Here is a 138747-nt window from a genome sequence, read left to right on the forward strand (position 1 = left end):
CTCCCAGCCTCTGGGCCGGGAGTCCCCATCCTCGGCATCTGCCTCTGGTCCTGGGGCCTCTGTCCACTGCCCAGGCCCCTGGTTCCCCCGCCCTCACTGTGTACAAGGTGCCGTCAAAGCACATCTGCAGCTGAGAAGGAAATGACCGCTTTTCTTTCCCTCCTGCTTCTCTTGGGTCTGGACTACTCGTGTCTTTAAAGCCAGAGAGAGGCTCTGCTTCTTTCCCTCTACTGAGAGAGGAAAGCCCACCCTTCCCAGCCTGGCCTGCATGGCTGGTTTACGGAACCATCTCTGAAGACAGAGGTCGGCCCTGGGCCATCCCTGCAGACAGTCCCCACCCCAACTCCAGGGTCTTCTCCAGAGGCAGACCTGCGGCTGGGGTCTGAGTTCCAGCCCTCGAAGCTCAGGCGTGGTCGCCGGGCAGGGCGGGGGCCGGAGCCTGTTGCTGGGGAGGACTTTGGCCTGGTGGCCTGGCGTCATGACCTCTGTGTCAGCGCGCACCCTGTGCATTAGCGGGGAATCTCGGTGCTTCTTCTCTTTGGGACTTGAAACCAGGTGAATGATAACGCTGTCCCACCACGGCCACCGCCTTCGGCCGTGCGCTGGTCTGGAGAAAGCAAAGCCTGACGCGCCTCCCGGGTGTCTATTTCAGGAACACCCTCCCCTCGGCCCCTCGCCCTGCCAGGAGCTGCAGAGCCAGTTGGTTCCCTTAGAACCAAAGCGGACCACTGAGCACGAGTTAACCAGCTCACCTGTCCTCTGAGCAAGGCGCCCCCGCTGAGGGCCCTGCGTCCAGCCCCACAGCCACGTGGCTCACTCCCTGGAGAGAGGGGCCCCCACTCTGCTCAGGCCTCTCCTCAAACTTGCGATTTTTAAAGTTTTTCCCCATCTGTTAAAAAGACATGTGTTTATTGTAAAGGAATAAAAAGTCCAGAACTGAAACAAAAGTCTCCCCCCAACTCCACAATAGGAGTAATTTCTGCTAACAATTTATTATGGGTCTTTCCATAATTTGGAAATTTTCTCCACGCAAATGCAGATAAAATTATTTCTGCACAAGTGGGATGGATCATGACAAAAATACGCTATGAGACCGGCTGCATTTTTCACTCAACGAGGCATCCTGGACATTCTTCCTCAAGAGTCAGCCCAGATCCTGACGGTTTAGGAGCTGGGGGGTAGGGGGTGGGGGTCCTACCCTGCGGGGGTCCTGGTGCTGGTTCCCACCGGGGCCACCTGTTAGAGGTAGGGATGCGGCGAGGACATGCGGACGTGCACACACACTTGTGCACACACACACTTGTGCACACCCCCCAGTGTGTCTGTGGGAGCGCCCAAGAGCAGGCCCCTGCTTCTCCCTGGAGTGCTGGGCTTGACGAGGCCATCGTGTTCCAGTCCCAGTGTCCCCCTCGGACAAGGTGGCCTGCTGGGAGGAGGGGTCATAGAGCCCCAAGGCCCCCTCCTTCTCCATCACGTCGAGTCTGGTGCCCACCCTGGACTCGATGCCTCATCACCAGTATCAACTGAACGCCCCCGGGCTCGGCACTCACTGTCACTGGCATTAACTGTCGTCAGGGGCCAGCGCCGGGCAGAGGGTGTGGGTTTCTGAGGGGTGGACAGAGCACTGGGCCGCTCCTGGTTCCTCCCAGGTGGCCATGAAAGAGGGGCTAAGATGACCTCTCGGTGCCCAAAGATGAATGTGACGCCTGGAGCCGGACTCCGCCAGGCTCCTTCCAAGCGTCCCCATTAGGACGGCCACTGTGACCCTGGGGCAGGCCCACCAGGTCTGAGGGGCCGGCCCTGACCACCCAGGGGGTCAGGAGGCCCCTCAGTGGGACCCACGTGGCTGTGCCCCGGGAACTCCTCCGAGGGCCCGAGGGCCCCAGGGCTCGGCCATCGAGAGGCAGGTGGCCTGACAGTCACGGAGCTGGGTAGTGTGCCCCTGCCGGGATCACTCTGCTCCCTGTCACGCGCAGGGAGGAGGGACGCTTCCCCCGGCCTCCTCGTCCCCATGGTCATCCTCCTCTGCTTTCTGCCTCTTTCAGGGAATTCTTCTGGGCGGTGCTTGCTGAATAGTTCCCAGAAACCAGCCTCCAGGCGGTGAGAGCCAGAGCAAGGTTTTCCCTGGAGCCCCGGGGAGCGAGACTGCAAAGAAAGTCTGAGGGGCTCCCAGTGAGGCCCACCTCCACCCGAGAAGGTCCTGCTTTCTCCAGGAGGACTGAACACAGGATGCAGCACCTCGGCCAAGGGTGTCCAGCGGGAGACTGAGGACCTTAGCGAGCAGAAGGCAGCACAAGGGACCCGCCCCTCCCCGCTGACCTCAGGGCCAGGCCAGAAAAGACCAGCCTTTCCCTGGATGCACAAGAGCCATGGGCCTTCGCCACCCCTCCAGCCCTGGCTCCCTGGTGTGGGGGGAAGGAGACACGTGAGGAAGCCACACCTCTTGAGAGCCCCGCTTCGTCACCCCAAACAGGGAAACCGGCACAGTGGGACGGAACACACCCTTGCGGCCCCTGAGAGGACACTTCAGGTCCAGGGACCATCAGCTGTGGTTTCCTCATGCTGCCCACCCCCTTATGAAGGCTGATGTCCACTTGAAAACCGCTCAGGACAGCTCCCTGCCCCGACCAGAATCAGCCTGGTAAGTCCAGGTTTCTCCTACGGAATCACATGGGGACTCCTCCTCTAGGCTGGATTTGAAATATCCTCAGTGTCTCCCCTAGACCCCCACCTCTGGCATTTAAACTACTTGATTTATAACATTTCTATGACCACGTGCCATGGACTGGGTGCCGTGTCCCCCCAGTTCATATACTGACCACGTGCCGTGGACTGGGTGCGGTGTCCCCCAGATCATATACTGACCACGTGCCATGGACTGGGCACTGTGGCCCCCCAGTTCATATACTGACCACGTGCCGTGGACTGGGTGCGGTGTCCCCCCAGATCATATACTGACCACGTGCCATGGACTGGGTGCCGTGTCCCCCCAGTTCATATACTGACCACGTGCCGTGGACTGGGTGCCATGTTCCCCCAGATCATATACTGACCACATGCCATGGACTGGGCACTGTGGCCCCCCAGATCATATACTGACCACGTGCCATGGACTGGGCACTGTGGCCCCCCAGTTCATATACTGACCACGTGCCGTGGACTGGGTGCGGTGTCCCCCCAGATCATATACTGACCACGTGCCATGGACTGGGTGCCGTGTCCCCCCAGTTCGTATACTGACCACGTGCCGTGGACTGGTTGCCATGTCCCCCCAGTTCGTATACTGACCACGTGCCGTGGACTGGTTGCCATGTTCCCCCAGATCATATACTGACCACGTGCCGTGGACTGGGTGTCGTGTCCCCCCAGATCATATACTGACCACGTACCGTGGACTGGGCACTGTGTCCCCCCAGTTCATATACTGACCACATGCCGTGGATTGCGTGCTGTGTTCCCTGCCGGGTTCATTCAGTCACTCGTCCACCCATCCAGCAAGTGATTTCTGAGAACCTGTCCTGTCCGGGCTGAAGTCCAGACACCCACCAGGCTCCATGGAACTTAGAGTGGCCAGAGTGAGTGGTCAGGCAGCAAAGAAACATGCAGGGATGAGGGGCTTCCCGGGACCAGGGATGCACCCCCTGAGGGGAAGAAGCAAGAGAGGCCGTGGAGGTGTGTGCAAGGAGCTTCCAGGTGCAGGACAGCTGTGCAAAGGCCCCGAGGCAGGACCGTGCTCGCACACATCAGCCAGCAATGCAGCTGGTGTTGCTGGAGTGGAGGGGCCAAGGACGCAGCACAGGAGGGCCTGGGGGTGGGGGTTCTGGGACAGTGGAGGTGCTGGGGGGGCGGGGCTGCCAGCTGGACACTGGGGGGCTCTGGAGGGGACGGGGCTGCCAGCTGGGCACTGGGGGCCTTGCGGGAGGATGGGGCTGCCAGCCAGGCACTGGGGGGCCCTTGGGGGGGCGGGGCTGCCAGCCGGGTGCTGGGGGGCCTTGAGGGGGACAGGGCTGCCAGCCGGGCACTGGGGGGTCCTGGGAGGGGGGACAGGGCTGCCAGCCGGGCACTGGGGCTCCCCGGCCCTACACTCCCATGGATACACCCCGCTGGTGTGAGGGAGACACTCTGGGCCCCGCCTCCCCCACAGCGAGGGGTCCTGCCTGCTGACGGCTGCCCCCTCATCCTCACGCCCGTCTTTGGCTGGAGGAGCCATGGCGATACCTGTCCCTGGGTGACAAGGTCTGCCCAGTGTCCAGGGCCACGGGGAGCCCCGATCCAGGACATCCCTCCACACGCTTGGCCATGCACACCCTGGCACCCTGGGGCCGTGAGAAACACAGTGTGCGGCCCAGCTCTCTGACCCACTGACTCTGAGTCCTGGGACTCTGGGGGCTCCCCTCCCCCTGGGGGACCCAGACACGGCGGCCTCGGGAGGGGGTCCCAGCAGCACAAGGGAGCCCCCACCTGGTGCCACCCTGGGGCAGCCTGCCCTTAACTCCACGCGTCTGTGAGCCGTCCAGGCCGACGCTCCGGAAGGCTGGAGACCCGGAGCACGCTGCAGCAGGCTGACCGGCCTCAGGACCCTGTGCTCCAGACCACAGCGCGAGGGGGCTTCGCCCTGTGCAGCTCATGCCCAGGACCCGCCCTGTCCCGCAGGGCTTGCTCCCCACGGCCGTCCACCCCCACCCCACCTCCCCGGGACCCTCTGCTGCAGAGGCTTCCCACCTCCTCTGGGCCCTGGGTGCTCTCTGAGTTCCCAGGGCAGCCTCAGTGTCCACTCAGCCAGCTTGCCCCCCTTCTGCAGAGGCAGGGGAGGTGGGACAGAGAAGGCTCCCGGCTGCAGCTCTTGCAGCATCAGCCCTCTAATCATAAGCGGAAAGCCACTCTCACCCATCCTGCACCCCTTCAGGGGCCGCCCCCACCCCAGGCTGTACCCCCAGACTTCCGGCTGCCTCCAGCCCGGGCCTGTCCCGCTGTTCCCGCCATGCTGGCCTGAGTGGCCCCCGCTCCATCTCCAGCCCTGCTCTGGCCTCGCACCTGAGACGAGCACCCACTCCTGAGAGTAGGGGACCCACAGGAGGGGCTTGGCCCGGGGCTGACCCGCAGGTCAGGGGTGGGCCCAGCTGCTCCCCGGCTCCCTGGGAGGTTTACGGCGGGCTGAGGGGACGGTGGTCTGAAGCATGTCTTCCACCTTCCTGCCCCCAGCCGCTCTCAGCGGTGAGTGGGGCCATCAGTCAGCACCCCATTTCCTGGGCCTGATGGGCAGGGAGGGCGGTACCTGGCCCCAGTCAGGCTGCAGCGGGTAAGGGCTGAAACCCCCTTCCTGGGGGCGCAGAGGGAGAAGCCCTCCCACCCCGGGGGTCCTCGTGCGGAGCCCTCGACAGAGGTCCCGTCAGCAAGACCAGGGGGGCACAACACCGACAGCTTGGGCTGGCCAGGACCTTGGAAGCCCAGGAGAGGCCAGGTCAGCCACCAGGCCCCTGCTCTTGCCCTGAGTAACACCAGGCCCCACCCTCGGGGGTGACAGTCACCAGGTGCCGGCGGGGGAGCCCACAGGGGGCTGAGTGGCACCCCTGCCCAGGTCCCCGCCGCCCCCAGCCACCATCACCTCCCCTGTCACATGCCACGTGTCCCGTGGACTCCAGGACTGGTGGCTGAGGACACTGCCCCCGGCCCTGCGACAGACTCCTGGGTCTGGGGTCAAGGTCCGTGCTGCATCCATGGAGGAACAGATTCTGGAGGCCCAGCCTGGCTGAACAGCTGTTACCAGCTGGCCAAGCACAGGGCCGCCTCCATGCCCGAGTCCAGGCCGTTCTGGCAGGAAATCACTGGAATAGCACTGGGGAGACAGGAGGAGGTCAGAGTTCACCACCGCCCTCCCCCAGAGGCAGGGGGTGGGGGGGCAGAATCTGTGGTTATTTCCTAACGACGTTGCGCAAGCGAAAAGCAACTGGACCGAGGTGCTGACAGCTTCAAACCTGCTTCGGTTTCTCAGTCGATTCCGCGTTTCAGAGCCCCGTGGGCATGTCAGCAAGCCCGTGGGCCCCGCGGGCAGGCGGCTGAGGATCCCGCCGTGGACTCGAGACCGAGGTTGCAGAGCCCTGAACAAGCGAGGGCCAGGGCACGGGGGAACGTGCAGAGGGCAGGGGACCCTGGGAACGCCAGGGTGCCTGCTCCCACTTGTGTGCACGAGTGTGTTTGTGAGCCCAGCTGGCAGTCCCGTCCCCCCAAGGCCCCCAGATGTACAAGCATGTGTACAGGCATGTGAACGCGTGTGTGCTTGTTCGGGTGTGAGCACACGTGTGTGCGTGTGAGCGTCTTGAGGGGGTGGAAGGAGGAGGTCCTCCTCCAGCCCCGTTCTGCTCCTGGACCTTGAAGAGGACATGGTGAGGCCACCATGTGGCCCCCCCCGGCAGTCACCCGAGAGAAGGCGATGTGGGCCGCTGTGAGGCTCACTGAGGTCGTACAGGCACTGCCGAGGTTGGGGGGGACACCAGGGAACCTCTGGGCGTCACGTGAGCAGGTGGCGTCCTGACCAGCTGGCCACGAAAAGGCCCCAGAGCAGACACTTGAGAGGTGCATGCGGCTCTCTCGGCTGGGCAGTGGGCCTGGTCCTGTCCAGAGGGCCTGAGCCCAGGCCGCCTACCTCCTGCCAGAGGCTCCAAAGGCATGGGCTGACCGGACCTCCTCCCTGGAGCCAGGAAGGACGACTCGGACCAGTAGGGCTGTGACCACTCCCCACGGCCCTGGGGGAGGGAGCACGGGTCCCCACCCGTCACCCAGCCCTGGGAGCTTCTCCCCTGGAGTCGGAGAGCTGGGCCCCCGGCAGCACAGGAGCTGGGGGAGGCTTCTAAGGGCGTCCGGCGTCCAGGTGGGTGGCCGGGTCTCCTTCCTTCAGGGAAACGGTGGCTGGGCTGGTTCTGCGGATGGGAGGGGGTCCGTGCCAGGCAGCTCAGGGAAGACCCCCACTTCCCCGTCTCCTCTGATGGGGGCTTTGTAGGAGCTGGGGTCTGGGGGCTCCACTCACAGGGGTCTCCCTCCAGCTGGACATCCTGAGCCCCGGCCGTGGGTCCACTCTGAGCCAGCTCTGCCTCTGGGACCTCAGGAGACGCCCTCGGGACTCCTGCTGGCCGAGGCTGGGCAAGCACGTGCAGGACGATGGGAGACCCCTCAACCAGGCGCTCCGCCCCAGGGACACGCTCCAGCCAGGCCCCTGGCGCTCCCGGCCAGATTCGAGCAGCAGGTGGTCACCCTCACCCATCCTGCCAAGGTTGCCAGTCCAGGGGAGCGGAGGACCCGAGCGCCTGCTCAGTACTGCCGGACCTCCGGCCGCTCCAGGCATGGACGGGGGCTTGGGGATCCGGGCAGCTGCCGTCCACAGCAGACTAAAGCAGCTGCTCCAATGCGCTAAGACTCACCAAGGATAAACACATCCAATCACAGAAGAAGAGAAGGTGCAGGGATTTTTTTTCCTACATAGAAATATTAACCTTCCGTAAATCAGAAACAGAAAGCAAGTCTGAGAGCAGACTGGGTGAGTGTTCGCAGCAGAAGACGGGCAGACAGGCCCTTCACGTGCAAGGAGCTCCCGTTGTTTAGGGCAGATAGGTCCTTCACACGCAGAGAGCTCCTGTTGTCTAGTTGCTAAATTACGTTCGATTCTTTGCGACCCATGGACTGTAGCCCGCCAGGCTCCTCTGTCCTTGGTTTTTCCCAGCAAGAATAGTGCAGTGGGTTTCCATTTCCTTCTCCAGAGGATCTTCCTGACCCAGGATCAAACCCGCCTGCACTGTCTCCCCCACTGACAGGCAGATTCTTCACCCCTGAGCCACCAGGGAAGCCCAGCAAAAGCCCTCACCCACGAATAAAAATTATGCTGTAGTAACTATAGAAATGTAATTAACGTAAGCATTAATACAGAAGCCAATCTTGATCATAGCCAAAGAAATAAATACTAAACAAAATAAAAACTAAACAAAAATGAGACTTTTTCAGTTTCTCATTGGTTTTGGAATGCCAGGGGCTTGCCTGTAGGCTGCTGCTGCTGCTGCTGCTAAGTCGCTTCAGTCGTGTCCGACTCTGTGCGACCCCATAGACAGCAGCTCACCAGGCTCCCCCGTCCCTGGGATTCTTCAGGCAAGAACACTGGAGTAGGCTGCCATTTCCTTCTCCAATGCATGAAAGTGAAATCACTCAGTCATATCCGACCCTCAGCGACCCCATGGACTGCAGCCCACCAGGCTCCTCCATCCAAGGGATTTTCCAGGCAAGAGTACTGGAGTGGGTCGCCAGTGCTAAGGGAAGTGTGAACTGGCGAGGGCGTTCTGAAAAGCAGTGTAGCTCGGGACATCACCAGTGTGAGAGCGATTCCACACCTCTGCCGGGCAGCTCAGGGGACAGTTGGAACAGGGTCAGTGATTTGTGACAAAGACAGGCGTGACTCAGCACCTTCAATCATAGAGCGGGAACGCTGTGACCGAGGCAGGTGGGAACCAGTGCCCATCCTGTGCCGAGCAGCTGCAGGCAGGAACGTAGATCTTGCTTTTAAGGAACCTTTGGTTGTGCAGAGAGTGACCATGAAAAGTTTTCAGTAAAACGAGCAGACACAAAACTCTGGCTAATGAAGTGGTTATCTTGGGGAGGCGGCACTGGGGAAATTTTCATTTCCTTCTTCTTATTTAATTTCTACATTTTCTAAATTTTCCGTAGTGGTCAGAACTTTTATAACGAGAAAAGGTAATGAACTTCTCTTTTGACCAAAATACAACCTGGAAAAATAATTCTGATGAACGTGTACGATGTGTGTTGTGAGTATTAAGAAGCTTTCTGATCCATATGGGCAGATCTCAAACACCCAGGCGTTGCTGCCAACGCACTGGCCCTGGGGCACGGCTTGGGCCCTGGGTGGCTCTGGGTCCGCTGCCCTCGCCTGGCCCCCGGTGACCAGGGCAGGAGGTGGGAACACACCTGGGTGGGGGCACTGCTGGCTGTTCTGTGCTGGAAAAACATATACCCTCCACTCCTCGCCATCCGGCTTGAGTGGAAACACCCAGCTCCGCTCAGCTCTGCTGATTGCAACGCACTCGGCACCTGCTGTGGGAATCCCGCCTCCAGATCCCTGGTCCTCTCCCGTGTCATCCTTTCTGGACAAAAACATCCATGAGGCTGCGTTTACGATAACTTGAGTCAGCTCTGTGGTGCTGACCACAGAGAGGGTGGGGCGCTAGCCCCATGCAGAGGCGACCACAGAGAAGGTGGGGGCCAGCCCATGCAGAGGCGACCATAGAGAAAGAGGGAGCCAGCCCACGCAGAGGTGACCACAGAAAGGATAGGTGGGGCAGCCCCACACGGAGGTGACCACAGAGAGGATTGGGGGGGCAGCCCCATGCGGAGGTGACCACAGAGAAGGAGGGGGCCAGCCCCACGCAGTGGTGACCACAGAGAAGGTGGGGGTTAGCCCCACGCGGAGGTGACTACAGAGAAGGGGGGCCAGCTCCACACGGAGGCAACCACAGAGAAGGTGGGGGGCCTGAGGGTCAGAGACTGAGAACTGCAGCCCCCTCCATGCCCTGCCCCCTGTTCTCAAGGACACTGGCCTCTGCTCTGCCTGGAGGCACTGGCTTCTGCTCCAACCTCCGCTCTGACCTCAACTCTGACCTTTGTGCTGACCTCTGTACTGACCTCCATTCTGGCCTCTATACTGGCCTCCATGCTGACCTCCGCTCTGACCTCTATACTGACCTCGGCTCTGACCTCCACGCTGACCTCTGTGCTGACCTCCGCTCTGACCTCCGTGCTGATCTCTGTGATGACCTCTGCTCTGACCTCTATACTGACCTCCATGCTGACCTCGGCTCTGACCTCCGCTCTGACCTCTGTGCTGACCTCCGCCCTGACCTCCGTGCTGACCTCCACTCTGACCTCAGTTCTGACCTCCATGCTGACCTCTGCTCTGACCTCTATACTGACCTCCATGCTGACCTCCGCTCTGACCTCGGCTCTGACCTCTGTGCTGACTGCTGTGCTGACCTCTGCTCTGACCTCTATACTGACCTCAGCTCTGACCTCCGTGCTGACCTCCATGCTGACCTCTATGCTGACCTCCGTGCTGACCTCCGCTCTGACCTCCGTTCTGACCGCTGTGCTGACTTCTGCTCTGACCTCTATACTGACCTCAGCTCTGACCTCTGTGCTGACCTTGGCTCTGACCTCTATACTGACCTTGGCTCTGACCTCTATACTGACCTCCATGCTGACCTCCGCTCTGACCTCCGTGCTGACCTCTGCTCTGACCTCCGCTCTGACCTCGGCTCTGACCTCCGTGCTGACCGCTGTGCTGACCTCTGCTCTGACCTCGGCTCTGACCTCCATGCTGACCTCCGCTCTGACCTCGGCTCTGGCGGAAGGCTCTTTCAGGGCCCAGGAGGTGACCATGCTTCTTGGCAGAGGAACCTACTGATTCCAGTCCGGCCTCGTGGGCATCTGGAAACCGCACAGGAGGAGAAGGAGGAGGGGAAAGAGGCGGCTCCCGGCCGTGTTCTGGGAAGGTCCAGGTGGCTTCCCAGGCCGCTGCCCGACCAAGCGCTTAGTCTGGGACACCACCCCTCCACGCTGTGGTGTGGACCCCTGTCCTCGGGTGCGGGTCCTGCAGGGTGTCAGCAGGGGATCCCGGGGCGCACCCGCACCCACCCCATCGCCAGACCCCACGGCAGCCGCGGGCAGGCAGCCTGGGAATGCCACCCGTCCACGGGGCTGTGACCATTTCTGAGAGCAGGAGCGCCCTGCCCTGGAAGGGTCCAGTCTGGCCTCCTCCACGCTTCCCACAGGACACTTTCCCAGTTAGCCAGCTGTCCACAGACCTGCTGGGTGGGAGGCGGTGGGGAGGACGGGACAGGGCCCGAGCGTCCCCCCTCGGGCTCAGCCCCACTGCAGACGCGTCTCCTCGCCTTGAAGACGAGCCTGGGACCTGATGCGATCTCAGGAAGCACTTTCAGAGGCTGCAGGGTGGCAGACTAATCACGGAGGACGCCGCTAAGCCCAGCCTTGCTCTTTGAAAGCTCTGAGAACTGATTTTATCAACAGAGCAACTGTCCCGCAGGCTCCAGGGCCTGGAAGGGAAGACACGGGCTGGGGCAAGGACCCCACCCACCCGCCTCCTCCCACATGGCCATCCTGGAGACCAGATGGGCAGGGCGGTCAGTGGCCCCGCGCCAGGCTTAGGCCTCTGAGTGAGCCTGAGCTGGTCTCAGCTGCCAGGTGGCCCCACACTCTCCTCCTGCAGAAGACAAACAGGACACAGCAAGTGGCCCCACCTGACCCACCTCCCTGGGGGCTGGGACACACAGGGAGACTGAGTCCAGCCGCGGAAGGCCCGCAGCAGGAGCGGGGAGCCCAGGGCAGAGTGTGCACCCCAGGCAGGAGGCTAACAGGGTCCCACAGGCAGGCCGTGGTGAGGACATGCCCGTCGGGGCCACAGGAAGGGCCCTGGGCAAACAGCCCTGGGCTGACCTCGTGGGAAGGGCTGACGGCAGCCTGGCAGGGGTCATAGCGTAGCAGCAGCACCATCACGGGCACACATCACGCCCACCGAAAGGTGGACGACAAGGGGGGGCCCCAGGGAACGTCCCCCGGGGATGGTGACTGACAGCCCCATCGCCAGACGGGGAGGAGGCCACACCGAGGACATCATGGCAGACGTCACAGTGCAGGAATGGTGGCCAACACGGCCCCACTGAGGGGTGGGGGCGGCCACGCTGCCGGCATCACAGCTGGCACCACAGCGGCTCCAGCCCGAGTGTCAGGGAGATGGAAGCACTGGCTTGGCGGGCACCAAGGGCTGGCGACATGTCCTTGGGGGTCCGTGCCAGGCCCAGGGGCTGGGGCTGCTGCGTCCCAGGGTCCCCTCTGACCTGGGATCGCTGCCGGGGGTGGGGGTGGGGGTCCTCCAGGACCAGGGTGGGTTGGGGTGTGGGCAGAGGTCTGGATTTAGCCCAGGGTGCCCCCCATCCAGGGGATCCGGCCCCTCTCTCCGGGTCAGCACTTGGTCCCTTGCCCACCATCACGGCTTCTCATCTACACCCCTCCTAGCCAGCGAGGGCCTCACTGGGCGGCAGTGCCTGTGGGTGGCAAGCACTTAGTTGACCGGCCAGACCCCTGGCATTGCAGCCTGGCCTGCTGCCATCCATGGGGTTGCAAGCTGTGGCTTCAGCCTGAGACAAGTGCCTCATGACGCTCCGCCTGCAGGTTCTTAACTCAAGGTGTCTCCTGAAACCACACCAGCACTGCTCAGCTGGGCAGGGCATGACTTGCTTACCCCGCCTCGTGCCCCCCGGTGCAGGCAGGCGGCCTCTCCCAGGAGCCCAGGCTTGGCTGGGGGCCCACTCCCCGCCCCCACGGCAGCCAGCAGAACTGGGAGCCTGGCGGGGTATGGCCCCAGGCGGGGTCTTCTGCCTGCAGCCCAAAGACGGGGGGACCCAGCCTGAACCAGCTTCCCCAGAAAGGCCCAGCAGCTGGAGTCCAAACGGGGGGCGCAGCCTCACCCCCCCGGGCTGGGCAGGCTTGGTCAGCGAGCGGCCGAGACAGCCCCTTTGGGGGCTGAGGCTGCAGAAGCCGGGACAGAGGAGCCTGGTGGGCTGCCGTCCGCGGGGTTGCAAGGAGCTGGACTGAAGCGACTGAGCACACCTGTGCTGAGGGGGCAGCTGCCGCAGGGCCCGGCCAGCACGGAGAGAAGGCGGTTCCAGTGCTTCCTCCGGAGGAAAAGGCCTGCGGAGGCCAGACTGCCTTCTGGCTGGTGAGCCCAAGCGCCAGGCGGATGTCCCTGTTTCCTGAGCCGGCCTTCCAGCCCCTCCTGGCTGGGCTCCAGTGGCGAGGACACCCTGAAATCCGGGAGCGGGTCTCTACTCACCTCCCAGCCTCCTCGGGCCTGTTGCTGAAGCCCCTCGGGCTCGCTGGACCCTCGGTACACCCTCGACCCTGTGGGGACAAAGAGGGACGCACAGCGGCTCCACAGGGACTGTGTGTCACAGGGACCTGACTGCCCCAGGCGGGGGGTTGCCAGCGGTGCGGACAGCCAGGCCCGGAGGCTGAGCTGAGCAGGACGGGGTCCCTCTGGCTCCTTGAGGTGCCCTGAGCTGGAAGCCAGGCAGACGGGTGGGCGTCCCTGCTGGGGCTGGCAGATGGCGCTGTGGGCTGCAGGGTCCCGGGCAGCATGGCCTTTGGGCACCTCTGAGGTCACACACCCTGAGCGAGGGAGTCTGTGCTCGTCCCACTCCAGACACAGGAGGGGCCTCATGGGGCCGGCAGAGCAGCCGTCACTGGGGTAACAGGAGCCCCGGGGGCCTTTCCGAGGAGGAGGCGGGCGTCCCCCAGCTGAGCTGACGAAGGCAGCAGACGGCGGCCAGGAGGCAGGAGCAGTGAACAAAGGGCAGCCCAAGTCAGGGCCGGCCCATCTGAGCTGCCGCCCGATGCCCTGGGACCCGGGCCTCAGGGAAAGGGGCCCCAGTCTGCCGCCCCGTCTCCTGTCAGCCGTCTCTCCGGCTGAGGGCAGCCAGGTAGCCAGGCAGGCAGTGGCCACTCTCTGGAGACTTCACTTCAGTTCAGTTCAGCCACTCAGTCATGTCCGACTCTTTGCGACCCCATGGACTGCAGCACGCCAGGCCTCCCTGTCTATCACCAACTCCCAGGGCTTACTCAAACTCACTTCCATCGAGTCGGTGATGCCATCCAGCCATCTCATTCTCTGTCGTCCCCTTCTCCTCCCGCCCCCAATCCCTCCCAGCATCAGAGTCTTTTCCAATGAGTCAACTCTTCGCATCAGGTGGCCAAAGTATTGGAGTTTCAGCTTCAGCATCAGTCCTTCCAATGAACACCCAGGACTGATTTCCTTTAGGATGGACTGGTTGGATCTCCTTGCAGTCCAAGGGACTCTCAAGAGTCTTCTCCAACACCACAGTTCAAAGGCATCAATTCTTCTGCACTCAGCTTTCTTTACAGTCCAACTCTCACATCCATACATGACCACAGGAAAAACCATAGCCTTGACTAGATGGACCTTTGTTGGCAAAGTAATGCCTCTGCTTTTCAATACGCTGTCTAGGTTGGTCACAGCTTTTCTTCCAAGGAGGAAACTTCAACATACGCCCTGTTTCTGCACCCACTGTGGGTCACCTGGAGGCCTTGCTCGGTGAGGCTGGGGAACGATGGCCACTGTCCACCCAGAACAGGGCCAAGTGGAGGACGCAGGACACAGCAAAAAGAAGGCCCTTCCACTGGCCGACGCAGAGAGGGTGTGGGGATGCGGTCTGTCGTCCTGGGCCCGGGAGGCGGGTGGGGCGGGGCCTCAGTCCTGGTGGGGTCCTCCCTTGACAGGACCCTGTGAGGTGACGGCCATTGTCCACATCAGCCCCACCCTCTCCTGCCATCACACCTGCCCCGAGCACGGGGGTGCAGGTGGAGCAGGCCGCGGTCACTGCACAGGCTCTTCCTCGGGACCCTGGCAGCCAGAGCGGGTGGGACGTCCTGGCTTCCTCCCGTTTCCAGGTGTGGGTGTGGGTGCTAACGCTGCCCCGGCCGGGTCCACGCCCACTGAGGAAGCCCGAGTGTCCTGGTGGGTGAGCCCCCCTCGAGTCGCCCCAGGGAAGCCCCACCTCCGCTCACCTGTGTCTCTGCCATGTGACCCTCCTAGGGTTCATCGAATCCGAGTCAAGAGTTCCCAGCACCAGTGACCTCGAGGGGCTTTCAGGATATCTGGCTGTGCCCCACGGACACGTGGGCAAAGGATCAAACAGACAAACCAGAAGAATGCAGAGGCATGCCACCAAACCACGAGCAACAAAAAATGAATCAGACAAATTGGAAATATCAAAATTAAAAGAACACCATGAAAACAGGGAAAAGACAGCCCACAAGGTGCGAAAAAGATATTTGCAAATCATATATCTGATAAAAAACTTTAATCCATAATATATAAAGAACATTCACAACTCAATGGTTAGAAGGACAAAGATTTAACAGACAGCTCTCCAAGGAAGATACGCAAACAGACAAGCACAGACAACGATGCTGGACGTCGGCACACACTGGGGAAACGCAAACCAAAACCAGAGAGACACCGCGTCACCTGCTGCGTGAACCACATGCACGGGGACAGGATCCGCGAGGGCGTGGAGCCGCCCCACGGCCGGCCGGTCGGGAGCGTGGAGAACGCTGGGCCTCAGCGCGCTCGCGTCCCACAACGCGAAACAGAGGTCCCTAGGGACCCTGAGAGCCCACGCCAGGTGCCATCCACAGGCTTATGCGTGAGCGTCCGGAGCCCCCTGAAAGTGGAGCGACCCAGGCGTACACGGTTCAACAGAACAGGGCCCACCCGCAGCACAGCACGCCACTCAGGCACCGAGAGGCACAGAGCCCTGACATGTTACAGACGAAGCCTGGATGCACTACGCCACGTGGAGGAAGCCGGACTCACAGGGCACACGCCACAGGACGCCCTTCACGTGAAATGTCCCGAATAGGGTGATCCACGGAGGGTGGGCACGCCCCTGGCAGCTGGGCGTAGGAAGATGGGCGTGCCAGGGTTTCTCTCTGAGGCGCAAAGATGTGCTGAAACCGTCAGGGATGGTTGTGCACATCCATGAAAACACGGATGTCGTGGGCCGTACAGAGCTCGCGGGCACCCTGAGGCGTGTGCACTGAGCTCGAGGAAGCCAAAGAATGAGCGCAGAGGATAACGTTTAAAGTTGCCAGTGAGTCCAGCTCCACGTGGACAGGGTGAGGCTTCTGCTTGACGGTCCCACTGCCCAGCGCTCTGTGATAAGGTGCCCGTGAGGCCAATGCCAGGCAGCCCCGGAAGGTCAGCTCACTCCCACCCTCCCAGGACTAGATGACCCCACGCGTGACAAAGACCAGAGCCTCTGCCGGAAAGGACAAGGCTCGCCGGTCTCTGCCAGCACACCTGGCGGGCATCCTCGCCAACACCCTCACACTGCAGGGTGGGGAGCCAGAGGGCACACCAGGGCCCCTCCAGGGGTGGGTCCACACACAGGGTCACAGCCGACCCCCGAGCCGCTGCCCGGTGTGGATGTAAACACGGTGCATTCGGAAGGGCTGCCGTCCCCACGCCGACTGTCTGCGTGCACACAATAGTGTTATTATCGTCACAAAGACACTGACAGGGCCCGTGAAACCAGAAGATGACGAACGCCGCACCCTCTCCTCTCTCTCTAGTCGCTCAGTCGTGTCTAGCTCTTGTGACCCCATGGACTGTATCCAGCCAGGTTCCTCCGTCCATGGGATTCTCCAGGCAAGAACACTGGAGTGGGTTGCCATTTCCTTCTCAAGCTGCACTCTCAGCTGGGGGTTAAAGGCCATAGTGGAGTCAGAGGACAGCGGGGAGAGCCAGGGAGCATTGCTGGGAGAGAGAGGCCTGGGCCCCCATCTGCAGCTGGGAGCCACATGGAAGGCGGCCACCACTGGGTCAGGGCAGGGCCACCTGCAGGGCCCCGGAGACCCTGCCTCCAGGGCCAGGGTGGGAGGCAGGTCCTGCTTGAAGGGTGGGCCCCTCTGGGGCTGGCCTCCAGCTGGGGTCTTGCAGAAGAGATAGTGGGAAAGGCTCATGGGCCAGGCTGCCAGCGGCACCGTTCATGACACACGCTCACACCTCCACCGGCAGCGTGCTTCCCGGCTGACAGTCGGCCTGGGTCAGGAAAGGGCTCCGGGTCAGCCTCCCATCCGGTTTTGGACTAGCTGTGCGGCCAAGGGAACCATGGGGCACCTGTGGTGGGAAGCTGTCCGTCACTCAGTCACGTCCAAATCTTTGGGACCGCCAGGCTCCTCTGTCCATGGGGTTCTCCAGGCAAGAACACTGGAGTGGGTAACGGTTCCCTCCTCCAGGGGATCTTCCCCACCCAGGGACTGAACCCAGGTCTCCTGCATTGGTGGTTCAGCTGGTAAAGAACCCACCTGCAAGGCAGGAGACCTGAGATTGATCCCTGCGTCGGGAAGATCCCCTGGAGGAGGGCATGGCAACCCACCCAGCATTCTGGTCTGGAGAATCCCAAGGGCTGTACAGTCCATGCGGCCGCAGAGTCGGACACCACTGAGCGGCCTTCACTTTCACTGTCTTTACCGTCTGAGTCCCCAGGGAAGCCCTGGGGCACCTGGACCCTCTAAAACGAGGCAACAGCAGCACCCACAACTGGACAGCCCGGAGCCTGGAGCACAGAGTACGCGTGGAGTGTCGCTGCGCTCGGCTGGGCGGGGGCTGGTCAAGGCCTGTTGCCCCAGCAGTGAGAGGTGTGGGGCGGCCTGGTGGGTGTGGGGGCTGCGCTGGGGAGGCCCAGCTCTTTGAGGGGGTGGGCCAGGCCCGGGCAGGGGAGGGACCTCACCCATGTCCAGGGCACCAGCTGGCCTTGGGCCATGTGGGTCACCCACGGAGATGTGGCCGTGACTCGGGATGACAGGCACCTGCTGGGTTGCAGCTGCTGCAGGAGACGTAGGCGACTGGCCAGTGAGGGGGCTCAGCCGAATCGAGAGAAGCTGAGTGGCAGTGGCAAGCCGGGGTTCAAGGAGGTGAGAAGGGGCGGTTTCTGGGAAGGCAGACTGAGAAGCCTTCCCGTAGGGTAGGCGGCGGTGGGATGGGGCAGGGCTGCAGGCGAAGAGCTGGAAGGGAGCTGGTGGTGGGGCTGGGGAGGGGTGGGCGCGCTGGGTGCCAGAGACCCCAGGTCGCCGACACCCCTCACTGCCCAGGAGTCTATCCCTCCGCCCCCCGGGTCCTTGCCTGTCCTTGAATACCACGAGGTAGAAAGAGTCCGGCGGGTCCCCAGCAGTTGGGCAGGGACTGCAGTTGGCTTTTCCCAGAGCCCCGGTCCCCACCTCCTGTCCTTCCAAAGGACCCTCCCCACAGGCCTCTTGCCCTCTCCGGCCCCCAACCTCTCCCCGAGACCAGCTCCACCAGCAGCCAGGCGCGTCCCCTCTAAGGTCCCCTTCAGAAAGGGGCAAGGGCGCTGGGGTGCCTCTCGAATTGGGGGTGCCAGGACACGCCGTGAGAGGGTGAGGCTGGGAGCTGTCCCCACAGCGTCCACCGCAGCCCCCGACTGCCTTGTAGACGTCCTGTCGGGGGTCCTGTCGCGGGCGGTGCCACCCCCGCGCCCAGGGCTTGGCTCGCGCCCCCGCAGGAGGCGGGCAGGAGGCCGGGCCCGTGCGCTGCGGGCGGCGGCCGCGGGGGGCGCTGCGGGGGCCGCGGTTAAAGCCGGGGCGCGGGCGCGCGCGCTCAGAGGGAGCCGGGCCGCCGCCGCCGCGCCGCGCCCCCGCCCGCCCGCCCGCCCGACCCCGCGCGCCGGGTCTCCGCGGCCCCCTGGACCCGCAGCGGATCCCGGCCCAGCGCGGGCGGGCGGGTGGGAGGCGACATGGGGAAAATCCAGTCCAAGCACGGTGAGGCGCGGGCCGGCGGGCTGGCGGGCGGGGGCGGACGGGCGCCGGCCACTCACTGTCCCTTCCCTCTCCCCGCGCCCTCCGGCCGCGCCGCAGCCGCTTCAGCCTTCAAGCGAAGAGAGAGCCCGGAAGGTGAGCGCGCGGGGCAGCGGCCGGGGCGCGGGGGACCGAGCCCGGAGCGCGGCGCGCGTGCTGCCCCCGAGGCCTGGGGTGGCGGCAGGGGCCTCGGCGCGGCGCCCCCGACCCCGATCCCAGCCCCGGGCCTGAGCCCCGTGCCCCAGGCCTCGCGGAGAGGGGCGGACGCGCAGGGCGGCGGGCATCGCCAGGCGCAGCGCCCGCGGGCTCACGGGCGTCTCCTTCTCTCCTCGGTGCCGCGTCCGCCCGCGGCCCCGCAGGGGACAGTATCGTGGTGTCTGCGTACATGGGCGGCCGCAGAGGCGCAGAGGAGGCAGAGCGGCGGGGCTGCGCGGAGCACGGCGCCAGGGACAAGCAGGTAGGCGTGGTGGGCCCGGCTGGCTCCTTGGGCCGCGAGCACCGAAGCTGAGCCCCTGACCGGGACCCGGGGTCCGGGGACAAAGAAGGCGGCGGCGCAGATGGCCGGCAGACGGACTGCGGCGGGGCCTAGGGAGCCCCTCCCGCTCCCGGACGGGGGCCTGTGGCCGCAAGGCCTGCGTATCCCAGGCGGGAGCTGGGCGCGGGGCTGGGGCTTGACTTTCTTTAGGATCCATGCGCTGCACAGCCGTGGTGGCGAGTTAAAAGCCACCACGCTGCCCATCTGCTGTGTCGGGGGCTGCTGGGCTCAAGGGAAAGCCAGGCTTCAGGGGCATGGCTGGCCCCCCCAGACTGAAGTTGCTGTCAGCATCAAGGCCCCCATTCCGTACACAGCGCCCCTGTGAGTGGGCGTGGAGGGTGTCCATCCAGGCCTGGGGCGCCAGAGGGGCCTTGGGTGAACCAGACCCCACCCGTCTGCCAGGGTGGGTGGCTCCAGGCACCAGTGTGGAGTGGGTTCGGGTAGATGGCCAGGCCAGACAGCTGAGACCCCTCCTCGCCCACTGCTCGCTCCCCAGTGGCCCCAGGAGTCCACTGCAGACAGAGCGCACCCACTCAGAGGCACGGCAGCTCCCTTTTTGGAAGGACACTCTCTGGCCAGCTGGTAAATGAAACGCTCGGAAGGTGTTTGTAAATGCTCGTGAGGGGCAAGACATGCCCTAAGATCAGGCCCACTTGAGTCGGAACTCCTCCTTTCTGGGAGTCAGGTTTGAATCCCACACCTGTAAAGGCAGGAACCCCGTTAGAGGATTTGCTGGGCACGTCACAGTGCGGCTGGAGGCTGTGTGCTCCTCTGGGCCAGGGGGCCAGGGTAGGGCCGCCCCTCCTCTGGGCCGATCATGTCTGTCTGGGGAGGTGAGTGTTGGTAACGGGGTGCTGTCTCCTGCCTGCTTGGTCCTCCTGCGCGTGAGGAGTCAGAGATGCCGGCAGGTGACGCAGAGCGGTCCCGGGCTTACGCCTCCTCTTCCTGGTGGCCGTCCACCTGGGGGCTTTTTCCCAGGCATGGGCACCTCAGGCCTTGAAACAGGTGGACGAGCCTCCGTCAGCTCGGGATGTGGACCACACAGCAGGTCCCAACACGTTGCCCGTGCATGTTATTTATGGAGATCGAAAATGACGCTCCCGCTGCATGGCCGTGAGGTGGTGGAGGCCGCCGTGCCGGCCTCTGAGGCCCAGGGACCCCACGCTGCTGGGACGCGTTTGAAGGAGCGGTGTGGCGTGTGGCTCGGGTAGTTCCCTTGTTTTGTTCTCTGCTGTGGTCTGAGTGTTGGCGTCACCCCGAAATTCAGCCTCGCCTCCCTCCACGTGATACCTTGAGGAGGCGGTTAGGGCCCGGGGCCTGAGCCCTCACTGTGGATCAGCGCCTGTGTGAGCCCCAGAGCGCTCGGTGTCCCGTCTACCACGTGGGGTGACAGGCAGCGGGCACGGTCTACGCACCAGGAAGGGGCCCTCACCAGATGCCAAAGTGGCTGGGGCCTCGGTCTGCGACATCCAGGTGCCTCGATCTCAGATGTCCAGCCTCCTCGGTCTCGGACGCCCGGCCTCCTCGGTCTCGGAGTCCAGGCGCCTCGGTCTCGGACATCCGGCCTCCAGGACTGTGTCATGAGTCCTCTTGTTCATTAGTCACCGGCCTGGGTGTGTTGTGGCAGCCGCACGGGCTGAGTCTGCTTTCTAACCCTGAGGGGCAGGCAGAGCGGAGCCTCAGAATAACGGATGGCCCTTTGTGTTTAGCACAGGTCATTGTTCCCTGTCTCCTTCCGTCCTTTCCTTGTTTGGCCGTGGGCTGAGAGCCCCCGACCTGGAGCATGGACCCCTGGCCCGGGAGCTCAGGCGTCTTGCTGCCACGCTGCTGTCCCCTCCCCGAGCACCCCACCTTGGCTCTCCCCGGAGCGTGTCGGTCGGGGGACACTGGGGCCGGCTCTCCCTCTGTCTCGTCTCCAGCCCCAGCTTTGTCTCTGCCTCCCGGGGGAGGCTCCGAGGATGCCCTGCCTGACTGTGCTGTGCCCCCAGGACCTCCAGCTGGGGCCGGCGCGGGGACACGTCCCTCTTCTCTCAAGGCCACCGTGTGCTTCCTTGCGGGTCGCCATGTGGCCACAAGAACGGTGGCCAGTGACCTTGTGCAAATTAAGTGCACATCCCCCCACCTAACCCACCCGCTCCCACGACACACACACGATAAAGGGAACGCGACTGGCTTTGCCCACAAGTCAGGGAGCCCGGGTGGCTCCCAGTGCTCCCCTTGTGCACGTCCAGAATGTCTGGTAAACGTTAGTTTCCCGGCAGGTGGATAGCTGCCTCACGAGCTAGAAGGGTCCTCCTTGTGAATCCGAGAAACGCTCTGTGTTGCTTCAAGGCCACGTGTCCCAGAGGGTGGGGGCGGCTGTGGGGCATTGGCGGGGATGGCACCAAGGGTCCCGGGAGGGGCGGCCGAATCTGCAGGTACTTCACGGAGTCACGGTGCACCATTTGGTGATGCTGTTACCACAGGTGGGGCGGTGGGGGCTGAGGTCACGGGGGAAGGCGGGGTCGGGGAGGCTCTGGGGAACCTTGCTGCCCCTCCAGCACATGCATGACCTGTGGGGTCCTGGCAGGCATGTGTGGGCGTCTGGGCACCACGCCAGCCCCAGCAGACATGTTTGGTTTCCTCTCGGGCCCCCTGGGCACCCAGGGCCTGGTGTCTGCTTCCAGACGTGGCCTGGCCACGTGCAAGGCCAGCACAGGTGTGCACGCAGCCCTGGGGGCTCCTCAGGGTTTGAAAGCACCAATCCTAGCCCTGGGGGCCCAGACCCTGCAGATCAGGGAATCGGGAACCCCCTCGAGGTCGGGCAGCGTCCATGTCCCTCTCCCTACCTAGGCTTCCAGAGTTGCAGATGTCCCCCTGGGACCCCACTCAACCTAAGGATGAGCTGGGTGGTCCCAACTAACCCTCACCTGATGAGCCACCCCTCTGGGGACCTCGGAACCATGAGGCCGCTTTGTCAGAAATGCCTGGAGGGGCTGGGGGCAGGGAGGGGGCCTGAGGACCCTGGGAGGGGGCTGCTTGCGGGTGGGCGTGTCCAGGGTGAGTGGCTAGAGTTTGCCTGTTTCTCACCTAGAAACCGGGGAGGGGCTGCCTGCAGGTGCGTGTCCTGGCGACATGCTCACCGGGATCCCCTTGGGACCGGAGGGGCGGTGCAGGGCTGGGGGTCACCTACGGGCCTGCGGCCAATGGTGCTGGATACCCGGGAGGGCCTGAGGGCACCGGGAAGGGCCAGACCCCATGCATGCAGTACCCACTCCACCCAGGCTTCCATGGACAGCACCAGGGCAGCGTGTGTGCCCGTCTCCCTCGTGCTGAGCCACCCTCCCGTGGTGCGGCCAGGACTCTGGGGCGTGGACACAGCCAGGCCGTAGCTGGTGCCCCCGCCTTGGCCGCAGTGCCGCTCCAGGGGACCATATCGGCCGTGGTGTGGCCAGAGGCTGGCGGAGCCCTCCCGAGGGCAGGGCAGGAGGGGCAGTGCCCCCAGGATGGGTGGGAGACATGGACTCACTGCCTGCCCCATGGACACATGGCCTCAACCTCCCCACCTCCATGCCTGCTCTGGGGGGCAGCCCCAGTGAAGCCCCACGTGCAGACCAGGGCCGGTGCTCGGACGGAGGGTGGGGAAGTGCCGGGAGCACCCTGCTGGGGACACTGCTGTGAGAGGAGGGGCCCGCAGGGCGGGGGCGGCTCGGGGAGGCCCGTGCACTGCTGAGGCGTCAGAAACACCAGCTTCCAGAAGTAAGAGAAGCCACGGCGCTGCCCGCTCACCTCGGGACGCGTCCAGGCAGCAGGTGTCCTCACCCGCCTCCCCACCCCTCGTGCAGAAGGAGCTCGAGTGACGTAGGGGGCTTCTGCTGCAGGGCTTGCTCTTTACCTGGTAAGCTGGTCGTGGTCTGCATCCACGCTGCCCACGCTGGTCACTGCTAGCTGGGCTGGAGCCTGAACTGTGACGGCTGACGGGACCCGGACGTCTAACGTGGCTTCGTTCATAAATTTAAGTGGCCACATGGGCGGCCCAACTCTGCACGCTCTGTGTGACACCTCACGGGCCCAAGCCCGCCCCCAGCCAGCTCGGCGGGTCTCACGTGTTTTGCGGAACTGTCCAGAAGTGGTGTGGAGGGTCCCGGAACCGTCCATGAAGCGGTGCAGAGGGTCCCGCAGTCCCCGCTCGCTTTTGAACACGCTGGAGGTTTTGGTCTTGAAATTGGCCGGGGTCCTTCCGGATGTCAGGAAGCAAGGCAGACCCTTGGCACCAGGGTTCAGAGTGTTGGCTTGGTCAGCGCGTGATGTGTCAGGCATCCGTCTCAGACCACAGACGGGCTCGGTGGGGCCGGGGCAGAGGGCCCTGGTCCGGAACCCCTGCTGGAGCTGCCGAAGGAGCTGCGGGAAGGGATGTCCTGCCGCCCATCTGCCCGGTCACGGCTCTCCCTGTGGCCTTGTGAGAACGCACGCCTGACTGTAGGGAGCCGGAGTCTGGTGAGGAGGAAGGGTGGTGAAAGGGTATCTTGCAGGAGAAGATCTGGGGCCCAGCCTCCACTGGCATTGGCGTCTGCGGCTGCCTGGGCTTGGGACTGTGGGCTCAGGGCTCCTCCAGGGACGGTGCCTCCTGCCTCCCAGTAGGCGTCTGTGTGGTTTATCTGAGTCACACTAGGCCCAGGCTCTGCACACGAGCGAGGCAGGGCCCTGCAGGTCCGACCCAGAGCCCAGGTGCCCATGAAGAGCACGCAGGTGGGGTGTCATGGGGCAGCAGGCGTCACGGGGTGGTGGGCTGTCACAGGGCAGGTGGGTGTCACGGGGCGGTGGGTGTCACAGGGGGAGACAGCTCCGCAGGGGGACCGCAGTGCACGGGGCTGAGGCCTCCCAGCATGTGTCTTCCTAGCTTTGGAGGACGGGGCTGGGGCCCTTCTTCTCCTTCCCTTGGTTTGTCTGAAGTGATTAACGCTGTTTTAAAACCGAGCCTGGCACCCACGGGTGTCCTCTGGCATGTTCCCCAGCCCGAGGCGTAGTTCCGGTTCTTTTGGGAGCTTGGTGGATGGTTGCGGCCTTGAATTGGTGGCTTCCGGAACCCTGTGGCCCCTGACCCCATGGCCCCTGACCCCGCGGCCCCCTCGCTCCCAGGGTGGGCAGGTCAGGTGCCCTCAGCCGCAGGCCCAGTGCTGCCCAGAGGGAGGCCCTGGCTCGGACCCGGTGCAGGGCCTTCAGTCAGCTCCGCCCTCCCGCCAGGTGTCCTCCCCTAGGAGGGCACTGAGGTGCCTCTGCCCTCCTGGCTGCCGTGAGGGGCGCCCAGGCCCTTCCTGCGGCTTGTCCTGGGGAAGAACCGTGGGCGTTGTCTGGGTGCTGGGACGGAGGGACCCCCGGAGCTGCGCTGAGGTTCCAAGGGGAAACCTGGAGAAGGGTGGGAGGCGAGAGCAGGCCTCCTGCTCTGGGGGCTCGTCTGCTGCTCCCAGACCACGCGGCTGCCCCGGGCCAGGGCCGCTTCTGAGATGAGGTCATTACGTAACAGATGTTTTCCGAAGAGTAAATGCAAGAGGCCAGCAGGTCCGTGAAAAGGCGCTGGACGTCCTAGTCACCAGGACTGCAGCGAGGCGTCACCTCCCCTCGGGGCTGCTGCCGCCAGAACAGCACAGATAACAAACACTGGGGAAGGTGTGGAGGGAAGGGAGCCCCCTCCGCTGTTGGTGGGGACGAAAACGGTGCGGCCGCTATGCAGAACACTGTGGAGACGCCTCAGAAATGACAAACAGAAGTGCCAGGCAACCCCGCAGGCTCCCTCCTGGGTACAGATCCAGAGAAAGCAGAACTAACTCCAGGAGGCGGTGTGCAGCCCACGTTCCCCGCAGCGTTGTTCACAGTGGCCTCGACAAGGCTGAGGCTGAAGCTCCAGGACTTTGGCCACCCGACGCAAAGAGCTGACTGCTTGGGAAAGACCCTGATGCTGGGAAAGATTGAGGGCAGGAGGAGAAGGGGACGACAGAGGATGAGATGGTTGGATGGCATCACTGACTCAGTGGACATGAGTTTGAGCAAACTCCAGGAGATAGTGAAGGACAGGGAAGCCTGCTGTGCTGCAGTCCGTGGGGTTGCAAAGAGTTAGACACGACTTAATAACTGAGCAACAGGACACAGAAGCAACTTAAGTGTCCTTTGATGGTGGATGAATGGATAAAGAAGATGCGGTGTGTATATGCAGTGGAATATTTCTCAGCATAAAGAAAAAAAATCTTGCCCCAAACATGGATGGACCTTGAGGTCATGGTGCTACGTGAAGTAAGTCAGGCAGAGAAGAACAAATACTGTGTGATCTCTCACCTACGAAGACTAGAAATATGTAAACACGTTTATAAAACAAGCTCCCCGTTGCAGAGAATGAATTGGTTGTGGGAGGTGGGGGTGAGGGTGGGAGGAACGGGTAAAGGCGGCTGGAAGGTTTCAGCGAGGCAAGTGCAGGTCTGCTCAGGACTCTCTCTATCTTTCACGGGTGGCATCGCAAATGAATTGTTCTTGAGTCAGTTTTGGTTCCTGTTTGTGAAACCAGGGAAGGGGCGCCGGTCTCCGCTCCGGCCCCAGGGGTCTGGATGCAGCCACAGAGCCGGGTGTGGGTGTCGCCTCCCTGCAGGCGTTTCCACCTGAGGTTGTGGGTGCTTCCAGAGGTAGGGAAGCCCACATGCTTCTCAGAGCAGCTCAGCCCTTGGGGTCCTGGGCTGCAATCAAGTGTAAGCCTTCTGCGTCTCCAGCACGCTTGCCTCTGCTGGGGACACTGGCGTCACGTGTGAACATGTGGGGCCTTCTCAGCTAAAAACACAAAGCTGAAAACGCGTAGGGTTCTTCTCTACTTTGGAACTGATCTTTTGAAATGGGAAACACGAGGCTTTAGTACGGGTGGAAGGGAATGAAAGTCCAGTGGTTTTTCCAGAGGAAGAGCTCAGGTAGAGGAAGATGAACCTGAGTCTGCATTTCAGACCCGGCGGCAGGAAACCTCCTCTGCCCAAGTGCGCTGGCAGGCTCGATGGCTCCCGCACAGGGGCACGGGTGTCTTGTCAACACTCTGTGTGCGCCGTGACCTCGGCGGCTGGGGGCTCAGAGGGGAGGGAAGGGGCGGGCACCAGGAGGTGGATCCCGGGGATCTTCCTTTCTCTGCGAAGCTCCTCTTTGTTGGCTCTGAAGACTGAGCCGGTAGTGGGCACGACTGGGAGAAAATGAAGTCTGCAGATTTGTTGCAGAATGATTTTGTGTTAAATGAAAAGCCAAGTTCCAGGATGCTGAGAATTGAAATCACTGAAGTTTTTTAGTATATGTTATGGACACGTCTCGATTCTCTGTGGTAGAGATTGTGTGTGCATCCATGTATATGTGGGTGTGCATGCACCATATACGTGTGTGTACACGCATATATGTGTGTACGTGTACATGTGTTTATTGTGTTCATGCATATACGTATGTGTGCTCACACATGTATGTGTGTGCGTGTGTACATGTGTGTGCATGTGTAAATATGTGTGCTTCTGTCTGTTGTGCTCATGCATATATGTATGTGTTCTCGCACACATATATGTGTGTATATATGCATTTGTACATGCGTGTATGTGAGTGTACATGAATGTGTATGTGTGCACATCATTGTTCAGTTGCTCAGTCGCGTCTGGCTCTTTGTGACCCCGTAGACTGTATCATGCCAGGCTCCCCTGTCCTTCACTGTCTCCTGGAGTTTGCTCAAACTCATGTTCATATGTGCACATGCGTATGTGTATAGGTTCATGCATATGTATGTCATCTGTGCACACATGTGCGTGCATATGTTGTGTTTGTGAGTATATTGTGTGTTCACACACATGTATATACCTGTGTGTATTCATGTGTACACGTGTGTCTGTACATACATGCGTGAACATGCATGTGTGTATGTGTGTGCGCACATGTCTGTGTGTGTGTGCTTGTATATAGGGCATATAGGGTTTCCCTAGTAGCTCAGACGGTAAAGAATCCACCTGAATGCAGGAGACCTGAGTTTGATACCTGGGTCGGGAAGATCCCCTGGAGGAGGGCATGGCAACCCGCTCCAGTATTCTTGCCTGGAGAATCCCATGAACTGAGGAGCCTGGCGGGCTGCAGTCCATGGGGTTGCAGTGAGTTGAACATGACTGAGCAGCTGGCACTTCTTTTCACGCTGTGCAGCTTCTCACTGGCTCTGCATTTATTACGTTTTCCCTGCACACACCTTAAAGGTGCAGCGAAGTCGCTCAGTCGTGTCCGACTCTTTGCGACCCCGTGGACTGCAGCCTATCAGGCTCCTCCGTCCATGAGATTCTCCAGGCAGGAATCCTGGAGTGGGTTGCCATGTCCTCTTCCAGGGGATCTTCCTGACTCAGGGATCAAATTCACATCTCTTACGTTTCCTGCATTGGCAGGCAGGTTCTTTACTACTAACGCCAGATACATTCTGTATTTTTTTGACCAAAATGAGTGAAGTCGTGAGCAGCTGTGGTGGGTAAGACGTCCTCACCCAGGACCTCAGTTACGGAGCAGGCTGGCCCATTAGGTCTGTAGGTGTTTACTTTAGGAGACCCTTTGATCCCCAGAGAACTGAGTTTCTAGGCCTAAATTCCAAATCTGGTTGTTAGGAAGTCTGGTTGAACGGCGCTCACCCAGGAGCCCTGCTGCACAAAGTCTCAGAATGCCCTCGGGTCCTGGAGCTTTGTGGGGACCCTGAAGGCCCCTTCCCCGACACTGTGTCTGCCTTAACTTGCACTTTAACGTCAGGAGTTGACAGTCACGGCCACGCCAGCCCCTCTGATGGAGCCCCTCCGTAGGCCTCACTGCGCATGTGCTAGAATTATTAAGCCTCAAACCTGCATTGTCCCCTCTAAGGCTATTCAGCCGCTGAAGCCGCGACCCCAGCTGTTAAGCCGCCAGGCCTTTCCTGCAGCCTGTGGAGCAGCCTCCATCTCCCTGACAGTGTGTCTGTGATGTGTCCCCACCAGGCCTTCCGTCAGGGGTGCGGGTAGGTCTGCCTCTACCCTCGATCTCTCCCACCGAGGCCACTGCCTCTCCTGGGCCCTGCGCCTTCATCCCCAGCCATCTGCCCTCCCCTCTGCTGCCCCCCTGCCCTCCCACTCTCCCCCCAGTGCCCCGTCCTTGCCTTCTCCTGCAGGACCCAGTTCTTTCCAGAGCCTGGGGAGCCCAGCCGCCCCCGCCCCAACTCATCCCATACCAGTCCTGCCCCGTCCAGCGTCCTGACAGCCTGAGCAGGAGCCCAGGGGCTCCCCTGGACCCTCACTTGGCCCAGGTCACCCTTGCATGACACATCACCCCCTTGTCCAGCCCCAGGCACTGCCTGGAAGTGACCTTGGTACCTGGTAGCACGAGCCTGGTGGGCACTGCCCGGGGTCCTGGCCTCTGCCCACTCTGCCTGTCCAGGGTGTTGCCTGCCAGGGTGGGAGGTGAGGCCAGGCTCTGTCTCTGATCAGCAGGCCCCCATGGCCAACCACTCAGGAGGCAGGGCTGGTGTGAGCAGGCCAGGGTGGAGGGCCCGCAGGGCAGCAAGGGGCGCAGCCAGAGAGGGGCGCTGCGAGCCTGGGAGACAGTGGCTGGGGGTGGAACCAGCAGGAGGGAACACGTGGGGCCACTCAGTGAACACACCTTCAGGACAGCATCTGTGACCCGGGGTGTGGGCTCTGCAGCCCGAGCGTCCCCGTAACCTGAGAGTCCACCACGCCCCGAGCGTCCACCCAGCACTGGGGCCACCCTCTTCTGAGGGACTTGGGACAAGAGGCTGTTCCACCGGGAGCCGCTCGGCCTGGAGGACACCCTCACCCCCTGCTCCGTCCTCGCCCTGCGCGCGCCCCTCCTGTCCCCCAGCCTCCCCCCACCCCCGTCTTCCCTCTCTCCCCTCTGCCTGGACTGCCATCCACACTGGGCCTCTCCTGCTCCCCTGCAGACAGCTCACCTCAGGACTCAGGAATCCGCCCCACACAGGCCCTGGAAGCACCGTTGACCTTAGGTTCCTCGGCGCCAGTGTTTCCAGGACCCAGAGCTCCCAAGCCATAAGGGGGCTGCAGACACTGAGTGGACCACCTGTATTTGTAACGGAACGGGGCCAGTCTGAAGGCAGCGGAGGGGCTGGGGCAGTTCCTGGGGGTTGCGGGCAGCCGGGCTCTCCGCTGGGGACCCTCTGGGTTCTGGTCACGGCTGCCAGTCCTCAGATCCGTCACAGGAAGCTGAGCCTGTCCTCTGGGGCCCCCGAGTCTGGAAGGCGTGCCCTGGGAGCAGGAGGCCTGTCCTTGGGCCACGCCATGACCTGCACTGTGACCCGCGCTGCAGTCTCTCCCCACTCAGGCCAGAGGAGGGGCCTGGCTTCCGCTGGGTTTCTGGCTGATGTACTTCCTGTCTGTCCCCATTTGAGGGGGACGGGGCCCCGTGAGCGTGTGCATGGGCGGTCCCTGCACCCCGTCCTCCGGGGTTCACCGCACCCCGTCTTCTTGGGGAGTCACCGCACCCCATCCTCCTGGGGGGTCACCGCACCCCATCCTCCTGGGGGGTCACTGCACCCCATCCTCCTGGGGGGTCACCGCACCCCATCCTCCTGGGGGGTCATCGCACCCCATCCTCCTGGGGAGTCACCATACCCCGTCCGCGTGCTGTTGGAAAGAGGTGGAGGCGGTGGTCAGTGGCCAGTCCAGACTCTCGGCTGGCTGGCGGCTCCCGGACTTCGGGGCTGCTCCCTGTCCCAGAGCCCGCGACTGTGACCTTAGTGGAAAGGGGTCTCTGCAGATGCGACTGAGTGAAGGGTCTCGAGATGAGAGGTGGTCCTGGGGCCCTGACTGTCGCCTCCTGTCTTTGTAAAGGGGCGGGCGCGGGTCCGACCTCGGACAGAAGACGCACGCCCAGAGGCTGAGCGGCCACAGAGCGGAGGCTGGGGGTGCAGACATGAGCCCAGGGTCCCCAGAGCCAGAGAGGCAGGAAGGGTCCCTGCCCCCGGAGCCTAGGGGGCTCCCCTCCACGCCACGAGTCCTGACTCTGGCCTCAGGTGTGAGCTGCCTGGCTGGGGACCACTTGTTATGGCCCCGGGACACAGACGCACTGTCCCTCGGGCCCTGGGGTCCTGGGGGGGCTCCTCTCTTGAAGCCCAAATCCCCAGATCCGCGCGCTGAGCCCCCAGGGACAGAGCGGGAACCAGCCTGTCTGTGAACAGGGTCTGTGAACAGCGTCGGAAGGGACTTTGAGTCCTGGCAGCATTGGGAGGGGGGGTGGTCGGAATATGAGGGCTCCCCCCAGGCTTGCCGCAGATGCGCTGCACACAGGGGCCCTGGGCGTTTTTTCTGGGCAGGCTCTTTATCCGGGTGACGGTGAAGCGGGTTTGTAAAAGCCATCTTCCCACGTGCTCCGCCACCACACAGATGCACTGTCTCCCTCGGGGATCTTTCAGGGACTCTAGAGCCGGAGGGCCTCTACCCGAACAATAGTGGGGCTTCCTAGGGACCTGGCCGCCCTCGAAGCCTGGGAGTGTTTCCTGAGATCGCAGAGGCACTGAATCTTGAAGGAACGTGTGAATCTGGACGCTGGAAAAGTAGACGAGTTCAGGGGGTGGTCGGCAGCACCACCGGAGCGTCCTCCTTCCTACCCAGCCGACCACCCCGCAGCCCGTGGCCTCCGATGGGCATGTGTGTCCTGCCCCTCGACCAGGCTGTGTGTCCCCCGCCCCGGCCCACCTGCAGGGTGGACCGCCCAGCGTCCCCGGCTCCAGTGGGCGGAAGGGGACCCTGGCAGAGGAAAAGTGTGGCTGGGCCTCCTGGCTTCTCAGGGGAGGCGGGGGTCCGAGCCTTTCCATGAACTCCCCCGACACCTCCGTGCCTATCGCCCCCACCTGGGCAGGTGGGCCGCCTCCGGCGTTGCAGCGGGACCTGGCCGGGCCGCAGTCACTTGCTGGGAGGGACCGAGAGTTCAGGGCTGCGCCATGCCTCGTGGGGTGGATGTGCTCTAGTATCTGGGGTTCAGGGCAGTCATGCCCGGGGAGGCGATGGTGGGCTCCCTGAGACCCCCTCAGCCTAAGGGGCCGGGACGGGGCAGCAGGAGCCTGCAGCAAAGGCAGAGGCTGCCTGACGGTGATGGAGAGGGACGACCTGGAGGGGAAAGTGTCCGGTGTGAGGGCCTCGGCCCGTCCCTGGCAGCCAGAGCACCAGGCTGAAGGAGGGCCCCTCGGACGCTGGAGGATGGGGCACGATCTTCCCCTGCTGGGGGCCCCCGGGGTCGGCAGGAGGCCAGGCCTGGGTCTGAGCAGGCTGGGTGGTGGGCTGGGCCACCCGCAGGCCCCTGCTGGCAGGTAGAGGAGCCCCAGGTGCCTTGGGGACAGAGCCATGTCCCTCAGCAGAGTCGGAGGCGGTTGGTGCCAAGGACTGTCCAAGCGGGGCCGGGATGGGGGGTGGGAAGGTGGGGCTGGAGGGTTTGTAGGTGGAGGCTGGGGCTCCCTTGAGGAGAGGGGGAGGGCACGAGATGGGAGTTTGCTGCTGGGGAGCGTCTGCAGCTGGGGGCTCTGCCTGGGGACAGAGGCCAGCACAGGTGGCCTCCCAGGAGGGGTGGGGCCCGGGCAGAGCCTGTGCGTGTGTGGGGAGGTCATCTGTTCACCCCCAGTCTTGCTGGAAGGCCTGGGTTTTCCAGCCACGTAGGAGGTCGCCAGCGGGGTGGCTGCACGTCTGGCCAGCAGCCCTGAGCTGCGTGTCCTACATCCTAAGTTCTTGGCCCTTCTGTTGAGCTGCAGCAGCGCAGGTGAGAGGGCATCTGTGTGTAACCAGGATGGATGGGACGCAAGTCACCAGTCACGGGGCCGAGCGTGGCTGCGCTTCCCGCAAGTCTCCTCGCCCCCTTGTCTGATAGCTCCACGTCTCAGAGACTGCTGGTGACCTGCCGGATCTCACACCGGCCTGTCCTCCCGTCAGGGTGTGTGGAGGAACGGGTGTGTGGAGGAACGTTCCGAGTGTCCTGAACCCCCAGCCCCGTTAGGGAATGCAGGCACCGTCTGGGGAGGTGGGCACGTCCGTTGCTGATCAGGGACTGCTTGGTTTTGCCCTTGGTGTGTTTGTGATCGTAGCGTTGGGAGCATCTCGGTCCCACCAAGGCTCACACAGACCCTGTCCTGACCCCTCCCCAGCCCAAAGCACGTATTAACATCTCATCTGTAACCGGCGCCGCCTACCCAAAGTAAGCGCTCAGGTTATTTTAAAACAAAAAGATGGAAGGAATTATTGAACTTCCGACTCTCTTAAGCTCACATGTAGAGGCCACGGGTGGGTTTTGCTCTTCCTTTGCACACTCGGCCGAGCCCGGCGAGCAGTGAGGAGATTCTCGGGTCCCCCACCCCATGGCCCGGGGGCCGAGTGCTCAGGGCCAGCCTCCCCGCCAGCCCTGGGGCTCCGGCGGGTCCCCAGGGGCGGGTTTGGATGCTTCCCCACTGAGACTGGCTCTTTTAAAGAAAGGCTGTGCCCAGTCTGGTCTCAGATCCTTAGATTCCGGGGAGGTGCTTCCTGCCGCTTTTCTCGCCTCTGTGATTTAAGGAGGTGAATACAGGGGCCTCTACTCCAGGTGGGGTCGTCAGGAGCCACGCAGGATCTGAGCCTCCAACCACCAGCCCAACGGGGAGGCTGGCCAGGCCCCTGGAGGGGAACGTGGTGAGAGCGGGCCATCCGAGCTGGGGGGCGGAGTCCTCAAAGGCACTTCCTGCCAGTGCCTGAGCCCCTGGGTCCACCCGTCTGTGTTCTGGCCCCGCAGCACGTGGCAAGGACCGCAGGGCCCACAGCCCCCCTGGATGTCGGCTGGCCCCGGCTTCCCCCTGTGATGCAGTCCCTGGGGCCGCCTGACCTGCCTCTGGCCAGGCACTGCGCCTGCTCCCCGCAGACACCCGGAACCTCCGCTTCACAGCTCACTTTGATGTTATGGAAAAAGTTCAACTTAAAGCCAGGGTCTTATGATTGGAATTTATCTTGGTGTCCGCGGGGCAGAGCGCTCAGGCTGGAGTCCGTTTGGCTGGAGGGCCCTTGTGTTGGTATGCGGGGCGACCTCAGGGCCCTCCGAGCTGGGCCAGCGGGTGCGTCCCATGGCGGCGGGCTGCGTGGCGGAGGCAGCGGCGTTTCCGTAACCCGGTGTTTGGTTTCCTACTAAAGCGAGCTCGGGCACACCGCCCGCCTGGCCTCTCGAGGAAACTGAAAGTCACCTGCTTCTAAGCGGCGTGACCGGGGGGTGCGGCGGTTAGGGTCAGGGCCTCCGAGAGGAGGATGCTGGGGGGCGCCTGGGAGCCCAGGAGACAGACGGGCAGGGCCCCCTCCGCCCTGGGTCCAGCCCTGCTCGCCCAGCGTCTGTTCTGACCCTGGGGTTGGCTCTGCCAGCTCCGGGGACTCAGTTCTGTGGTTTCCCAGCTTGGCTGGAAGGTTGGTCCTGTAACTGGCCTCAGGATCGGCCGTGGGGGGTGGGGGCGGGGGGCGTCTTCTGTCTGCGTCCTTGGCCCAGCCCCGCGAAGGAGGCGCCCCCTGCAGCCCTGGCCACCCGGTTCCTGGGCCTTGCTGGGGCGCTCCCTGGCTCTTGTCCAGCTGGGGCGGGAGGTGCCATGTGCCGGCCAGTGAGCTCGCCCGTTCACGGCCCGGCTTCTGGTCTGTGCCCGCGTCGCTCAGCAGAAGCTGGGCAGAGAGACTTGTTCTTGCTGCCCCGTGCCCTCCGGTGAAGGCCATGTACTTGGGGGTGATGCAAGCTGCACTGAGAAGCACTGGCCCGTCCTGGGCCCTGCGTCTCGTCCGGGGCCCTGTGTCTCGTCCTGGAGGCGGTTCTGACGGAGCCAGCCACGCCCAGGGATGGGCGTGTGTCACGTTCAGAGCCCGAGGCTGAGTGAGCGTGGAGAGGCTGGTGCTCCTGCAGCCGGAGCGTGATGCCCAGGAGGCAGGTCCGGTGCCCGCCCCCGAGCTCGGGTGGGCGTTCATGGTCTGTGCCGTCCCTTCTCCCTGCAGGAGCTGCTGGGCGGGGACCTCAGGGAAGGGCCTTTCCGCGACAACCAGTGTCCCCTCGAGGGTGAGTCCCACTCCCCAGCCCTCACTAATGCCCCCTGCCCCGGACACCCTGAACCACCCTCACCGTGCACCCCTCCACTTAGCCCCCAGACCCCGGCCAGCCCGGGTTTGAAGCTGCCACAGCCAGGCGGACAGGGCAGGGGTGCGCCCCGGGCTGGGGTCACCCTGAGGGCCGCTCTGGCCTCCCTCCCAGGCCACCTGATGCCCTGTGCCCAGAATCTCAGCTCAGACCCTTCTGGGGGGTCCCACCCACCCCCCTGCGCCTGGGGACACCGGGCCCACCCCCACCACCTGCCCCTGGGGACGCTAGGCCTGCCCAGCCCTCCCCCTGGGCCGGGACGACAGGCCCACCCCCCAACCCCGCAGTGATGCTGCCTCCTGAGAAGGCCGAGGCCTGCGAGGGGCCAGGACAGCTCTTCTGCGTGGACGATGGAGAGAGAGCGGCGAGCCGCGAGGGCGCCCGAGGGCTGGGCAAGCGGCGCCTGAATGTGGACGTAGGTCTTTGTCCCACTCCCCCTCCCGTGGGTGCCCGGGGTGGTAGGCTCTGCTGGGCGGAGGGGTCCCCATGCGCCTGGCCAGAGCTAGCCGCTGTGGCCCCACGTAACCCGCGGGACTTTCCCAGGCTTCAGTGCCAGAGCCATGGGAATGACCCAGAAGCCGGGTCATGCACGGACCGTCACGTCTCCCTGCCCGGCCAGGAGGGGCAGGGACTGGTCCCCGGAGGACGGGGCAGGGTTGGGGGCCCGGCGAGTGGGTGAAGATGACCCTCCGCCCACCCCGTGCCCCCCAGGCGGTCCAGTGCGACGTCTCGGTGGAGGAAGACGATCACCAGGAGTGGACGTTCACGCTCTACGGCTTCGACAACAGCGGCAAGGCCACCAGAGAGGTGATGGTCTGGCGCTGGCGGCAGACAGATGAGGAGGCCCGGGTCCCACGGTGGGGACACGGCTGGGCCCTCCAGGCGGGAGGAGAGGCAGGAAGCTTTCCCGGGTCAGGCTGCGGGGAGGGAGCCACTGCAGGGCAGGACCCAGGTCACCAGCAGGGCCGGCTGGAGCCTCGTCTGTCCCCCCTGTGACCAGCCGCTGTCTGTGCCGTTCCTGGTGGAGCCCGACACGCCTGTCTCTGCCCTGGCCAGCAGCCCCTCAGCAGGGCCGTGAGGGTCCCAGGGGTGCCCCCGGCACGCCGCTCTGCTGCCTTCTGTGACCAGGAGGGCAAAGGGCCCCTCAGAAGGAAGCAGACACGGAGGATGACTGAGACAGCGTGTCTGAGTTAAAAGCAGCTCTGATCGTTTGCTTGCTAAGCCCTTTGAACTCAGACCCAGTTTGAACTTGAAAAGCTCAGAGAGACGTGGTGGTTCCAGCAGGGCTGCCGGCTCAGGCCTCTCGGTGCCTCCGCGGCGCAGAGGAGTGGGAGGCAGGCAGCGGGCAGCGGGCAGCGGGCGGCCTGGGCTGGCCCCCCAGTCCTCCTGTGCCCCGACGTCTGCCCGCCACCCCCGCCCAGGACATGTCCAGCCTGATGCACACCATCTACGAAGTCGTCGACGCCTCGGTGCACCGCTGCTCGGGCAGCAGCAAGACCCTCCGTGTGAAGCTGACCGTCAGCCCCGAGCCCTCCAGCAAGAGGAAGGACGGGCCCCCTGCCGCCCAGGGTGAGGGCCCAGGCTCCTGGTCCCTGCCTCCCCGCCCCACGCTGCCGCTCCCCCGAGGGCCCACTCACCGTGCAGGATCGGGGGGTGTTAACTATGACCTCCGCTCAACGTCCACCTCATGGCAGAGGGCTCCGTGGCATCCTGAACACAGAGAGCGAGGCGCGGGCTGGGGACAGTTCCGTGAAGGACTGGGTGTGCAGGAGCGAGTGAGGAGAGAATGAGTGCGTGCAAGACTGAAGGTGCACGAGTGAGTGAGGAGTGACCGGCGTGAGTGGGGAGTGACGAATGAATAAGGGACTGACTGAACGTGCGGATGAATGCGTGAGTGACGAATGAACAACTGGACCGATGCACGAGTGAGTGAAGGTGTGAATGAGCGCGTGAACGCGCGGGGGCTGGTGAGCACGCGGGCAGAGGAAGTGGGTGAGTGGAGGCTGCCCGCCACGTCCCCCGCTTTCAGACCGCGAAGCCAGTCGCTGCAGGGCGGAGGCGGAGCTCAGTGAGGACCCCAGGGTGGCCGACAGGAGGCTGTCCGCACACGTCCGGTGAGGGCCTGAGCCCCGGCTCTGCTCCCCTTGGACGGGAGCACCCTGGCCACACCCCTGCTTCCTGCAGGCCTCAAGGGCTGTCCCCTTGGGGTGGCCCCAGGCGCTCCCTGCCATGGGGTGGGTGGCCGGCCCCTGGGTGGGAGCTGGACAGGCCCAGTGTCGTCTGAGAGGCCGCGGGGCTTCACGGGCATCGGGGGGGTGTTCTCCGGACCCTCAGCCCGCTCGGTCCCGGGCCCCGTGGTTCCACCCCCAACAGCAGCGGTCATGGAGCCCTCACCAGCTCCCGGGCGACGACGGTGGCGGAGGCCACAGGGTGGCACCAGAGTCCTGGGGCCCAGTGGGCCCTGCTTGTCCTCGACCTCGCAGGTCAGAGCTGCGGAGATCAGAGCTATAACCCCTCCGCTCCTCTCAGGAGGCCGAACGCCGACCCCCACCCCTGCTCGGAGCGGGGGCCCTACTGCGTGGATGAAAACACGGAGCGGAGGAACCACTACTTGGACCTGGCCGGAATCGAGAACTATGCATCCAAGTTCGGACCAGGTGAGTCCCGGGGGCCCGGCCCCCGGGCACCAGGCCTGCAGGTCACGGGTCCTGGCAGCAGCGGGTCCAGCGGGACAGACCCGGCCCCGTGGAGGCCCTCACGGCTGCTGTGTCTGCAGGGTCCCCCCCGACGCAGGCCCGGCCGGAGCCCCCCGCCAGGGCCTCGCACCCGCAGGGCCGGTCCCGCTCGCAGGAGTCAGACGTGCACGCCGCCCACCATCGCCGCTGCCCGGGGCTGGCCGAGTTCGCCCTGCCGGCCGCTGAGCCGCTGCCCCGGGCCCTGGACCTGCCGCCCCGGCCGAAGGGCCCCGAGCGGCCGTTCCTGAGGTCCCCCCAGGGCTCGGGCCGGCCCCCCGGCGCGCCCAGCGGGCTCAGGCCCGGGCGGTCCTTCAGCTTCCACCCGCCCGCCCCGCTGCCGCAGGCACCCCTGGAGGCCCACCCCCTCCCGCAGCCGCCGCCCCCGCCCTACGGCCACCGGCGGTGCCGGCAGAGGGCGCGGGAGGGCCACTCGCCGCTGAAGGCCGCGCCGGGCCCGCCCGCGGCGCTGGAGCAGGAGCTGCCGCCTGTGCTGCTGGGCGAGGCCTTCGCGGGGCCGGCCGTCCAGCGGCACGAACACCACCACCACCACGAACACCACCACCACCACCACCACCACCACCACGCGGCCTAGGGCCCCCGCCCGGCCCCCGCTCGGCCAGCGGCCCGCGGCCCTGGGTGTCCCCACCACCATGTGGCCTAGGGCCCCCGCCCGGCCCCCCCTCGGCCAGCAGCCCGCGGCCCTGGGTGTCCCCCCAACCAAGCTTTCCGTGTCGTCCCTAAACACGCGTTCGCTTTCAGATGCCTGCGCCTGCTTCTGTCGTGATTCCAGTGTGAGGCCCAAGGGCAGGCGGGAACTGCTGGCTGCTCCTGGCCTGTTTTTTTTCCCCGGAGAGCAAGCGCTGGGGAGGCTTCGCTTGGGGCGGGGGGCGGGCAGGGGTGCCAGCCTCGTGGTCACCCGGGACTGGGTGGACGGGGCCCTTGCAGCTCCTACAGCTCATCCTCATGAAGCTGGGAGGACGGTCAGGGAGCCGCTGCTGCCCGAAGCCGGGGGGTGTGTGTGGCCTGCAGACAGGGGAGGCAACTCCCCATCAGTCGTCCGGGAGCCAAGAGGAAGCAGGCTGTGGGGGTGCCCCCAGCACCCTGAGAGGACGCAGAGGCCGCGGCGGGGTTGGGGAGGTGTGGGCGCCCCTGATGATGCACGTGGACGGCTGGGCGGAGGTGGCCTCCTGTCCTCCGTGGGCTCGAACGTACCCCATGGAGCGCTGCACACAGCTTCAGCTTTGGGAAAGCGCCCTTCCCACTGGGAGGCCGGGAGAGAGCTACCAGGAGAGAGCTGCAGGGAACAGTGCGCCCAGCGTCCTGGAACCTCGGCCTGTGGATCCCCCTGAGGCCCGATGTGGCCGCCGCTTAGCCCAGGACAGGCCACTTGTGAATTTGTGCTGCTGGTTTTGTATTTCCTCCTTGGCACTGTTTTTACGGATAAAGCAACTTGGTGGTCAACCTGTGATTGCGTTTCCTCAGTCATAATAAAAATACGTGCATTTGGCAACATGTCACACCTCGTCTTCAAGTGAGTTTTCAGTAGAGCTGATAGATCCACCTCCGCCAGCGCGTCTGGCCCCAAGTGCAGACAGCTGGCCGCTCGGCCGGGACAGGCGTGCTCCTGGGGGAGACGGTGTGTCCGTGTCCATGACCTGCAGGGAGGCCACAGCTCCGTGTGTACGGCTCACTCTTGCCCCCCGTCACTGCTCCCAAAACGAAAAAGAGAAAAGCCTGAGCCCGAAGTTGGCTTCACGTCACGCGAATGCGTTTGCTCTGCTGCTTCAATCGTGTCTGACTCTGTGCAGCTCTGTGGACTGTGGCCATTTGCTCCTCCAGGGGATCCCCCTGATCAAACCTTCATCTCGAGAAGACCCCCTAAGCCTGAAATTGCGTTCATGCTGTGGGGCCTTTTCAGCTACTGTCTGGGGGGCTGTGTGGACTGAGGTTAGGCGGCGGCGCTGGCTCTCTGCAGATAGAATGTCTGGAGAAGGCGGCGCCCTACGCCTCCGGGCCTCCCCCTCCAGACCCCGTGTTCACGGCTGCTTGAAAGACCCCTTGGGGTTTCCCAGGAGCTGTGGCCCGCACACTCAAGGAGGAGCTGGGGTTTCATTTCAGGCTCTCAGGAGGAGCGGGCCGGGCCGCGTTGGCCCGGAGGCCCACGGCTGGGCGGGCGGGGTGTGGCCTCCTCGTGACCGCGTCCCGTGCGGTCATCGTGAGCCCCGCTCTGCGCTCCCTCCGCCTCCCCAGCCCCGGCCTTCCTCCATGCGCAGACCCGGCCAGTCCTGCCGCTGCCTGCGCCGCCCTCGGGCACAAGCTTGCCGACCCGCCAGCAGCATGGGGAGGCCTGCACTTGAGCCGGAGCCCAGAGCCTGGCTTTAATGACGAAACGTAAGTGAGAGGCCACTCTCAGACGGAGCCAAAGCAGAGCGTGTCTGCGGCTTGTGGCTCCCCGAGGATGGACGCCCACCGCCACCCCCCGACCCCAGCACGGGTCCAGGGTGGCAGAAGGGACAGAAGCCGCGGGATAGCCACCACACACGGGGTCCTGTGTCACATGGACGCGGTGACCAATGTCCACATGTGGACAACGGCTGTCTCCCGGGTGCGGTGGCTTGCCTTTGGGCTAGGGGCTGGGCCCTGGGACCACCTGGGTCAGAGGAAGTGGACGCCCTCCTGGAAGAGGCTGTGATGGCCGGAGACAGAGGTGGGGAGTCGGGGAGCCGTGTGCGGCCTGCTTCAGAGGCAGCCCCTGCCCGCTGACCGGAGGCCCCGGTGCCAAGTCCACCCTCTTTCTGGGCACCAGGAAGGCCTCATGGTGACCAGTCAAGGGAGGACAGATCCCTTTTGTAACAGAAATAAACAAAACAACTAACTTATTTGTTTAGACTTGGCTACTGGGTGACCTCAGAGCCGGACCAACCTGTCTCATGTTCTCGAAGCTCCTCTGGAGGGCGGCTGCCAGATGAACCTAGAGCTGAGTGGGCAAAGGTCTCCGAGACTGCAGTGTGGCCTCTGTGCCGCCCAACCCCCGGGCTGGCAGTCGGCTTGGCCGCCAAGCCCTGGTCCCGGCCAAGGAGCTCTGGTGCCCCCGTCCCCTCGGATCTCCCGCCGCCTCCTTTCTGGACGGCGAGGCTCGGGCGCGGTCTGAGGGTCCACTGCCGCTCCGTCAGCGGCTCTGGGCGGGCCTGCCAGGCCAGCGCCACCCACCTGGACCCCGCGGCCTGAGCTCGGGCCGTGCTTCTGTCTGCCCGGCTGGAAGGCAAAGCCAGAGCGCGGCCTGCTTCCCTGGTGCGGCCGTGCAGACCAGGGCCCGGCCGGCGCCCAGCCCCGGGTCTCCCGCCTCCGCTCCCTCTGAGCACAGACGAGACGAATCCTTCACAGCCGCACCCGTGGCCCCTGGTGCGGCCGGAAGACGGGCCTACCCAGGGCCCCCCAAGCCAGGACCCCACACAACCCCGGCCCACCCCACCCCAGGCCCCACACGACCCCACACGACCCCCAGACCCCACACAATCCCAGCCCACCCCACCCAGGCCCCACAGGACCCCCAGACCCCACACAACCCCGGCCCACCCCACCCCAAGCCCCACACAACCCCCAGACCCCACACGACCCTGGCCCACCCCACCCCAGGCCCTACACAACCCCGAGACCCCAAATGACCCCACATGACCCCCAGACCCAACACAACCCTGGCCCACCCCACCCCAGGCCCCACACGACCCCCAGACCCCACATGACCCCACACGACCCCCAGACCCCACACGACCCTGGCCCACCCCACCCCAGGCCCCACACGACCCCCAGACCCCACACGACCCCCAGACCCGACACGACCCTGGCCCACCCCACCCCAGGCCCTACACGACCCCGAGACCCCACATGACCCCACACGACCCCCAGACCCCACACGATCCCACACGACCCCCAGACCCCACACGACCCTGGCCCACTCCACCCCAGGCCCCACATGACCCCCAGACCCCACACAATCCCACACGACCCCCAGACCCCACATGACCCCACACGACCCCCAGACCCCACACGACCCTGGCCCACCCCACCCCAGGCCCCACACGACCCCCAGACCCCACACGACCCCCAGACCCCACACGACCCTGGCCCACCCCACCCCAGGCCCCACACGACCCCCAGACCCCACACGACCCCCAGACCCGACACGACCCTGGCCCACCCCACCCCAGGCCCTACACGACCCCGAGACCCCACATGACCCCACACGACTCCCAGACCCCACACGATCCCACACGACCCCCAGACCCCACACGACCCTGGCCCACTCCACCCCAGGCCCCACATGACCCCCAGACCCCACACAATCCCACACGACCCCCAGACCCCACATGACCCTGGCCCACCCCACCCCAGGCCCCACACGACCCCGAGACCCCACATGACCCACACGATCCCCAGATCCCACACAACCCCGGCCCACCCCACCCCAGGCCCCACACGACCCCCAGACCCCACACAACCCCACACGACCCCTAGGCCCCACACGACCCCAGCCCACCCCACCCCAGGCCCCACATGACCCCCAGACCCCACACGATCCCACACGACCCCCAGACCCCACACGACCCTGGCCCACCCCATCCCAAGCCCCACATGACCCCGAGACCCCACACGACCCCACATGACCCCCAGACCCCGCACGATCCTGGCCCACCCAACCCCAGGCCCTACACGACCCCCAGACCCCACACGACCCCGGCCCACCTCACCCCAGGCCCCACATGACCCCCAGAACCCACATAACCCCCAGACCTCACAGCCCCACAGGACCCCCACACAACGCCCACATGATCCCCAGAACCAACACAGCCCCACATGACCCTCAGACCCCACACGATCCCCAGATGACCCCCACCCCAGGCGCCACACGACCCCAACACGACCCCTACCCCAGGCTCCACACGACCCTGTCTCATCCCACCCCAGGCCCCACATGACCCCAGCCCACCCCACCCCAGGCCCCACATGGCCCCACACGACCCCAACACGACCCCTATCCCAGGCCCCACACGACCCCATACAACCCCACATAACCCTGTCCTACCCCACCCCAGACCCTGCATGACCCCCACATGACCCCACATGACCCCGGCCCACCCCATCCTGACTCCCTCACCACCCTCACCCCCCAGGCCTCTGCACCTGAGATGACCCCGAGCCGCAGCCCACGTGCCCCCACTCCGTGCCAGCCTTGCCTGCTGCCTGGCCCCCAGCTTGTCCTGGACCAGGCCCCTCACTAGAGCCAGTGTGGGGAGCGAGCGGGCGAGCCTGTGGAGAGCAGAGGACACGGCCCCCCGCAGCCTCCACACCCAGACAGTCGCCTGGTCTGGGCCTGAAGGGCGGGAAGGGCGGCCCCACCGCCGGCATCAGCCAAGCCCTCCCTCCGGCTCCAGAGTTTCCGCTCCCACCCAACACCCCCGGCACCTCGGGTAGGGTTGGTGGTGGGGCTGGGGGGTCAGTGCCCTGGGAGGAGCAAACACAGACAGACCGGGGCCCCAGCTGCCTCTCCGCCCCTGAAAAGCCTGATGCCGCACAGGTGGGCCACGTCCCCCACGGGACAGGCGACGGGAGGACCGTGGGAACACACACACCACGGGAGGGGGTGGGAACACGGCGCCTCCCCAGAGACTCAGAAAACAGCCGGGCAGGGACACGGAGGGGATGGACGGGCTGCGAGGTTACAGGCAGTGCTGCATCCCTGGGGGTGAGGGTGGGGGGCTGTACCGACGAGAGCCTGAGAGCCCGGGGGGCGGGGACGAGAGGGGGTCTGGGGCAGTGTACTGATGAGAGCGTGAGAGCCTGGGGGGATGCAAGGGGGTTTGGGGGGGAGTGTACTGATGGGAGTGTGAGAGCCTGGGGAGGGGGGACGAGAGGGGGTCTGGGGAGGAGTGTACAGTCTGGCAGGGATGAGAGGGTCTGGCACGTGGGAGTCAGACATTGCTGGGGAAACCAGGGAGGCACAGACACCAGTGCAGAGGTGGGGAACTGGCCTGGAGGCCAAGGGGCCACGTCCTACTCGGAGCATTTTTTGTGACCTGAACAGACTGCGTGCCTGCCCGGCCTCTCGCTCCATTACCCCATGTCTGCCTGTCGCCCATGCCTGTCTCTGGCTTCCCCAGCTCTGTGGCCCGAGGGGCAGCTGACCATGGCGCCCACGTCTCTCGCCGTGGGATGCTCTGGGCTCCCCGCAGGCAGCTTAGCCCTGCGCCATCTCAGGACTGACCAGCGCCATTGAGAACATGTGCGTCCTGCCTGCCCGTGCTCCCACGTGGGGATGGCTCAGTGAGGAGGGACACGCTCGGCCACGCCTTTGTGGAGTCCGTGTCCACCAGCTATCGTGTCCACCAGCAGAACGGCCGGGTCACCCGGCTTAACCCCGAGAAGCGGCAACAGCGGCCCCAGCGGTCTCTGCGTTTGGGCAGCACCTTCTGGTCTCCCTCCCTTGGGTCCCTGTCTTGGGTGGGAGGGCTGTTGCAGCCCCAGCCCACATGTCCGAACAGAGGGCCCCTCGTCACGGTTCTCTCCTGATTCTGCTGTGGGGGGATTACAGGTGGAGTCACCCCAGCACACAGCAGGACCTCATGGCCGGGCTGCCCACCCGGGTCTGGGACAGCTCAGCCCCCGTACCCGCTGTGGTCGCTCTGGTCTCTGTCTTTACTTCAGCCAGTTCACGCAGTCGCTCTTCCAGCACCTGGGTGTGCCCTGCTGATCAGACCTGAGGTCAACTCCAAGAGAAGCAGCAGGCAGCTGAGTGTTTCACTTCTCGGCTGAAAGAGTCACACGACATCCTTCAACACATTCGGGTTCTATACAACTTTATTCTGCTAACAAAATGATACAAAGAACCTCAAAAAGGGAAACAAGAAATCAACTCTAAATGGCTTGCGGTTCCACAGTTGACAGTGGAAAGGCCGCTGGTGAAGACACAGACAGGCCCACGCCGGCCGGGGCCACAGGACTCAGGAGCGGGACCCGCGGGCCCTCCCCAGATGTGGGAGGTGGCCGGAAGCCACTGGGCTGGGTTTCACTGCCCAACTTAGCCCTGAACCAGACCCCCGCCCACCCGCGGCATTTGGCACCAGCTGTGGCCGCTGCACGCTGCCCAACAACCCCTTGGGCATGTCCGGAAGCTTAGCCCCCGCCTGACCTGATGTCCGCGGACCAGGCCGATTCCTTGGGAGCCCACAGAAGCCAGTGACAGCAAGGCTGGGCCATTTCGGGCCCCTTCCATTGAAGCGATCTCTGTACGGACAGCTTTTACCAGTGAACCCCCCGCCCCTCAGTGTTTAAATAAATAAATAAGCCGTAAGGAAAAGTGAGGCACACAAGGTACTCCAACAACACACAGTGGGTGTGACGGCGTGTGCAAAGTGCAGACACAGGCCAGCCATCGGAGGGCGTCGCGCACGCGGCCCGGGGCCACCTGTCAGTGCTCCAAGTGCGGCTGGGTGCCTTGGCCGCGGCCCGACCCCCTCCAGCATGAGCAGTGGGAACCGGGGTCGCCGGAGCAAGCGTGCGTCAGACGCTCGCGTGTGCGGGGCTCCAGATCCCGAAGGCGTCCCCGCCGTCGCCTGCCGTTTCCTGGAGCCTAAACCCAGGCAGGGCTGCAGCTGGGGAGACCCCGCGCCCAGGGCCACCCAGGGTCTGTGCGGCTCCTCGTGGGCACCTGGGGCCAGGGCTCAGAGTAACCCTAAGTGCACATCAGCCCAAAGGCCCAGCTGGGGAGTCAGCTCTGAGTCTGTCCGGGGGCTTCCTGCCTCGGGGCGTCAGTTGTGAGAGTCCGTTTGGGGGCTTCCCACCTCGGGGAGTCAGTTCTGAGTGTCCGTCCGGGGGCTTCCCACCTCGTTGGGCCACACGAGGTGGCCGCTGCGTTCAGTCTCTGCCAGCCTCCTGGGGGGAGGAGCCCGGGGGGTGGACACAAGCAAAGCTTGAGTGCATGCCGGCGCTCGGCCTGGACAGGCGCGCCTGGGGGCATTCTAGCGACTTCCATGGGATGTCAGCGCCGGTCAGGGCTCTCTGCGGCTCCATCGGCGCACCTGCCCGGCCGGCCCGCGGGGTCAGGGCACTAGGAATAGATGGTGACCACCTCCCGGCCGCTGCCCCTGACCAGCAGCACCCTGTTCAGCCCCTCGGTCAGGACCTCGAGGAACTCCATATCTGCAGTGGGGCCGAGTTAAGGACGCAGCCGGCCCCACACAAACGCGAAGGGCGCCCCCGACTCCCCGCGAGCTGCATCGTCGGGACTTGGCCGGAGGTGGAGAAAGCTGGGACCCAGGTACTTCGGGGTGGGAGACTGGGGGAGGGGAAGGGGCCCTGTCTGTCCACCAGGACCCCACATCCTGGGCTGCCCAGGCCACCCCTCAGCCCACAGCAAGGGCTCCTCCGCTGAGCAGGGGGCAGCGCAGCGTGACCCACCCCACGGGGACAGTGCCAGCGAAGGATACAGTTCTCGTCCCCCTGCCGGTTCTTGGGGGGCCCCGGCATGTTCAGGAGGACCAGCTGGGCATCCTGTGACTTGTCGAGGACGACGCCGTTGAGCCTCACAGCCGTGTGCATCCTCCTCACGTTGGACTGGTTCCTGGGGAGGAAGACACTCACTCGGCACCTCCAGCCGCATCCCGGGCCCCGGGCTCAGGCCTGCTTGGCTCCCATCAGAAAGGGCGGGTGGGCACAGGTCTGACCCGCCGCACAGAGCACCCCAGGGGAATTGAGTCCACGGGGGGCTGTGACGAAGCCCGGGGGGAGCTGGATTCTGTGCTCCGAGCACAGCTGCGGGATGGTATGGGGCAGCCCGCCAGCTCGCGGGGCGTCTCCCATGGAGACCCCTGCCCGGGGCTGGGTCAGCCTTAAAGGCTGCCCCTCGCTCTTTCTGACATGGGCTGGGGTCCAGAGGGCCAGGCAGAGGGCGAGTAAGGGGGGGCCTGGCCCTCCACCTGCTCCCGAGGCCGGAGGTCTTGGAACAGGGCCCCCCGCCCGCGGAGACCGGACCCTGTGCCCATGTCCTCCTGGCCCGCCCCGTCTCCATTCCTCAGGAGCGGATGGAGCAGCCACGGGGGACCTGAGGGAGGGTCCCCAGGGGAGTGGGCCTGGGGATGCCCCCCGCCCTCCTGGGCACCCCCCAGCAAGCCGCCTTCCAGGATGCATGGGAGCGCACCCCAGCTGCCTCATGGCGCCAGCAGCTCCGTGTGCTGGGCGCTCGGGCACCTCTGCCAACTCCGGGGCCACGCATGGGAGACACAGCATGAAGGTCACCCACGGCCCGAACTGAGAGAAGTGGGCAGACAGAGGCCGCCCCACGAGGGGTCAGGGAAAGGCCCACGGAGGAATCGTGGACCACAGCCTTTGATCAACACAGCCCTTCGGCCAAATGAAGCCAATTACAGCCGCCAATTACCAGGAGGGAAGCAGGGAAATGGAGCTCTTGGCTTCCTCTCTCCAATTTTGTCTGATAAAATTACAGGCTGGGCCTGTCCACGGCAGTCGGGGGTCTTTTGTTACAAGAACCATGAATTAGTTGCCAGGATGGACCACAATTACTAGTGTGTTTGGGGGCAATGACTCCAGGAATGTGCACGTGATATCAAAGGGTCTCTCTGGGTTAAGGGTCTGAAAACATATAATCTAAAACTCAGGAGTCTGGGGCCAGACAGGCCCACGCCTCCCAGATGACAGGCCCCGTGGAGAGTGGAGTACAGGCAGCCCTTGAGTGTCCAGGACGCGAACAGAGACCAGCTGTGAGGCCACAGACGGGGATGGACAGCCGGGAGCTGAGCCTGGCAGGGAGGGCACTCAGGCCAGTGCTGTGGCTCAGGTGGGGGGCGGGCAGCTGGATGCACGGTGGAGGACTCATGGCCAGCCTGGGCACAGAGCTGGAGACCAGATCCTCGCTCCGGATGGTGGCCCGGAGGACACCGGTGACCACACACCCAGTTCACGGGGCCCAGGGAGCCCCCCTTGGGGCAGGCACGTGTCATCAACAGGCTTACCGCCCACCTTCCGGGAGTCCCTCCAGCCGACTCCAAGGAGGCGCCCGGGGGGAGGCCCTGTCCCTGAGCCCGCCTCCCAGGCATCCTGCTCACCCACCGGGCACACACAGGGTGTGGGCCCAGGGCTCACAGCGCCTTTTGCGGGGACGCCCGCCTCTGTGTCCGCAGACTTGTTTTTGTTTTTCAGTCAGGAGGCTTTGCATGGAGGGCACTTTAAATTCACAAGAGAACAGCAGGCAAGTGTTCGGCCCTGTGCTCCCAGCTCGTCTGTGGGTCCTGTCCCCTCTGTGCAGTCCACTCGGATTTAGGGGCTGGAAGTGCAGCCCCGAAATCCATGGCTCTGCAGGGCAAGTGGCCAGGGCTCCCGAGGGAGGGAAGACAGCCCGGAAGTCACAGGGGGCCAGGGCAGACAGAGGCAGAGACAGCACCCCCAGCCTGGAGCCCCAGCTCCAGAGGTTCACCCACACCCCTGCCCCTGAGACTGAAGGTGCCGCTTCCTGGGGGCAAGGTGTGCCCGGCGCCAGGCAGACGGGAGGACATGCTATCCAGCTGAGCCGGAACGCAGAGCCCGAACCCCTGGCCCCGAGGGACATGGGTAAACAATCACTGCAGCTTCGGGCACAGCCAGCCTCCGCTCCTCCGCAGAGCCTCTCAGGCCACCCTGGCCCGGTGCTCACGTGCTACCCGGAGAAGAAATTTTGGGTATGCGCCCCGAGCGGCTCTGGCCAGAGGGAGCAAACTAAACAGGAAATTACGGAAAGCCAGGGTGGGGGAGCGCCACATGTACACGGACACGCACACACAGATCAGGTGCGTGCACACAGACACACAGATATACACAGACATGCACACAGGCCAGGCACATGTACACGGACATACACACACACACACACACAAGCATGCACACAAGCCAGGCACAAGTACATAATGGACACATACGTGCACACACACAGGCCAGGCACAAGTACATAATGGACACGCACACACACAGGCCAGGCACAAGTACACGGGGACACACACACAGATCAGGCGCATGTACACGGACACGCAGATATACACAGATATGCACACAGGCCAGGCACACGTACACAGACATACACACACACACACACACATGAGCACGCACACAGGCCAGGCACAAGTACATAATGGACACGCACACACACAGGCCAGGCACATGTACACGGACACGCACACACAGATCAGGCGCGTGTACACGGACACGCAGATATACACAGATATGTACACAGGCCAGGCACATGTACAAGGACATGCACACACACACACACACACAAGCACGCACACAGGCCAGGTACAAGTACACGGACACGCAGATATACACAGGTATGTACACAGGCCAGGCACACGTACACGGACATGCATACACACACACAAGCACGCACACAGGCCAGGCACAAGTACATAATGGACACATACACGCACACACACAGGCCAGGCACATGTACACGGACACGCACACACAGATCAGGAGCATGTACATGGACACGCAAATATACACAGATATGCACACAGGCCAGGCACAAGTACATAATGGACATGCACACACACAGGCCAGGCACAAGTACACGGACACGCACACACAGATCAGGAGCATGTACACGGACACACAGATATACACAGATACGTACACAGGCCAGGCACACGTACATGGACATACACACACACACATGAGCACGCACACAGGCCAGGCACAAGTACACAGACACGCACACACAGATCAGGAGCATGTACACGGACACGCAGATATACACAGATATGCACACAGGCCAGGCACACGTACACGGACATACACACACACACGAGCACGCACACAGGCCAGGCACAAGTACACGGACACGCACACACAGATTAGGCGCATGTACACAGACACGTAGATATACACAGATATGTACACAGGCCAGGCACACGTACACAGACATGCACACACACACACACACACACACGAGCACGCACACAGGCCAGGCACAAGTACATAATGGACACGCACACACAGAGGCCAGGCACATGTACACGGACACGCAGGCACACATGGACATGCACGCACACAGACCAGATGTATATATACATCATGGACATACAAGTACACACACACACAGACATACACACGGGCCAGGCACATAGCCACAGACACATGTATGCACACACAGACACGCATACACACAGACACACACACAGGCCAGGCACATGTACACAGACATGCACACACACAGGACCGAGCATACCCACACATGGGGCTGCACATGTGCACACTGACCCACACGTGGGGCCAAGTAAATATACAGGGACACACGCATGCACAAGGCCAGGCACACACACATACTCACGGAAGCACCCACACACTGGGCCCTGCACACACACGGGGCTGTGTACACACTCGGACATGCACACGCGGTTCACGGGGGTTGTGCGTGCAGCGCATGCCAGGCAACCACGTCTACGAGGTCCGGGGTAAGGGGGCGACTTACAGGTTTCCCCATTCACTACACGGGAGAGAAAACAGAGAGTGTGTTACTTCAGGAGAACACACAGCACGTGTCGCACAGCTACTAGCTCCGCCAGGCCACCCTTCTCAGCTGACAGGGTCCTTCTCGAAGGGACGGGCCCCTCGGACCCCCGGATCCTGTGACCAGTAGGGCTCCGTGGCTCAGCTCCATCGCCCAAGACTCTGCAGACGCTGTCCTGGCCTCCCACCCAGGACCCCCCCGTCTCCCAGGTCCAGCCACACCGCGCACTGTGATGGGGCCAGCCCCAGGGCTCTCAGCTCAACGCCGCAGCCGTGAGCCACACAGGGCGTGGGCCCCAGGCGGAAGGGCAGCTCGAAGGGTCCCCACTGGGGCTTGGCCCTGACCTCTGGATGCTGGGACCCCCACCAGGAACATCAACGGCAGCCTCACCGGCCTTCTCCCCAGCATCCCCGCTAACTGCGCCCTAGGCTGGCCCAGCCCCCTCCCACTCACGGGCTGTGTGGGCTGCGGCTCCTAACAGACAGCGGGGGGCCCCTCAGCTGCGGTCGGGGCAGCGTGACACTCACGGCTTCAGGTTGAAGAGGTCCTTGATCCCGGACACGGTGGCGTCCTTGTTCCGATGCTTCTCAGCAACCAGCTTCTCCTTCGTCCAGGTCATCTGCACCCTGTCGGGTGTGGATGGGGCTTGGGCCCTGGCGGCCATGGCTGAGTGCGAGGCCGTGTTCCTGTCATGGATCAGCTGAGCCTAGCGGGGGCAGGGAAGCACAGCCTCACTCACCAGCCCGCACAATCGCGGGCACACGCAGCTCCCGAGAGCGCGGTGCTGGCCCGGGGCTGCGACGCCCTCCAGGACGGGAGCCAACCCCTGTGGAGAGAGAAGCCAGCCGGCCCCAAGGACCCAAGACGGACACAGCGACATGGCCCCTGAGCCCAGGCCCATGAGGGCACGACCTTGACCACGGCAGAGGCGGGAGGGGGATGGGAAGGGGAAGGGCCAGGCGTGGAGGCGAAACGCACCAGAGACCTCAGAGCCCACTCACCTCCCGCTCCCGCTCCGTCTTGGACAGCTGCATCTGCTTCAGCATCTGCGACCGCTGCTCCATCATCAGTGTCCGCTCGTAAGTGAAGGCCGAGATGTCGCTCTCCACCTGTGGGCCCGGAGCATGAGGCTGACCCCCGCCCCCGACCACAGGCCGTGGCCCCTGTGGGCGCAGAGCCTGGCTCCGGCGGGCCCACCCCGAGACGTCACGACTGAACACCTCGCCCTTCCCGGAGCCACGGTCTCGGACACGTGAGAGGCCCTCGAGGAGTGAGGACCACCCGGCTCTGGACACAGGCCACCCGCCCGCACAGGACCGACGGGAGCCTCTCGCTGGCCACGGCGCTCGGATCCCGACTAGCGGCCGGTCCCACGGTCACGTTCAGTGCAGCTGAGTCTTCCCACGGCGAACTCACAGCCCAGCCACCCACAGGGAAGGCTTCAGCCAAAGCTACACTGAGGGCCTCGCTGCAAGCCACCCAGCCCTCCTTGAAGCCAAGCCCACAGGGACAGAGAGAGCCTGAGACGCAGCCGTCCGGGAGCTCAGGATGGATGCCGGGGACGACTCGACAGGGGCTGTGGGGATCGGAGGCCCTGCCCAGCGCCCACCGGCCCTCACCATCTCCACCACCTCCACCTCGGCGCTGATCCGCAGGTGGTACAGGAAGGTCTGCAGGTCCTTCTTCATCTGGATGCTGTTGTCGTCCACCTGGGCCACCGTGAAGATGCGCATCTGACACCTCCTCCACACCTGGGGGGCGGGGCCGTCACTCCTGCGTGCTGCCACCCGGATCCCAGCCTGGGCGACCCCACCCCCCAGTGACCCCACCCCCATGACGCCACCCTCGGGCAACCCCACCCCCACAAGCCCAGCCTCCGGTGACCCCACCCTCCATGAGCCCTGCCCCCATGTAAACCCTGCTCCTCCCGACCCTGCGGGCCTCCCTGTGTGGCCTCCCCCTGCGCCCCTCCGCCCGCATGCCACCCCCTGCCCCCCACCTTGTGCTGCCGCAGCAGGAAAGGCAGCAGCATGAGCAGGCCCCCGTCGTGGACGATCCACCAGACGTCGATGTGCCCACTGCTTAAGCGCTGCTGGTTGTGAGGGAACAGGTCCACGTTCTTGGCCACCAGCAGGGCCTGCTGTGCGGCCGTGGTGTCACGCACGGTGTCTGCAGGGAGGGGCGGTCATGGGTCACGGGGCCACAGGACCCAGCCGCCTGGGGCCGCTGGGAGCAGCCGGGTGGGGGTGGGCTGGGGTCCAAGTGCAGCCCCTGGGGGGCAGGGCCCTCAAGCTCACCACCCTGCAGCTGGGGCGGCCGGCCTGGAACCGCCCCCGGCCCCCCACTCCCCGGGAACCATGAGCCCCTCTCCGAGCGGGGCGGGGGCCGCGAACCCACCAACGAAGTTCCTCCAGGAGCAGGGGTTGTCCTCCCGCTTCCAGGCCCCAGGCCAGCCCACCAGCACCGTGTTGTGCTTCATGGCCCCCAGGCCGGCCGACTGGATGAGGTGCGACGTGCCATCCCGCAGGCTGGACGACACCACCAGCTGGCAGAAGCCCTTGGTCTTCTCGGCACTCATCAGGGCCCGGATATTCTGCGACACGGGCAGGCGAGCGGCGGTCAGCGGGGGGCTGGAGGCACCCCGTCACCCCCAGCCCGGGCGCCGGGCAGCTTCCACACAGACGTCACAGCCTCACACACAGAGGCTGGAGGCTGAGCGGATGGAGCCCAGGCCAGGGCTCGGTGTGCTCGGCGCTGCCTGTGTGCCGTGAGCACATGTGCGTGCACGCGCCCACGGGAGCGCGGGGGCAAAGGTCATCACTGGGACCGTGCGGTCACGGCCCACCCACCCCCGCGCGCGGACACCCTGCCCCCGCTCCTGCTTCCTGGGGGCCAGGCCAGGACGCGTGGGGCCCAATGGCTCCTCCTGGAAGCCTGCGAAGCCGGCGGTTCAGGAGGGACAGGCCGGCCTCCTGGACCGCACGCCAGCCCCCGACGGCAGCTCGATGCCCAAGGAGGCCATACACTCACGGACCACGGGAGGCCTTCTGTCCAAACTCAGGGGCCTGGCGTGGGCCCCGCCCGAGTAGGAGCACAGCCCCGCGAAGAAGGCCTGGACGCTGGGCCTCTGGCCTCAGAACCGAGACAGCCAACCTCACTTATCCTGAGCCCCTGCTGTGGGCACCTGTGACGGACACCCAGGGAACTCTCACCAACACGTCTCCCCTCGGCAGCACGGCCCCCTCGACAGCCCAGACGTAAGCGACCACCTGCAAGGGTCCCAGCAGCTGGGACGTGGCCCAGGGCCGCCTCAGTGCAGCTGCACCGCCGCTCAGAACCCCTGGACATACGCTCCCGGAGACCAGTCTGGGGGCTTGGCCTCCCTGCTCGAGGGGCTCAAAGGCCACACATTCCAGCTCTGAGACCAATGGCTTTCCCGATCACGGGCAGGAATGCGGACCTGTGCTGGGGCTTCGAGGAGCCCCCGTGGGGTTCCGAGCAGCAGCGCTCCAGGGCTTCAGACAGCAGCCCCACGCTGAGCCTGAGGGTCCACGGTGAGCTCTTCTGCCCCAGGAGACCAGCCTCACCCATGCTCCCCCACACCCGGACGGCCCTCCACTCACTGGATCATCTGATGTAGGTCGCTCCATCTCCCCAGAACCAGCAGGGCCCCCCACCCAGCAAGGCCGCCGCTTCCACGAACGGGCTGACACGTAACGTGTCCAGGCAGGCCCATGAGCACTGCCCAGGCTTCTGCCTGCAAAGCCGCGTGGGCGCATCCAGCAGGCGCGTCCAGCACAGCAAACCTGGAGCACTCGACCATGGCCTGCCCGCGGTCCTCACGCTCTGAGCCCCCGTGAGCGCTTCCACCAGCCCCTCCCCTGGGGAATCCACACGGGGCTGAGCTCCACCCCTACCAGACAGCTGGGGTGACCCCCAGCAGCGCCAGGATCCAGCCACCGGCTTGGGATGGGGCAGGGCCCTCCAGGTAGAGACGGCTGAGCACCCGAGTGGGGTGGCCCGCCTCTTCATAAACCATCACAGAGACGAGAACTGCAACTCTGCCCGGCCTCAGGGGTGTCGGGAACCACCCCCATGCCAAGGACAGCGGATTCCACAGAACAGAACTCAGAGCTCATCCAGAAAAGGAGCCCTGTGCGGTCTTTGTTAAAACACCACAAGCATCTGGCCAACTGGGAGAACAATGGTTAAAAGCAAAATGAGTACGCGGAACAGTACTTCCCCCAAGTCGTTTGTTTAAAAACAACAGCCAAGGAAGGGCCGGAGAAACACGTGGGTGATGCCCCCAGGTCTGGAAGGAGGGGTGTGAATCTAGCTGTGCTGGTGTCGTTTCAGGCGGCACTGAGCTCTGACCCCAACCCCTTCAGTGCTGGGCCAGACGCCCACCTCCCCACCCGTCCCCAGAGACACTGGGGGGCCAAAGGGGCCACGGTCACAGAGAAGACGCTCTCCGGCACGCGGCCCCGCACGAGTGCAGCTGGAGGCCACCCGGCACTCTGAGCACAAAGCCGGCCCCCACCCTGGTGTGGGGATCGGGTCTGGAGCGTCTTCACACCAGACGCAGGGGCTCCAGAAGACAGCGCCAACACTTGGAGCTGATCTGCCGGAGAGGATGACACACGGCATCCGCACCAGGATCGTGACCGTGACCTGGGGTCAAACCCACACCACGCTCCGGTGTCCGCACCCACGGTCACAGACGACCCCAGGGTGCATACCCACAGCCCACGGCCACGACCCCGGTGTCCGCGCCCATGGCCACGACCCAGGATCACAGCCACAAACCCAGTGTCCGCATCCACAGTTAGACGACCCCAGGGTGCACACCCAGGATCACGTCCACAAACCCAGTGTCCACACCCACAGTCACAGACGACCCCGGGGTGCACACCCAGGATCACGTCCACAAACCCAGTGTCCACACCCACAGTCACAGACGACCCCGGGGTGCACACCCAGGATCACGTCCACAAACCCAGTGTCCACACCCACAGTCACAGACGACCCCGGGGTGCACACCCAGGATCACGTCCACAAACCCAGTGTCCACACCCACAGTCACAGACGACCCCGGGGTGCACACCCAGGATCACGTCCACAAACCCAGTGTCCACACCCACAGTCACAGACGACCCCGGGGTGCACACCCACGGCCCACGGCCACGACCCCAGTGTCCACACCCGTGGCCCACAGCCATGACCCAGGGTCACAGCCACAAACCCAGTGTCTAACCCAAAGTCACAGACGACAGGTGCAAACCCACGGCCCACGGCCACGACCCCGGTGTCCGCGCCCATGGCCATGACCCAGGATCACAGCCACAAACCCAGTGTCCGCATCCACAGTTAGACGACCCCAGGGTGCACACCCAGGATCACGTCCACAAACCCAGTGTCCACACCCACAGTCACAGACGACCCCGGGGTGCAAACCCACGGCCCACGGCCACGACCCTGGTGTCTGCGCCCACGGCCCACAGCCATGACCCAGGCTCACGGCCATGACCTCGGTGTCATGCCCAAGGTCACGGCCATGACCGTGGCGTCTACATCCACAGCTCACATCAACAGCTGCCGTGTCAAACCCCTGGGTCACGATGACCCCAGAGAGGACAGCTGGAGCCCCTGCAGACAAGGAAGAGGCCTCAACATGTCCCCAACAGCCTGCGTCAGAGGCACTGGCCCCTGGACGGGTCCCTGGGGCTGCTTGTCCCACTGCTGAGGAAGGGGGTAGACGCCTCAAGATACATGGGCTGCGACCCTCCAAGAGGCTGGGCCGCCCCCAGGCACTCTGGAGGACCTCCAAGAGCAGCCTGGTTTATAAACACAGGGACGGCAGGGCTAAGCCAGACCCACAGACAGCCCACATGTGGGGACAGCAGACGAGGGCACCCATGGCAGCCCACACCCTGCGGCCGGGCTGTGCCCATCTGAGTCAAAGTCGGAGGACAGAATGCTGGATGGCCCCAGTGGCCCTCTCTGAACAGGCCCTGAAGCGGAACAGAGGGAACTCGAGCCGGTCCTGCCCACTCAGAGTCCTGCCCTGGGGGCAGCGTTCAGCCCTGCCCTCTGCCCTGCCCAGCCCATCAGAGCCCTGGCCTGGCCCCGCCCAAGGCCTCAGGGTGTGTACTCTAAGTCTTCCCTCCCTGCCGGTTCAAACTCAGAAACCACACCTGCTTGGAAACAAGAACAGAACAACCCAAGGGATGGTGGCAGGCGCGCGTGGAAACACTGGTGGGGCCGCCCACTCCCCCCATGCCAGGCAGCCCACCTCCTCGGCCTGCTGAGCCTCCACATGCTTGTCCAGGAAGGTACCCTCCAGCACGGAGCCCACGATGGTCAGGCCCTTGCCAGCCTTGAGCTGTGAGGTGAAGGAGAGCAGGCGGGGGTGCTTCACGCGCTGCTCGGCGTCCAGGTTCAGCAGGACCAGCACCTGGGGCCTGGGGGGCGGGGGGGCGTTACCGCGGCATCGCAGCACCAACCAGGGAGAGCCCAGGTTCCAGGGGGCTGCCCCTCCCAGGAGTGGGGAGGCGGGCAGGCCCCTTCCATCCACGGTGGGGCCCCATCTAGCTCTGCTCACCCCCTGCACCCAACGCCCTGACCAGAGATCAGACCCGAGCTGGGCGGCCGGCTGAGTGGTCCTGGCTCCCGGTCTCACCGCCCCTAAAGGGAGGAGGCACCCCTTCCCTCCGTGAGACCAGACCTCAGGATAGGGAACATGGTCAGGTGAGTGGTCCTGGCGCTCGGGGACCACCGCCCCTAACGGGGGGGGGGGGCACCCCTTCCCTCCGTGAGGCCTGACCTCAGGATGGGGAACACAGTCAGGTGAGTGGTCCTGGCGCTCGGGGACCACCGCCCCTAACGGGGGGGGAGGCACCCCTTCCCTCCGTGAGGCCTGACCTCAGGATGGGGAACACAGTCAGGTGAGTGGTCCTGGCGCTCAGGGACCACCGCCCCTAACGGGGGGGAGCACCCCTTCCCTCCGTGAGGCCTGACCTCAGGATGGGGAACACGGTCAGGTGAGTGGTCCCAGCTCCCGGTCTCACCGCCCCTAACGGGGGACACCCCTTCCCTCCGTGAGGCCAGACCTCCGGATGGGGAACATGGTCAGGTGAGTGGTCCCGGCTCCCGGTCTCACCGCCCCTAATGGGGGGGCACCCTTCCCTCCGTGAGGCCTGACGCCAGGACGGGGCGGGGCCTGACGCCAGGACGGGGCGGGGCCTGACGCCAGGACGGGGCGGGGCCTGACGCCAGGACGGGGCGGGGCCTGACGCCAGGACGGGGCGGGGCCAGCTCACCTCCAGTTCTTGGTGTGCAGCGGGCCGTGCTCCACGTGCAGCAGGGCGTAGCGGGCGGCGTTCAGCGACAGCCCGCGGATGCCGTCACCCCACTCCTTCTCGGCCCTGCGGGGGAGGCGCACAGGGATGAGGCCCGGCCCCCAGCACACCCGGGTGGACCGCAGTCAGCCAGCCCGGGGCCGTGGGGGTCTCTCGGTGCTTCTGTGACAAACAGGGGGGCTTCCTGGGCTGGGCAGGAATGGGGCAGCAGGACGAGGGGGACGACCTGTGCAGAATGGGGTTGGGGGGGCGGCAGCACTGGCGCCAGCGTTGGACGGCACGGGGCTGCCAACAGGGCGGGCGGGGCAGGGGGCTACGGGAGTGGTTGAGGCCCCCAGACCCTCCCTCCAAGCTTGGAAGAGCTGGACGGGGCCTTCAGGCTGCACCCCCAGAGTCCTCTCATTGCCTCAAGCCCGAGACGCCCCCAGGTCCCACCTCCCCAAGGCCTCTGCTCCCGGACGGGGCCAGGGTGTCCAGGGAAAATGCCCCCGTGATGGACCTGGGGCTCTGAGATGCAAGTGACCCGCCCATCGCTCAGGATCTCACGGGGAACCCTTTAGAAACATTATAATCCACCACACGTCAGGGTCGTTATTAGATGGATCTCACAGCTCACAGACACACTGCTAAAACAGCCTGGTTTCTACACTGGGACACAGACAAACCCAACGACAGATCCTAACAGACCCAGAGCGGACTTGAAGGACGCAGGGCCCCGCTCACCCGCGGTACTCGATGTATTTGTAGATGCAGCCGGCGATAAGCATGGCGCACAGTGCGTAGTACCAGGAGCAGACGAACATCAGCGCGAAGCACAGGCTCATGCCCAGGAAGGACAGCGTCCTGGGGGCAGCAGTGGGGCTACACTCGCCACCCAGACCCCAGCCAGCGCCGGAGCAGCCGCCCTGCAGGCCTGCCCCACCCCAGCAGAAGGACCCGAGCCTTGGTGCCGGCCGAGGCACGTCCACCCGGGCCGTCCCGAGGGCTGAAGCGGCCCCGGGGCTGGGGAACGGCCGGTCCAGGAATGGTGGGGGGCCCCGGGGCTGGGAGACCCCCGGTCCAGGAAGGGCGGGGGGGCCCCGGGGCTGGGGAACGGCCGGTCCAGGAAGGGCGGGGGGCCCCAGGGCTGGGAGACCCCCGGTCCAGGAAGGATGGCTGGGGCCCTGGCAGGGCTGCCCCCAACACGCCCCTGGGATGGCAGGAACAGCTCCGCATGCTCACCAGTGGTAGTACTTGAAGCGCGGGCGCCAGCTGGGCGTGCGGAGCAGGGTCTGCAGGGCGCAGGCCAGGTTCACGAACATGTAGCACATGAGGAAAAACCTGGGGCACGAGCGGCAGCATGAGGGCCGAGTCCCGGGGGTCCTCCCAGCTGTGGCCACCATACCCGTGAGGGCCGGGCCGGATCCCAGGGGTCCTCCCAGCTGTGGCCACCACCCCCGTGAGGGCCGGGCTGGATCCCGGGGGTCCTCCCAGTTGCGGCCACCACTCCCGTGAGGGCCGGGCTGGGTCCCGGGGGTCCTCCCAGTTGCAGCCACCACTCCCGTGAGGGCCGGGCTGGGTCCCGGGGGGTCCTCCCAGCCTCGTCTGCACCCCCTGCTCCGTGAACAGGAGCCCCCCGCAGCCACTCACATGGACAGGATGGGGGCCACGCTGTCCAGGGAGGCGATGAGAATGCCGGTCTCGCAGATGAGTGCCGTGAGCAGCAGGGCCCACGTGGGCTCCCCATTGGCCTTCCCGTGGCCAAACACCTGCCCGGAGAAGGGGATGGGCGCCGGAAGAACACTCACGTGTGGGCAAGAGGTCGAGACGCTTGTGTTCAGCTCAAAGGAGGCCTCAGGGCTGCAACACTAGAATGGACCCCACCCAGCCACAGCCAGGAGGAGAGGCCAGAGCGCGGAGCCCGGGGCTCCCGTCGAGTGCCGGCTGGGCGCACAGCCTGGGAGGGCCCCGTGGGGACCGTGGCTCCCGGGAGGAAGCTTTGCCCCCTGCCTCCTTCCCGCACATGGTCTGGGACGGGAAACCCAAAGTCCGAGGCAGACGCAGAGCGAGACAAGAGCACAGGCTCAGGGCGGGGCGGCCAGGCTGGAGGTGGGGACCTGCACCCTCCCAGCCTTTGATCACGACGCTCACGCTCGGAGGCAGACCCCGGGCCCTCAGAGGCAGGCTTCCCGGGGGTCTCACACACGTGATGGGGGGGCACTCACCTGCAGGAAGGGGACGATGGAGTCCCGGGCGATGGCCTGCAGCAGCCGCGGGGCCCCGGTCAGGCTCTGCAGGCCGGCCCCGCAGGTGGAGAAGAAGGAGCCGATGACGATGACCCAGGGAGATGGCCAGGCCAGCATACCAATGACGAGGTTCCCCTGCAGGGCCTCCCCAAACCTGGGGGCGGGGGGTGCAAGCTTCCAGAGGGCGGCTGAGAACAGAGACTGACTCCCACCCACCGAGAGGGAGCGACAGCCCCCCCGGAGCCCCTGCACCCAGCTCTCCTGGGGCCCAGGGTCGTGGTGCGGGCTCCAGGCTCCAGTACAGGAGGGATGCACGGGCCCGACCCCAGCACACCGACCGCTGGGACACCCTGACACGCGAGGCTGGATACCCTGCCCTCCCCAGTCTCAATACTAGTCATCAAAGAAACCAGCGCTGGCCCAGGAGCTCCTGGAAGCCGTGAACGAAACGTACTTATCTCGCAAGATTACACCTTCGATGCAGGCCCCAAAAAGCACGATGCAGGACAGGTCTGCAGCCGGGGTCAAGGACGCAGCGGGCAGAACACATTGGCCACAGGGCGGCTCACACCAGCCCCCCGCCTGCCCACCCCTGCTCGGGTCTCGGCCCCCCTGGACGGGATACCTCGGGTCAGTCGGGACGGGCCTGGCCCTTGGTGTGACCACTGCTGGGACCAAGTGGGAACCCTCGCCGGCTGGGAAGGGGTGAACTCGGGGAGAAACGGCCCCACCAGCACGGCGACGCCAGGGACCCCCGCTGGACAAAAGCGTGGTGTGAGCACACACGTAGCTGCATGTGATCACGCGTCATGGAGCTAAGTGCTCACTACATGCGGTTGGTTCTCAGGCAAAGCCACACTCTTCAACCAACCCAGGCTGGAGTCCAGGAGTCAGGGCGAGGCTAGCCCGGCCCCTCTGACAGCGGGCGTGTGGTCAGGGCCACCCGAGGCCACCTAGAGGAGGGGGTGGGGGGCACCTGGAGGAGGCCCCAAGGGCCCAGCCACAAGCAGAGGACGGTACAGCCGCCCACCCTCCCACACTGGGCCCCCACACCGGGCTCAAAGGGTACAAATGAAAGACGTGGTCACGATGGCCAGGATGGTCCCGGTGGGGATGGACTTCTGTGCATCCCTGAGGTCCCCGGACCGGTTTGAGCCCGCCATGATGCCTGTGGAAGCAGAGGGTGGTGATGGTCCCCGGGCACACCTGGGAGACGGTGCCCGCCCAGCCCCTTCGGGCAGAGTCTGAGCACAGTGGGAGGCAGGGGGGCTCCCTCACAACACACAGGAGAGACCCCAGGCTGCACAGGGCCGCTGTCATCACGCTGGGCCTCACAGACCGGGCTGGACCTCACCACATGCCATGGGACTGCAGGGCACGTGGGTGGGCACCCTGAGGTCCCCCACAGTGTCCGCAGGATCAGCCGCCCAGCCATGAACCAAGTCACAGCAGAGAGCAGAGCATGGCTCAGCCCAGGCTCAGCCCCGGGCGCCAATGCCAGAGCCAGCCTCTGTGAGCATCCAGCTCGGACCTCGTCCCCTGAACGCCGTTAATCCCCGCAGCCAGGAGTGAGAAAGTCCTGGGAGGCCGCTGCCAAACGCTGACTCACCCCCGGGCCAGGCCTGGGTCAGCACGTGGCCCAGCCTCAGCCCCTCACCCCCCGCGGGGAGCAGCCTCCGCCTCCACCCCCATCGCTCTGTCCAGCACATACACTCTGAGTAAGTCCATCTGAGCTCAGAGCACGTGCTCATGGAGATACATGTGATCTGAGCGCCTGTGATCTGTCCCAGGTGTGGCCTGAGCAGAGCCCGTGGGTGTGGTGCCACGGGGCGTGGAAACACCCACACCCACAGGGGAGGCTCCTATGCCCTCATCACCGACAGGCGGGGAGACAGGAATACAGGAGAAAGACCCCAAGGAGCTGGACCCCACCCCAACTACCGCCTAAGTGAGACATGACCCACTTCCACGGGGAGGCTAGAGACATGTCTGTCCTCCCCCGGCTCTGAGCCACGGGCAGGAGGGGAGCGGCCCCCGGCAGGCCGGCCTCCCCAGTGTGTGTGGACAGGCTCTAGGGAGCCTGGAGCAGCAGGGACCGAAATGCAACCACGGGCTGCTCGGTCGGCTGGGGGGCCAGGGGACCACGGCCAGGCTGAGGGCTTCCTGAGAGTAGGTGTGCATGCATGTATGCACGCGTGAGCCTGTGGACGTGTGTGTGTGTGTGTGTGTGTACGCAGGCACATGGGCGTGGGGGCTAGCCTGCAACCCAGTCCCTCCAGAAAGGTCAGCAGACTCTCTCTTGCGTACAAGGACAGCAGTCTCCCAGTCCCTCCAGGAAGGTCAGCAGACTCTCTCATATGCACAAGGACAGCAGCCTCCGACAGCCGTTGCGTCCACTGCTGACGCCACGGTCACAGGGCTTCTCTGAATAGCCTGGCCTCTCAGGAGAGCGTGGACGAACCTGCCTGACGCCACACAGCTGCCCAGGCCCCCCACTCAGTAGGGGGGTGTGTACTGGACCCCTGGGACCCGGGCCTCACCGGTCACGGACGGGAAGTAGATGCCGACCAGCATGGTGAAGTAGGTCATGATGTCGGTTAGCACGTAGGGCAGCCCGCGGGCTCGGGCCTCCTCTGGCACGGCCACTGAGGGCACCCCCTTCTTCTCCACGAACGCCCCCTTGTCTGCATACATGCTCCACAGGTTGTCTGCGGGGGCAAGGGCGGCTCACGAGACCCCAGTACCCGCCCAGGGCTCAGCTCCCCAGCGCTGACCCCGCCTGGACAGGGAATGTGGACTCGGAGCAACTGAGCCCAGGGAAAATTATGTCTCCTGACGGCCGAAGCAAAGGCTTCAGTGCTGGAGTCTGAAGACACCAGACATTGTGGACGACAGCTGTGCACCGACATTAACCCGACTGCTGACGCCGCCCTGACGGCCGCCCGGCACCTCCTCATCAACCCCAGACTGCTGCTCCGCAAGCCCAAAGCTGGGAGTGCGATGCCAGGCCTGACCTGCCCCCTCCACGGCGTACCAGGCATCTAAGCTTGGGGAACACTAACCCGGGGGGCCCAGAGGGTCAGCAACCGGGGACGTAGTCACAAGGCCACCAGCAGGACAGAAGGACAGGGTCCCAAGGAGCGGGAGTGGAGGCCCAGCCAGCAGAGACCTACTGGACACTCACCCAGGGAAGGGATGCTCACCCAGGGGACGGACACTCACCTGGGGGGGACTTTCACCCAGAAAGGGACACTCGCCAGGAGGGGATACTCACCAGGAGGGGACACTTGCCAGGGGGGGACACTCACCAGAGAGGGACACTCACCCACGGGAGGGGACACTCACCAGGAGGGGACACTCACCAGTGGGGGACACTCGCCAGGGGGGGACACTCACCCGGGTGGGGACACTCACCAGGGGGGCACACTCGCCAGCGGGGGACACTCACCCAGGTGGGGACACTCACCGGGGGGACACTCGCCAGTGGGGGACACTCACCCGGGTGGGGACACTCACCAGGGGGAGACACTCGCCAGCGGGGGACACTTACCCGGGTGGGGACACTCACCAGGGAGGGACACTCACCCACGGGAGGGGACACTCACCAGGAGGGGACATTCGCCAGGGGGGGACACCCACCCCGGTGGGGACACTTACCAGGGAGGGACACTCACCCATGGGGGGGGACACTCACCCAGGAGGACACCGCTGGCCACGCCCGGGATGCCTTGGATCTCGGTGACGTTGTTGTGGAGAAAGTACTGGTCACAGGAAGTGCTGTCCGTGGAGCCGTTGCAGAAGATGCTCCAGAGCGCGGTGGTCACTGAGCTGTTGTTGGCGGTGTGGACTTTGGCACAGACGTCGAAGCCACGTCGGGACAGCGTGCGGTTCCCCAGCAGACAGACCCTGGTAGGGGCGGGCAGTGAAAAGCCTCTGCCCACTGTCCCCCTCTGTAACCAAGTGTGGCTTAGGGGTCTCTGGGGAGGAGCTGCGTCCACGAGCGGGACACCCCGGTCTGTCTCGTGACCCTCTGCTCTGGGGCGTCTGACGTGGCGCAAACAGCTCGCCCGCGGGTGCACAGCGGCGCACAGGAGCCGGGGGTGGGGACTCAGGGCCAGCGCCTCCCGGACCAGGCGCCCCCTGGACCAGCCCCGTGTGGGCGGCACTGGGGCTCACTCGCTCCGTGACCAGGGCCGCTGCCTTCAATCCCGAAGGGGACAAGGAAGGAGCCTGCTCAGGGGCTTCGGGGAGGACAGGCCTCGGCCGGGAGCAGCGCGGTGCCGCCAGACGGGTCCCAGGCCTGCCAGCCCGTCCTCCACCCGGCCAGAGCGCCGACGGCTGTGGACACGGCCCGGTCCCCAGCCCGGCCGACACGCTCAGTGGGTACAGCCCCAGGACCTGGCGGAGGACTCACGGGATGTCGGGCGGGTCGAAGGCGGTCTTGATGACGCCAGCGTAGATGGCGAGGATGGAGAGCACCACGCAGGCCAGGAACACCAGGGCCAGCTTGTTCACGTACTTGACACCCACGAAGACCACCGTGGCCATGAGGGCCAGCGTGCAGGTCCCGTACACGCGCATGTTGTGCAGCAGGGCTGCCGCCTCACCCCCCGCGCCCTCAGGGTGCACGATGGCTGCGCCGGGTGAGATGTAGGTCTGCAGGGCACAGGGCACAGGACCAGGTCAGGAAGGCCGCCCACCCTGCCAAGGGGACCCCCGGGAGCAGGGAGGGGCTGGGGCGCCAGTGCCTCCCAGAGGGCCTTCTCAGGGGCTCTGCACTGGGTGTCGCCCCCACCCCATGAGCCCCCACACCCGCAGATGCCGCTGGGACAGACCCTCGGGTCACCAAACGGGCATCAGATGGCCACCGATGTGCTGGACAAAGGAACCCGGCCCGAAACAAAGCACTTACCAAAAAAATCTCAATGGTCCCCAAAATGTACATGGCCCCTGCAAACGTGGTGCCCAGGTAGAAGCAGAGGCCCACGGCGCCCCCGAACTCCGGCCCCAGAGACCGTGATATCATGTAGTAAGAGCCGCCCGCTGCAAGACAGGCCGAACGGGACACGGCAGGTTACACACGCGCCACCGGCCGAGAATACCAGCCTCCCAGGGCAGGCGGGCTCATCCCGGAACGGGGCGCGCGGAGGCGGGCCAGGGACCCGCCTGGTATCCACCGGCACCTCCTCCCAGCGGGCGGCCGACTTCGGACGCTGTGCTGAGGAGGTGCAGCTCCAAGCAGGGGGTCAGGGCCCAGGGCCGAGACCACGACGGCCGACACCTGCGTTCTCTTAACTTCGCCCGAGAACGTTTAGGAAACTGAGTCATCGGCTCCACGTCTCACCTCAGGGCGTGAGGGCGCCCAGCTTACTGGCCCGTCCCTGGTCCTCCTGCTGGCGGGCTGAGACCCCACTCGGACACCGACCAGGGACCGTGCGTGGCAAGGGGCACCTGGAGGACACCTGAAGGCGCACCCCCTCCTGAAGAGCGGCAGGCCCCTCGGGGGGCTGCCCATAAGGCCCTCCTGGGACCCCCGGCCACCTCCCCCAGCCCCACGGCACTCTGGTGTAGTTTAATCCTGGCAACGACTCGCCTTGGGAAGAGAACCACAATCTGTGGGAAGCCAGAATCCAGGGCCAAAGAGACGCCACAGCCTGTGAGGCACCAGCCCCACCCACGGGTGGCAGCGGGAACACGATGGGAAACGCCACAGAGGTGTCTCGGAGGAGAAACCCAGTCTCACAGGGACCCTGGGTGTGCGGGCTCCAGGGGATGAACCACAGGTACACACCCCACCTGGCCTCACAGAAGCCCCGACGCGCCCGGGGGTGGGGACGCGGTGGGTGGGGGGCTCCCTGTTCAACCGCAGGGTCTCTGCCCACAGGGCCCCTGGAGGGCGAGCTCCCTGCCGTCTACCCCTCAGGACACAGGCTCCCTCCCACCCCGGGACCACTCTCTGCTGCCCCGAGGCCACCCGGTGGTGAGGGTGCTTCAGGCACTCGGTCACATCCGACGCTTTGCAACCCCATAGACGGCAGGCCACCAGGCTCCTCTGTCCACGGGATTCTCCAGGCAAGAAGACTGGAGCGGGCTGCCATTCCCTCCTCCAGGGATCTTCCCACCCAGGGATCCAACCCGGGTCTCCTGCACTGCAGACGGATTCTTCACCACTGAGCCACTGAAGCCTGAGGCCACCCGGGGTGTAGGCAAAGGTCACAGGAAGTGGCCACGCAGCCCTGTCCACCTCGGAGCCACGCAGCCCCGCCCCGCCACGCCCAGCTGCCCGCAGCTCCCCTACCTGGGACCACGCCATTGGTCGCAATCGCACTCATGGAGATGGCAGTCAGCATCGTCTGAGGATAAACAGGGGGCCTCTCAGAAGACGGAGGGTTTCCAACAGCCACCTCAGCATGCAGACGGCGCCAGGCCCGGGCAGGGCCGCCTACAGGCCAGCTCCCAGCTTCTGACCACAGAGGGGCCGGGCGGCCGCATGGCTGGAGCACTCGGGACCTTGGCTACTTGACCTCCAACGTCAAGCTCCTGGGATCACCCAGGGGTGCCCGGGCTCAAGGCCCTCCTGCACTGAAGGGCTGGTTTCTAGTGGGTGCCCACTCCCCGTGGGAGGCAAGAGGCCCCATCGAGATGCTTATCTCCTGGGGGGACGCAGGGGAACCCCATGGAGGCACACTTCCTGTGACGTGCCCGGGACCCTGTCTGCGCACCCCCGACCGTGGGGCGGAGACCACGGGAGCCTGTCCAGGGCAGGCCGCCTCCAGCCCCACCACCTGCACAGGGACGTGGCCATGCCTGCGGCCGGCAGGCAACACTTCACAACCTGAAAACCAGACGGAAGAGCCCAGGGAGGCGTGAGGCCTCGGCGACCCACTGGACGGGTCCTGCCGGGTGCAACTCCGGTTCACAAGGCCCTGCTCCGTCTCCTGCTTTCGTCGGTTTTGGGGGAGATTCTTCCAAAGATGCTCCCGGGGACACTAAGTGCAGAACACCACGGCGCGACCCCACTGCCGCGGGGCGGCCGGGGGCCCTACTCGTCTGCCCGCTGGGTCCTCTTGGGCTGGTGGCGCTTGCGGTCAGGGCGGCTGAATGGCCCTCCTCACCACAGGAATGGAGGGAGGGGCAGGGCAGGGGCCAGGGGCCACTTGAGAGGGCCTGGTGCACCCGGGTCTGAATACGTCACCAGCAGGCATCCCCTCCTTCCAATGGGAGCCCCGGGGAATGCCCAGAAGCTCCCAGCAGGCAGGGGAGATGCTGCAAGTGCAGGCCGGCCGGCAGTGGTGACCGTCCAGGGACACTCACTCACCCTGCTTCTGTGGAGACCCCGCCAGCCCCCAGCCCTGCCCACCCGTCAGCAGCCAAGGGCCGACCTGCCCACAGGCGAGGCTGGGGTCTCGACGGGTGGACCCTGACGGCCAGCCCCCTGCCCCACGCACAGGTGAAAGTGGGGGCACGCTAACAGGGCCCCGACGCCCCCCCCACTCACACAGGTGCAGCACATGGACACAATCAGGAAGGACTCCAGCACGCCGGCCGCCCCCACGATCCACGTGAGGCGCAGGAAGAGGATCACGCCCAGGATGTTCTGCAAGCAGGGCAGGTAGACGCCGATGAAGGTGCCCATGCCAGGGCTCTGCAAGAGAGCGGGCGCCGTCAGGGCCGGGCAGGAGCCGCATGCACACCCCGGGCCCCGGGACTGCAGGGAGGCCAGAGGACGGGAAGACACGGAGACGCTGCCAGGGCCGGCTTCCCTCAGCCCAGGAGCCGCGTGCATGCCCCAGGCCCTGGGAAGACACGGAGAGGCTGCCAGGGCCGGGCCGGCTCCCCTCAGCCCAGGAGCCGCGTGCACGTCCCGGGCCCCAGGACCGCAAGCCCCAGGGAGGTAGAGGACGCCTAGGGCTCAGACAGAACCCGGAGCAGGGGTGGGGGCAGGCTCCACCCTCCTCTCCTAGGGGCGCTATGAGAAGGTGGGGAGATAGCCCAGCATGCCTGCACCCCGGTCCTCAGGAGACCCCGACTTGGAGGAAGAGAGGTTGGGGGAAGGACCAGGCACTAGCCACCAGGGCCTAAACCACGACAGGCACCTGCCGGGTCCTGACCACGAGGTGGAGGTCCAGCGAGGGGGGGACCTGCGAGGGGGCGGGGGGCACGTGCTGCCTGCAGGCCACCCCTTCCCAAGGGTCCCGCCCGCACGGGGCCCAGACACAGCTTGGTAGAGGGGTCGCCCTGCCAAGGGGTAACCGCAGGAGGGCGCGTGATGCGAACGCCTGGGACCCCGCACGGACCACGGCCCAGGAAGCCACCCAGAAAACAGAGCCAGGAGCCAGCCCGTCCTGCCGACGGCCAGCGAGACCCCAGCGTCAGGGCCGGGGGCCAGCCCATCCTGCCGACGGCCGGCGAGACCCCAGCGTCAGGGCCGGGGGCCAGCCCGTCCTGCCGACGGCCGGCGAGACCCCAGAGTCAGGGCCGGGGGCCAGCCTGTCCTGCCGACGGCCGGCGAGACCTCAGCGTCGGGTGGCCCACTTGGGATCTGGGGTCACCTGGCCGAGAAGACAAGAGAATGTTTAACGGGGGGAGCAGCTTAAACTCAGGTGAGCAAGGGGGAAAAAATCTGGAGGACCGGCTTGCAAAAACACTTCCCATGAAAGGGGTCAGGCTGCTTGAAACGGGGCATCCCGTGGAGGCTGGGGAGACACAGTCCAGCCCCAAGACACCCCCTCAAAGGAAGTCGGGGGGTGCTTCTGGGGAAGACTGGGTGGGCCACACAGGAACGCCTGCAGAGCAGATGACCCAGGAGTTGACTCTGGGGGGCACCGATGGCCAGGGAGGTGGGTCAGATGCCTGGCGGGCTCAGCTGGGACGGCCCCACAGCCTAGACCCCGAGTGTCGGCGTGTGACATTCAAAGTGGTTATGGGGGGAATATGGGGGGACTGGGGGGCTCACGGCCTGGCAGCAAACGAGAGGGTGATGCAAGGCCAGCCCCCAGCCCAGCCAGGGCCAGCAGCTGAGGAGAGCCCCGTCCTGAAAGGCCACTCAGGGCCCCCAGCACTGCAAAAGAGGCCGCTTTGAAGGGTCAACCCGAGTGGTCCCCAGGCCCGGGACATGAGAGGTGCCTGGACCCTGGAGAAGGCGTCTTCGGGGGATGGATGCCCCAGCTCAGTGCCCCTCAGTTGGAGGGACCCACGCTCAGTCTTCGGTGGGGTGGCTGGGGCATCTGGCAAACCCACCCACCCGGCCACACATCATGCAGAGGGTCCCGGGCAGCCTGCGGCACCTGCTCCCAGCCCCCGGGGGACGGAGGCCGGGGCCACCTGCCCGGGACACAAGTCCACGATCTCCCCTGTGCACACAGGGCCTCCGCGGGGACCCGCAGGCAGCTCGGCTCATCTTGGGAGAGAGTCCCAGAGACAATGCTCAGAAATAAGGCCCCTGGGAAGGTGGGAGCAAGATAGGGCCCACGACGACCCGGGGAGTGGGGGGCCCGGGGTGGGGGGCACTTTGGCCTGGGGGCCTGAGGGCTGGGGGTGGTGGTTGCAAGGTGGGGGCACCTTGGCCTGGGGTCCCGGGGGGTGGTCACAGGTAGGGGGTCACCTTGGCCTGGGAGCCAGGTGGGGGACCCGGGGGGCGGGGGCCCGGGGTTTGGGAGCACCTTGGGCTAGGGGCCAGGGCAGGGGGCAGTCCAAGGCTGGGGGACCCGGGGGGTGAGGGCCCGGGGTGGGGCTCACCTTGGCCAGGCGGCCTGGAGCCGGGGGTGGGGCTCACCTTGGCCTGGGGCCTGGAGCCGGGGGTGGGGCTCACCTTGGCCTGGGGGCCTGGGGCCCGGGGTGGGGCTCACCTTGGCCTGGCGCCGCCGGCTGTCCTCTGCTTCCTCATGCTCCACCACGCCCTGGCTGAGGTTGGTGTAGTTGGCCAGCTTGTTGAGCAGTGAGGACACCATGGGGTTACTGTCCATCTCCTCCTGTTTTGGGGCCAAGACATGGAGTCAGTTACCCATCCCCACCCCAGAGATATCGCCCAACTGACCAGATCAACCACCCGGGGGGGTGTCCCCGCTCCGTCTGCCCTGAGGCCAACATATCCAAAGTGGGCAGGGGGCTGTGGACACGGCCCAGGGGTCAGGGATTCGAGGTCAGAGCTCCGAAGTGGCCCGGGTCCAGCCCCTCCGAGGGGCTCCCTGAGGCCTCAGCCGGGACCCTCCGTTCACCGTGAGGCCGGGGGTGGGCCTCTCGCATGGCTCCTCCTGCCACCTGCTTGGAGGGGGAAGTGAGGCTCACCTCAAACAGCGCCATGTTCTTCCCTTCATAGACGCTCTCTGTGTCCGCCTCCCCATGGCTGATGAACGGGCTGCTCTCCCTGGGGTGTCCGTCTCCTGCGGGGCGGGGCGCGGTCAGACGGGGCGAGGCTCAGGGACATGGGGCGGGGCTCGGGCAGACAGGGAGTGGCCAGGCCAGACGGGGCGGGGCTCGGTCAGACAGTGAGGGGCTGGGTTAGACGGGGTGGGGCTCAGTGAGATGTGGCAGGGGCGTGGTCAGATGGGGCGGGGCTCGGCCAGACGGGGAGGGGCTCAGCGAGACGGGGCGGGGGCGTGGTCAGATGGGGCGGGGCTCGGCCAGACGGGGAGGGGCTCAGCGAGACGGGGCGGGGCTCGGTCAGACAGGGAGTGGCCGGGCCAGACGGGGAGGGGCTCGGTCAGACAGTGAGGGGCTGGGTTAGACGGGGTGGGGCTCATTGAGATGTGGCAGGGGCGTGGTCAGATGGGGCGGGGCTCGGCCAGACGGGGAGGGGCTCAGCGAGACGGGGCGGGGCTCGGTCAGACAGGGAGTGGCCAGGCCAGACGGGGAGGGGCTCAGTGAGACGGGGCGGGAGTCCCAGGGAGGGGTGGGGGTGAGGGCGGTGACAAGCGAACCGGCCCCTCTCGACCTGGCCCTCACGCCCTCGGTGATCTGTCCAGGCGAAGGCGCCAGGCAGAGACGAGGCTGAGGGCAGCGCTGGGTCCAAGAGCTTGGGGTCCGGCTCCAGCATCACAGGTCCCTCAGGACAAATAGCTCATGACCAGCAGCTCCCGCCAGCCTGGCCTTGAGCGTCAGCGGGGACCGGCCTTTGTAAGGAGGCTCTGCCCTGACAGCGCCTCCGACCCCCGGGCCTGGGGACCCTGCCCGCTGGGAGCCCCGCCCCGTGAGGGGCCCGGAGCCCACACGGAGCACCCGCAGCCCTGCCGTCTCCGTAGTTCCTGTCGGGAAGGCCTGGGCCACCAACCCCAGCGCGAGTGTTTGGAGACCTCTGGCACCAGCCGTCCACAGAGCAATAATGGGTCAGCCCAGACCCTCAGACACGGGCGTGACCGTGTGCTCCACTGCAACGTGAGCAGGAAAACCAGGTGGGCACCGCTCTAAGCACAGCCCTGGCTCAAGGTCAGCGCCGCTCTGGGAGCCGCCCAGGACACAGGTGAGCTAGGGGAGCGGCTGGGGCCTCCTGCACGTCAGCGCCACCCATGGGCCTTCTGGGACAGACCTGGCCCTACTGAAAGAACTGAGCGAGGACATGGGGAAAAGGCACCCAAAGCAGGCTTCTCTCAGGCCCCAGGCCAGCCCCAAGCATGGCCATGGCAGAGAATCACCCACTCACCAGGCCCTGTTGGGGGTTGGGGGGTGACTCATGGGTGACCCCCAAGTCCCGAGAAAAAGCCCAGCCCAGACGCACAGGGCGAGCGTGTTCCATCCATCCATGTGCCCACGCCTCGCCACGAGACAAACAGTAGCTGCTGGGGCCCAGGGGTTGCCCCCTGCCGAGCCCCCCAAAATCCAGAGGCCCCACTCAGCTCCATGCCCCCCCCCCAGGCCTCTCAGCCCCTTCCCAGAAGATTCCCAGGGCTCAGCCCGTGAAAGCACTCAGCGGGCAGAGCCCTGGCCCCTGCTGGATGGACCCACACTGCCCGCTGCCCAGCCCCGGGGACCACCGTGGGGGCACAGGCCTACGGGGCCCAGAGATGGGGGTCAGTGCTTGCGGGGGGGAATTGCCAGCAGACGCTAGGAGCACAAGTGAGAGCTAGAGGCAGGGACAGGGCTGTCCACGGCTCCTCCAGCTGCCCACATGGCAGGGGTGGTGTCCAGACGAGCCGACCACCCAGCAAACCAAGGTCAGGTGAATGTGTGGGTCACAGGCTGACGACACCCAGGAGAGGGCATGCCTGCTGGGGCTCCTGAGCCCCAACATGAGCTGAAAGCCAAGTGGGGACCACCCTCCTCAGGAGAGAAGCCACAGGGGACACAGGCCAGCTCCAGAAGGCTCCAGAAGGTTCCGGAAGGGGGGAGAAAGAAGACCGAGACGGGGCGTCAGGGTGCAGAGCACAGCCGGCACTTTCCACGAAAGATGTTGTTGGGCTGATGGCGAAGCCCAAGACCTGCACTCACTGCAGGTCCCGAGGCTGGTGACTGGACTGCAGGGCTCGCGAGAGGAAACGCAGATGGCACAACACCGGCCGCCTGCTCTCGGCAGACGGGACAGAGCATGAGGAGGGGCACTGGGGAGCACGAGGCAGGAGGGCCAGCGCCAGGGAACACGCTATCCTGCGCTCAAGTGTGTTCTCTGAAGCTGAGGTTCTGGCGTCAGGTCAAAACAAAGCCCACAACACACCTCTGTGGACCCCATTTCCTCCCCCAGGGTGTCTTCCCGACTTAAGGGTCGGACCTGCGTCTCTTACGTCTCCCGCACTGGCAGGCTCTCTGCCACTCGCGCCACCTGGGAAGCCCTTTAAGAAACACAGCTGCCTTCAACTGCCCTCACCTGGGCGAGAATCCGCGCCAGAGCGCCCCTCCCTGCTCGGCGGGCGTCTGGGCAGCACCAGCCCCTCCCTGTCTCCTTCCCGCTGGTCACTCAGCGTCCTTTCCCGTCCCCACGACCGTGCTTTTCTGGTAATAACAATCCTTTTTCTGGTAACGAGAGGCCAGCATTTCCGACTGGGGCTCTGGCGTAAACGGAAGCTGCAGAGAGTTGTCTGCGGACGGGACGCTGGAGGACACGCAGGCTGGCCCAGCCCCGGGCGCCGGCTCCAGCCGCGCCGGCCGCCCCCAGAGGGGTGTCGGGTTCCCCGTCTGCCCGACCTTGCACAAAGTCACGGACCCTGCCTGGGACTTGTATTTCTCATCCGGGAGAAGTGGCTGGCGCGGGCAGGGCCTCCGCTCTGCTCAGCACAAAAGCCCTGGGGCGCCCACCCCAGCCCCCACCTTGGAAGCACAGCCTGTGGTCGGGGGGCCTCTGGCGGGTCGGCCTGAACGCCCTTGGGCACAGGGTGGCTGGGCACCTGCAGTGGGGTTAGCCCCAGGCACGGCTGGGAAAGCAAGCAGCGACCTCGATCGGGAGCTGGGACAGCCCGCCCGTCCCCCAGACGGATGGGGCTCTGCGACCAGAGGCCGGAAGGGAACAGAAGGGGCCGGGGTGTGGGACAGGCCACCGCTAGGTGTACGGACCCGGGTCAGGCGGTGCGGTAGCTACACAGGACGACGTGGAGACTGGGAGACAGCGCCGCGGACACCCCCCAGGCCAGGATGGGCTGCACGCTGCAGGCAGGGCGAGCGCACCGGAAGCCCGGCGCCCGGGGGCCTCTGCCTTCCCACCTGCGGCTTCTGGGCACGCTGTAGACGTCACGTGCAATGAGCACAGAGGACATGGGACACACACAAAACACACCACAGACACAGCAGCACACCCCTCAAGCGTCTCCATAAACCCTGGGCCTGGAGGCCGCCCCCAGCACACCGCAAGCCTCAGTTCCCACGGGGGACCACCGTCTTCACAGCTCATCCTTCAACCAAGACTTGCCTGCCTCCCCTCCTGGAGACATGGGCGGGGAGTCAGCCCTCGAGGCTTCCCCAGGGCTCAGGCCCAGCACCACGGAGACGCACACGTGGGGACGAGCGCCTTCCCAAGCAAGGGGCGGCCACAGGTGGGGGGCCTGGACCGGGCCGAGGGCAGCCTTCTCCTCCTCAACCCGCTCCAGCCAAGACCCCTGACTAAAGATCAAAGAGTGCTTCCTGGCTCCCCTGGTGGCCCAGGGGTGAGGAGCCACCTGCCAAGCAGGAGACACGGGGTCCAGCCCTGGGCTGGGGGGCCCCACGTGCCAAGCAGGAAACACGGGGTCCAGCCCTGGGCTGGGGGACCCCACGTGCCCTGGAGCAGCCAAGCGCGTGGCCCTGGAGCCTGAGGTCCGCAGCAAGAGGAGCCACCACAATGAGAAGCCACTGTTCGCTGCGACAGAGAAGACCCAGGCAGCAACAAAGACCCAGCACGGCCCAAATAAAACACAGAACACCCCCGCACAGAGATCAGGGTCGTAATTAAAGGAAAAATCCAATGTTTCCACCTGAGGGGTCACCTGTGTTAATCACTCTCACTTCTGGACAGCATCCACTTTCATCTCTCAAGGGAGCAGCAGGTTACAACTCCTGTGTGCACAAAGCAGTCCCTGCACGAAGACCTCTAGAGCCTGAGCCCTCCGTTCACATGGGGACTCTGAAGGGCGGGGGTCCTCCTGGGGCCTGGACCCCGCTCCAGGCTTGCAGCCCCATGCTCACTCTGCTTGTTCATGATGACGGGGACCCAGGACCAGCCCAAGCAGAGGGAATCCCAGGGGCCCTGAAGCATCCATCCTCCTGGGGCGGGTCCCCCGGTGCCCCCGAGGGTCCAGCGGCCTTCAGGCCATGTGACAAGGGCGCCCCCGATGCAGATCAGGTGTCTGGGGCCAGGCCGGCTGGGAGGGCAGCCCCCACCCTGCCATCCCCAGGCCGGGGCGCTCAGGACAGGCAGCCCCACGGGTTAACCTGCTCTAACGGGCAGGCCAGGCTCGCATCAGACGTCTAATCACAGAATGGCCTGGAGACTGTGGGGCGGACCCCCCACCGCCCCCAGCAGAGCTGGCCCCTCCGTCTGTCCGTTCCCCCTCGCCTGAACAGCCCGCCTCAGTTCACAGGCGGGGCCCCCTCAGAAGCCCCCCGCGTGCCACTGCTGGGGCTCACCCTGCATGCTGACCCACCCCACGGCCTCCACCCTTTCCACTTGCCCTGCATCTGGTTTCCCCTCACCAGTTTTGATGCCCCACTGATGGCTCCACGAGATGCAAACTGAACCGCGAATCAGTAAACATGAGTGGGGACTACGGACATGTGGAACGCAGGGCTCCGGACTCGGGGCGGGAAGTCTGCACGGCACTCTGGCTCCTGCTCCCCGGAGGAGACTGGGCGTCCCTGTCATGAACACAGCAGGGCCTTCCACAGGGCGTGGGGGGTGGCCGGGACCAGGTGGGGGCAGAGCCTCTGTCAGAGCCCTGCCCGCCGAGGCCCCGAGGGCAGCAGCTCCTCCACCTCCATGTTTGGGGTTCAGCATGAGTCTCGGGAAAGGCCCCAAGGCTCAGGGCCAGAGGCACTCCTGAGGGTCAGCTGGCCCACGACAGCCCCCTCCTGCCACCAAGCATGGGCGGCCTGCACAGGGGGCACCCAGCCCTCCCGGGGGCGCAGGGCACCTCCAGGACCGTGGCCCCACCTGCCGACCTCGTGTGGAGCCCGACCGGCCACTCCCTGGGCTCCCCGTACGGCCACGGCCCCCACGGCGGGCTCTCCTCCACGTCACCAGGGGCTGGAACCAGGGGTTTTAGGTCTCCCGACACCGAGTTTATGAGCGCCCCCTGCCCTCCATGCTCTGTGGCCAGGATTGACGCTGGATCTGAAATCCAGGGCCTGGCCACCAGTGCATGCCCGAGGGGCACGGGCTGAGAAGGAGCACCCTGCCATCAGGCCGGAGAAACAGAACCGCTCGAGCCCAGGGGCTCTGCTGCTCTCACAGCAAGTCTGGGGCTGAAACAGTAACTCGTTCTGCAGCAAAGACACAGGAAACACCGAGAGGAAAGCAGAGGCTAAGAGCCGCCCACAGCCCTCCCGCCGACACCGCCTCCGGCACGGGAATCTCCCCCAGCGTCTGCTCCTGGAGGGCCGGCCAGCCTTCCCACCTGGGGCTCCAGTGGGAGATGGACACTCCAGCCCACAGCTGGGAGCCGTGAGGGGGGCGGCAGGTGGATGGGCTCCAAGCCCCCCAGAGCCTCTGCGGGGGGTACAAGCCCCGAGCCCCCAGAGCCTCCGCGGGGTGGATGGGCCCTGAGCACCAGAGCCTCCGCGGGTCTCCCTGACCCTCACTCTTGGCCTGCGAGGCCCCCGTGCCATCTCAGGGAGGACCAGATGCTGAGACGCCATTTGCCAGGGGCCTGGCCGGGTGACCCCAGGTTGGCAGATTCAGTCTCTGTCTGTGCACCCAGCCCTTCTGCCCCACCCCAAGCTGACCCCACCACCGACACAGCCCCCCTGCCAGAGCTACAGGCAGCGTCGTCCCACCCCGGACCACGGTACAGGGCGGGAAGCGGGCCTGGCACCCTGCCCCCACCTGGGAGTGCCCTCCACAGGCGTGCGCCTGGCATCTGGCTGGCCGCCTGGAGCCAGCGCCTGGCGGGCGGGGGAGCTCGGCGTGGAGAGGTGGGCAGGGCCAGCTCATGGCACCTCCAAAGAGCCCTCGTGAAAGGACACTCATTCCCGGGGGCATCCTGCCACCAGCACCCTGGCATGACCAGGAATGAGCCAAAACCCACAGCAGGCAGCAGGGCCACGGGGCAAGGCCCACTGGCCCAGCTGTGTCCTGCTCACCGCCCTCTAACCCGCCACCGCCACCTCCCCGCCACCGCCACCTCCCACGCTGTCCCACAGAGCCCAGGGACAAAGGTGCTCCTCAAAACACGAAGGGCGGGATGGACTCAGAGAAAGACTCAGGAAGGCTCCGGGGCGGGAGGACCGAGGCCACGGCCACCCCGACAGTCGGGCTGCAGACACCCCCTGCTGAGACGGGGCGGCTCTGGGCGTCTCGGCTACGGAGAGGCGCCAACACAGAGGAGCAGCCAGATACCCGGGGTGTGCACAGACGCATGGTCAGCACACGCGTGTGGGACGGGGCACAGCTGGGCCCTCCAGAACAGAGTGTGTTCCAGGGACTTTCCTCTCATCTGGACACGACCCCGCGCCGGGCGGTGAGGGCCACCGGTGGACTCAGGGAGCATGGCTCCCCGCCACCCCTCCATCACGTGGGTGCCACGCCCTCTCCGGCCACTCCTTTCTCAGGGACCCGCGGCTGTGATCCCAGCCTAGGTGGGGCACAGGGCCAGCGCAGCCAGAGCCGAAGGCGGGAGTTGGGCACCCCAGCGGCCTCCCGAGGCGGCTCCCGTTACCGGCTCAGGCTCCATCTGGCTGCGGTCAAGACCCCACTCAGAGAGAGGAGGAAACCCAAGAACCACCTGGGGCTCCTGTCCTCTGATGCTGGCTCCACACAATCCCTCCCCAGAGACCGTCCCATCCCGCGAGCCTCCTGAGAACGGGGCCTAACCCAAGGGCCACCTCTGGGACAGGCCAGCTCCAGAGCAGAAGAGTAGGCAGGGTGAGAAGCCTCAGCAAGATGCGGGGTCTCTGAGGGGCCTCCTGACCCCCCAGGGGACAGCCCACTCCGGGGAACACCTGAGAGACGGTACCCTGGGGGACAGCCGTACGCTAACCGCGTGTAGATCCCAGACAGGCTTGGCTGCAGAGCAGCCTCAGGCAGGGCAGAAGGGGGCGGCCTGGCTGCGAGGGGCAACCACAGGCCCGCAGGCCCGTCCGGCTCCCCTCCCAGCACACGGCCTGAGGACAACCTAAGCCCAGGAAACTCGCGCAGGGTCACGGGTCCCACCCCGGCCACGTGAAGCTCAGAAACGGAGCTTACACCTCCCCCAACTCTGTCCTCAGTAGAAAGCACCCCAAAAAGAGGAAACGGATGCGCAGCGGGGCCCCGCCTCTGGGCCCAAGCAGGGACGTGGGCAGCTGGCCCGCACAGACGCCTGAGGCCCCAGGCAAGACCCAGCACCGACGGCTCCCAACCACCCTCCGGGGGCACGGCTGCAGACCCCCACCCCCCCACCAGCCACAAGGGCACCTGGACAGGGCACTCACTGGGGCTCCTTGCAGCGGGCTCCGGGCCCAGCACAGCGCGGGCCGCCGTGGATGGGGGAGCGGCCATGGATGGGGGAGCCAGGGCGTCTCATTCCTGGGCTGGTCCCACTGCAGCACAGCTTATCTGCACAGACCAGGCCTGGCTCTCGGGGGGTGCCCGCTTTCTCATGAAAGAAACGTGTTAACCCTTCATTCTCTGCTCTCTCTGCAGACAGCGCTGCCCCAGGCCCCCGAGCAGGCAGCCCACGGCGGCCGCCTGCAGCAGCCCGCAAGGCCCCAGGCCCAGCTGCCATGCCCGGGAGCCGTCTACTCCCACCAGGCCCCAGACCTGGCCTGGCCTCCGTCTCATGGGCCCCGGGGTGGGGGGTCTTCCCCCTCGAGCAGAAGGCAATGGCTGCAGAGACCACAGCCCACGCTCACCGCTGGACAGCAGCCTCTGCCCTGAAGCCTCCCGCATGTGCGGCTGGGGATGGAGACCCTGGGGGCGGCCAGTGGCACACGTCCACCCCCAGCCTGTGCCTCCGATTCCCACCCTGAGCCCGACCATGGGCCTGGGAAAGATAGCCCCGCATGAGGCCACAATCCCCCTGCGCAGCAGTGCAGGCCGACCCAGGGGTCACCCGCCCAGGCACCAGGACCTGCCAGGGTCGGCTCGCGACTATGGCCGCTGGGCAGAGCCCCATCCCCATGAACAGGTTCTCCGGGAGGCAAGATGTGGAGGGCAGCTCCCTCGCCCACCGTGTCCGGCCTGGCAGACACCTCTGGCCACCCCAGGTGCTGCTGCATAGCCTGTGACACCCTGAGCTGCAGCAGATCAAGACCCTGGGGTGCCACGACCCTGATGGGTCCACAAGCTCATCACCGTCCCCGCCCGGCCTCCAGCGCTGCAGTGAGTCTCCCCCATTCCCTCTCCTCCAGGCAGAGCTTACCAGCCCACCGCCTGCCTCCACGCAGGGGATGTGGTGTGCTCAGTCGTGCCCAACTCTTTGCGACCCTGTGGACCGTAGCCTGCCAGGCTCCTCTGTCCATGGGATTCTCCAGCCAGGAATACTGGCGTGGGTTGCCATTTCCTCCTTCAGGGGATCTTCCCGACTCAGGAATCGAACCTGAGCCTCTTGTGTCTCCTGCGTCGCAGGCTGGTCCTTTACCACTGAACTTCCCTGGTGGCTCAGACGGTAAAGAATCCGCCTCCAATGCAGGAGACCTGGGTTCAGTCCCTGCGTCGGGAAGATCCCCTGGAGGAGGGCATGGCACCCAACTCCAGGATCCTTGCCTGGAGAATTCTGTGGACAAAGGAGCCGGGCGGGTTGCAGTCCCTGGGATCACAGAGTCAGACACAACATAGCACTTCACTTTCTTTCCTGTCTTTCCCTTCCCGCTAGCTCTGCCTGGGAAGCCCAAAACAGCAGACGTTTAGGGTCAATTACTTGAGTCCCCTCCAGTCCCAGGGTGAGAAGGGGACCCCGCTCTCCAACAGGCCTTGGGGCGCCACCAAGCAGCAGGCCCCCGGGGTTGGAGCAGCAGTGGGTCCCTTCAGCCCAGCCCACTGCCCCACCCAGGTGATGGGCAGAGGGGCGGCGAGCCTGGCCTGGGCACAGAGGCCCCTCCATGCACACGCCCCGCTGGCCTCCGGGGCCCCTTCTTCCCTGATGGAGCCCATGGAGCACACAGGCACCCCTCTGCCCAGGGCTGCCAGGGACCTACACACAGGGCAGTGCTCCAACCAGCACCCCAGACACGCACAGACACACACAGACACACACAGACAGACACACACAGACATACACAGACAGAGACACGAACAAGACACACACACAGACACGCACAGACACAAACAGGCACGCAGAGACACGCACAGACACACACAGACAGACACACACAGACACACACACACACAGACACACACACACACAGACACGCACAAGACCCACACAGACACGCACAGACACAGGCACGCACACACGCAGGTCTGCAGGGCTCGGCAGAGAAACTCAGAACGCTTCTCCCGGTTTCCAAGAAAAGGACCCGTGGCCTGGAGGTGGCCCCAGAGCCTCGACAGGCACGGGGAGGCCAGGATGCAGGCCGCCCGCCCCATGAGCATCCAGGCCTGGGCTGTCCTGCGCCTTTAAAGATGGAATTTGGCCCTCCCACCCCCTCCATCCAGCATCACAGACTCCCTGAGTGAGGTCCAGAGCCCAGACCGCCCACAGAGATTCCCACGGCGGGGGTGCCGGACACGGGCCAGGGTCAGCCCTTCCTGCTCAGAGTCCGCAGCCCTTCCTTCCTGGAGCCCGGCGACGGGGAAAGGCTGCACGCCTGACCCGCGGGACAGAACCCACAGGCTCATCTCAGGCCCCTGCGGCTGAGCTCACATCCTTCGCCTAGCCAGCCCGTGGGAGCAGCCCCTGGAGGGCTACGGCCACACGGGGAAACGGGCAGCACAGAGCCTGCTCCCCGGACCCCTCAGTCCCAGCAGGACCCCAGATGACGCCCCCAGGGCTTCCAGGGTCGGCAGCTCGGGCTGCCTTCGCAGAGGTCAAGGAAGCCCCCAGGTGACCCTCAGGGCTTGAGCCACAGAGCAAGAAATTACAGGAAAGGCATCCAAAGAGGAAGAGCCAGGAAGGAAAGGGAAGTGAGAGCAGAGCTGGGGGAGGGGAGAGTCCGGGGGGAGACGGGCGGGACCCCCTCTGTGGGGGCTGGTGGGGTCCGGCGAATATCCGGGAGCGCACACAACACCTCCCAAACATTGGACGCCCCCCCCACCACTGCCCGCAGGCCTCCCCCCCAGCTCTAAACCCCAGGCCTGCCAACCCGACTCAGCCAAGGTCACAACAGCAGCAGCAGCGCAAGGTCAAGACTTGGGTGTCGGCCACCGCACCCCAGTGGAGGCCCGGGCCTCGGACGGCCAGAAGCGGGCCATGGCTTCACACACTGACCACAGGGCCCCACGCAGGCCTGGCCAGGAGCGCAGGGGAGCGCAGGAAGCAAAGGCAGCCTGGGCCGGCCTCCACGTGTCACGGGCTCACGCGCCAGGCCCGTGGGCTCGGGTGGGCAGACTTGGGCTGGTCCCACGGCCGCGTCAGCCAAGTAGGCGCAGAAGTGAGCCCGGCCCCTCCAGGGGCAGCCCTCCCCCAGCCCTCAATTTCCAGCATGCTCCAGCTCGGGAAGGCCTCCCTGAGCTTGTCTCACCAGCACCATCAGGAGGCCCAGCCGGAAAGCCAGGCGCCTCCTCAGGGGTTCAAGGGCCAGTCACAGAGTCGGGAAGGATCTTCAGTGACCCTGTGATGAGTAGGTGAGGCCCTAGGCTGGGCCAAGGGGGCAAGGACCCCACACATGGGTCTGCGAGGGGCTCCACCAGCAGTTCCCTGCTGCAGGGTGGGCCCCTCAACAGCAGAACGTGAGCTGTTTCCCAGCCGCCCCATCACACTGGCCATGCCTTGGCCACCATCACAAGGCCTCTCTGGGCACCACTGTGGGCTGACGGCTTCGAGCGGACTCCGAAAGGCAACAGCACGCCTGCCTGCAGAGCCACAGGGGCTCTGCCCAGAGAACCAAGGCCCCTGCTGCCGTTCCTCCAAGGTAACGTGAGTGAAGACAGAGAAGCCCCGGGCTCAGTCCTGTGCCAGCTCGTTCAAGGCCAGGGTCAGCTCAGACCCCGGAGGGCTTGTCGACAGGCACGCGAGATGCCCACACGTGGTGTTTGCCAGGGCCCCTGCCTCTGAACACGCAAGCAAACGCGATGCTGGACAAGCCCAAGGCAGGGGCTGAAGTGGGCTTGGCAGAGAAAGCAGGAGCCTCAGACCCAGGGTGGGCAGGGGGCTCGCGGGCCCCTGCAGCCATGCCCAGGTCTGCAGACAGCCACTGAGGCCTGCCTGAGAAGGGGCCAGCGGGTGGGGGGGTGCCCTCCTGGGGGGCGGCAAGGGTCCCCTGAGGACCCGATGGCTCCTGGGGGCCAGGGAGGTGCGGCTCACCTGGGAAGGCCGCTGGCCCCCTAGCCGGAGCCGCGGCTGGGGAGGCTGGGCTCAGGGACTCTACCTGCAAGTCCCGCCTGCTTTCCACCGGACAGGCCGCTGGAGCCCTGCCCAGTCCCATACCTCTGTGCAGAGGAAAGCAGGCAGACCCTGAGGGAGGGGGCAGGACCCTGCGGAGCCGCCCTCACCGGCCGGGATGGTGCACAGCCCCAGGAGGTACCCGGCCTCTTGTCCTGGAGGCGGCTCGAAGGACCTGTCGCCTGCCCTGGCGTCACCGTCTTTCCTGCCTGGTCACCTGCTCCCTGATGCTGCAGTAACCCCAACTTCGACAGGGGCTGAGCCCAGAGATGAGGCGGCGCCCTCGGGTGATCCACCCACCAGCTGTAGGGAAGTCGGGGCCTGGAGCCCCCGTGATGGAGAAGCAGGCTGGGGATCCCCACCCCACAGAGAAAGTGAAAGTGCCAGAGACCTCCGGGCTCCAGAAACACAGGGGCAGGAGGACCCGGGTCTGAGCAGCTCTGTGGGGGGCGATGGCGGCCTTTCTCCGCCCGGCAGGGACCTGCTATCCTTCCAGCGCAGGACCCCACAGGGCAGTGGGCCGGTCCTCCTGGCAGCTTATCTGCCTGGCGGCCCTTTGCCCCAGAGCGAGCGGAGCGCAGTGGAGCAGAGGCGGCCGGGAAGGAAGCAGGCAGGCACTCCGCCCCCCTCGGCCTCTCCGGGGGTGGAGGTCACACCAGGTCACCTGGGGGGCCTGGGGACGCTCTGGAAGAGACCCTCCTCCGTCTCCACAGCTACCTAGGGCGTCTCGCACCTCCTCACGACCCCTCCCCAAGTGGGGGAAAAAGGTGCTTTCTGCGTCCCGGGCCGGGGCCGCGTAGGGGAGGGACGTGGGGGCGCGGCATATGCGAGCCCACGGTCCCTGAAGCCTTCGCCCTGCGCCCCCACCACGAAGCTCGGGCAGCGGGCCGCGGCAGGCAGGAGACGGGGCGGCGAGAGGGGAACTGCAGGGGCAGGCAAAGTGGTGGAACTAGCGAGGAGTGAGAGGAACCGGCGGGGCCCGGGAACGGGGCGGAGAGCAGCCCCACGGCCCTTCTAGGCGCGCCGTCCGCCTCCCCGCCCCTCCTCCCGAGACGCCCTCTCCTCCGGCCCCGGCCTCCCCCGCGCGCCCGCCGACCCGCGCAGCCGGGCCTCCGCCTTTGTCCCGCGGGCAGGTGCGGCCGCGCTCACCCAGGCTCGGGCAGTCGGGCTCGCCGCCCTCGGGCGGGCCTGGCGCCTCGTTCGGCTCCGCCGCCTCCTCCTGGGCGCCGTCCGCCCGCGCCTCCACGGGCACCACGGTGAAGTTGGTGGGCATGGCGAGCCCGGAGCTCCGGCCACTCTACGCTCCCCGCTCGGCTCCGCGCGCCCGGGCGCGGCTCCGCCCGCTCCCGCCGACGCGGCCGGACCAGGGCGCAGGGGCGGGGTCCGCGCGGCCCGCCCCCGGCCCGCCCGCCCCACGTGACCGCACCTGCCGGCCCGCCGGCCCCGGCGAAGTTGTGTGCCCGGAGCCACGCCGGGCGCCCTCCACCGAGAACCCTCCCCCGGCCCGCGCGCGGGGGCCGCCGCCGCCTCCGGACCCCCGGCCCGCCCCGCCCCAGCGGCTGACTTTCGGTTCCGGAGCTGCCCGCTTTGCCAATGTCCGGCGCAGGCCTCTGCCCGCTCAGCGCCCTCGCTGCCAGCCCGCTGCCCGAAGCTGGACCCCTTCCGGCCTCACTGCCCCCTCACCCGAGAGGGCGTCTCCCCTCCCCGCTGCCTGACTCACCCAGAGCTCGGGTTAGGGAAGCACTTCCCGCGAGCAGAGGGCTCAGTCCACAAGGGACACGGGCAGGACACAGGTCGCCAGGCGCTCCGCCGCGGGCACCCGCCCACCGGGGCCCCAGGCCCATCCCTGCTGGCTCAGGGAGCCCGCCCTGCCCGACCCTGGCGGTGTGGTCTGGGGAGGCCCCTGGGAAAGGGAAGCTAGGGCATGAAGGGCACAGGTGGGCTGCCAGACCCAGGGTGCCACCTGCCAGGTGGCCTCCAAGCACCCTGTAGTCTCTTAAAGACACAGAAAATCTGGCAACGGCTGAAAGTCCATCGAAGAGAAATGAGTTCAGAGTTGCAGCGGCGGGGTGCAGCGGGTCACCCCAGAAACGTTTTTACAAAAATGAGGTGAAATGTAGGTGGTGTGGGCAGCGAGGTCGGGGCACTGTAGTGGGTCAAGCAGGCCCAGATCCTGTTTGAAAAGGCCTGGGGTTGCTCCTGGCCTCCAGCAGGAAAGTGAAAGTGTTACTTGATCAGTCTTGTCTGACTCTTTGCTAGGGACCTTATGGGATTTTCCAGGCAGGAATACCAGAGTGGGTTGCCATGCCCTCGTCCAGGGGACCTTCTGACCCAGGGGTTGAACCCAGGTCTCCTGCACAGCAGGCGGGTTGTTTACTGAGGCCTGGGGTTGCTACGGGCCTTAGCCAGGAGGCTTTATCTTGATCTTTGTTCAGGCATCTGGCTGTGCATTCCCCTGCCTTGGGTTCTTGTCAACATCCAAACCGCAGAGAGCCAGGCCCAGAAAAGCTGATCCCCATGGAAGACGAGAGAAGCAGTGAGGCGGTCTAGAGTCCCACCCCGGCCCCGGATCGCTGGGCCCACTGGGAAGGCTCCCCTGTCTCCCACCCCTACCCGGCACCAGCCCTCTGAGGAGGGGGTGCAGCTGACCCAGCCACCCCCGCAGCCCAGCCTGTGCAGAGGGGGCTCTGCAGGCCTGTGGAAGGGGCCGGCGTGTCAGATGGCAGAGGCCGGCCTTTTTCAGTGTCAGCGGGCTTCCAAATGCACTTCCTCGTTCCTCTCTGCTCCCTAGGAGAGTCCCTACTGGGACAATACTGTCAGCTGGTGTGCCCCTGAAACTGGGCAAACGCTCAGTTACAATGAGGCTCCCAAACACAAAGGCAGTAACTCCTCGAGGTGACCTTCGAAGTATTTAGTGATTGAGGAGAAGGAGAGGACTCAACACGAAAAAGCCAAGCCGAGGCTCAAGCTCCGGGCTGCGGATGGTTCTAGGCGGCTGTCCACCCCCCTGCAGGTCAGGGAGGGTCCCCAGACGTTCTCTGGGAAGGGCCAGCTCCCTGGGGAAGATGACACCACGGATGCGGGGCTGAGGGGTGGGGGCAATAGACCCTCTCCTGCCACCCATGAGGACCCTGCACAACCGTGGCTCAGAGAGGGGTCGCCCCTGCCCGATGCCTGGGACACCCCCCCAACAACACACACACCAAGCCAGCCCGGGGCCTCCTCCAGACAGCAAGTTCCCCGCCTGGAGAGAGCGGCAAACCCAAGGGCCGACCCCAGCCCCTGCCAGCAACCTCTGGCCTCAGTTTCCTCATCTGCAAAACCGAGGGGTGGACCTCCTGGCAAGCTCCCGAGGCCACCATGAGCTGAGACCCGCCCAGGCTGTGAGGAGGCTGGCAGGCCTCCTGCCCTCGGGGCCCTGCCAATAAAACTTACCCCCCAACCCGTGCCCACAGGCAGCAGTAACTTGGGGTGGCAGTCGGTGCTGAGTCTGCAGAAGCCTTTGTCGGTGACCCTGCATCCAGCCCGCCCACACACTGTGACCCCAAGTCCAGGCCCCCCACCTGGGGGCTCCCCCTCGGGGACCCAAGTCCGGCCCACTCAGGAGCCCTGCATTTCGAAGCCTGGGCCAGCGCCCTGGCCCCAGCTGGCTCTGGGTCCCATGGAACAATGCCTGGCTCCTGAATCACGTTGTTGCCACCTGAGAAGCAAACAAAACCCAGCCCTCTTTCCAGGTGAAAGGGCTGAAGCGGGGTGGGGGTGGGGGGGGGAGCGTGTGGCGGGCAAGGACCGCACAGGGGCACATGTGGGTCCTTGCACGTTCCTGTCGGTTTGGGATTTTTTCAAACTAAGATAGCTTTAGAGCTCTCGGTAAATAGATTTCCTTTTTTCAGTATATGTAAAAGAGACAAACATCAAGGACCTACTTACATAGCACAGGGAACTCTGCTCAGCGTCTTGTAATACACCATAAGGGAAAAAATCTGAGAAAGAATGTGTGTGTGTAACTGAACCACTCTGCTGGGCACCTGAAACCACACAACTTTGTGAATCAGCTAGATGTCCAGTGAGACAACGGAACAGACAACAGACGCGCCTGTTTCCAAGGGGCCTCGCAGGATCCTGGACGCTGTCTCCACGCCCTCCGTGTCCCCGGGGAGGCCCGCCCCGCCTGTCCCCGCTGAGGACGTCAGCTGCCTCCTGGCTGAGTGGCCGGCTCATCCTGGTGCCTGGATGTCCCAGGCCCGCCCACCCTGCCCTCGGCCTCCGGGAACAGGGCGCACGCAGCAGTGGGCGGCACCTCCCTGCAAAGTCCCTGGTGGGTGGTGCTGAAGACCAGCAGACCCCCGAGACCTGGCGGAGCGGAGGAAAGGAAGCCCAGGGCCTGAGCGCTGGAGGCTGGGAGCCAGTCGCAGGGCAGACCATCCGGGAGACCCCCACGGGGCCGGCGGGGCATCTCACCTCCCACACCCAAGGCTGGGGGGCCCTCACACCAGCGGGCAGTACCCTCCTCACCCTTATTGCGACCTCACCCCCAGGACTCCTGAGTTAGAACAACCGAGGGCTTCCCACTTCTTTTAAAGCCCAAGACGCATCCTGTCCTCTAACTCCACAAGTAGCCTCTTTTCAATGAATCTCGAACAAACGTTCGCCGTCAGCTCTGGGAACAGTCCTCACGGGCTCCGGCCAGGGTGGGACGCAGGTGGGGTCGGGGGAGCACAGCCTCGGGTTCCCGGTTCCTGCCCGCGTTCCACCAAGGGGACCCAGAGCCCCTGATGAGAGAGCAGCATCCCCACCCTGAGAAACTCGGCCCTGTAATCTGAGGACTTTGCAAAGAGCTTTCCAAACCCTGCAGAGAAGGGATGGGGGCGGCAAAGAGAAACACTGGGCCTGGCCGGGCCCCACGGGATTCTTGGCCCTCCGCCCGCAGGACATTCGGACGACTGGACAAGCTCAGCTGCCAGCCAGGGCCTCGGAAGGCCACTCTGGGCGTGATGGACCCTGAGATGGGGATCCCCCCACCGGGAGAGGGTGGGCCTGGGCGGAGATGGGACTGGGTGGGACACGGCCCAGAACAGGCCGGGATGGGGCTGAACTGAGCTGAAACCCCCGAAGATGCCGGCCATTTCTGGGGTCGTTCCAGCAGGTTTATTGGGAAGAGGGTCAGGGCTGAGATCTGCCAGGGGGCAGAGAGGGAGGGTCTCAGCTGCCCGGAGCCCCAGGGACCACAGCCCCCATGGCTGTAATTCTCCAAAAAGGAGAGGCCCACTGCCCACCTCAGGAGGGTCCCGGGAGGGCGGGGCCGCATGTGACACCTGGTTCAGCAGGCCGGCCCCGCCACTCTTTCGTGAAACCAGATCTGGCCTGTGAGACCCTCCCTGGGAAAGCACAGACGCTCGTCTGGACCTCAGACTGCAGACAGGAGCTAAGAGGTCCCATGCAAGCTCGAAGAAGTCCTGCCCGATCCACAGGATGCTCCAAGTCTCACCACGACGCTGAGGGTCGCACCTCTGACAACACGGCGCTTTTCAAGCAGTGGGACCCGGGGGTGCAAAGGCCAGTCCTGTGGTCACTGCAGGCCCCGCCCAACCCTGTCCTGGGGCCCCAGAGGGGCCTGGAAGCCCGGAGCCCTCATCACCCCGGACCGCGACCCCCTGAGGGCCGTCAGCCCCGCAGGGACCCTGGGAGCAGCCCCCGCCCTCGGCCATGCCCATGTGTGATGCCACCTCCCATCCAAGCCGGTCTGCAGCTCCCGTCTCGTCTCAGCCTCGGGCCGGCCACCAGCAGCAGAGGCAACGCTCAGGGCCTCGGGGCTCTCAGCCCAGTCTCTCAGCCCCCTGCCCCCCCTGCCATCTCCGGGCAGCCCCCAGCCCCCTGCACGTCCACGCACCCCCAGCCCAGGCCCGGGAGGGCTTGGGGCGAGGTCAGGGCACAGCCGCCCTCGCCGGACTCTCAGGGGAGTTCCCGGGTGGGCCGGCACCAGCCTCCTGTGCCAGGATGGGGTGTGAGGCTGGGGAGCTTGACAGGAGTGTCAGCTTCAAACTCTGGAGCCCCTGACCTCCCTCCAGGCCCAGCGGCTCCCCTTTGCTGCTCGGTCCTCCATCCCAGCCCCGCCTGCAGGTGGTTCCCAACAGCAGTCCTCCTAAAGGGCGTCGGGTTCCACACGCGGCACTGGGTCCCCTCAGGACCTTCCTGTTGATGCGGTGACCAGGCTCCCGTCTCACCCCTCAGAGCGCCGTGGGTTCCCTTAGGGCTGCGGGCAGCCTGGCCACCCGGCAGGCTCCCAGGACACCCCGTGGGGTGGCTCCGGGGCTCACCATCAGAGAGGCCCCAGGCCTGCAGCCTGAGCTCAAGGCTGGAAAACACAGACATGCTTAGTCGTATTGGACTCTGTGACCCCATGGGCTGTCCACGGGATTCCCCAGGCCAGAATACTGGAGTGGGCTGCCATGCCCTCCTCCAGGGTCTTCCCGACTCGGGGTTCAAACCCACATCTCCTGTGTCTCCTGCACTGACCTGCGGGTCCTTTACCACTGAGCCTCCTAGGAAGCTCACACAGGAGTGGAGGCTGGGGACTCTGTCATGACCTGAGACACTTTTCACGAGAGGACCCTAAGTGGTCACTGGGGACAGTGACCACCTCTGTGCTCCACAGACACGGCTGGGGCGGGAAAGTGGGTGCGGAGCCCACGGCAGCCACGGGCTGGGCAGCCAACCCAGGCCTGGGCGGACCCTGGAAGGACCTCCCGGCAGAAGGACAGGCACCATGCGGGCGAGGGCGGGGCACGGGGCTACCTGACGGGCAGGTGTGCAAACCACACTCTGTCACCGCCCAGAGACTCCACAGTACCGTGTGGGCCCAGAGACACCCCAGGTGTTCCCAGCAGCAGGCCGGGTCGGTCCACTGCAAGCAATGCACGAGCCCTGCCAACAGCGACCAGCGAGCAGGGAGCGGGCCCTTGTGGTGGGCTGTGTGAGGCGGGGAGGCAGAGGGGGCCGCACCATCCTGCCCGCGTGACAGCGGGAAGGAGGACCAGCAGCCGGCACGGACCGCTGCCGGGACAGTGAGCTAGACAGGGCTGGGTGGGGCTCCAGCGTGGACTGGGGTGAGCAGCCCTCACCGGAGGAGAAAGACCATCAGACCCTTTACCATCTGAGCCCCCAGGGAAGCCCCCTGCTGGGCAGGGCCCCACAAATACTCTGCGGTGTTCATTCACATAAACGCGTGGTTAAGTTGCCACTACCACCGTCTCCATATCTGGGACTTTCTCATACTGCAAAACTGAACTTGTCTCCCTTAAACGTCAGCTCCCACCCCCTCCCCGCCCCAGGGACCTGCCACCCTATGCTCCGCCTCTGGGGGGTCTGACTATCCGGGCCCTTAGGCGGGGACTTGCTCAGTGCCTGTCCTTTGACAGCAGAGCCTAGAGGGCCTTCCACGCTGGGGCCTGTATCAGAAGGTCTTTTTTTTTTTTTTTTTTTTTAATTATCTATTTATTTCGCTGCTCTGGGTCTCAGTCGCAGCATGTGGGATCTGGTTCCCTGACCAGGATCAAACCCAGGCCCGCTGCTTTGGGAGTTCGGAGTCTCGGTCACTAGATCACCAGGGAAGTCTCAGACGTCTTTCCTTGGGAGGCGGAATCCCATTCCAGCGTCTAAATGGGCCTCACTGGTTTATTGGTCAGCTGTTGACGGACACCTGGGTTCCTCCCACCTCCTGATCACTCCCTTTACTCCGTGCTCCCTGTACAGGGTCGTGGGGAACACTTTCCAGGGTCTGTGTCGAGTAAACACGAGCATTTAAACTATGCTCCCTGCGGGTACAGGGTCACACAGAGGTGCACACACGTGCACACAGCCCCCCAGAAGGAGACAGGAGGCCTCTCAGTGGCCAACTCTCACCCACAGACGGGGGTACCGACTCCCGTGGGACACTCCTCTGGACCTGCTGCGTCTGGTGACGTGCAGTGGAGACAAAAATACCTCACAGTCTTTTAAATGAAACAGCTGCTGCAGCCCGCAGATAAGCAGGCCACCCTCGAGTGCCCAGGGTGGTGATTTCTACCCTATTATTACCCACAGCGCAGATAGCGAGACTGGGACCTGCCCCAAGGTCATGCCACCCGTCCTGGGCCCAGGGAGAGGACTGCAGCCAGGCTGGGGGCCACACGTGGCTCCAGCCGAGACTCCCGGACGTGAACCTCTGAGGGATGCTTGTGCGTGTCGGGGGTGGGGGGCGCGGGGACACACACAGGCCCGGCTGTGGCCAATTCTGCTAACCAGTCCCCACACGGGCTGAGCCGTCACCCTGAGTTTCAAACTTCAGATCTGCTCTGGCAAACTGAACCAAACCCACCTCTCTTCTTGGCTTTCTTTGATTCCGTGAGGAGAGAGAGAAGGGAAGTGCGTTTGATGGACAGTCCCTGGGTTGGACAGCTATCTCTCAGCTTAATGACCTCATTCAAACCTTAAACGCTGGGCTCGAGTCACGTGAGCGCGGAGAGGGCTGTGCTAGCTCGTACATCCCGCCTCTGTCTACAGAGAACAGCTTTTTGTATAAAAGCTGCAAGCCATTAATTTCTATTTTCTCACAGCAATGAGTTAAAAATACATTTTAAAAATAAGCTCTGATTGCCGCCGAAGTTTGCCAAGGTCACACAGGCCTCAGACTCAGAATCCACCAGCTCAGGCTGTGCCCCAACACAAGATCCAGGTCCTTTGAGAGACAAGCTTGGCGGGTCAGACCCTGTGATATGAGGGAACGCCCGGAGGAAAACAAAACCCAGGGCCAGACCATCTAATTGCTGAGGAGAAAAGGGATGCAGGACAGGAAGGGGAACCAGAAAAGCCCCGTGACTGCAGCTTGGGAGGGGTCACAGGAGGGGCCAGGCCAGAGGGGAGGGGGTCACGGGAGGGGCCAGGGTCACGGGAGGGGCCAGGCCGGAGGGGAGGGGGTCACAGGAGGGGCCAGGCCGGAGGGGAGGGGGTCATAGGAGGGGCCAGCCCGGAGGGGAGGGGAAGAGAGTTTCAGGCTCCCTGGGACAGCAGCTCCTCCGGGTTCCCACGCCAGCAAGGACGGGCATCGAAAGGAAAGACACCCCACCCCCAGTGTTCACTGCAGCGCTGCTCACAGCAGCCAGACACGGAAACAGCCCAAGCGTCTGTGGACAGAGGAACGGATAGAGACGTGGCCCGTAAGACAACGGAATGCCACTCAGCCGTTAAAGCAGACGGAACAATGCTGTTCGCAGCAACGTGGACGGACCTAGAGACGGTCGCACTCAGAGCAGCGAGTCAGAGAAAACGCACGGCTTACATGTGAGTCTAAAAAAAGCCACAAATGAACTTACTTACAAAACAGACACCGCCCCCCCATCCCAGACAAAGAAAACTGAGGGTTCCCAAAGAGGAAAGACGGGGGCACACTGGGGGCTGAGGATGAACCGACACCCGCTGCGGAATAAACACCACGGCGCCCGCAGCCGCTGTCTCGGGGAGGGTCACAGCCTGACGGGTGGAGTGGAACTGACGTGATGAAGCCGCAAGAAAAGAAAGGACCTCGGCTGGCGTCACAGAAGCCAGGGACGCCTGCTTCCAAGGCCTGCGTTATTCCCCTGCCCCGGAACCAGGTGATTCAGAGGCAGAGACGCCAGCTGTCGTCAGAGGTCGGGGACCTGGGCTGTGCCCTGTCATCCGACCCCTGGGCCGTGGGCCTGCGGGTGGGGCTCAGCCCACTGGGGGCGGGGCGGGGAGGGGAGGGACGTGCTCGCTGGGGCAGCCCAGGGCACGGGACTCTGCTCTCCCCTGAAAACCCAAGAAGCCTCTGGTGTTACCTGATGACTTCCTTTCTGGATGTGATTGAGAAAAAAGGGTGAAAGTCACTCAAAAGTGCACCAGTTCGGTTTACAGGAGTCTCGTCTCATGACTCTCTGCTGCCCCACCAAGGTGGCTGATTCGGCAGCTCCGGAACCCTGCAGAGGCCCCAGCGCTGGCTTCAGCCAGGTCCGGCAGGGCCCCCGGGTGAGGCTGACTGCGGGGAGGTGCCCCCTCGCCGAGCACCAAGGTGGGCGCCGGGGGAGCTTCACGGGGTAGGAGAGCAGGCAGGGGGCAAGGGAGGTCGGGAGGGCTCAGCTCAGGGCTCCCACGCCCAGGAGCGGACACGCCAGGCCCAAACCTGCCCAGCTTTCTGCCTGGTGCCCCCAAGTCAGGTGAGAGGACAGGGAGAACTTCCACTCGCCCCGAAGCTGCAGCCTCGGACACACGTGGACCTCAGCCAGGAGAGGCTCCCAGGGAGGAGGCCAGGGAGGCGGAGGACAAGGGCCACCAGGGTGACGAGGGGGACAGGAGGGGGCATACGGCCCAGCCTCGGGGGGGCGGAGCTCAGAAGGACCCTGAACAAAGGGGGACCCCCAGGCAGCCGAGGGGGCCTGAGGATGGGCACCACGGAGCTGGCAGGAATCTGTCCAGGGAGGGTGGTCTGGGCAGGGACTAAGGTGGAAGTGGGGAGACAGCCCGAGCTGAGTGGGGGCCAGCCGGATGGGAGAGGGTCTGGGCGTGAGGGTGTGCGGCGGGCTTGGAACCTGCTGGAACGCCTCTGCCTCCCGGCCTCCTGGCAGGATCTGAGAGGAGCCAGGATGAGCGGCAGAGGCCCAGGAGGCCCACGGACAAGGCAGCTCCCCACGGGACATGGGCCGGAGGCAGAGCTGGGGCAGCAGGCCCAGGTACAGCCCGGGGCCCCCTCGGTGTCCTCCGCGCCCCTGCTGGCCTTCTGTTACTCGCCCGACAGTCACCGGGAGGCCCAGGGGCCTGCACCCTGCCCTCCAGCGCCGTGGCCCCACTGAAGGACTGAAGAGGAGGCCAGTGTTGGCTCCACTCGGGGAAGGTTCTGGAATCTCCCCTCCCCTCCCCTCTCACCAGGCTCCAGCACGGGTGAGCTCTGAGGACCCGGTGCTCAGCGAGGTGCACGCGTCCCGGGAGGACAGACCCTGCAGGGCTCGCTCACACCGGGGCCCAGAGGAGTCGGGCTCCTGGGGGGCAGGGGGTGGCGGGCGGGGGTGGGGAGTCAGTGTTCACGGGGACGGCTCTGCAGCCGCACAGGACGAGGGGTCACAGGGAGGTGGTGTGACGGGGCTGTGCGCTGAGAAGTTTCGGGTGGTAAACGCCGGGTCGCGTGCGTCTCAGCACAAACAGGAAGCAAGGCTCGTACACAGCGGCAGGAAGGGCTCGGGTCTGCTGGGTGAGGAGCCCACGTGTGGCCACAGAGGCCACGGGAACCCGGCGCACAGACAAAGGTGTGTGCACACGTGTGTTACCAGCAGGCCCTGTGAGTGCAAACCTCAGTCCCCCTGAGGGGGGTCGCCAGAGTCCAGGTTCCAGCTTGAGCGGCCAGAAACTGCCCCCCCACACACACACACCCCTGGACCTGCCCCGGGGCGGGGCGGCAGGCCAAGCAGGGCCCGTTAACTCAGCCGAGGGGCTGCGAGAATCTTAGCTCACAACGTGGGGAGGTCCCTGCTGCCCGGAGGACAGGACAGGGTGCACAGGTGGTCAAGAGAAGGGGCCGGTGGGGCCCCGGGGACCCTGGTCAAGCCAGGCAGGGCGCGAGCCACGTCTGGAACGGCCACGGGAGCCACTGCAAGGGGCATCAGGTGTGCCTGGCAGGCAGGCAGGCAGAGAAGAGAGGCCACAGCTCCCGCTGCCAGTGGGGGGGGCCTCTGCAACCCCCAACTTGGAGCCAGGCCACAGGTGAGCCCCCAGGCCCAGATGGCTTAGCGCAGGGCCAGCTGGCCATCCCAGCCCTCAGTCTGCTCCTGGCGGCCTCCCCAGAGGGTCCCTGACCCCAGGCTGGCTGCACAGTGGTGGGAGGAGCTGTACCCAGGCTCCTGACCCCCAGCTGGCCGCCCCCAGGGTGCCCGGTCTCCCCCAGACGGTCGTCTCACTGCTGACGCGGCCCGTCCTGTGGGAGGCTGGCCTCCTCCGCTCAGGACATTCCCGTTCAACCCTTCCTGAGGCCCTGCCTGTCAGACCAGGACCAGCACAGCCCCTACAGATATATGGACACACACACACATGAACACAGACACACAGAGACACACACACACACACAGACATGCACATAAATACAGACACATGGACACACACGGACACTGACATGCAGAGACAGATACGCAGATGCACACACAGACATGCAAATACAGACACAAGGACACATGCATGAACACAGACATGCAGACACATGGACACAGACACACACAGACAGACACACACAGACAGAGAGACAGACGTGCAGACACACACACACGGACACACAGACATGCAGATACAGACAGACACACGGACACACTCATGAACGCACACATAGACATGCAGACCCAGACAGACATACACATGGACACACAGACATGCAGACACACAGAGACACACAGAGACACACACTGGTCTCCCATATGGACCCACAGGTGCACGCACAGTGACCCGGGCCTCACTCTTGTATCCTTGCGGGGGTGCCCGGCGCCAGCCTGGTCTCCACTCACCGCAGACGTCCTCCCCAGGCCTCTGCTGCCCAGGGCAGGGAGACGGTGGGGCAGGGCGGGCTGGGCAGGCCAAGCATCAGGGGACACCAGGGCAGGGCTGCGCCCTTGGGGCAGGTGGGGGCCGGGGGCAGCCGGGAAGGAGCCTGGGGGGAGCAGGATGATGGGAGGCCCAGCAGCAGAGCCCCCACCCCACCCTGGCATAGGGGCTGGCGGGAGGGCAAAAGCAAAGGGCACTTGCATCTGAGGGGTGTTTCCTCCACTTTGTGAACCTACAGGCAAAAGAAGACTCCCTCCCCAGGCCCACAGGCCTCCCCTGGGACCGTAGGGTCGTGGCCGGAGCCGTGGCCGTGACTGTGACCCCGAATGGCTGGAGAAGGCAGCCTCTCATGCCCCTCTGGGGCCTGTCTGGTGGCTGAGCTGATGGCGGCGGTGGCTTCTGACTCTGCATCTGCAGGGGTTTCCCAGGAACAGAACTGCAGCCCCAGTCACGAGGAGGCCCGGGACCTGGGCGACATCAGCTCAGAGTGAAAGAGAGAGAGGCTGGCGTGGGCCATCCAGCAAGCCCACGGGCAGGCGGGTCCTCCAGGCTGGCGGTCACCCTGGCTCCCCTGCTGTCTGTTAGGCGGGTCTCCCACAGGGGCTGACGCCCCAGGCCCAGGCCACACCCCTGCAGGTTGTGTCCTGGTGCCTGCAGCGGCAGGGACTTTGCTCTGGACTAAGTGCCACTCAGCAGGGCCAGCACTGTCCCTACATTTCCACCCTCCTGGGCCCCCTGGAGCTCACTCTGCTTCTACCGCAGGGCTGTCTACCCCACAGCCGTGGGGGCTACGTGCTCCCCTCCGGAAACCTAAAAACAAGCCAACGACAGAAGCATTTCAGTCCCGCTCCGCGTGGAGCCCCATCACTGGTGCAGAGACTCCAAGGGCAGGGCGGCCAGCTCACAGGCGACCACGGTGCTTGGCCCACGGCCTCTGCCACCGCCAGCCCAGAAGCTAAACCACAGCCTCAGCAGCGACGGGCCCTGGTAGTCACTGACGCGCCTTCCAGCTCAGGACCAACCACAGGGGGCCCAGGGCTCCTCTCACCAACCTGGGGGGACGCCCCCTCCCAGCCCCATCGGTTTCCCCGGCTGTAGCCGGGTCAGGACACCTGAGCCCCCCTCAGCTGGGATGCCCTCTCCCCTTCCCTCCCTCCCAAACGAGTGCCACGGCGGGGCCAACTCCCTCGCCCCGGGAGCTCCTCACTCCTGTGCACAGCAAGGCCTCTGTGCTGCTGTGCTTGGTGGACAGCGGCGGCCGAGGCCCTCTTCCTGCCAGCGGCCCTTGCAGCCAAGCCCCGCCTCCCGCCCCCTTCCGTTCGAGAGCATCCTTAGGACCCCAGGTCAGGGGCAGGGAGAGGAGGCCGGGCCCTGAGATCTGAGTTGTGGCTCCCGTGCCTGAACCAGGACCCCGCACACAGCAGGCAGCCCACCCCCAGCGGCATTTCTGAGACCAGCAGCATTTCCCACCCCGCACATCACCCACCCTGCCTTTAGGTTGGGATGATCCCCAGGTTGAGGCTTGTGAAGTCCAGGTAGACACTGCTCTGGGGAGAAGCCGGGGCACCATTCTCCACGTGGTGGCCCCGTGGCGCTGGGCACCTCTGCTACCTCGGGCAGTCCGAGGCCCTCCTGCCACCCTCGCCCACCTTGCTCATGTCCCCATGGTCCTGCCTGACCCTTTTGGACCTTCGGTGACCACTCTCAGCCTCTGGGGCCAGTGAAGTTGCCCCCAGGGTCAACCAGTTCAGTTCAGGTCTGTCCATGAGTCATGTCCGCCTTTTTGTGACCCCATGGGCTGCAGCGTGCCGGGCCTCCCTGTCCATCACCAGCTCCTGAACGTGTGGGGGCCCCTCAAGGACTGCAAGCTGCAGTGGGGCCACTCCCTTGTGGGGGGCTTCTCTTGATTCGAGGGCCTTCAAGGGGGACTCTCCTGCCAGCAGCCCCGGCCACACGGGAGCAGGGGTGGGGGGGAGCCCAGCCGCTGGCAGGCCGCATACTGAGGTCAAGTCTGCTCCGGGCAGCGGGCCCCAACTCAGGTCCCCGTTTCTGCGGGCTCCTCGGTCACCTCTCAGTCCACTACAGGACACAGCCATCCCCTCTGCAGGGGTCCAGGGCCACTTCCTCCTCCTCCTGGGGTAAGCAGATAGGGTGAGGGGAGGGTCCCCGGAGAAAGAACCAGGCTCTGGTGACAGAAGACGAGCCATTTGGGGCCTGAGCTGCTTTGTCCTGAAAGATGATGCTGTGAAAGTGCTGCACTCAATATGCCAGCAAATTTGGAAAACTCAGCAGTGGCCACAGGACTGGAAAAGGTCAGTTTTCATTTCAATCCCAAAGAAAGGCAATGCCAAAGAATGCTCAAACTACCGCACAATTGCGCTCATCTCACACACTAGCAAAGTAATGCTCAAAATTCTCCAAGCCAGGCTTCAGCAATACGTGAACCATGAACTTCCTGATGTTCAAGCTGGTTTTAGAAAAGGCAGAGGAACCAGAGATCAAATTGCCAACATCCTCTGGATCATGGAAAAAGCAAGAGAGTTCCAGAAAAACATGCATTTCTGCTTTATTGACTATGCCAAAGCTTTTGACTGTGTGGATCACAATGAACTGTGGAAAATTCTGAAAGAGATGGGAATACCAGACCACCTGATCTGCCTCTTGAGAAATTTGTATGCAGGTCAGGAAGCAACAGTTAGAACTGGACATGGAACAACAGACTGGTTCCAAATAGGAAAAGGTGTACGTCAAGGCTGTATATTTTCACCCTGTTTATTTAACTTCTATGCAGAGTACATAATGAGAAATGCTGGACTGGAAGAAACACAAGCTGGAATCAAGATTGCTGGGAGAAATATCAATCACCTCAGATATGCAGATGACACCACCCTTATGGCAGAAAGTGAAGAGGAACTCAAGAGCCTCTTGATGAAAGTGAAAGAGGAGAGTGAAAAAGTTGGCTTAAAGCTCAACATTCAGAAAATGAAGGTTGTGGCATCTGGTCCCATCACTTCATGGGAAATAGATGGGGAAACAGTGGAAACAGTGTCAGACTTTATTTTTTCGGGCTCCAAAATCACTGCAGATGGTGACTGTAGCCATGAAATTAAAAGATGCTTACTCCTTGGAAGGAAAGTTATGACCAACCCAGATAGCATATTCAAAAGCAGAGACATTACTTTGCCAACAAAGGTCCGTCTAGTCAAGGCTATGGTTTTTCCTGTGGTCATGTATGGATGTGAGTTGGACTGTGAAGAAAGCTGAGTGCTGAAGAATTGACGCTTTTGAACTGTGGTGTTGGAGAAGACTCTTGAGAGTCCCTTGGACTGCAAGGAGATCCAACCAGTCCATCCTAAAGGAGATCAGCCCTGGGATTTCTTTGGAAGGAATGATGCTAAAGCTGAAACTCCAGTACTTTGGCCACCTCATGCGAAGAGTTGACTCATTGGAAAAAACTCTGATGCTGGGAGGGATTGGGGGCAGGAGGAGAAGGGGACGACAGAGGATGAGATGGCTGGATTGCATCACTGACTCGATGGACATGAGTCTGTGTGAACTCCGGGAGTTGGTGATGGACAGGGAGGCCTGGCATGCTGCGATTCATGGGGTCGCAAAGAGTCTGACACGACTGAACGACTGAACTGCTTTGTCATTGAAGCCTGAAGGCAGGCTTGCCCTGGGGCGGGTCTCAGTGATCAGTGATCTTCAGGGAAGGGAGAGAACAGGAACAAAGGGAAGAAACAATGGTTCAGCATAAAGCAGTCTGAGCCCCTCCCGAGGGCCCACCCTGGGGCAGGGAAGGATGGTGTTGACAGGGGTGACTTCCATCAGCTCAGGCCTGGTGTCTGTGGACTCTGCCCCAGTTCTAGGCTGAGTTCTTTGCTCAGGCCCCTTCATGAATGTGCCTGTGCCCTTAGTTTAAAGCACCCCCAGTCTCGTTGTTTGGGGGAGACCCCTGGGGTCCTCCTCACTTGCTGTAACACTATAACCTTCCTCTCCCACCCTGTGACTTTTTGCTGACACCCACCAAGAGGTTCCAGATGTTCAAGCTGGATTTAGAAAAGGCAGAGAAACCGGAGACCAATTGCCAACATCCACTGGATCACAGAAAAAGCAAGAGAGTTCCAGAAAAAACATCTACTTCTGTTTTATTGACTGTGCCAAAGCCTTTGACTGTGTGGATCACACCAAACTGTGGAAACTTCTTCAAGAGATGGGAATACCAGACCACCTTACCTGTCTCCTGAGAAATCTGTATGCAGGTCAAGAAGCAACAGTTAGAACTGGACATGGAACAACAGACTGGTTCTAAATAGGGAAAGGAGTACATCAAGGCTGTATATTGTAACCCTGCTTGCTTAGCTTATATGCAGAGTACATCATGCGAAATGCTGGGCTGTATCAGTAACCTCAGATATGCAGATGACACCACCCTTATGGCAGAAAGTGAAGAAGAACTAAAGAGCCTCTTGATTAAAGTGAAAGAGGAGAGTGAAAAAGTTGGCTTAAAGCTCAACATTCAGAAAACTAAGATCACGGCATCCGGTAGCATCACTTCATGGCAAATAGATGGGGAAACAATGGAAACAGTGTCAGACTTTATTTTGGGGGCCTCCAAAATTTGGAAAACTCAGCAGTGGCCACAGCACTGGAAAAGGTCAGTTTTCATTTCAATCCCAAAGAAAGGCAATGCCAAAGAATGCTCAAACTACCGCACAATTGCGCTCATCTCACACACTAGCAAAGTAATGCTCAAAATTCTCCAAGCCAGGCTTCAGCAATACGTGAACCATGAACTTCCTGATGTTCAAGCTGGTTTTAGGAAAGGCAGAGAAACCAGAGATCAAATTGCCAACATCCTCTGGATCATGGAAAAAGCAAGAGAGTTCCAGGAGAACATCTATTTCTGCTTTATTGACTATGCCAAAGCCTTTGACTGTGTGGATCACAATAAACTATGGAAAGTTCTGAAAGAGATGGGAATACCAGACCACCTGACCTGCCTCTTGAGAAACCTATATGCAGGTCAGGAAGCAACAGTTATAACTGGACATGGAACAACAGACTGGTTCCAAATAGGAAAAGGAGTACGTCAAGGCTGTATATTGTCACCCTGCTTATTTAACTTCTATGCAGAGTACATAATGAGAAACACTGGGCTGGAAGAAGCATAAGCTGGAATCAAGATTGCCAGGAGAAATATCAATCACCTCAGATATGCAGATGACACCACCCTTATGGCAGAAAGTGAAGAGGAACTCAAAAGCCTCTTGATGAAGGTGAAAGAGGAGAGTGAAAAAGTTGGCTTAAAGCTCAACATTCAGAAAATGAAGGTTGTGGCATCTGGTCCCATCACTTCATGGGAAATAGATGGGGAAACAGTGGAAACAGTGTCAGACTTTATTTTTTCGGGCTCCAAAATCACTGCAGATGGTGACTGTAGCCATGAAATTAAAAGATGCTTACTCCTTGGAAGGAAAGTTATGACCAACCCAGATAGCATATTCAAAAGCAGAGACATTACTTTGCCAACAAAGGTCCGTCTAGTCAAGGCTATGGTTTTTCCTGTGGTCATGTATGGATGTGAGTTGGACTGTGAAGAAAGCTGAGTGCTGAAGAATTGACGCTTTTGAACTGTGGTGTTGGAGAAGACTCTTGAGAGTCCCTTGGACTGCAAGGAGATCCAACCAGTCCATCCTAAAGGAGATCAGCCCTGGGATTTCTTTGGAAGGAATGATGCTAAAGCTGAAACTCCAGTACTTTGGCCACCTCATGCGAAGAGTTGACTCATTGGAAAAGACTCTGATGCTGGGAGGGATTGGGGGCAGGAGGAGAAGGGGACGACAGAGGATGAGATGGCTGGATGGCATCACCAACTCGATGGACGTGAGTTTGAGTAAGCCCTGGGAGTTGGTGATGGGAGGCCTGGCGTGCTGCAGTCCATGGGGTCGCAAAGAGTTGGACACGACTGAGTGACTGAACTGAAAATCACAGCAGATGGTGATTGCAGCCATGAAATTAAAAGATGCTTGCTCCTTGGTAGAAAAGCTATGACCAGCCTAGACAGTATAATGAAAAGCAGAGACATTACTTTGCCAACAAAGGTCCGTCTAGTCAAGGCTATGGTTTTTCCAGTGGTCATGCATGGATGTGAGAGTAGGACTATTAAGAAAGCTGAGCACTGAAGAATTGATGCTTTTGAACTGTGGTATTGGAGAAGCCTCTTGAGAGTCCCTTGGACTGCAAGGAGATCCAACCAGTCCCTCCTAAAGGAGATCAGGTCTGGATGTTCATTGGAAGGACTGATGCTGAAGCTGAAACTCCAGTAGTTGGGCCACCTCATGCAAAGAGTTGACTCATTGGAAAAGACTCTGATGCTGGGAAAGATTGAGGGCAGGAGGAGAAGGGGATGACAGAGGATGAGATGGCTGGATGGCATCACTGACTTGATGGACGTGAGTCTGAGCAAGCTCCAGGAGTTGGTGATGGACAGGGAGGCCTGGCGTGCTGCGGTTCATGGGGTCGCAGAGTCGGACACTAGGGAGCGACTGAACTGGCTGAACCCCAAGGCACCCCCGGCTTTGGGGTGACAGCGGGACCGCCCGTGAGGCCCTCAGGACGGTGGGTCTGGGGGGCCGCGCGGGCTCCTGGGCGGCAGGGCGGGTGCTCGGGAGGGAGGCGGTCTGGGCTGGGCCTGCTGCCCCTGGGCCCCTCCAGCCCTGTGCTTGCGGTCGTGCCCCCGCGCCCAGCCACGCGTCCCGAGCAGCGGAGCACGTGAGGCCTCCTGGAGGGCAGCCATGCCGATGCCGCCCAGGGGGAGGCCCTGGCAGGTCCAGCGAGGCGGCGTCGGGCACACCCAGGCTCCTCTGCACCCTCCCCGCCAGGGCCAGGGTGCACCTCAGACAAACCCGCCCAGCCCCACGGGCGCCCCTCGAGAGCGGGGTCTTGTGGGTGCTGAGACCTGTAACCACAGCGGGTGGCCTGACTCAGAAACGTTCGCTCAGCTCTGGGGCTGGAGGCTCGCGTGTGGCCTGGGCTGGGGGCAGTATGCATCCTGCCTCGACCAGCGTCTGAGGCTGCAGGTGGTCAGCCTCTGTCCCCGTCTTCTGCATGCCCATCTCCTCCCCTCCATGTCTCTTCAGGACACTCGTCTTGGAGCCAGGGCCCTCAGCGAAGCCAGGATGACCTCGTCATCTCCAGACCCTGAATCACGTCTGCAGAGAGCCTTTTTCCAGGAAGATACCAGGGGTCAGGGCAAGGATGTGTCTTTAGGGATCACCATTCAGCCCATGAGTGGCATCAAACCTGGGCCCCCCACCCCACCACGTGCCCATAACAGGGGCTGTGGGCCACACATGTGGGGCGGGCAGTGCAGGACGCGGCGCCCAGAGCCCCCAGCCCCCACCAAGGGCGCACAGCCCGTGGAGATTGCACACCGAGGCCTGGCCCGTCCAGCAGATGAGGCTGCTCTGTGAGGTGGTCTGCCTTCCAGGTGGGCCGCGTGGCCGTGCCAGACAGATGTGGGCAGCCAGGCTCCACATCTGCGACCCAACTCCAGGCCTGCGTGTCTTACGAACGTCTGTGAGCCCCCCACCCCGCCGTCCTAGCCCCCCACGTTCTGACACCTTCGCAGCCTGCCCTAAAACAGCATTTCCAGGGGTACCTGGGTACACACTCCAGGCCTCCAGACACTGCACCGTGGCTGGGAATGTCCTCGCCTCAGCACATCGAGGTCGGTGGGCACAGACCCCCCTCCCGAGCCAGGCTGGTTCAGGCTGAGAGCCTCACGGCTCCCCTGCAGTGCTCAGCAACCCCCCAAGACCCAAGGGGCCCCCACGCCCGTCAGACTGGGAAACCCTGCAGGGCCACGAGCCCCAGCCTGTGTTCACAGGTCAGGACTCCAAGGAGGGCGTGCGGTGGAGCAGCATCCGGGGCCTGGGGACCCCTCCCTGCGGGCCAACGGAGCACCCTAGTCCACAGGAGGGCGGGGTCTCTCCTCGTGCAGGCTGCAGGGCAGGACCCAGGCCCCTAGGACCCTGCAGCCCCCGACCTGCATGGGCTCGGATGGGTACCTCCTGAGGAAGGTGGCCCTGGCAATGGCTGGCTCCACCCAGCACTGGGGTCCTCTTGACCACCGTCTGGGTAGTGGCCACATCTGTGGGTGGTCGCCCTCAGCTCACTAACAGCCCTGGGCGGGTGGGCACAGGCGTTCAGGCTGGAGGCGGGTGGCTGGCATTACCTGCAGGCTCCACGGCCCCGCACCCCTGGGAGGCGTCCTTCTGTAAACGGGACGCGGGCCCCGTGCGCCCGGCACAGTCTTGCTCAGCGTCGCAGTGCCGCCTGCTCTGCTCATGAGTCCAGGGGGACGGGAGTGCCTGCGTCTCCAGGCAACGAGGACAGGAGCCGGCCCTGGGGAGGGTTCAGGTGGCGGGGAAGAGGGGGCAGGAGGCTTGGTGCGGGTAAGGCAGTCAACAGACACCCGGCCGCAGGGCCCCCGCTCCCCGTGGCCACCAGAGTGCCCTGTGGGGAGGCAGGGGAGCCACCTGGGGGCTGAGGGCAGCACAGAGCCGGGGGCACTGGGCAGGGTCCGCAGGGAGGTAGCCCCTCTGTGTGTCTGTGTCCCGAGCTCCCCTTCTCATAAGGACAGCCGGGATGAAGCCACCCTAGTGACTGCATCCACCTTAATTGCCGTCTCCAAATGCAGTCATGTTCTGAGGTCCTGGAGGGTCAGGACCCAGGCGGAGGAACACTGGGGACAGCAGCCAGGCCGGCCCACTCGTTGGTCATCACAGAGTCCCGGCACGTCCACCACCCACCACCCGCTCCACAGCCGGTCGTCCGGCGGGCCCTGCCTGGTCCCTCCCCTGCGGCATCCCCAGCGCCCAGACCATTCGGCTCAGCAGCCGCAGAGCACGCAGTTAAGTTTCACGTTAAACTAATTAAACATTTAAAAACTAAATCCTGTTCCAGGGTTGCACTGGCCACGTTTCAAGGGGTCAGCGGGCCCCTTCCCCACCCCTTCTCTGTGCACACTTTCCCGTCTCCTTATCTTCCTGTTTCTCCGTCTCGCTCTGTCCCCCAACCCCAGGCTGAAGTTACCGCCCGGGGTGCTGCCAACTGACCCACCCCCACGAGCCTCGTTCCTCCGCAGCCCACACTCTGCCCTTTGGATGCGTGTGGAGCTCAGTGCAGACAAACCAGCTGAACGTCGAGAGAGGAGAATGGACTTTACCCGCCCGTTCCCCCCACGGGGTGGCCGCCGGATCCTGAGCGCCTGCTTGCGAGGCCAACAGGGGCCGAGGAGGCTGTGGCCCTGTGCCGGCTCCCCTGAGGCCTGGGGTGTGACCCGCCTGTGCAGGGCAGGGCTGGGGACCCTCCAGACCCCAAGAAGTCCCCCTGGAAGGGGGCGGCCCCCACAGCCCGGGAGGTGAGCCCACGGGACGCCAGAACGTCCCAAGCACCCCCTCAAAGAAAGCCAGAGCAGCCCCAAGCTGTGCTGTGGGTGAACCTCCCCAACTCATGGCCTCTTCTACCCCAGGGCCCCCTGCTCCCTGAGCTCAGGGCAGGGAGTCAAGGAGGCTGGCACCACACCCTGCCTCCACTGAGGCTGCCAGAAAGCACCCACCAGCCCCACAGACAGCAGGAAAGAGGGCGGCCGGACGGCGGGAGGGGAAGGCTGCCCGGCTCTGAGCCCATCACAGGGCCCTTGTTGCCACACACATGCACACACAGGCACATACGCACCCTCGTGCCCACAGACACACAGACTGTTCACACAGACACACGCGCACACACACAGGCACGCTCCCTGCCCGTGGCCAAGACACAGTGTGGAAGTCAGCGCCGGGCCCTGCCTGCCGGGTCCCGCCTCAAGCACCTGCACCCAGGCCCCTAGAGGGCATGAGGCTCAGCCCACCCCAGCTCTGACCCGGGAGGTTTGCTGCACCCAGGGCGGAAGTGCAGGCGGCTCCCACCCCACCCTGAGCAGAGGACAGACGACAGCAGAGGCTGCAAGGAAGGGCGAGGAAGCCACGAGGCCAGGAGCACCCAGGGCCCACCCGCCCTTCCCTCTGACAGACCCGAGCTCCCGGGTCTGTGCTGAGGACCACCAGTGCGGGTGGGGGTGCAGGAGGGGGAGTCCGGTCTGTGCCCCCAGCTGAGGGCAGCCTTGAGATCCCCACACATCCAGAGAGGAGGGCCCTGGGCGGGCAGGGAGGCTGGGGGCACGCCGCCCCTTCCCACCAGGGGCTCCGGCCCAGAGGCAGAGCCAGGGGCAGCAGCGTGGCTGGGCCGTCCTGACCTGCGCCCACCCCTCCAGGACGGGAAGGGCCTCACGGGGAGTCCTTTGAGACAGGAAGGCCCGTGGACAAACACACTCTTGTGAGAGGCCTGAACGCGCACCTGCAGAGAGCAATTTAAATTAAAAAGGACCACTCCTGGGAAGGCCTCGCAGTGTGAATTGAGTTAATCAATCTGGCCTCTCCCGGAAGATGGAAGACAGGAGACCAGGGTTCTCTGGGAGGAACGGAGCCTGGGGAAGAACTTACTTTTCCTGTCTGCCCAGCCCTTCTGTATTTCCACTTTGGGGGTGTTTTGTTGTGTTGTAAAACCTCTATGGCATGAAGCAGCATTTTCAGCCATTTTAATATGCACAGCTCAGCGGCGTTAAGGACAGTCACGCTGCTGTGTGAACACCGCCCCACCACCCCCAGAACTCTCTGGTCTCCCCAAGGGAAGCCCTGTCCTCAGCATCGCTGAACCCCCTCTCCCACCCCAGCCCCCAGCCTCACCTCTCTGCTTTCTGTCCCTGAGACCGGGCTGCTTGGGGGCCTCACAGAGGGAGAGTCCAGCAGGCTGTCCCTTCTGTGTCTGGCTCAGCTAACTGAGCACAAAGCCCTCACAGCTCGCCTGCGCTGTCGCGGAGGCCAGAGCGTCCTCCCGTTCCAGCTGGAGCCCCATTCTCTCTTGCGTGCCCACCACGGCTGTGGATCCGCCAATCCAGCGATGGCACCGGGATGTTTCCACGCCGCCGCTGTGAACGCAGGTGCTCGGAGTCCATTCAGGCTCCTGCTTTCAGTTCCGCTGGGTCCACAGCCAGGAGTGGAACCTCTGAGTCAGGCAGTAGCTCTGATTAGTTTTTTGAGGAATCGCCAGGCCGTTTTCCGCAAGGGCTGCACGTTTTCCGCTTTCATCGGCCGTGCCCAGGCACTGCTACTTCCACATCCTCGCCGACACTTGTGATTGTCTGGGTTTTTTAATAGCCATTCAGATGGGTAAGAAGTGGCATCTCGTGGTTTTGATTTGCGTCTCCCTGATAACCAGCGCAGCTGAGCATCTTTCCACATGCTTACTGGCCTTTCATATGTCTTCTTTGGAGAGATGACTTTCAGACCTTTGCCCGTTTTTTAGTGATTGGATTTTGTTGCTATTGTTGAGTTGTGGGTGTCCTTTATATATTGTGGATATTAATCCCTCATCAGACGTACGAGTTGCAGGCACCTCCTCCCACCTGTTGGTTGTCTTTTGACAGTGTCGTTCATGCCCCATGTTCGTAGTCACCCCTCCAATCACTATACTGGGCCAAGAGTCAGCCCTGTGGACACACCTCTGGAGTGCCAGCCCAGGCCTGTTTGGGGCCACAGCCCTGCTCACGGGGACAGAGGCCAGGTGGGAGGGGGAGGGCAGGGAGCCAGAGGCCAGGTGGGCACTACCCACAGGGTGCAGGAGGGCAGCCTGAAGTGGGCGGCTACAGGGGCCCCGGGGCAGAGCTGGCCTGTGCGCGCAGCCGCCAGTGGGTAAAGGGCATCCCATGGCCACCGATAGAGACCCCCTTGTGCCTATTTGCGGTGTGAGCTGGCACGTGCGGGGTGGGCAGAGAGGGCCCACCCAGGGCATTGGGGGCCGGGGCCCCACCGTGCCACCTGACACAGGCCCTGGCTCTCAAGAGCTAAAGCTTCTATTTAAAGAGAAGCTTGATGTGTAAAGGGAGCTGGTGCCTCAGAACCTGTGATGCCCCCTGCCCGGCCCCAGCCCCGGAAAAGAAGCCGAGATGAATGTTCTGTAGCAAAGAAGGGAAGCCAGGGACGCGCTGTGGGTGGTTTAAGCTGCAGGAGGAATCCTCCCCCAGCTCCCACAGGGGCCCATACACAACACAGACACACACAGACAGACACACAGACAGACACACAGACACACACAGACACAAACACACACAGACATCAGCATTAGACACACTCAGACACACACATACAACACACAGACACACACATACTAGACCCACAGACACACACAGACACACAGACACACACAGACACACACACAGACACACACAGACACAAACACACACAGACATCAGCATTAGACACACTCAGACACACACACAGACACACACAGACACAAACACACACAGACATCAGCATTAGACACACTCAGACACACACACAGACAACACACAGACACACACAGACACACACATACTAGACCCACAGACACACAGACACACACAGACTAGACACACAGACAACACACACACAGACATACTAGACACACAGATACACACACACAGACACACACAGACATTAGACACACACCAGCACACAGACACACAGACACAAGCACACACAGTGGCACACGTGAACATTAGATGTGCGTGAACACACACACACACACAGAAACAGCACAAACACACTCGCTCGAGTGCTCAGAGCGAGAGGCCCGCACTTCCCTCCGCCAGGCGTAACCCCGGGAGCCTGCAGGACTCACGTCTCACCAGCATAACACCCTGTCTCCAAAAGGACCCGGAGGGCCAAACCCTGATCAGGGTGGAGGTGGGGCGATGCTGGGGGGACGGTCCCCTGACGTGGGAAGCCAGTCTCCCCGCCCCGCCCCGGCATCTCCAAGGGCACAGGGCAGGGCTGCCCACAAGGCGGGCAGACAAGGGGGCTGACCTCCCCGGAGCCCCTCAGCCTCAGGCCCCTGGGCACCTCCCACTCCCAGGCCAGCACACCCGCCCAGGCCAGCAGCAGGAGGGCCGGAGGCCCAGAGCAGGCAAGCAGAGGTCGAGCCCACGCTGTGGGCACCGCTGAGACCCTGGCAGAGGCCCTGCCGCCCCCTCACCTGCCTCCTCCCAGGGCGGCCGTGCAGCTGATGCTGTGGTGCCTGCCTCCCCAGGCCCAGGGCAGGCCCAACCAGGCCACATCGCTGAGCTCCCGCTGCCCAGATGGACAGGCTGGCGGGTGGTCCTCAAAGTCCCTTGGCCAGGCAGGCCCCACCAGCCCAGCGGGAGGCCCCTCCCGGAAGTGATGGAAGTGACAGGCGCTGTCCACTGGCCCTGAGAGGCAGGGCCTGGCCCCCGCTTCTAGAACCTTCTGCTCAGGGCCTGTTTCAAGGGCAGCCCACCTCGGGCCACAGAGACACGGAGGTGGCCGGGGGTGGTCTGGCCTCTGAGAGGCGGGGCCTCTGAGTGGTGTGACCCTCAGGGTGGGGACACAAGGAGGAGGGTAGGGGAAGCGAGGTGTCTGGAAAGCCCACCGATCCCACCGGAGGGCCTGCCCCGGGGCCTCTCTGCAGCACCCCTCTCCCGGGAAGTCCCCACGCTCGCTGCCGGCCAGGTCCTCCCCGACCACCCGCGACCCTGCCCACCCCCAGGGCCCCTCCCGGGCGAGCTGCGTGGCCGCCTACCCGCCCTGCGCGCGGGACCAAGTCGGTGACCAGACCGCCCAGCGGCTCCTCCAGTTGGTCATCAGTGGCCGGGAGGCCAGGGAGGGCTCCCGACATGGCCTCGGCCTGGGCCCTGCCGTGAGGAGGCGCCCCTGGGTCACCCCACCACCTGTGGGTGACGGGCAGCTCAGGACAGGTGCCCTCCGAGCGCTCCCTGGCTCAGCCCCAGGCACACTGGTGAGACCCGCACTTGCTGCTTTCAACTTAGTCTGCGTTGTCTTCTTAATGGCAGCGTCAAATAATAGGTCCTTTGTTCTCGTCCAGTGGGAACGACAGAAAATCGTTGGATTGATCCTTGGCGGCGCTGTGCCCGTGAACTCCCGTACCGCTGGAGCCTGGCTGTCTATCGGCTGGGTAGCCAGGCAGTGGCCCCAGACTCAGCACAGTTTCTACCCCCAAGGGCTGGACGCTGAATGGGTGGGGGCGGGGGGCGGCCGGGAGCCTGAGCCCAGACAGCTGCCCCACAAGAAGAGGTGGGTGGGGGCGGTCCTGGAGTCAGGGGTCCCCGTTCTCACACCTGCAACGTAGAGGACGCTGGGCAGTGCCCTTCCTGCATGTGAGTGTGAGCACGAAGACAGCAGGAGGCCAGCGGAGGGCGTCCCCAGGGGCACAGGCCAGCACAGTGGGCGCCGAGGGCGTCACAGCGGGTGCCGAGGGTCGGCATCACAGAGGGTGCAAAGGGCATCACAGAGGGCGCCGAGGGTGGGCATCACAGAGGGTGCAAAGGGCATCACAGCGGGTGCCAAGGGTCGGCATCACAGAGGGCGCAAAGGGCATCACAGAGGGCGCAAAGGGCACATCACAGAGGGCGCCGAGGGTGGGCATCACAGAGGGCACAAAGGGCATCACAGTGGGTGCCGAGGGTCGGCATCACAGAGGGCGCAAAGGGCATCACAGAGGGCGCAAAGGGCATCACAGAGGGCGCCGAGGGTGGGCATCACAGAGGGCGCAAAGGGCATCACAGCGGGTGCCGAGGGTGGGCATCACAGAGGGCGCAAAGGGCAACAAGGCGCGGGGCAGGTCGCATCCCCCTGCTGGGCCCTGCCGCGTGGGAGAGCAGCCCCATGCGGGACGGCGCCCATCGGGGTCCAGCCAACAGGCCAGGCTGAGGCCCCTTGGCCCAGGCCGAGGCTGTGTCGGGAGCCCTCCCTGGGCAGGGGTCCATGGAGAGCCTGCTGCTGAGCCTCTCGCTGCCACGGCCCCAGAACGTGCACCCCTCTACCTCGGTTCCCCAGAAGGGATGCAGGCCGGCAGGACACCCCAGAAATACGGAGTGGCTCTGATGCGCACCGCTCAGCGCCTGCGGAATCCGCGCTCACAGGAGACTCAGGGTCTGCGGGAGCCGGGAGGCCCCTCGGAGGTGGGGAGGACCCCTCTGGTTCTGGGGTTGAGGCTGCGTGCAGGTCAGTCATCAGGTGCCCACGCACCCCCCACCCCCACCCCGGAGCCCAGGAAATGGCTCCCGGCGGAGAGCGGGACCGGAGACCCAGTGGCCTGACCAGTGTCCGATGAACCAGCCCTCCGCGCAGACGGGGCGGCCACAGGTGCCTGCGCCATCGCCCTCGTCCGGGGTCTGGAGGCTGAAGGTGAGGCGCAGGCAGGGGTTCAGGAATGAAAGGCCGGGGTGGGGGCCCTGGGGAGGAGGCAGCGGGCCGCGGGCGGGGCTGGCGGTCCTCCGAGCACCGCAGGCTGCGGAGGGGCCCCGCCCCTACACACCGCAGCTGAGTTGGCCTGGACCCTGCACTCCCAGAGCGGCGCTGTCACTAGGAGCCTGGGGCTGTCACCAGCCAGTCCCCAGGGACAGCGGCCCAGGACGGATTCCTGTCCGGAGCCCCGCGACAGGCAGGGGGACCGTGATGAGGGGCGCTAAGCCAAGGCCCTCCCCCGTCCTCCCCCGGGGGAGCGAGGCAGACGGGGGCACCAGGTGAACCCCAGTTCGACACCACGCAACCACCCGCGGCGGCCCCGAGGTCAGCGCCCCGGAGTCCTCCCGCCGGATCCACGGCGCAGGCCCGGCCCTGCGCCCCGGACGCGGAGGAAGCGGCGCCCCGAGGGGGCGCACCTACCGTAGTAGCGGCTCGGCTCGCGGCAGTAGCGCAGGATGGGCAGCGCGTCCACCGCCGGCGGCTCCGGGGAGGGTGCGGGGTCCGCGTCGGGGCCCCGGCCGGAGCTGCAGCTCTGACCGCCGCCGCCCCCGGGCCTGGGCCCCGCGTCCCCCGCCCCGCCCGCCGCGGGGGTCACCACAAAGCGCTGGGACATGGTGGCCCCAGCGGCAGCCCCGGCCTCCGGGTGCGGGCGCTGCGAAGGCGGCGAGGACGCGGGCGGGGCCCGGTGTGGGGAGGGCGGGGAGGAGCGGGGCCTGGAGGGGCGGGGCCGGACGCGCTGCACCCGAGAGGCCAATGGACCCTGAGCCCCTGGGACCTAGGCCGGCGCGGGCGTGGGCGCCCGGGGCCGGGCGGGCGGGGCGGCCCGGAGCGCAGAGAGGGACGCGGGCACCGCGGAAAGCCGTCGGGCCGTGGGCAGAGGCTGTGCCCACCTTCGCAGAGCGCCCCTGCGCTCCCCAAGACGCTGAAACCTTGCTCTGGAAGCCAGTACTGTCTCTTCAGGAGAGCGCAGCCGCGGGGTCTCCTTGCAAAACCCCGGAGACCCCGCCCCAGGCGCCAGGGCTGGTCTGGGGAGAGACAGGCCAGGGACGCTGGAGGTCCGGCTTTGGTGTGGGGAGTGCGGCCACCCCCTGAAGCAGCCTGGGGACCTTGAGAATGCCCACTGAGGGCCAGGACCAAGACTCCCCAGTGACCGAGGGTAGAGGCCTCCCACGGGGAGACTCTGGGGGCTAGGGGCCCTGGCCTGGCATTTCCCACCCCCCACTCTGGCCTCTTGGCCACCTGGGTCTAGTCATTCAGCCCAGGAGGTCAGGCAGATGGCCTCCCTCAGAATTCTACCTGGCAGAAGCCCCGGGAGGGCAGGAGGGCTAAGGTGGGGCTGGGGAGGCAAGGGGGCCCTGGGCAAGAACCAGCCACCTCTGTCCCCGGGTTTCCACGGCAGGGCCCCCAGGGATGCCCGGTTTGCTTTCCCTCCAGCCTCAGGTTCACCCCCCTCGCACCTCACTCCTGTGCAACACTTCACTCATTCATCCATTCCCTGAATGTGTACTGGTGCCTAGCAGAGCCCAGCCCTGGGATGACGCAAGGAGGCCGGAGTCCCTGTAGCTCTGAAGCCTGAGTTCCATATGAGAGGCCGCGACAAGAGCTCTGAGTAAGAGACAGAAAGAGAAGGGGTCTGGGGGTGAGATTTTAAGTGGGATGTTGGAGCAGTGCCAGAAGGTGGTGACATTTAAGCAGTGACTTGAAGGTGGTGGGTGTTCAGCAGTGCAATAGTTTCCTTTCCTTCACCTCTTGATCCATCGTAGCTGCTCCTGGTCCAGCCCTCACATTTGCATTCCAGTAGCGGAGGGAAGAAGCAGTGGAAGGGACAATCAGCACCCCTCCCCAGAACGTGGCCCAGAAATCAGACACCACACCGTTAGCCAGAATGTGGTCACGTGGCCACACCTGCCTGTTGAGAAGACTGGGACACGGACCTGCCAACGTTTGGAGCTCTGCTAACGAGGGAAGATGAGAAGTTAGGGTTAGAGGCCCCCAGAGCACAGGGGGACAGGTGGAGAGCTGTGGGTGAAGACTCCCCTCTTACACTCACCCTCTCGTTGTCTCCCCCACCTCCAACCACATAGCAGCAGAGAGGGTGAGCAGAGCCCTGTACTCACAGCTGCAGGCACACCTGGCCTCTCCCATCTCTCTCCTGCTCACACTTACAAGCACACCTGGCCCCTCCCATCTCTCTCCTGCTCACACTAACAGGCACACCTGGCCTCTCCCATCTCTCTCCTGCTCACACTTACAGGCACACCTGGCCTCTCCTATCTCTCTCCTGCTCACACTTACAAGCACACCTGGCCTCTCCCATCTCTCTCCTGCTCACACTTACAGGCACACCTGGCCTCTCCCATCTCACTCCCGCTCACACCTGCAGGCACATCTGGACACTCCCATCTTTCTCCTGCTCACACCTGCAGGCACATCTGGACACTCCCATCTCTCTCCTGCTCACACTTACAGGCACACCTGGCCTCTCCCATCTCTCTCCTGCTCACACTTACAGGCACACCTGGCCTCTCCCATCTCTCTCCTGCTCACACTTACAGGCACACCTGGCCTCTCCCATCTCTCTCCTGCTCACACTAGCAGGCACACCTGGCCTCTCCCATCTCTCTCCTGCTCACACTTACAGGCACACCTGGCCTCTCCCATCTCACTCCTGCTCACACCTGCAGGCACATCTGGACACTCCCATCTCTCTCCTGCTCACACCTGTAGGCACATCTGGACATTCCCATCTCACTCCCGCTCACACCTGCAGGCACACCTGGACACTCCCATCTCTCTCCCGCTCACACCTGCAGGCACACCCAGCCTCTCCCATCTCGTTCCTGCACAGCCTTCTTGGCTTTTGCTAGGTTCTCAGGAGGCCCTCCTGGCAGAAGTGGGGTTTCCACAGACCCTCTGTCCCCATGATTCACAGGACGGCAGTCCTGCCTCAGCACTCCCACCCCTGCTCTTCAGTATTCTCTAGGCCATTTTTGCCTTCACTCTTTTCCCCTCAAGACGAATATTTGAATCACTGTGGAAAGTTTTCCCCCAAGTGCCTTCATGTTTTGATTGAAAAAGCATTCACTCTAAAAGTAAATTTGCTGGAAACTGTCTTTAAAGTGTCTAATCTTTCCACCCAGGTCCCACAAGTCTTTCTCATTATATTAATTCACGCATGTTCACATTTTTTGTTGCTACTGTAATGGATCTTGTAATTATTGCTGAAATGTAAAAACCAAAACAGGACAAACATTACTGGCTGTTGCATGTTTGTTTTGTGACCTGCCACCTCCCAGAACTCTAAATTCCATTATTCGCTTGTTTTCCCAGTTTCCTCTGTGGTTTGCAGGGATTTTTTTTTTTTTTTAACCTGTAAAGAATGATAGCTTTGTCTTTCTTTGTTGCTTTTACTTCTTCTGTTTTCGTCCCTCCTTTTGTTCTTATTTTGGAATTTTCTAGAAATTCTGGGGAAATATGAAATAACGCATTTTCCAGAACTGAAAAGGGAACAGCCCTGGAGGTCATCAGCAGTCATCAGAAGCACCAAGCTGGGAAAGGACCACCGAGCCCTCCTCTGCCCTGACACTCCACCCTGAGACCAGAGGCGGCTATGGGCAGGCTTGACCCGGGAGGCCTTCTCTTCCCTCTGTCCGGGGCCCGTCAGGTGAGGGGCCCTCCCAGCCTCTGCCTGAGGACAGCCTGCGCCCCCACCCAGCCTTGCCTCTGCAGTGCCCACAGTGGCCTGGCCCAGCCAGGCTCCCTGTCTGTAGTCCTGGAAGTCTGGAAGACTCTGGGGCTGCGCTGACTTTGGCCAGTGGACCTCGGGTGAACAGGCCCACTGCACCCCAGGCCCTCGGCCCCGTGTGGGCAGGGGCTGCGCTCTGAGGTTGAGCAGGGAAATGGAAACGGACAGTTGCAAAGCAGACGTTAACAGTGGCGTCCCGGCCATACAAGTGTGCTAGGGAGCACGCACGCACCCGCAGCCTAGCTTCCAGAAGCCCGGTCTCGTGGCAGCGCTTGGGCTCTTCAGGGGACTCGAAAGACAAGTGTCGGAGTGGTTTGTGGACAGAAGGTGATGGGCTAGGCCTGGGACGGGGCCTCTGGGCGTCCACGGCAGTCAGTGCCGTCAGCCATCTGAACAGGAGCCACGCTGCCTGCCTGACTGCCTGGCAGTCATTCAGGAGCTCAGGCGGCACTGGCCTCTCTGACGGGAGTGGCCCTCCTCGGCATGTCCCACTGGCCCTGCCAGGGCAGCCACAGGGTCAGACCAAGGCGGGCCCCCGCGGGCTGTAGTCCATGCTGGCCCAGGGGACCCACCGTCACCTGGAGCTTCCCAGAGGCCCTGCTGCACCGGGAGGGACGGGACCGTTGTTATCCGAGGAGAGGAGCTGACAGGGTGGGCGGCGCCTGTCTCCAGGTCCCATCCGGACGGCCCGGGCCCTTTGGAGCCATCCTCCAAGACGACACGTGTGTGGACACACGCGCGTGCACACACACATACAAGGCGCCTGGGGGCTTCATTTCATTGCCAGGGAGGCCTGTGGTCAGAGGCCTGAGCAGTCACTCCAGGGAGCTGGGCTCTGTCTGGTGGGAGACCGCAGAGGGGCTCGTCACTGACCTAGAGGCCGCGCCCCTCCCCATCAGCAGCTCCTCAGCTCCTGTGAGCACCTCAAGAAGGCCAGCGTCTCCTTGGAATGTTCCCCTGCCCCCCCACCCCAGAGCAGGCTCCCAGGGAGAGAGGGCTGCAGTGTGAGCAGAGGCTGAGGGGGGAAACAGAGACAGAGACAGAGACCGAGAGAGCGATACAGTGGGGCGGGGGGCAGGGCCCCTGGCCTCCTGCTGTGCCTGAGCTGGGAGGCCTGTACGACCCCCTGAACAGCTGCGCTCGGGCCTCGGGACCCCTCTGGGCCCTCGTGGGGCTGACCTGCCTTCAGAGATGCAGACAGGGCGGCTGGGGAGGAGGTGAGGGGCGTGCAGAGCCGTGGGGGTCAGGGGGCTTCCCCCAGCATATGAGGCAAATCCCGAGCACCAGCGAGCACCCCTGGGGCTGGCTGGAGCTGGGGCTGAGCCTCCCCAGGGAGGTGCCCCTGGGGTGGAGGGCTGGTCCCGGGGGCTTCTGAGGTCTCAGGCTCAGATGACCTCTGCCCACCCTTCTCCAGTCTTCTCACCACTGACCAGGGCTTTCAATTTTGTTCCGCCTGTGACTGTATCTGTAAACACTAGTGGGAAGAGCCTGCTGGCTGGGCCTGGGCAGTGGGCTGAGCTGGGTCGATTCCCAGCTGCCTGGAGGGGAACAGCGGACCCGAGCCCCTGGGGCCCAGGAGCAGCTGGCGAACCTGGGGTGGCGGGAAGCCTTCAGGAGTGGACCTGACCCGGCCCTGTGGGCAGCCATGAGGTCAGAGGGGGCTGCAGATGCTGGGAGGGCCCAGCCCTGTGTCTGCACAGTGATTGCGCTGAGCCCCGTGGTCATATCCCTAGGTGGGCTCACTCCTGGGGGCAGCGAGGAGGAAGCCGTGCAACTGGGCGTCCCTGCTGGGGACCAGGAGCCACTGCAGAAGCAGAGCCATCACAGGCACTCCCCTGCAGCGCTCTTCTGCAGGGGTCTGACCGTGCGAGGCAGACGGCCTGAGCTGACGCCCGTCCTGCCCAGGCTCAGCTGCGTCCACCCCACCCGTGTCATCCTGAACGATACCCAGCGTCCCAGGGTTTCACCTGCGAGCATCCAGACGGCCTTGTATTTAGTAAACCCCCTCCCTCCATCTGTGGACTCAAGCCTGATGCTCTCTAGCTGCCCGAGACCACGTCCCCTCCCAGAGGAAGGCGCGGCCGCTGCCGGGTGGGGGCGGGAGGGAGGGTCACGGGCCCCCGCTCTGCAGGCGGGTCCCTGAAGTGCATGCTGCCTCTGCCTTCTAGGGCCTCTCCTTCCTGTCTTCTGAGCCAGGGGTCCAGGAGCCCCTCTTCCCCCGGGAACACGCAAGTTCACAAGGGAGTGAAAAGGCGGCGTAACAGCCGAGCGCTGACAATGAGGAGAGCGGCTCCTCAGGTGCCCTGAACTGCAACCCGTTCGGAAACTATGGCGGGAGGCGGTCCGTCCTCTCCAACAGATTCGTCTGCCACCCTAACGCTCCTCTAAAAATAAAGCCCACGAGTTGCAACGTCAAGCGGAAGGGGGAGCCCGAGCGTCCTGCGTCCGCGGGAAGGCCTCCCCTGGAAGGGGCGGGGTCTCCCCGGGCCGAGCCCCCCACGTGCGCGTGATGGATGGTGCCCACTGGGCCCGGGGGCCCAAGGTGCCATCCTGCAGCCCGGCCAGGGCCCGAGGGCACGTGGCCTCCCTGGGCCGGACGCTGGAAGGGGACTGGGCCCGGGGCAGCTCCCACAGGGACGTCCTCCTCCCTCTCAGGCTGCAGGGGCGCCATGAGGGGGCTCCTTTGCCCGGAGCTGGAGCCCGGGGCAGAGCCAGGCGGCCAGTCTGGGCCGGCCCCGCTGTCTTGGCCTCGCCGCCCCCCGTGGCTGGGGTGCTGAGTCACAGACCGCCCCCAGGAGATGGTGGACGAGGCTCCTTTGTCCCCCAGGGCGGGGGCGTCGTGCCCCCGCTGTGCCGGGCTGCCCAGGCGGCCTTGCTCCCAGCGTTGCCGTGACAAGCACGTGCCTGGCCGGCCCTCAGGCCCCTGGGGAGCACAGCCCGGAGGGCGCTGGATGCCTCCGAGGCCTGGAGCCGTGGCCAGCGGAGCCCACTGAGGGCGTATGAGCTTGGCAACCAGGGTCGCCTGGTGCCCCAGGCAGGTGCCCCCAGGGCCCGGTTAAGAGGCGGGGGTGACGCGGGGCCTCCCGTGGGGCCAGCTCCAGGGCCAGGTGTGTCAGGTTCCCGGGAACACAGTGCTCGGCGCAGCAGCAGCTTCCAGCCAACGGCCTGCACTCTCCTGGTCCTGCAGGGCCAGGCGAGACACGGGCCACCTGGGGTCCCAGCCCCGTAGAGTCCAGGAGGCTCCCTCTGGGTCACTGTGAGGGAGCCCTCCCACCCCACGGGGGCGCCTGGGGTTGCGCCCTCTTGCCCGGGAGGCGGCTCCTCTCACTGCCTCCCGTTTCAGTTTCGCTTCCTTTGTGGCTCCTGGCTGTGAGGGCAACTCCCACCGCTCCGTGTCTGCAGAGAATGAGGCTTGCTCTGGGCCCACTGCCCCGTGAGATCCTCTGCAAGGCTGGGCTCCCTTGGCAGCTCTGAGACGCTTCCCAGTGAGGGGTGGGCTAAGGGTTGGGTGTGTTTCGGGGACAGCACTGCCCTTGGGAAAGGAGACCCCTGCGGCTGCAGGATGCAAAGCCCGAACTTGGGGGGATGGTGTCCCCAGCCCCGGGCAGCCCCTCCCCTCAGCCAAGGCGGACACAGACCCGCAGCCACCGCATCTCACTGACTTTGGGATGCTCCCCGGGCCCTGGCCAGCTGCCAGCCCGACCCTCTGTGGCTGCCCATCAGGAGTCCATGGGCAGGCACAGTGGGGTGGGGGGTTAGGGGTGAGGCAGGGGTTGGGGGTGGTGGAGGTGCAGACTGAGGGGTGACGGGGAGCTCAGCAGGGATCAGCAAAGTCCCTGCACCTCTGAAAGGTGATGCTGGGCTGTAAGGCCCTCACTGCCAGGAAGGGGTGCCCCAGGCTTTTCGAGGATGCATAGTTGGAGCCCAAACATGCAGGGCCCCCTGGAAAACACCTGGAGGACTGGCTTTATTTTTGTGTCCATCCCCCGCCTTCAGAATGTCCTCTTCAGGCTCTGAGCCACCCCAGTGCCCAAACCGGATGGTACCCACCAGCCCAGCAGGACTCTGGGGCACAGCAGCGGCCTGTGGCCCTTGATTCTCTGTGGACACCACTGTATTATTTCCTGCTCCAGCACCCAGGACGGCGCGCAGTGCCTTGGACATTCAGAAACTGATGTGGAATGATGGGTGGATGGAGGGTGGGTGGATGGAGGCGGGGATACAGAGATGGTGGATGGAGGGAGGGACAGGTGGTGGTGGAGGAGTAGACAAAGGTGAAAGGGTGGAGGGGGTGGATGGTGGATGAAGGGTGGATGGAGGAATAAATGGAGGGAGGGATACAGAGATGATGGCCGGAGAGAGGGACAGATGGTGGCTGGGGGTGGATGGATGGTAGGTAGAGCGGTGGATGAAGGATGAGAGGAGGGAGGGTGGACGGACTGACGATGGATAAATGCGAGGACGAATGGGTGCGGGACAGTGGAGGCATGGATGGTTGGTGGACAGTGGGTGGGTGGACGATGGGTGGGAGAATGAACGCCTGAAACTCCCCTTGCAGTGCAACTGTGCTTCGTTGCTCAGTCATGCCCGACTCTGAGACCCCATGGACTGTAGCCTGCCAGGCACCTCTGTCCATGGGGTTCTCCAGGCAAGAATAGTGGAGTGGATTGCCATACCCTCCTCCAGGGGATCTTCCCAACCCAGAGATTGAACCCAGGTCTCCCCCATTGCAAGCAGGTTCTTTACCGTCTGAGCCATAAATTGGCACTCGGTAAATATCAATTTTCATTCTTCTTTTCTTCTGAAACCTGTCGAAACAGCTATTATCTGCCCTGGACCCTCAAGGCTGTTTGGCTTAAGTTCCCATCTTCTGCCTTTAATTGTGTGCTGAGCTCGGGTAGTGTCGTGATTGCCCTCGGGGAGCTTAAATGAGGACGGGGAGAGGGAGAGAGGGGCGGGCACCCCAGGGTGACGCAGGATGGTCCGGGGGTGGCGGGCTGGTCCTGAGGCTGCTGGGATGGTCCCGGGCGGGGTCAGACGGGAGACGACCCAGCAGGGCAGGTCCTGGCGGCAGGAGTCCCCGCAGCCCCATGTCACCTCGTCCTGCTGGGAAAGCCGGCGTTTGCCCGGGCGCTGCCTCTCTGCACGGCCTCCCACAGGTGCCAAGGCCCTGAGACCAGGCCTGAGCCCTGCCCCCCGGCCGCTGCTGGTTTGGCCATGGTGGGTGACGAGGGCTGGCTGGTGAATGGTGGGTGGGGGTAGGTGAGGGCTCGGGGGACATTTCTGCAGGGCCAGGAAGGAGGCCCCAGTCGGGGGCATCTCCTCCTCAGGCTAGGGCCAGGGGCGCTCGGTCAGTGGCCGGCAGGAGGTGGGCTTTGTCCTCACCGAGGACCCCCCAGCAGCAGAGTCCAGAGCTGTGGGTTTGACCAGCCTTGGCTGGGCTGCCCTGGCTCTGGAATCAGGCCCAGAGCCCCAGGTCAAGGTGCTCAGACTCCCCACTGGCCCTTCTCTCGCCCCCCGACCCTGTCCCCATTGCTCCCGGGTCTCGGGGTCAGCCCCCAGCTGTAAGCCCCTCCCCACAGCTACACCTGCCCCACTTTGGACTCATGGACACGGAAACTTCGGCCACCTGACCCGCCACCTGGCCCAGCACGGCCACCCGATGCGTTGGGCTCCTCCCACCCCCATTCCCTTGGGAGGTCAGGTTTCCTGGGCTGGGCATCTCAGCCAGCTCCAGCAACAGGGCCCCCGGGTAATACTGGCCCCGAGCCTCCCCACGGCACCTCCCACGGCTCTGGCGACAGGTGGTACCTGGAGCCTGAGACCTTCAAGCCTCAAGGGACGGCAGACCCCAGCCGGCCCTGCCTCCCGCACCGGGTGGCCCGGGCACTGCCTGCAGGTGGGCGATCTGAGCTGCAAAGAATCCTCATGCCACGGCCAGCTGGCTCCTGGAGGAGCTCTCAGACAAGGCTCCCAGCTCACGCAACCTCTTTGCACCATCCAGCTACCTGTCCACTCATCAACCAGCCGTTCCAGCTCCCGACGGTCAAGGCAGGCCTTCCAGAGCCAGGCCTTCTGGGTTTCAATCCCCAGTGGCCACAGGCAGCAAGCACCCAGCTTCCTCAACGTTCTACAGTGGTTGTAAGAGTAAAAAGCAACCCCTGTCATCCCTTCGAGGGTCCAGCAACTGTGACCGTTAGGTTGGCAGAAGCCTGGAACCCGGGGGAGCGGCTAGGAGGGAGAGGGCCGGGCAGTGGGGCTGAACGGCCACCTTGCAGGGAACAGGCTGTTTTGGGTCCTGCCCCTCCGAGGCCTGCTGGGCATCAGTTCTCCGTGGTGTGTTTTCTGGTGACATGGGTAGATAACTGATGGCACTTGAGAATGTGGCTTTCAGTTCAGTGCAGTCCCTGTCGCGTCCGACTCTTTGCGAGCCCATGGACTGCAGCACACCAGGCCTCCCTGTCCATCATGAACCCCCAGCTTGTTCAAACTCAAGTCCACTGAGTCGGTGATGCCATCCAATCATCCCATCCTCTGCCCTCCCCTTCTCCTCCTGCCTTCAATCTTTCCCAGCATCAGGGTCTTTTCCAGTGAGTTGGTTCTTCGCATCAAGTGGCCAAAGTATTGGAGCTTCAGCTTCAGCATCAATCCTTCTAATGAATATTCAGGACTCATTTCCTTTAGGATTGACTGGTTGGATCTCCTTGCAGTCCAAGGGACTCTCAACTGTCTTCTCTAACACCACAGTTCCAAAGCATCAATTCTTCAGCGCTCAGCTTTCTTTATGGTTCAGTTCTCACATCCATACACGACTACTGGGAAAACCATAGCATTGACTAGATGGACCTTTGTTGAGAAAGTAATGTCTTTGCTTTTTAATATGCTGTCTAGGTTGGTCATAACTTTTCTTTCAAGGAGCAAGCGTCCTTTAATTTCCTGGCTGCAGTCACCGTCTGCAGTGATTTTGGAGCCAAAAAGATAAAGTCTATCCCTCTTTCCATTGTTTCCCCATCTATTCCCCATGAAGTGATGGGACCGGATGCCATAATTCTGAATGTTGAGTTTAGGCCAGCTTTTTCACTCTCCTCTTTGACTTTCATCAAGAGGCTCCTCAGTTCCTCTTCACTTTCTGCCGTAAGGGTGGTGTCATCTGTGTATTTGAGATTATTGATATTTCTCCCAGCAATCCTAATTCCAGCTTGAGCTTCATCCAGCCCGGCATTTCACATGAGGTACTCTGGATTTAGAAAAGGCAGAGGAACCAGAGATCAAATTGCCAACATCCACTGGATCATTGAAAATGCAAGATAGTTCCAGACAAACATCTACTTCTGCTTTATTGACTATGCCAAAGTCTTTGACTGTGTGGATCACAACAAACTGTGGAAAGTTCTGAAAGAGATGGGAATACCAGACCACCTGACCTGCCTCCTGAGAAACCTGTATGCAGGTCAAGAAGCAACAGTTAGAACTGGACGTGGAACAACAGACTGGTTACAAATAGGAAAAGGAGTACATCAAGGCTGTATATTGTCACCCTGCTTATTTAACTTATATGCAGAGTACATCATGAGAAATGCCAGGTTGGATGAAGCACAAGCTGGAATTAGGATTGCTGGAAGAAATATCAATAACCTCAGATATGCAGATGACACCACCCTTATGGCAGAAAGTGAAGAGGAACTGAGGAGCCTCTTGATGAAAGTGAAAGAGGAGAGTGAAAACCTGGCTTAAAACTCAACATTCAGAAAATGAAGGATGTGGCGTCCGGTCCCATCACTTCATGGGGAATAGATGGAGAAACAATGGAAACAGTGACAGACTTTATTTTCTTGGGCTCCAAAATCTCTGCAGATGGTGACTGCAGCCATGAAATTAAAAGGCATTGCTCCTTGGAAGAAAAGCTATGACCAAAACTAGACAGTATATTAAAAAGCAGAGACATTACTTTCCCAGCAAAGGTCTGTCTAGTCAAAGCTATGGTTTTTCCAGTAGTCATGTATGGATGTGAGAACTGAACCGTAAAGAAAGCCGAGCGCCGAAGAACTGATGCTTTTGAACTGTGGTGTTGGAGAAGACTCTTGAGAGTCCCTTGGACTGCAAGGAGATCCAACCAGTCAATCCTAAAGGAAATGAGTCCTGAATATTCATTAGAAGGATTGATGCTGAAGCTGAAGCTCCAATACTTTGGCCACTTGATGCAAAGAACCAACTCACTGGAAAAGACCCTGATGCTGGGAAAGATTGAAGGCAGGAGAAGAAGGGAAGGACAGAGAATGAGATGATTGGATGGCATCACCAATGCAACAGACAGGAGTCTGAGTAGGCTTTGGGAGTTGATGATAGGGAGGCCTAGTGTGCTGAAGTCCTTAGCATCACAGAGTCAGACATGACTGAGTGACTGAACTGAACTGAACTCTGCATATAAATTAAATAGGCAGGGTGACAATATACAGCCTTGACATACTCCTTTTCTGATTTGGGACCAGTCTGTTATTCTGTGTCCACTTCTAACTGTTGCTTCCTGACCTGCATACAGGTTTCTCAGGAGGCAGGTCAGGTGGTCTGGTATTCCCATCTCTTTCAGAACTTTCCACAGTTTGTTGTGATCCACACAGTCAAAGGCTTTGGCATAGTCAATAAAGCAGAAATAGATGTTTTTCTGGAACTCTCTTGCTTTTTCCATGATCTAATGGATGTTGGCAATTTGATCTCTGGCTCCTCTGCCATTTCTAAATCCAGCTTGAACATCTGGAAGTTCTCAGTTCACGTACTGTTGAAGCCTGGCTTGGAGAATTTTGAGCATTATTTTTGTGAAATCAATGTAAGTGTGCAGTAGTTTGAGCATTCTTTGGCATTGCCTTTCTTTGGGATTGGAATGAAAATTGACTTTTTCCAGTCCTGTGGCCATTGCTGAGTTTTCCATGTTTGCTGGCATGTTGAGTGCAACACTTTAACAGCATCATCTTTTAGGACTTGAAATAGCTCAACTGGAATTCCATCACCTCCACTAGCTTTGTTAATAGAGATGCTTCCTAAGGCCCACTTGACTTCACATTCCAGGATGTCTGACTCTAGGTGAGTGATCACACCATCATGGTTATCTGGGTCACGAAGATCTTTTTTATATAGTTCTTCAGTGTATTCTTGCCATCTTTTCTTAATATTTTCTGCTTCTGTTAGGTCCATACCAATTCTGTCCTGTATTGTGCCCATCTTTGCATGAAATATTACCTTGTTATCTCTAATTTTCTTGAAGAGATCTCTAGTCTTTCCCATTCTGTTGTTTTTCTCTATTTCTTTGCATTTATCACCAAGGAAGGCTTTCTTATCCCTCCTTGCTATTCTTTGGAACTCTGCATTCAGATGCTTATATCTCTCCTTTTCTCCTGTGCCTTTTGGTTCTCTTCTTTTCTGAGCTATTTTTAAGGCCTCCCCAGACAGCCATTTTGCCTTTTTGCATTTCTTCTTCTTGGGGATGGTTTTGATCACTACCTCCTGTACAATGTCACGAACCTCCATCCATAGTTCATCAGGCACTCTATCGGGTCTAGTCCCTGAAATCTATTTCTCACTTCCACTGTATAATTGCAAGGGATTTGATTTAGGTCATACCTGAATGGTCTAGTGGTTTTCCCTACTTTTCTCAATTTAAGTCTGAATTTGGCAATAAGGAGTTCATGATCTGAGCCACAATCAGCTCTCAGTCTTGTTTTTGCTGACTGTATATGGCTTCTCCATCTTTGGCTGCAACGAAAATAATCACTCTGATTTCAGTGTTGACCATCTGGCGATGTCGGTGTGTAGAGTCTTCTCTTGTGTTGTTGGAAGAGGGTGTTTGCTACGCCCAGTGCATTCTCTTGGCAAAACGCTGTTAGCCTTTGCCCTGCTTAATTTTGTACTCCAAGGCCAAACTCGCCTGTTACTGCAGGTGTCTCTTGACTCCTACTTCAGGTGTGGCTTTAGGTTTGCTGACTTTTTAAACGTAAGAGAATTCAGTCACACTTGAAACAGAAACAAGAACCAAAACCCTACTGTGTTCAAAACAGGCGTCTCCTGTTGCAGTCTCACCCAGTCTTCATGCCTGCTGAGTGTCTGTCACCTCGTGTCCACGTGGGGGCAGAGAGGTCTGTACCAGCCACCAGTCAGCTCTCAGGTGTCCCTGGCCGTCCCTGTGGACATGGCGAGCAGACAGGTCACACAGTGGTCACTGACCCGCAGGAGCTGATGCCCACTCTTCAATGTCAAGCGAGCAGACTTCACGGCAGCCTCGGCCCACCCTTGAGCTCCCCCCAGAAGGACCCCCAGCAGGATCCAGAGGGCAGGGGGCCCCAAGGCCCTCCCTGCTCTTCAGCTTCCCTGGGCCTTTCCCCGGGGACAGTGCTGCTGGGCAGAAGGTACAGACAGACCTTCCTGGGTTTGATTACCTCATGTGAGCCCAAGGTCCCTGTTGGCAGGGACATCTCAAGCTGCGCGAAGCCCGAGATAGACTCCAGTGTGGGCCACCCGGGGGTGGGGGTGGGGACGTGCAGCCTCTGAGGTGGGCAGAGAAGGGGAGAGCACCCCAGGTGAGAGTGGATGAGGGGCCAGAGGAGGCTGACGGGGGCCAGAAGGGGCGCCTCACGAGGTGGGTGGGGGCAGCACCCGGCCCCCTGCGGTTGGTCCTGAGCTGGAGACCAGTGGAATCAGGGACGCAGGGATCGTAGGGCTGGATGGCTTCTGGGGCGGCCGCCGCAGGCCCGGGGCCGAGTTCTGCTTCCACGGTTGGTCTGGCCGCTGTCTGTCTTTCTCCATCTTCAGTCTCTCACATACATATTAAAATAGACGGCAACATCCACCCCGTTTCTCAGGGTGAAGGAAACATCCCCTCACACTGTCAGCCCCCACCACTGCTGTTCACAGGGCACAGGTCCAGCTCCCCCTCACCCCGGCCAGGGTCCCGCCTCTTCCTCTCGCCCACCTCCAGGTCCTAAAAGCAGGCCAGCTGGTCCCTTTCCAAGCACCTTCCCAGGCTTCAGCAATACGTGAACCGTGAACTTCCTGATGTTCAAGCTGGTTTTACAAAAGGCAGAAGAACGAGAGATCAAATTGCCAAAATCCGCTGGATCATGGAAAAAGCAAGAGTTCCAGAAAAACATCTATTTCTGCTTTATTGACTATGCCAAAGCCTTTGACTGTGTGGATCACAACAAACTGTGGAAAATTCTGAGACAGATGGGAATACCAGACCACCTGACCTGCCTCTTGAGAAATCTGTATGTAGGTTAGGAAGCAACAGTTAGAACTGGACATGGAACAACAGACTGGTTCCAAATAGGAAAAGGAGTTAGTCAAGGCTGTATATTGTCACCCTGCTTATTTAACTTATATGCAGAGTACATCATGGGAAACGCTGGACTGGAAGAAACACAAACTGGAATCAAGATTGCCGGGAGAAATATCAATAACCTTAGATATGCAGATGACACCACCCTTATGGCAGAAAGTGAAGAGGAACTAAAAAGCCTCTTGATGAAAGTGAAAGTGGAGAGTGAAAAAGTTGGCTTAAAGCTCAACATTCAGAAAATGAAGATCATGGCATCCGGTCCCATCACTTCATGGGAAATAGATGGGGAAACAGTGGAAACAGTGTCAGACTTTATCGTTTTGGGCTCCAAAATCACTGCAGATGGTGACTGCAGCCATGAAATTAAAAGACGCTTACTCCTTGGAAGGAAAGTTATGACCAACCTAGATAGCATATTCAAAAGCAGAGACATTACTTTGCCAATAAAGGTCCGTCTAGTCAAGGCTATGGTTTTTCCTGTGGTCATGTATGGATGTGAGAGTTGGACTGTGAAGAAGGCTGAGCGCCAAAGAATTGATGCTTTTGAACTGTGGTGTTGGAGAAGACTCTCTAGAGTCCCTTGGACTGCAAGGAGATCCAACCAGTCCATTCTGAAGGAGATCAGCCCTGGGATTTCTTTGGAAGGAATGATGCTAAAGCTGAAACTCCAGTACTTTGGCCACCTCATGCGAAGAGTTGACTCATTGGAAAAGACTCTGATGCTGGGAGGGATTGGGGGCAGGAGGAGAAGGGGACAACAGAGAGTCTGAGTGAACTCCAGGAGATGGTGATGGACAGGGAGGCCTGGCGTGCTGCGATTCATGGGGTCGCAAAGAGTCGGACACGACTGAGCGACTGAACTGAACTGAACTGAACTCCCAGGCTTCCCTGGCCAGGACTCACTGCAGGATGGACTTTGCCTTTGGTGGGAGGGGTAAGTAGAGGGAGGGGTGAGGTGGTGGGCGTGGTGAGGCGATGGGTGGGGTGAGGGGGTGGCAGGGCTGAGATGGGCAGGGAGAGGTGGTGGGCAGGGTGAGGCAGTTGGCGGGGTGGGCGGTGGGCAGGGTGAAGGGGTGAGGAGTGAGGTGTCTGAGTGGTGAGCGGTGGGAGGGGTGAGGTGGTGGGCGGGGTGAGGGGGGTGAGTGGTGGGCGGGATGAGGCGGTAGGCGGGGTAAGGCAGTGGGCAGGGTGTGGGGTGAACGGTGGGCAGGGTGTGGGGTGAACGGTGGGCGGGGTGAGGTGTGAGAGGGGTTGAGGCGGTGGGCGGGGTTGGGGGGGTGAGAGGGTTGAGCGGTGGGTAGGGTGAGGGGTGAGCATTGGGCGGGGTGAGGGGGGTGAGCGGTGGGCGGGGTGAGGGGGTAAGAGGGGTGAGCGGTGGGCAGGGTGAGGGGTGAGCAGTGGGTGGGGTGAGGTGTGAGGGGATGGGTGGGGAGAGGCGGTGGGCGGGGTGAGATGGTGGGCGGGTGAGGGGGGGTTGAGAGGGGTGAGGCGGTCGGCGGGGTGAGGCGGTGGGCGGGGTGGGGGGGTGAGAGGGGTGAGGCGGTGGGCAGGGTGAGGTGTGAGAGGGGTGAGGCGGTGGGTGGGGTGAGGGGCGAGGCGGTGGGCGGGGTGAGGCGGTGGGCGGGGTGGGGGGGTGAGAGGAGTGAGGCGGTGGGAGGGTTTATCCGTGGGCGGGTTAGTGGGATTGGTGGGGCCTAGGAGGTGGGGCCTCTAGAACCCACAGCTTTCACTGATGCAGCTCCCGGGTCCTCACGAGAGCCCTTGGGTGCCAGGCCCTGATAGCTGACAATTTCCAGGCAGGTTCGAGCCCAGGGCAGAAATAGTAGCGGGGTCTGCATGGCAGAGACCCCCGATTTCTTGTCCCTAAGTGGAGGGCGCTGTGCATGGGAAAGAGCCTGGAGGTAGGCGGGAGTGGCCTGGGCCTCAGAACAAGGAGTAGCTCACAGAGCTGCCTGGAGGAACCCGTGTGCCACCCGTTCCATGGAGGACACCGAATTCCAGCACAGCCTCACCGGCCTGGGGGCAGCTAGGACAGATCAGGTCTCAAACCAGCCTCAAGGCCCTGCGGGAAGTTCAGTCGCTCAGTCGTGTCCGACTTTTTGTGACCCATGGACTGTAGCACGCCAGGCCTCCCTGTCCATCACGAAGTTTGAGCTCACTCAAACTCAGGCCCATTGAGTCGGTGATGCCATCCAACCATCTCATCCTCTGTCCTCCCCTTCTCCTCCTGCCTTCAATCTTTCCCAGCATCAGGGTCTTTTCTAGTGAGTAAATTCTTCACATCAGGCGTCAAAGTATTGGAGCTTTAGCTTCAGCATCAGTCCTTCCAACGAATATTGGACTATTTAGGACTGATTTCCTTTAGGATGAACTGGTTGGATCTCCTTGCAGTCTAAGGGATGCTCAAGAGTCTTCTCCAACACCACAGTTCAAAAGCATCAATTCTCTGGTGGTCAGCTTTCTTTATAGTCCAACTCTCACATCCATACATGACTACTGGAAAAACCATAGCTTTGACTAGACAGATCTTTGTTGGCAAAGTAATGTCTCTGCTTTTTAATATGCTGTCTAGGTTGGTCATAGCTTTTCTTCCAAGGAGCAAGTACCTTTTAATTTCATGGCTGCAGTCACCATCTGCAGTGATTTTGGAGCCCAAGAAAATAAAGTCTGTCACTGTTTCCATTGTTTCCCCATCTATTTGCCATGAAGTGATGGGACTGGATGCCATGATCTTAGTTTTTTGAATGTTGAGATTTAAGCCAGCTTTTTCACTCTCCTCTTTCATCAAGAGGCTCCTCAGTTCCTCTTCGCTTTCTGCCATAAGGATGGTGTCATCTGCATATCTGAGGTTATTGATATTTCTCCTGGAAATCTTGATTCCAGCTTGTGCTTCATCCAGCCTGGCATTTCACGTGATGTACTCTGCATATAAGCTAAATAATCAGGGTGACAACATACAGCCTTGTCGCACTCCTTTCCAAATTTTGAACTAGTCTGTTGTTCCATGTCAGGTTCTAACTGCTGCTCCTTGACCTGCATACAGATTTCTCAGGAAGCAGGTCAGGTGGTCTGGTATTTCCATCTCTTTAAGAATTTTCCACAGTTTGTCATGATCCACACAGTCAAAGGCTTTAGCGTAGTCGATTAAGCAGAAGTAGATGTTCTTCTGGAACTCTCTTGCTTTTTCTATGATCCAGTGGATGTTGGTACTTTGATATCTGGTTCCTCTGCCTTTTCTAAATCCAGCTTGAACATCTGGAAGTTATTGCTTCACACAGTGTTGAAGCCTGAAAAGAAAGTGTTAGTCTCTCAGTTCAGTCGTGTCCAACTCTTTGCGACCCCATGGACTGTAGCCCACCAGGGTCCTCTGTCCATGTGATTCTCCAGGCAAGGATACTGGAGTGGATTGGCATTTCCTTCTCCAGATGACCTTCCCAACCCAGGGATCGAACTCAGGTCTCCTGCAGTGCAGTTGAAACCTGGCTTGGAGGATTTCGAGCATTACTTTGCTCGCGTGTGAGATGAGTGCAATTGCACGGTAGTTTGCACATTCTTTGGCATTGCCTTTCTTTGGGATTGGAATGAAAACTGACCTTTTCCAGTCCTGTGGCCACTGCTGAGTTTTCCAAATTTGCTGGCATATTGAGTGCAGCACTTTCACAGCATCGTCTTTCAAGATTTGAAGGAGCTTGGCTGGAATTCCATCACCTCCTGCGGGGAGAGCCACCACAAATGCCGACCTAGCTGAATTGGGTTTTTGTTTGTTTTTAGCTCAATTGTGAAAATCTGAAGTCAGGCTGTGGCTTCCAGGCTTGGGGACTCAGGGTCTGTCTGTGTCGGGAGCGTGCAGACCCGCCAGGGCCTGAGCCTCACCCTCCGTGCGGTAAGCCAGTGATCTGGGTGGGTCTGAGCCCACGTGGACAGCACCATCCTGCAGCCATTCCCACCACAGCTGCGGAGCACACCCCTCCTGACTCAGGCCCTAGGGGTGTCCCTCCTGCTCCCACTGCTCCCTCTCAGGGCCCTCTGCCCTGACCCTCCCCTTTGCTGGGCAACCACCCCTCCCCTGCAGCATGGAGCACCCCCAGTCTCTTTCCACCAGTGGGCCTGGGAGACAGAGAGACAGACAGAGAGACAGGGGCCGGGTGTCATGTCAGTGATTTTGGAATAAGAACCGGTGCCACTTGCTAAAGAATGAACAGTTTTAAACTTTAGTGAGACTTTGGGACTTACGTCCCAGCCTTTTCTCTTTTCCTGGAGGAGCGTCAGGAGAACCTACGTGAAACCCCCAGGTGGCCGGGGAGCCGGCAGCTGAGTGACCCTCGGCCCGGTGCTCCTGCCCACTGCCTCGCCCTCCACACGGGGCTTCTCTGCAGGGCCCTGAGCTCAAGGCAGAGGGCGCTGGCTTCCCTCTCCTGGGCCCCATGAAGCCGGGGCTGGGAATGGACCGGCGCATGGATAATGACCTTGCAGCAGCAGGGCTTCCAGCAGCTGAGGTGCAAACCCCAGTCTCCAGGGAGTCCTGGGGGCCCCGCTAGGGTGCGTGTGTGCACACGTGAGCGTGTGTCCCTCTGCCTGCGGGTGCCACGTCTCTCTGAGCGCCCTCACGCCCTGCTGGCCTGTCCAGACATTACCGTCAGCAACGTGTCCTCTGAGTGTAGTGACCCGCTTCAACCAGGACAGGCTTGTCTGGAGTGACCCTCACCCACCCCTACCCCGCCCCCAAGCCTAACCTCCCCTGGCTGCCCACTTCATGCCAGCGCCCTAAACAGATTTGGAAGGCGATCCCTGGGGTCCCACCTGGTGGAGAAGGTTATGGTACAGTGAAGACACAGGAGCAGCCCGAATAGGCCGTGTCCATCAGGGGTGGTGCCTGGAATGAATGGAAACCCTGGTGCATCCAGAGCCATCACAGGGCAGCGGTGGGGGGACGTCCCTGGTGGTCCAGCGGTTAAGATTCTGCGTTCCCAGTGCATGGGACACAGCTTTGATCCTCCGTCCAGGAACTAAGATCCCGCATCCCACATGGTGTGGCCAGAAAAAAAAGGGGGGCAGGGGTCTCGGCACCTGGCAGGCTGTGCAGAGAAGTGTGGTTTGTCTGCTTCGTTGATATTCTCAGTGACCACGACCTATGGGAACGTCGCTCTGAAAGGAACTGGGCTGCCTTAGCGCCCAGACGGAGGCAGCCCTCTGTCCAGTGCAGGCGGCCTGCAACCGTGCTCCTCCTCTGAGCACTGCCCCTGCCTTTATGGGACCCCCTCCCCTCCAGCCGCTGACCCAAAGGTGCCCCTAGCCTGGGCGGCCGGCTGAGGAGGGGCCGGTGACCTCGATGGGCGTGGCGAAGCCGGGTCCTCCCCGCCCCTGCCAAGGGCCTCCATGTGCACAGGGCCCGCCACCCTGGGTCTGCCCACGCGGGCCACAACCGCCTCCTTCCTGGTGCCTGGGCTCCTCTGGGGCACGCCCCCAGCCCAGGCAGGCTCCTCTCTGCTGTGTCCTCCGCCCAGCCCCCCAGGGGCCCCGCTCTGTTCCCAGGCTCAGTGACCACCTCTCACTGGGGACACTGCTTGGCCCTGCAGTCTGGGACTACGGGTCCCCGGGCCCCAGGAAAATGCTCGGAAGAGGGCAATGCCCAGCCCCCACCCCCGAATCCAGGCCATCCCTGCCTGCTCATCCCCAGGGCCTCTCTCCCCAGATTTAGCCACCCATGCTGAGGCTTTCAGCAACACCACACAGCTGTCCCTCTGCCTGCAGTGGAGGTCCCCGCTCCTCCCGGGAGGAGGTCCAAAGTCCTGGCAGCAGGACCCTCCCCTCCTCCTCCCAGGCCTCAGCACGGGTCTAGGTTTAAGATTAGCAGCACCACCAGGGTCATGACAACAAGAGCCGGAGACGAAGGAGCTGATCCCGGCAGGACGGCCGATCCCTGACTCGGGCCACAGGCGGCCTGCCAGGGCTTGCTCTGTCCTTCCTCTCCGCCCGCCTGCGCGCCCATGTGCTCTTGCCTGCCCCGAGCTCAGCTATGCAGGTCCTGACCTGGGGGGTGACCGGCCCTCAGTCCTGAGCGGTCACCCTGCATGGCTGGTGAAACCCTCCCGACTTCCCCTGGGAAGCTCAGAGGCCCTCAGAGGACGCCTGGGCCCCAGTGCACTCCTTGCTGTGGACGGAGTTGTGTCCCTAGATTCACATGCTGAGGCCTGACGTCCTGTGGTCGCGTTTGGAGGTGGGGCTTCTGGGATATATTAAGGTTAAACGAGGTCAGGGGTGGAGACCCGATCCCACAGTGTCAGCGTCCTTATAGGAGGAAGCCCCAGGGAGTCTGTCTCTCCCAGGGAGGACACACAAGACGGGGCGTCTGAGCCAGGAAAGGCCTCCCCAGGAGCAGGACTGGTCAGCACCTCGAGCTCGGATTTCCAGACCCCCAAAAACGTCTGCTGTTTCAGCCTCCAGGCTTCAGGTTTGCCACAGTGGCTGAGCAGGCCCAGCAGGCCCACCCCTGGGGCCCTTGGCAGGTCAGGAGCTGAGATCCACCAGCTGTCCAGTGGTTCCGAAGCCCCAGCAGCCAGGGAGGCCCGGGCAGCCCTTCAGCCCCACTGGCGTCCCTGCAGGGAGCTCCCCCCAGCTGCAGGGCTGGGGTCAGCTAGGAGCAGAGCAAAACATGGATCCCCACCACCCCCACCATGGGCCCAGGAGATGGGCAGCCTCCAGGCCGGCGCTGACGGGCAGCATGCCAGCCCCCAGATGGTGCCCTGGGCCGACGAGGGGCCTTCAGCCTGCAGGCCTGCTTTCTCTCAGGTCAGCCATTTCTGGGGTCTGGACTCATTCCAGGGAACCCATCCCTTATCCTTAGCTGTGAAGTGAGTTTCAGGGTCAGAAACACCCCACGGAGAATCTTCTGAATAAACATTGAGGCGGACGGGGTGGGTGAGTGAGAAACCCTCTGGGTGGGGAAGGCAGGTGGATGCCCCAGCCAGCACCTGCCCAGGAAGGACGCGTTTCCCTATGTCCCCAACTGCAGGGGGGACTCTGCTGGTTCTTGGGCACTGAACGGTGCACCCAGCCCTGGCTGTAGCCAGCAGGGCCCCAGAGAGGGGAGGCCAAGCCTCCAGCCTGCCGGGTCTCCTCTCTGCCTCCTCTGCCCTGAGCTCCCCAGGAAGGGTGGGGAAGAGGCGGTTCACCCACAGAGAGGAGTACGTCATCCACCTTTGCGCCGGGGTCCAGGTCCCTCTGGGGAGCATAAACGGGCAAACATCCTCTGGCACTCTGCGATCCGCACAGGTCCATCCGCAAAGCACCTCCCAGGCCACCTGGTCGCCAAGCCCCTGGTCACCTTCCCTCCAGGTTGACCGTCAGCCAAACAGGTAGTGGTGCCCAGGCACTGGTGTGGATGGTCCTCTGGCCACTACTCCTTCATTTATTTTTTGGGCTCCAAAATCACTGCAGATGGTGACTGCAGCCATGAAATTAAAAGACGCTTGCTCCTTGGAAGAAAAGCTATTACCCACCTAGACAGCGTATTAAAAAGCAGAGACATTACTTTGCCAACAAAGGTCTGTCTAGTCAAGTCTATGGTTTTTCCAGTGGTCATGTATGGATGTGAAAGTTGGACCCTAGAGAAAGCTGAGCGACAAAGAATTGATGCTTTTGAACTGTGGTGTTGGAGAAGACCCTTGAGAGTCCCTTGGACTGCAAGGAGATCCAACCAGTCCATCCTAAAGGAAATCAGTCCTGGGTGTTCATTGGAAGGACTGATGCTGAAGCTGAAACTCCAATACTTTGGCCACCTGGTGCAAAGAACTGACTCAATGGAAAAGACCCTGATGCTGGGAAAGATTGAAGGCGGGAGAAGGGGACGACAGAGGATGAGATAGTTGGATGGCATCACTGACGTGATGGACATGAGTTTGAGCAAGCTCCAGGAGTGGGTGAACGACAGGGAAGCCTGGTGTGCTGCAGTCTGTGGGGTCGCAAAGAATCTGACAGGACTGAGTCACTGAACTTAACTGATTGGCTGTGCTCTGATCGCCTTGTGCCCTGATTGACTGGCCTCAAGAAGAAGCTTTGCGCATCGCCAACCTTCCGGCTGAAACTCATCTGGGGTCCAAGCGCTCGCTCGCAGTCAGCCGCTTTCGTCTGGTGGGGCCTGCTTCCTGCAGAAACACTTAGGAATGCATGTCGGGCCTTCGCCCGCGTCTTCCTGGCCGCGGGGGCCCGCCCTCCTGCTGAGAGGGTTTGTAGCCGGAGGCGGCGCTCCCCTCGGCTCTGGGTCGTCGTCGTCGTGATCATCGTGCCGGAAACCCGGCTCATGGGGAGCTCGTCCCCTGGGGCCTGTCAGGCCTGCTCGCCCAAGGCCCTTCCTCCTTCCTTATCCAGAGCGGCTTGCCTTCCCGCCTCACCTGGACGCACGGCCTCCCCAGCCCCGCCTCTCCAGACTTGGAGAGCCGGCAGCATCCGCCTGGGCACAGGCTCCGTGGCCTGTGGCCGAGACCTGGCTCTGCCGGGTGTGCATTCAGGCCCTGAAGCCGAGAGACCCAGGGTTCCTTTGGGGTTCCAGGCAGCCTCACACCCCCGGGAGCCCCCAGGAATCGCCGGAGGCCCCAGCCCATTGGCCGTCCTGCTTCCACGCTGACCCCACCCGGAGTCTTATCCCAGTGACCGTCTGAGGCGCGCCTTCCATGCCACCCACAGCCTGCGGTGGTCTCTCCCTTCACGGCCAGGAGCTCAGGCAGAGGCCTTGGCAGCTGGGGCTGCCCCGCGAGGCATCGTTGGGGGTCGTGCCTGGGCTGGGCGGGGCCGGAAGGTCCAAGAAGATCCCCCCTGCCTGTCACCTTGGTGTCCCCCACCTGGCCCCTTTCTCTCTCCAAGTGACCTCATCTCTCTCCGTGTGACCCCATCTCTCTCCGCGTGGCCCCGTCTCTCTCTGCGAGAGCCGGTCTCTCGCCAGGCCTTGTCTTGCCTGAGCCGCGTTACCACGTGGTTACCTGGCTCCTCACTGCTGAGCAGAGCAAGCTGCAGCCCAATCTAGATCCGAGGGGTGACCACGGGCCTCAGCACTTGGTGGGACCTGGGCCGAGTGCACCAGGAGCGGAGGAGAGCAAGCCCAGGACTCCCAACACCCGCAGGGGTGACACGAGTGGAGTGTTACCAGTCAAACGTCCAGACCAGACACCACCGTGGAGCATCTGCCTCTGGGTCCATCTCAGCGTTAAGTCCTCAGCCAGCAGGGGACGGGGACACAGAACCCTCTAGCCTTCCAGGCAGGAGGGGCAGCTGGCAGAGGCTGTCCATCTCAGGACACCTGGGCTGCGGGCTGGGCCCCGGTGTATCTGGAGATGCGGGAGGCCCCCTCCTCCTGTGCCCAGAGCCCACATGCCCGCTCCGTCCAGATCTGGGTGCTGCCTGGGCCAGTCACCCACTGCCCATGATGCTCTGTGAAAACAGGTCCCAGCACGAGGCCCAGGAGAGAAACTTGTCTAGCTGCCCAGACACTGTACCCTCAGAGAAGCAGACTGGGCCCTCATCCCAGGGTGTGGCATGACTCCCGGGGACCATGGGGCCTGGCCCCTCACTCAGGCGCCCTCCTGTTGTGTGCAGGAGGGGCAGGGGCTGGGAGCAGGTTTGCCTCTCCCCTCCTGCAAGTGTCCTCTCCCCTCCTGCAAGTGTCCTGGTGGAGGGCACTCAGGGGAGTTTGGCCAGATGAGCCCCCATAGCCCAGGCCCGTCATCACTTTCCAGACTCCGACCACCCACCCTGCATGACTGTCAGGGTCTCTGCCTCTCGTGGGAACAGAGGCAGGTCCCCCATGGGCTGTGTGGAGCCTGGCACCCGCGCCCACAGCTACCATGAGTTGTGGGGTCTGATCACCCATAACTGACACCGATGTTTCTTGTAGCTTCTTAATAGCTCATTATCCATCTCCCAACACCTCCCGTTCTCCACTTCCCACAGTTCTATTAATACACAAAACTACGATACTTAGTATTTAGGAAAAATGTTATTTCTAAGAATGGCCGACTTCTCCCTGGATACCCTGAACCCAGAATCAGTCAGAGGCTGTCACACCAGCTCACAGTGATGCTGGGCCTGGGAGGATACTCAGCTGGGAAGTGACATCGTTCGTGTTCACGGCCCTCTCCTCCCCACCCTTAAGCCATGCCCCTCCTCCACCAGGCACGGGCACCGGCCATGACTCTGCTTCCTCCTGGTCCCTGGGCCCTTGCCTGTCCCCGCCTCCACTGCCCGCTGGGGTCTGGCAACCTGAGCCTCCCACCCCCATGCAGGGTGGGGAGGTGTGGGTACAGCTGCAGCTGCGCAGTTCAGGCTCGCAGCCCCAGCATCCCTGCACCCTTCATCCCTCCCTCCACCTCCTCCTCCATCTCCTCCTCCCTTGCCCCCTCCACCCTTCCTTCCTTCATCTGTTTCACTGTTTGTCCAGCAAACACAGCCTCAGCTCCCGCCACACCGGATGTTGCGGGAGCTCTCGGTTCTCTGCAGAACTGAGGAGCAGTCCATTGACTCCAGCATCAGGACCACCATGGAGCAAATAGTACACTCACCTCCTTCATGGGAAACTCCCCTCCAAAGCCCAGGGGCTGAGTGGGGTCCAGGGCCGATGGGGAGCCAGCCCACCTGCCTGGCCTCTGAGCAGAGCAGTGACAGAGTCCCGGGAACAGTGGGACAGAAGAGGGGGGAGCTGGACACTTGTCCCCAGAGGGAGGGAGAGATCACAGTAGGGGAGGAGGGAATGGAGGTGGGTCTCTGTGCCCACAGCAGGGTCAGCGGTGGCAGAGGCATCGGGATGCCCTCCACTGTACGGGAGGAGCGAGGGGAGAGGAGGGAGCCCTGGGCGGGTTCCCTGATCTAATGTCCAAAAAAGGGACCCCCCCACCTGCGGTGCCCGGGCCCTGGGTGAGTGCGCTGGCATCCAGGCAGCCACCATAGGCACCTCTGGGAGGGAGACTCCCCTGGAGGGTGCAGGGGTGGGGGACCTGCGCCCCCCCCCACTGGACTGGGGTCTGGGGGGGGGGCGCCAGGCCCCTTCCCCACCAGGACAGCGTGGCCCCCAGTGCACTGGGGTCTGGTGGGGCACCAGGCCCCCTCCCCCGCCAGGACAGCGTGACCCTTGAAGACCCTCCTGAGGACCCCACCAGGGCAGATGGCTGGAGCCAGGGTCTCCCTGAAGCCCCCTCCCCTCCCAGGAGGGGAGCCCAGGGCTCCCCACCCCCTCCCTCAGGTCACTGCTGGAACCCCTGGCGCCCCTCCTCAGGCACCCCCACCCTGCCCCCCTTGCCCTGCACACCAAGGGCTGGGGATGGGGGGACCGTCCTCGCAAGGGGGACTGGCTTGTCTTTCCAAACTTCAGAGAGGAGTAAGGGGCAGGGCGGGGCTCAGGCAGGCCCCAGAATGGTTCCTCCTGGACCGTTGTCCTGGACGGTCCCATTTGGCACCTTCGGGCTGGCAGAGGCCCTTCAGGCTGCGCACAACAGGAGAGACAGGGTGTGGGCCACAGCGACTATGGGTCTGTGGTGGGGCCGGGCCTCAACGTGGTCCAAGGTGACGCAGGGGATGAGCCGTGGGGGCTGGCTCCAGGCAGAGCCCCGGGGCTGCAGGGGGCAGAGGCTGCCGAGTCACAGAGGGGAGGGCGGGAGGAGGCGGGGTGGGGGTTTGGATTCTCTAATAAGCCTTGGACAGGGAGAGGGGAGCTGGCTCCTGACCCCGGGGTGAGGAGGGGCCTTACCTGCTCGGGGGAACTGAGGACGTGGGCAGGGGCTTTCCTGGGAGGCTGTCCCCTCCAAGCCCTGTGGACTTCAGGGTGGAGGGCCCACCTGCTCCCCAGCCACCTCTGACCCTGCCTTTCCCAAACCCCAGTCCTAGCGGCCCCTCCTTCTTCCTCCAACCTCTGACCTGTCCCCCGTCTGAAGACCTTGGTCAGGCGCCCCACCCTCCTGGACACTTTGCCAGCCTCTCACGTGTTCAGAGCTGACTCAGGCACGGCCTGCCCCACGACCTTGCCCTGTGAACGCTGGCTGCCACCCAAGGCCACACCCCGGGCCTGGGCCAGCAGACCCTGCAGCCCAGTGAACGCAGGGCAGGCTCCTCCCTCACACCCGGAGCCCTCCGGCTGCAGGGCCCCCCCGGCCTGGCCGAGTCCACCTCAACCCCTGGCCTCACCCCAGCCCTCACTGGTCCTGCAGCTCTAGCGCCTTCACCCCAGCGCACCTCCAAATCTCCTGCGTCCGCTTCGCTCCGGGGCAGGGCTGTGTCCCGGGGGTGCGCCCCTGATCTCAGGAGGGTCCCCAGAGCTTGGTCTCCTTCCCCTCGCCCACCTCAGGCTTTCGGTGGTGTCGCCGCGGCTGACGTCCAGCCGAGCCTCTGCTGACCACCCTGACGTCACCTCCTGCCCAAGGCTCTGGGGGGCGGAGCCTAGCTGCCTTGGGGCGGAGCCTAGCTGCCTGGGGGCGGAGCCTAGCTGCGTGGTCTGGGCGGCAGGAAGCTGATCACAGCGGTGGTGCTACGCACCACGTCCTTGCCCAGAGCCAACGCTCCTCTGCAGGAGTTCCTACAGAATGTGCGAGTGAGCTACGAGAGAGGCCTGCTCAGGACGTCCTCCCCTGTCTTCCTCTCTTCATTCAGCTCTCTCTTACGGGCCACTCTTGACTTCTAATCCTGGACATCCCTGAGGTCTGCCTGTCCGCCCCACCAGGAGCCCCCAGACTGCCCAGTGATGGGTCGCTTCCCCCACGCAGCTGGAGCTGGCACTCAGAGGCGGGTCTCTGCAGCCCCTTCTGCGTCGTTCCCAGGGCCCCTCAGTGTGAGCAGCCAGCCCACCCTGGGTTGCCCCCCCCCAGCCCCACACCGTCCCCTCACCCGCTGCAGCCACACCCTCTCGGCCCCGGGAGCTCCGAGGGGCCCCCAGCCTGCCTGGCTCGGATGGCTCACCTCTGGGTGGTGAGCAGCCCCGCTGGCCTGAACCCAGCTCGCCTCCGCAGCCCAGCTCTCACCCCAACCGCCTTGGTCATCCTTGAACGTGGGGGCCCTGGGGGTCCTTGCCCGGCCACTCACCCCCACCTACGGCGACCTGTCCTGAACGGCGCCTGCAAGGAGTAGGCGCTCCGGACAGGGCGCTGCAGGGCCACTGTGCTGAAGGTGGTCAGTGGCCACTCCGCGAGGTGTCCTAAGGCCGGAGCCCCACAAATGTCTCCCTTTGTTCAGCTGTGCCTTCCCTCACAGAGGCTGCGGGAACCCAGCGGAGTCCACACCTGGGGAGCCGTCGGCGGGCCGCTCTGGCCCATGGTCCGCACAGTTCACAGTAGGACTGTTTCTGGCCCTGGGGCCCAGGGAACTGCACGTTCATGCAGATACGGTTCTCAATGGTTGTTTGGGTGAACCTCGAATTTCATTCTCATGATACAAATGCTCCCTGCAAACTACACCCCCTCCCAAGCAACCGTGGTACACCTGAGGGGCAGCGGTGCCAGCTCCCCCCCACCCCCACCGCCTGGCAAACGTTAACATGGCCTCGGGTCAAATGCTCCCCAAAGGGCAGTTCCTGCCTACGTGCAGCTGCCCAGGCCGCCAGCAGCCGGGGTCCAGCCCAGATGCCCGGGGCCTGGGACCAGGCAGAAAGGCACAGCTGCTGAGCTCGGGGGACCCCCCCCCCAGCTCCATGGAAGACCCCACCCTCCCACCTGCTCTGTGTGGTCTCTGTCACCTAGGGTCTCGAGTGCTGAGTGAGGAGCCCTGCCCCTCCCCCACCCCAGGGGGACTCCGGGTCCCTGGGGAGGAGGGGGTGAGGAGGGTAGCCCCAGGGTCCCCTGAGTCCCTCCATGGGGCTGAGGAAGGGCGCTGAGTCAAGGAGAGCTGGGATGCAGGATGGGCTGACCTGGGGGCGGGGCTGCAGCGCCCGAAGGCTCTGGGCTGGTCTGGGGCGAGCTGGGGAGGGGGCTTGAAAGGCCAGGATTGGGGAAAAGGGACCCGAGCTGCAGGTGCCCTGTCCAGGGGCACATGGGACCCCCCGAAGGGGCCACAGGTGGCAAGGCGGAGTTCCTGGGCTGCCCTACCCACCCAGGCCCCTGCCCACCCCGCCCTGGGGCTTTTCCCCAGGGACACTGAGTTGGGGGTGGGGTGCAGGGCCTTTTGGAAAAGTACTGGCCTGGAGGCTGCTGAGAAGTCAGTTCCTCAGGTTAATGGTTAATCTGCAGCTGAAGCGTAAAAACAACTTAACCCAAGCAGGGCAGCTACTGAGAGTGGTGGTGGGGGCGGTGTTTGCGGGCCACGCTCACCCCTCTCCCTGCTCATAAACTCACGCCTCACTGCGGGGTGGGGGTCCGTGGCCAGGCCGCCCCTCCACTCCTGAAGCCCTAGGGTCAAGCGGATGGATGTGAGGAGCACCCCCCCCACTCCCACCCCCCCCCCCGCCAGTATACACTCTGCCAGGAGCCCCAGGACCCCTGTGCCCAACATCTGCCCTGTTTCTCTGGGCCGCAGATGAAGGCTGCGACCTCCTCACCTGCGGATGGGGCTGCCACTGACCGGCCTGACCGCCTGGCCAGACCCTTGGAGGCTCCTGCAGCCCAGCCCCTAGGAGAGGCTGGTGGAGTCCTTGTCCCCGGTGGGGGGACAGGCAGGTGGGAAGCCTGGAGGGAGCCTGGGCAGCAGGGAAGAGGGACGCAGTGGGTGCAGCCAC

At 63.3% G+C, this 138747-nt stretch overlaps 2 protein-coding genes and 2 long non-coding RNA genes across 14 annotated transcripts in view; 2 read left to right on the top strand and 2 right to left on the bottom strand.

Annotated features, from left to right (window-relative positions):
* The window catches only part of LOC147350014 (uncharacterized), an 8477-nt gene extending 5715 nt beyond the window's left edge, over positions 1-2762 (top strand). For both annotated transcript variants that reach the window (XR_015149102.1, XR_015149103.1), the window contains one exon: positions 2046-2762. This is a non-coding gene — a long non-coding RNA (uncharacterized LOC147350014). The remainder of the gene's footprint in view (positions 1-2045) is intronic.
* A 15505-nt stretch (positions 2763-18267) lies between these two features.
* Positions 18268-38372, top strand: NKD2 (NKD inhibitor of Wnt signaling pathway 2). 6 transcript variants are annotated; one of them, XM_086362410.1, is made up of 10 exons: positions 18268-18426; positions 18523-18558; positions 18822-18919; positions 33982-34042; positions 34387-34535; positions 34832-34927; positions 35542-35689; positions 36150-36234; positions 36650-36777; positions 36897-38372. In XM_086362410.1, exons 1-10 carry the CDS (start codon positions 18402-18404, stop codon positions 37445-37447), a joined length of 1377 nt encoding a protein of 458 aa, XP_086218536.1. In that variant the 5' UTR covers positions 18268-18401; the 3' UTR covers positions 37448-38372. The 6 variants fall into 6 exon arrangements, with proteins under 6 accessions (XP_086218536.1, XP_086218537.1, XP_086218540.1 ...); XM_086362411.1 differs by having other exon boundaries at positions 34408-34535; XM_086362414.1 differs by lacking the exon at positions 36150-36234.
* Positions 38373-43692: 5320 nt separating this feature from the next.
* Positions 43693-109630, bottom strand: SLC12A7 (solute carrier family 12 member 7). 4 transcript variants are annotated; one of them, XM_086362416.1, is made up of 25 exons: positions 109417-109630; positions 69276-69370; positions 68837-68959; positions 66487-66633; positions 65287-65341; positions 63901-64031; positions 63403-63644; positions 62683-62894; positions 61529-61696; positions 60058-60156; positions 59443-59500; positions 58968-59142; positions 58393-58511; positions 57985-58083; positions 57487-57606; positions 56725-56829; positions 55698-55866; positions 51803-51998; positions 51405-51574; positions 51025-51156; positions 50407-50514; positions 49933-50111; positions 49367-49381; positions 45339-45472; positions 43693-45051 (listed from the first exon to the last, which is right to left on the bottom strand). In XM_086362416.1, the coding sequence occupies exons 1-25, from the start codon at positions 109607-109609 to the stop codon at positions 44960-44962; spliced, it is 3336 nt and encodes a 1111-aa protein (XP_086218542.1). In that variant the 5' UTR covers positions 109610-109630; the 3' UTR covers positions 43693-44959. The 4 variants fall into 4 exon arrangements, with proteins under 4 accessions (XP_086218542.1, XP_086218545.1, XP_086218543.1 ...); XM_086362419.1 differs by lacking the exon at positions 109417-109630 and adding an exon at positions 82211-82399; XM_086362417.1 differs by lacking the exon at positions 49367-49381 and having other exon boundaries at positions 109417-109628.
* Positions 109631-126514: 16884 nt separating this feature from the next.
* LOC147350017 (uncharacterized) lies at positions 126515-136464 on the bottom strand. 2 transcript variants are annotated; one of them, XR_015149120.1, is made up of 3 exons: positions 136281-136464; positions 127661-127778; positions 126515-127354 (listed from the first exon to the last, which is right to left on the bottom strand). It is a non-coding gene; the product is annotated as an uncharacterized LOC147350017 (long non-coding RNA). The 2 variants fall into 2 exon arrangements; XR_015149121.1 differs by lacking the exon at positions 136281-136464 and adding an exon at positions 128868-128974.
* Positions 136465-138747: the final 2283 nt, after the last annotated feature.

This window comes from Bos grunniens, chromosome 20 (assembly GCF_055505025.1).
Source record: "Bos grunniens cultivar Pamir isolate PY7600 chromosome 20, Bosgru_T2T1.0, whole genome shotgun sequence".
In the NCBI taxonomy this organism is placed as follows: Eukaryota; Metazoa; Chordata; class Mammalia; order Artiodactyla; family Bovidae; genus Bos; species Bos grunniens.

What these genes read in the sequence shown, in the direction of transcription:
- NKD2 (XM_086362410.1), top strand. Translation starts at nt 18,402, where the DNA reads ATGGGGAAAATCCAGTCCAAGCACG. An exon ending in GCGGCAAGGCCACCAGAGAG is followed by an intron (nt 34,928 to 35,541) that starts GTGATGGTCTGG and finishes ACCCCCGCCCAG; the next exon opens with GACATGTCCAGCCTGATGCA. An exon ending in CGGGCCCCCTGCCGCCCAGG is followed by an intron (nt 35,690 to 36,149) that starts GTGAGGGCCCAG and finishes CCCCGCTTTCAG; the next exon opens with ACCGCGAAGCCAGTCGCTGC.
- SLC12A7 (XM_086362416.1), bottom strand. Translation starts at nt 109,609, where the DNA reads ATGTCCCAGCGCTTTGTGGTGACCCCCGCGGCGGGCGGGGCGGGGGAC. An exon ending in CGCTTCAAGTACTACCACTG is followed by an intron (nt 57,607 to 57,984) that starts GTGAGCATGCGG and finishes TGCTGCCCCCAG; the next exon opens with GACGCTGTCCTTCCTGGGCA. An exon ending in AGACGGAGCGGGAGCGGGAG is followed by an intron (nt 50,112 to 50,406) that starts GTGAGTGGGCTC and finishes TGCCCCCGCTAG; the next exon opens with GCTCAGCTGATCCATGACAG.